Raw genomic sequence first — 144179 nt, 5'->3', positions numbered from 1 at the left:
TGGCTCAGGAAAGCGTGGGCTTTTTCCCGCGTTAGGGAAGGGCGGAGGGGGGGGATGGAGGAGCGCACACCGATTGCTGGGGAGGAGGAGGAGGGGGGATTTCCACACGGGGGGGGGGGGGGGGGTCAACGGGAAGGCGGGGTCATCAGGTGTCAGCTGACTTACGGGAGTGTTATGGGGGGAGCAAAAGAGCCAGATATCGATCTAGCGGGGGGAGGAGGAAGCGGGGGAGGGGGAGAAAATAGGGTTGCTGTTGCACTGGCCGAGGGGGAACTGAAAACAGAAGAGGTGGTCGGGGCGGGGGTTCCTCGTCTGGGGGACTGGAGAGTGCGTGAGGCGCGGGCACGGGACTGGTCTAAAACAGGAGATGGCTAGTCGGCAGTGGGGGGGGGGGGGGGGGGGGGGAAGCCCCCCAATCCGGCTGATAACGTGGAATGTGAGGGGCCTGAATGGGCCGGTTAAGAGGGCCCGAGTGTTCGCGCACTTAAAGGGACTGAAGGCAGACATGGTCATGCTTCAGGAGACACATTTGAAGGTGGCAGACCAGGTCAGGTTAAGAAAGGGATGGGTAGGACAGGTATTCCATTCGGGGCTGGATGCGAAGGATAGAGGGGTGGCAATACTGGTAGGGAAGCGGGTGTCGTTTGAGGCCAAGAACATAGTAGTGGACAAGGGAGGTTGATACGTAATGGTGAGTGGTAGGCTGCAGGGGGAGTGGGTGGTATTGGTAAACGTATACGCCCCGAACTGGGACGATGCTGGATTTATGAAGCGTATGTTGGGGCGCATCCCTGACCTGGAGGTAGGAAGCTTGATAATGGGGGGGGATTTTAACACGGTGTTGGACCCAGCATTAGACCGTTCCAGATCTAGGACCGGGAAGAGGCCGGCTGCGGCCAAGGTGCTTAGGGGGTTTACGGACCAGATGGGGGGAGTGGATCCGTGGAGATTTGCCAGACCCCTGGCCAGGGAATTTTCTTTTTTCTCCCATGTACACAAAGCCTACTCCCGGATAGATTTTTTTGTTCTGAGCAGGGCACTGATCCCGAAAGTGGAGGGAACGGAGTATTCAGCCATAGCCATTTCAGACCACGCCCCACACTGGGTGGAACTGGAGTTGGGAGAGGAGAGGGACCAACGCCCGCTGTGGCGTTTGGATGTGGGATTACTGGCAGATGAGGAGGTGTGCGTGAGGGTACGGGGGTGCATTGAAAGGTATTTGGAGGCCAACGACAACGGGGAGGTGCAGGTGGGGGTAGTATGGGAGGCGCTGAAGGCGGTGGTCAGGGGAGAGTTAATCTCCATCAGGGCTCACAGGGAGAAGAGAGAGGGCAGGGAAAGGGAGAGGTTAGTGGGGGAGATTTTAAGGGTGGACAGGAGATATGCAGAGGCCCCTGAAGAGGGACTATTTAGGGAGAGGCGAAGTCTCCAGATGGAATTCGACCTGTTGACCACAGGGAAGGCAGAGGCACAGTGGAGGAAAGCACAGGGGGCGATGTATGAGTATGGGGAGAAGGCGAGCCGGATGCTGGCACATCAGCTCCGTAAGAGGATGGCAGCGAGGGAGATATGTGGAGTCAAGGATAGAAGAGGAACTATGGTGCGGAGTGCGGTGAAAGTAAATGAGGCATTTAAGGCCTTCTATGAGGAGCTGTACAGATCTCAGCCCCCAGCGGGGAAAGAGGGGATGCGACGATTCTTGGACCAACTGAGGTTCCCGAGGGTGGAGGAGCAGGAGGTGTCTGGTTTGGGGGCGGCGATTGGGTTGGAGGAGCTGATTAAGGGACTGGGGAGTATGCAGGCGGGGAAGGCCCTGGGACCAGATGGGATCCCGGTTGAGTTCTACAGGAGGTACGTAGACCTGTTAGCTCCGTTGCTGGTGAGGACTTTCAATGAGGCAAGGGAGGGGGGGACCCTGCCCCCGACAATGTCTGAGGCGAAGATCTCTTTGATCCTGAAGCGGGATAAGGACCCACTGCAATGTGGGTCGTATAGGCCAATTTCGCTCCTTAATGTGGATGCTACTTTGCTGGCAAAAGTGCTGGCTACGAGGATAGAGGACTGTGTCCCGGGGGTGATTCACGAGGACCAGACGGGATTTGTAAAGGGCAGACAGCTAAACACCAATGTGCGGAGGCTCCTAAACGTGATAATGATGCCATCGGTGGAGGGAGAGGCGGAGATAGTGGCAGCTATGGATGCGGAGAAGGCCTTTTGACCGAGTAGAGTGGGGGTATCTCTGGGAAGTGTTGCGGAGGTTTGGGTTTGGGGAGGGGTTTATCAGCTGGGTTAAGCTCCTATATAGAGCCCTGGTGGTGAGTGTGGTTACGAATCGGCGGAGGTCAGAGTATTTTCGGCTGTATCGAGGGACGAGGCAGGGGTGCCCCCTGTCCCCCCTGTTGTTTGCATTAGCAATTGAACCTTTGGCCATGGCATTAAGGGAGTCCAGGAAATGGAGCGGGGTGGTCCGAGGGGGAGAGGAGCATCGAGTGTCGCTGTATGCAGACGGCCTGTTGCTCTATGTGGCGGATCCAGTGGAGGGGATGGTGGAGGTCATGCTGATCCTAAGGGAGTTTGGGGACTTCTCGGGCTATAAGCTCAATGTGGGGAAAAGTGAGCTCTTCGTGGTGCATCCAGGGGACCAGGGAAGAGGGATAGACGATCTACCGTTGAGGAGGGCGGAAAGGAGCTTTCGGTACTTGGGGATCCAAATAGCTAGGAGTTTGGGGGCCCTGCATATACTTAATTTGACGCGGCTGGTGGAGCAGATGGAGGAGGACTTTAAACGATGGGACAGGTTGCCACTCTCGCTAGCGGGCAGAGTACAGTCGATTAAAATGATGGTCGTCCCGAGGTTTCTTTTTGTGTTCCAGTGCCTTCCAATTGTGATCACCAAGGCCTTTTTTAAGAGGGTAAGCATGAGCATTATGTGTTTTGTGTGGGCAAACAAGACCCCGAGGGAAAGGAGGGGGTTTCTGGAGCGTAGTAGAGATAGAGGAGGGCTGGCGTTGCCGAATCTGGGTGGCTACTACTGGGCAGCCACCGTAGCGATGATCCGTAAGTGGGTGATGGAGGGAGAGGGGGCGGCATGGAAGAGGTTGGAGAGGGCGTCCTGCAAAGGAATGAGCCTGGGGGGCGCTGGTGACGGCACCGCTGTCGCTCTCGCCGACAAGGTACACCACGAGTCCGGTGGTGGCAACGCTAAAGATCTGGGGGCAATGGAGATGACACAGGGGTGCGATGGGAGCCTCGGTATGGGTACCGATCAGAGATAACCATTGGTTTGTCCCAGGAAGGATGGATGGGGTGTTTCAGAGCTGGCATCGGGCAAGGATTAGAAGAATGGGGGACCTGTTCATCGATGGGACGTTTGCGAGCCTAGGGGCGCTGGAGGAGAAGTTTGGGCTACCCCCTGGAAACGCTTTCAGGTACATGCAAGTGAGGGCGTTTGTGAGGCGGCAGGTAAGGGAATTCCTGTTGCTCCCGGCACAGGGGATTCAGGATAGGGTGATTTCGGGTGTATGGGTCGGAGAGGGCAAGGTGTCGGCGATATATCAGGAGATGAAAGAAGAGGAGGAGGCTATGGTAGAGGAGCTGAAGGGCAAATGGGAGGTGGAGTTTGGGGAGGAGATTGAAGAGGGTCTGTGGGCTGATGCCCTAAGTAGGGTTAATTCCTCTTCCTCGTGTGCCAGGCTCAGCCTGATACAGTTTAGGGTTATTCACAGAGCGCATATGACAGGGGCAAGGCTGAGTAAGTTCTTTGGGGTGGAGAACAGATGTGGGAGGTGCTCAGGAAGCCCGGCGAATCACGCCCATATGTTCTGGTCATGCCCGGCACTGGATGGGTTCTGGAGGGGTGTTGCGAGAACTATGTCTAAGGTGGTGAAAGTCCAGGTCAAGCCAAGTTGGGGGCTAGCACTATTTGGAGTGGCGGACGAGCCGGGAGTGTAGGAGGTGAAAGAGGCCGGTATCCTGGCCTTTGCATCCCTGGTAGCCCTGCGGAGGATCTTGCTATTGTGGAAAGACACGAAGCCCCCCAGTGTGGAAGCCTGGACAAACGACATGGCAGGGTTCATCAAACTGGAGAGGATAAAGTTTGCCTTGAGAGGGTCTGCGCAGGGGTTCTTCAGGGTGGCAACCATTCCTAGACTATCTCGCGGAGCGTTAGATGGAGGTCGGTCAGCAGCAGCAGCAACCCAGGGAGGGGGAGGTGGGGGCGTTTCTTTCGGGGGGGTGGTAGAAGGGTGGGCGGGGAAAGAGGTTTTTACTCGGGGCACTTGAGAAAGGAAAAACATGAACATATGGGAAAATCAATATGGGCGGGAGGAACCCATTGTACAAAGTTCTGTATTATGCTGGATTGATATGTTTATGTCTTGCTTTGTTACTTTCCTTTTCTTTCTGTTACGGGGGGGGAGGGGTTTGATTGGTTGAAAATTTTTGTTGAAAAATTCTGAATAAACATATTTTTAACAAAAATAAAATAATGATTACTGGGTATACTTTCTATAATTAATCTCAATCCTTAATAAACTAACTTACGTAGAACTACTCTAGTGGCATCCTAGCTATTCAGTTTCAAGAGGTCACATCACTGGACACCCCCTTCAATCCCCCCTTTTGGCCCTTGGCTAGACCAAGAATAGGCCATTAAATAGATATACTGAACTTGTTGGAGTCAGGCCTAGGTGTGGAATGGTCAACAGGTAAGAGCTGTAACAATTCCTTTTCATCTAGGGGGCGACTGTCTTTCTGCCATTCCCTAAAGCGGCGTCTGAGGCAACAGAGCATAATAAAAAAGATGAGCAATATAAACAGCTGCAGAATTACAACAATGTGCGATATAATACGTATCCATGGATGGATATTGGTTTTCAGTCCCCATTCCATATTTTAGAGAAAAAGTTCTGTGATTCAAACAGTTCCTCAGCCTTCTCAGCATGAGTCTTAGTGAGCTCCCGCTCCTTGTTCTAAGGTGGCCAATCTGCATGGCCTCCTTCTTAAGTCCTTTCCAGTCGGCCTACAAGTGCGGGATGCGTGGAAGTCCTTTCTGGATGTATCGGTGAATCCTTTGGCCATCGTCAGTTCGCTCGAGGTCATCTGCTTCTACGATGGATACATCCCTGTATGGAGTCAGTTCAGGATGGTCAATGGTAATAGACTCAGATAAAATGGTTAGAACAACATTATGCCCAGGCAATTCACACACAATGCCTCGCTTGGTATAGCTGTTATACGACGTAACTCATTAATTGTTGTCTGATATGGCTGCAACTGTTTAAGTTCCGTCCACACGAGCTGGCTAAGGTCTGTAGCAGTTTCGACATCCTAGTATATGACCCTAACTGCAGCTCTCATTTGCCCTTTCATAACCTCAATCTCCTCACTTATCTCAGCAATGTCAAGGGCATTGACAGTCGAAACTCCTGCCCCATAACCTCCAACCGCCAGTTCCACTATGTCTCTCTGTTGTCACTTACATGTTTTCAATCCACTCCCATCCAACTCCCTCTCCAAGACTACAAACAATCCTTGACCATAGCAAAAGGCTGGTCAGTGTAGGCTGGCGAGATTAATCATAACTTTTACATGTTCATATCCTGGTACTATTGTCACTGATTCATCAGTGGAAGTCAGAACTAAACCGTGTCCCATAGTGTGGCTAGTGATATGCACATCACATTCGGACTTGTCCTTGTGCTCGTGGTTGTAACCGAGCCGGAGCTCGCTGGTGTCACAGTGGTGGTGGTAGGCTTCTGCCTGGTCCCCACCCTTATCCGGTGGGGTCCTTGCTTCCTACAATATCCTGGGGGGGAAATTTGCTAATGCTTTTCGGGAGGGTTTAAACTAGTTAAGCAGGGGCTTGGGAACCTGAATTGTAGCTCCAGTATACAGGAGGTTGAGAGTAGTGAGGTCATGAGTAAGGTTTGAAAGTTGCAGGAGTGTACCGGCAGGCAGGAAGGTGGTTTAAAGTGTGTCTTCTTCAATGCCAGGAGCATCCGGAATAAGGTGGGTGAACTTGCGGTATGGGTTGGTACATGGGACTTCGATGTTGTGGCCATTTCGGAGACATGGATAGAGCAGGGACAGGAATGGGTGTTGCAGGTGCTGGGGTTTAGATATTTCAGTGAGCTCAGGGAAGGTGGTAAAAGAGGGGGAGGGGTGGCATTGTTCATCAAGGACAGTATTACGGTGGCAGAAAGGACGTTTGATGAGGACTCGTCTACTGAGGTAGCATGGGCTGAGGTTAGAAACAGGAAACCCCTGTTAGGGGTTTTCTATAGGCCTCTGAAAAGTTCCAGAGATGTAGAGGAAAGGATTGCAAAGATGCTTCTGGATAGGAGCGAAAGCAACAGGGTAGTTGTTCTGGGGGACTTTAACTTTCCAAATATTGACTGGAAACGCTATAGTTCGAGTACTTTAGATGGGTCCGTTTTTGTCCAATGTGTGCAGGAGGGTTTCCTGACACAGTATGTAGATAGGCCAACGAGAGGCGAGGCCATTTTGGATTTGGTACTGGGTAATGAACCAGGACAGGTGTTAGATTTGGAGGTAGGTGAGAACTTTGGTGATAGTGACCACAATTCGATTACGTTTACTTTAGTGATGGAAAGGGATAGGTATATACCGCAGGTCAAGAGTTATATTTGGGGGAAAGACAATTATGATACGATGAGGCAAGACTTAGGGTGCATCGGATGGAGAGGAAAACTGCATGGGATGGGCACAATGGAAATGTGGAGCTTGTTCAAGGAACAGCTACTGCATGTCCTTGATAAGTATGTACCTGTCAGGCAGGGAGGTAGTGGTCGAGCAAGGGAACCGTGGTTTACTAAAGCAGTCGAAACACTTGTCAAGAGGAAGAAGGAGGCTTATGTAAAGATGAGACATGAAGGTTCAGTTAGGGCGCTTAAGAGTTACAAGTTAGCTAGGAAGGACCTAAAGAGAGAGCTAAGAAGAGCCAGGAGGGGACATGAGAAGTCTTTGGCAGGTAGGATCAAGGATAACCCTAAAGCTTTCTATAAATATGTCAGGAATAAAAGAATGACTAGGGTAAGAGTAGGGCCAGTCAAGGACAGTAGCGAGAAGTTGTGCGTGGAGTCCGAGGAGATAGGAGAGGTGCAAAATGAATACTTTTCGTCAGTATTCACACAGGAAAAAGATAGTGTTGTCGAGGAGAATACTGAGATTCGGGCGTTAGCAATTCTGGAAAGTGTGAAAATAGATAAGTCCCCTGGGCCGGATCGGATTTATCCTAGCATTCTCTGGGAAGCAAGGGAGGAGATTGCTGAGCCTTTGACTTTGATCTTTGTCTAGAGGAATAGTGCCAGAAGACTGGAGGATAGCAAATGTTGTCCCCTTGTTCAAGAAGGGGAGTAGAGACAACCCCGGTAACTATAGACCAGTGAGCCTTACATCTGTTGTGGGCAAAATCTTGGAAAGGTTTATAAGAGATAGGAGGTATAATCATCTGGAAAGGAATAATTTGATTAGAGATAGTCAACACGGTTTCGTGAAGGGTAGGTCGTGCCTCACAAACCTGATTGAGTTCTTTGAGAAGGTGACCAAACAGGTGGATGAGGGTAAAGCAGTTGGTGTGGTGTATATGGATTTCAGTAAAGCGTTTGATAAGGTTTCCCACGGTAGGCTACTGCAGAAAATACAGAAGCATGGGATTCAGGGTGATTTAGCAGTTTGGATTAGAAATTGGCTAGCTGGAAGAAGACAAAGGGTGGTGGTTGATGGGAAATGTTCAGACTGGAGTCCAGTTACTAGTGGTGTACCACAAGGATCTGTTTTGGGGTCACTGCTGTTTGTCATTTTTATAAATGACCTGGAGGAGGGCGTAGAAGGATGGGTGAGTAAATTTGCAGATGACACTAAAGTTGGTGGAGTTGTGGACAGTGCGAAAGGATGTTACAAGTTACAGAGGGACATAGATAAGCTGCAGTGCACCTAACCGTACTAAAGTTCATGAGATGATATGTTCATAAAATTTCATAGAATTTACAATGCAGAAGGAGGCCATTTGGCCCATCGAGTCTGCACCGGCTCTTGGAAAGAGCACCCAAGGTCAACACCTCCACTATATCCCCATAACCAAGTAACCCACCCAACCCTTAGGGCAATTTTGGACACTAAGGGCAATTTATCATGGCCAATCCACCTAACCTGCACATCTTTGGACTGTGGGAGGAAATCGGAGCACCCGGAGGAAACCCACGCACACACGGGGAGGATGTGCAGACTCCGCACAGACAGTGACCCAAGCCGGAATCGAACCTGGGACCCTGGAGCTGTGAAGCAATTGTGCTATCCACAATGCTTCCGTGTTGCCCCAAATATATGTGATAGGTTAACAGTTTTGTATTGTTGCTCTTTTCAACCTTGGTCTATTTGCTCTGTTTACGTCACCTTTGCTCACGAGTCGCCAGGTATCTTTATGATACCGCCACGTGGTTCAAGTTCAGGTTATGATTAATAATACAGCACACCGCTTAGTAAGGATTAAAACCACGGTCATTTATTATATACAACAAGCAATATTAATACCCTAATACTACTATTTATATAATAAACCTATCACTACTGGCCAATACTTAACTTAGGAAGAGCCCACCAGGTCAGGGAAACGAATGGCTTGTCCAATCAAATCTGGCCCGTGGGATTCAAAAGGCTGCTACAGGTCGGTGGCTCGGTGTCTCTACCGGGTAGCGATCGCTGGATTCAAACTTACTGCTGCCGGTGGCTGGTCTTGCGAAGGTCTCGAGCAGGCGAAGATGAGAGAGAGAGAGATCTGAACTTGGACCTTCACTTTTATAGGGCCCAGGGGCTTCCCGCCTCCCGGGGCGGCCCTTGACCCTGAGTCCCAAGTGATTGGATTTGTCCCCAATCTCTGGGGTCGATGTGTCCAATGGTGAGGCGATTCCTCGATCGGGGGGTGGTCGCTCACCTGTCTTTGTTTCGGCCACTGCAGGCGCCGACAGGTCTGGCCCGGTATTCAATTGCTAATATGTCGCAATTGTTCCCGGGGATAGCCGATTTAACTGTGGATGTCTGAATAGATTGGCTGCAAACAGTCCTGAATGCAACTGTGAATACCTGGGTTGATGGGCTGTTGATAGCCCTGAGTATCGATCTGGGCTACCTTCCCAGAGCCGAATATGGGAAACTGTCTGCAGCTGCCTGCTTGTGTCTTCTTGGCTGCTTTTCCCAGCAGTCTTTCGGATTAGCCGTTTTAAACTGGGTTTTGGCCAGATTAATCGGAACGCAGCCATTTTACATGGCTACATTATCGGGGAAGTGAGGTAGGCAGCCAGTCAGCACAAGAGCCCGAGAATCGGGTGGGATATAGAACATAGAACATAGAACATTACAGCGCAGTACAGGCCCTTCGGCCCTCGATGTTGCGCCGACCTGTGAAACCACTCTAAAGCCCATCTACACTATTCCCTTATCATCCATATGTCTATCTAATGACCATTTGAATGCCCTTAGTGTTGGCGAGTCCACTACTGTTGCAGACAGGGCATTCCACACCCTTACTACTCTCTGAGTAAAGAACCTACCTTTGACATCTGTCTTATATCTATCTCCCCTCAATTTTTAAAGCTATGTCCCCTCGTGCTCGACATCCGAGGAAAAAGGCTCTCACTGTCCACCCTATCCAATCCTCTGATCATCTTGTATGCCTCAATTAAGTCACCTCTTAACCTTCTTCTCTCTAACGAAAACAGCCTCAAGTCCCTCAGCCTTTCCTCATAAGATCTTCCCTCCATACCAGGCAACATTTTGGTAAATCTCCTCTGCACCCTTTCCAATACTTCCACATCCTTCCTATAATGCGGTGACTAGAATTGCACGTAATACTCCAAATGCGGCCGCACCAGAGTTTTGTACAGCTGCAACATGACCTCGTGGCTCCGAAACTCAATCCCTCTACCAATAAAAGCTAACACACCGTACGCCTTCTTAACAACTCTCTCAACCTGAGTGGCAACTTTCAGGGATCTATGTACATGGACACCGAGAACTCTCTGCTCATCCACACTGCCAAGAATCTTAGCATTAGTCTCAGAAGTACTCAGTCTTCCTGTTATTCCTTCCAAAATGAATCACCTCACACTTTTCTGCATTAAACTCCATTTGGCACCTCTCAGCCCAGCGCTGCAGCTTATCTATGTCCCTCTGTAACTTGTAACATCCTTCCGCACTGTCGACTACTCCACTGACTTCAGTGTCATCTGCAAATTTACTCACCCATCCTTCTACGCCCTCCTCCAGGTCATTTATAAAAATGACAAACAGCAGTGGCCCCAAAACAGATCCTTGTGGTACACCATTAGTAACTGGACTCCAGTCTGAACACTTCCCATCAACCACCACCCTTTGTCTTCTTCCAGCTAGCCAATTTCTGATCCAAACTGCTAAATCTCCCTGAATCCCATGCTTCCGTATTTTCTGCAGTAGCCTACCGTGGGGAACCTTATCTAACGCTTTACTGAAATCCATATACACCACACCAACTGCTTTACCCTCATCCACCTGTTTGGTCACCTTCTCAAAGAACTCAATAAGGTTTGTGAGGCACGACCTACCCTTCACAAGACCGTGTTGTCTATCTCTAATCAAATTATTCCTTTCCAGATGATTATACACCCTATCTCTTATAAGCCTTTCCAAGAATTTGCCCACAACAGAAGTAAGGCTCACTGGTCTATAGTTACCGGGGTTGTCTCTACTCCCCTTCTTGAACAAGGGGACAACATTTGCTATCCTCCAGTCTTCTGGCACTATTCCTCTAGACAAAGATGACTTAAAGATCAAAGCCAAAGGCTCATCAATCTCCTCTCTAGTTTCCCAGAGAATCCTAGGATAAATCCCATCTGGCCCAGGGGACTTAGCTATTTTCACACTTTCCAGAATTGTTAACACCTCTTTATGAACCTCAAGCCCTTCTAGTCTAGTAGCCTTGATCTCAGTATTCTCCTCGACAACATTGTCTTTTTCCTGTGTGAATACTGACGAAAAATATTCATTTAGCACCTCTCCTATCTCCCTGGCCTCCAAGCACAACTTCCCACCACTGTCCTTGACTGGCCCTACTCTTACCCTAGTCATTCTTTTATTCCTGACATATCTATAGAAAACTTTAGGGTTATTCTTGATCCTACCTGCCAAAGACTTCTCAGGTCCCCTCCTGGCTCTTCTTAGCTCTCTCTTTAGGTCCTTCCTAGCTAACTTGTAACTCTCGAGCGCCCTAACTGAACCTTCATGTCTCATCTTTACATAAGCCTCCTTCTTCCTCTTGACAAGTGTTTCGACTGCCTTAGTAAACCACGGTTCCCTTGCTCGACCACTTCCTCCCTGCCTGACAGGTACATACTTATCAAGGACATGCAGTAGCTGTTCCTTGAACAAGCTCCACATTTCCATTGTGCCCATCCCCTGCAGTTTTCCTCTCCATCCGATGCACCCTAAGTCTTGCCTCATCGTATCATAATTGCCTTTCCCCCAAATATAACTCTTGCCCTGCGGTGTATACCTATCCCTTTCCATCACTAAAGTAAACGTAATCGAATTGTGGTCACTATCACCAAAGTGCTCACCTACCTCCAAATCTAACACCTGTCCTGGTTCATTACCCAGTACCAAATCCAATACGGCCTTACCTCTCGTTGGCCTATCTACATACTGTGTCAGGAAACCCTCCTGCACACATTGGACAAAAACGGACCCATCTAAAGTACTCTAACTATAGCGTTTCCAGTGAATATTTGGAAAATTAAAGTCCCCCATTACAACTACCCTGTTGCTTTCGCTCCTATCCAGAATCATCTTTGCAATCCTTTCCTATACATCTCTGGAACTTTTCGTAGGCCTATAGAAAACCCCTAACAGGGTGACCTCTCCTTTCCTGTTTCTAACCTCAGCCCATACTACCTCAGTAGACAAGTCCTCATCAAACGTCCTTTCTGCCACCGTAATACTGTCCTTGACTAACAATGCCACCCCTCCCCCTCTTTTACCACCTTCCCTGAGCTTACTGAAATATCTAGACCCCGGCACCTGCAACAACCATTCCTGTCCCTGCTCTATCCATGTCTCCGAAATAGCCACAACATCGAAGTCTCAGGTACCAACCCATGCCGCAAGTTCACCTTGGCATTGAAGAAGACACACTTTAAACCGCCTTCCTGCCTGCCGGTACACTCCTGCAACTTTGAAACCTTACTCATGACCTCACTACTCTCAACCTCCTGTATATTGGAGCTACAATTCAGGTTCCCAAGCCCCTGCTGAACTAGTTTAAACCCTCCCAAAGAGCATTAGCAAATTTCCCCCCAGGATATTGGTAGCCCTCTGGTCCAGGTGTAGACCATCCCATTTGTAGAGGTCCCACCGACCCCAGAATTAGCCCCAATTATCCAGAAATCCCTGTAGCCACGTGTTCAACTCCTCTCTTTCCTTATTCTTCGTCTCACTATCACGTGGCACGGGTAACAACCCAGAGATAATAACTCTGTTTGTCCTAGATCTAAGTTTCCACCCTAGCTCCCTGAATTCCTGCCTTACATCCCTATCCCTTTTCCTACCTGTGTCGTTGGTATCTATGTGGACCACGACTTGGGGCTGCTCCCCCTCCCCCTTAAGGATCCCAAAAACACGATCCGAGACATCACGGACCCTGGCACCTGGGAGGCAACACACCAACCGCGAGTCTCTCGTTCCCACAGAATCTCCTATATATCCCCCTAACTATGGAGTCTCCAATGACTAATGCTCTGCTCCTCTTCCCCCCTGCCCTTCTGAGCAACAGGGACAGACTCTGTGCCAGAGACCTGTACCTGATGGCTTACCCCTGGTAAGCCCCCCCCCCCCCCAACAGTATCCAAAGCAGTATACTTGTTACTAAGGGGAACAACCACAGGGGATCCCTGTACTGACTGCTTCCTCCCAGCCCTTCTCACCGTCACCCATCTATCTTTATTCTTCGGAGTAGCTACATCCTGAAGCTTCTATCTATGACCACCTCTGCATCCCGAATGATCCGAAATTCATCCAGCTCCAGCTCCAGTTCCCTAACGCGGTTTCTGAGGAGCTGGAGATGGGTGCACTTCCCACAGATGAAATCGGCAGGGACACTGTCGGCGTCCCTCACCTCAAACATTCTGCAGGAGGAACATTGCACGACCTTCCCTGCCATCCCCTCTAGATAAAAAAAAAGAAAGAAAGAGCTTACCTGTTATTCACTCCCCTTCTCAGCAAGCACTCACTCAGCAACCTCTGCGCCCTGCACGATAACACCTGAGTGTACACCTTCAAGTTAGGGTGACCACAATGGAGGTATGCAAATTTCCCTTGCAACAGCCATTCAGCAGCTCCGCTCTACTGCCCTCTGCTGGATCCATTGGCGTGAAAAAGGTCGATTCCCACCTTGGACCACGGAGAGGTCACAATCTCGTGTGGCTGGAGTGTTTCTTTCGCCTGAGCAGGCTGGAAGCGCTGGCAGGTCGTACAATTGAGGATCATGTTGGATATGTCCTGGCTGATTCCAGGCCAATTCACAGCCTTCTGGGCCCTGCGCCTACACTTTTCGACACCGAGGTATGGCTTGTGGATTTGTTTGAGCACTAAGCTCTTCAGGCTGCGAGGAATAACGATATGATCTAGCTTGAGGAGGATCCCCTCGACGACTGTCAGGCCGTCCTTGACATCAAAAAACTGAGGGAATTGCCCTTTTTGCCAACCATTTGCAAGGTGGTGCATTACACGCTGCAGAAGAGGGTCTTTGGCAGTCTCTTCTTGAATGTTGATCACTCTTTCATCTGAGGCCGGGAGGTTGCTGGCACACAGCTGCACCTGCGCCTCAATTTGGCGGATGAAGTCAACCTGTTCACAGGACGAGGTGATGGAGCGTGACAGGACATCCACAATTATCACCTCCTTGCCTGGTGTGTATACAAACTCAAAATCGTACCTGCGGAGTCGAAGGAGAATGCGCTGAAGCCTGGGCATCATGTCATTCAAGTCCTTCTGAATGATATGGACCAAGGGTCTGTGGTCAGTCTCCACTGTGAAGGTTGGTAGACCTAGACATAGTCATGGAACTTTACAATGCCGGTAAGGAGGCCCAGGCACTCTTTTTCTATCTGTGCATACCTCTGTTCAGTAGGAGTCATGGCCCTTGACGCATAAGCCACTGGAGCCCAGGACGAGGAGTCATCCTTCTGGAGGAGCACCGCATCAATGCCGTCCTCGCTTGCGTCTGTGGAGACTTTTGTCTCCCTGTCCGGGTCAAAAAACACTAGTATCGGAGCAGTGGTGAGCTTTGCCTTTAGCTCGAGCCACTCTGCTTGATGTGTGGGTAGCTGGAATGCAGTGGACTTCTTCACCAGATGCCTGAGAGCCGTGGTGTGTGATGTCAGGTTGGGAATGAACTTTCCCAAGAAGTTTACAATACCGAGGAAGCATAGTACCGCCTTTTTGTCTTCCGGGGTCTTCATGGCGTTAATGACCTTGACTTTGTCCGAATCTGGTTGCACACCCTGCTGGGATATCTGGTCGCCCAAGAACTTGATGGATGACATGCCAAAAGAGCACTTGGCCTTGTTCAACTTGAGGCCGTTTGCATGGACACGTTGAAAGACTTGTTTGAGACGAGATATGTGTTCCTCGGGGGTCGTGGACCATATAATTACATCATCTACGTAGACACGCACACCCTCAATGCCCTCCATCATCTGCTCCATGATCCTGTGGAAGATTTCAGAGGCTGAGACAATGCCGAAAGGCATCTGGTTATAACAGTACCTACCGAAAGGTGTATTGAACGTGCAGAGCTTCCTGCTGGACTCGTCCAGTTGTATCTGCCAGAAACCACGTGATGCATCTAGCTTCGTGAAGAATTTGGCATGTGCCATCTCAATGGTCAGTTCCTCCCGCTTCGGGATCAGGTAGTGTTCCCGTATTGTGTTCCGGTTAAGATCTTTGGGATCTATGCATATCCGCAACTCTCCTGAGGGCTTCTTCACACAGACCATCGAGCTGACCCAGTCAGTCGCTTCCGTCACTTTAGAGATCATGCCCTGGTCTTGGAGCTACTGCAGCTGTGCTTTAAACGTTCCTTCAGAGGTGCCGGCACCCGGTGTGATGCATAGATTAAAGGCGTGGCATCAGGCCTGAGTAAGATCTTGTAGCAGTATGGCAGCGTACCCATTCCACTAAACACATCAATGTCATCAATGTCAGCCTGAAGATCTACATTGGAAGAGGACATGGCATGGACTCGCTGTACGAGTTTGAGTAGCTTGCATGCATGGGCACCAAGCAGAGATGCCTTGTCAGGCTTGACGAATTGCAGTGTGGCATTGATGGTCTTGTTGGAGACAAACAGATGACAAGATCCTAATGCAGTTATGGCATTGCCATTATAATCAAGGAGCTGGCAGGCTGACGGAAGTATTTTGGGTTGCTTTTTAATGCGGTCAAAATCAGCTTGAGAGATGAGATTGGCTGAAACACCAGTGTCCAGCTTGAACTGGATGCTGCCTTGATTTATGTGTATGACAGCACGCCATTCGTCCGCAGAATCCACATTGAGGATAGATAGGCGTCTTGTTGAATTTGAGGAGGCATATTCACATGTAGTGATGGTGCCCACACGATATGGGGACTCCAGGCAGTCGTCCTCTGGATCCATAGTGCTACCAGGATCAGAATCCAGTAGATCTTGCTGTACACATCGAACGTGTTTGCGTTGGAAATGGGATCGCTGGCCCTTGACCGGTGGTGCAGACCTGCACAAAGCTGCATAATGTCCAGGCTTCCCACAATTGAAACATCGGCTGCCTCTTGCAGGGCATTGCCGCTTTAAGTGGGCGGTGCCGCAGTTTGAGCACATCATGACGTTGATGTCGTTACGCTCCGTGCGTCGTTGCACATGCACAGTGCGGTCAGCCGACGGTCACACCCGTCCTCAGCCTCTTCGTTCTCCCGCCCGTGGTGCGCATGCATGGGACCCCGGGAAAAGCGCGCGAAATGGCCGCCTTCATCGATACTGAGGCGCCGCATCCGGGCGATGGCCTGTACACTCTCTGCCTCGTGGGAGGCAAGTTGTTCCTGTTCTGCCGATTTGAAACGGGAGTACCTATTTCTCGAATGTTCATGCACTTTACACGTCTCGATTGTGACTGGCAGGGTCATGTTTTTAATTTTGAGGAGCTGCTCCCGCAAAGAGTCGGTGTGGACCCCAAACACGATCTGATCCCTGATGATGGAATCAGCAGTGTCACCATAGTTGCAGGACTGCGCTAATATACGGAGATGAGTTATAAAGGAGTGGAAAGGTTCATCCTTACCATGAAGGCATTGCTGGAAGACATAGTGCTCAAAGCTCTCGTTTGTTTCGACTTCATAGTGACTGTCGAATTTAGCTAAAACGGTCTTGAATTTGGTCTTGTCCTCGCCGTCGGCAAAAGTGAGCGAGTTGAAAATTTGGATGGCTTGGTCCCCCGCAGTTGAGAGGCGCAGCGCGATTTTTCTTGCATCGGACGCATCCTCGAAGCCCGAGGCCTCAATGTAGAGAAGGAATCTCTGCTTGAAGACTCGCCAGTTGGTGCCAAGATTGCCAGAGATCCGTAGCTGTGGAGGGATCTTCTCCATGCCCCTGGAAGGCACTTGCTGGTTGTCACTGAATCACTCGAGGTAAACCACTTAGATAAAGTAGACTACTGGTACCATGTCGTGTTATTCACCCTGTGGCAACACGAACTACAACTGGATGCAGTTGTACTGTAAAGTAGACACCAAACTTAGACATTAGTTCAATACGTTTTATTGAACTTCTGGAGCAGTGCACATAGCTTGCTGTGGGTTGACACTCTACTAATCTAGGTGTGCTAACTATAACTAACTAGACCAGAATAGCTCTGAGCCACGTGTAGAAGGTGCTAACTGATATATACATCCTGACTGTCACTACAGGTGTCACCAGTGGAAAGAGGCAGAGTGCTGATGCCTCGTGTGTTTTATAGTGGGAAACCCCCCTCTAGTGTTCTGCCTGGTGGTTGGTTGTGTTCTGTCCTGTGTGTTGATTGGATGTACTGGATGTCTGTCATTGCCTGTCTGCATCTCATTATGTGCATGAGTGCATATCATGACAGCAGCCGCTGAGGATTGGATTGATTGGATTTGTTTATTGTCACGTGTACCGAGGTGCAGTGAAAAGTATTGTTTTGCATACAGTCCAGACAGATCATAGGGCATACATAAATACGCAATGCAAATACATAGACAAAGGCATTGGTTGAAGCATACAGGAGTGCAGTGCTACTCAGTAGAGAAAATGTGTGAAGAGATCAGTTCAGTCCATAAGAGGGTCATTTGGGAGTCTGGTAACAGTGGGGAAGAAGCTGTTTTTGAATCTGTTTGTGCGTGTTCTCAGTCTTTTGCCCGATAGAAGAGGTTGGAAGAGTGAATAAGCCAGGTGGGAGAGGTCTTTGATTATGCTGCCCGCTTTCCCAAGGCGCGTACAAGGAGGTGTAGACAGAGTCAATGGATGGGAGGCAGGTTCGCATGATGGTCTGGGCTGTGTTCACAACTCTTTGTAGTTTCTTACGGTCTTGGGCTGAGCAGTTGCCACACCAGGCTGTATGCAGCCAGATAGGATGCTTTCTACGTGCATCTGTAAAAATTGGAAGAGTCAATGTGCACATGCTGAGATTCCTTACTTTAGCGTGTATAGTAGGGGGCTAAGTACGCAGCCTTGCAGGGCCCCGGTATTCAGGACTATCGTGGAGGAGCTGTTGTTGTTTATCCTTACTGGTTGCGGTCTATGGGTCAGGAAGTCGAGGATCTAGTTGCAGACTGAGGAGCCAAGTCCTAGCTTTTGGAGCTTTGATATGAGCTTGGCTGGGATAATGGTGTTGAAGGCGGAGCTGTAGTCAATTAATAGGTGTCTGACGTAGGAGTCCTTGTTGTCGAGATGCTCCAGGGATGAGTGTAGGGCCAGGGAGCATCTGCTGTGGACCGGTTGAGGAGGTATGCAAATTGCAGCGGATCAAGGCATTCTGGGAGTATGGAGTTGATGTGCCTCATGACCAACCTCTCGCAGCATTTCATAATGATCGATGTCAAGGCCACCTGACGGTAGTCATTGAGGCACGTTGCCTGGTTCTTCTTTGGCACCGGTATTATGGTGGTCTTCTTGAAGCAGGTGGGAATCTCGGAACGGAGTAGGGAGAGGTTGAAGATGTCCGTGAACACATCCACCAGTTGGTCCATGCAGGATCTGAGTGCACGACCAGGGACCCCATCCGGACCCGTTGCTTTCTGAGGGTTCACTTTCAAGAAGGCGGATCTGATTTTGGAAGCTGTGACGGTGGGTATGGGTGTGTCCGAGGCTGCTGGGGCAGTTGACAACGGTTTGATGGTTTCCTGCTCAACCCGAACATAGAATGCATTGATTTCATTGCGGAGGGGTGTGCTGCTGCTGGAGATACTGCTCGGCTTCGCTTTGTAGCCCGTCATGTTGTTTAAGCCTTGCCACAACCGACAAGAGTCTGTGACGTTAGTCTGTGACTTTAGCTTAGTCTGATATTGTCTCTTGGCATTCCTGATGACTTTACGGAGGTCTTACCTGGATTTCTTGTGTAGATCAGGATCGCCTGTCTTGAACGCCTCAGAACTGGCCTTCAGTAGGGAATCAATCTCCTGTTTAACCCATGGTTTCCGGTTGGGGAACGTACGTACTACATTCTTTGGCATGCAGCCATCCACACATTTGCTGATAAAGTCTGTGACGGTGGTGGCATACTTGTTTAGGTTGGTTGCTGAGTTATTAAATATGGACCAGTCCACTGACTCCAAGCAGTCACATAAGAGCTCTTCTGTTGCCTCGGACAACCATTGCACGACCTTCTTAACTGGATCCTCCTGGTTAAGTTTCTGACGGAATGCCGGGAGAAGGAACACCGACTTATGGTCCGATTTTTCTAAGTGCGGTCTTGGGATGGTTTGGTAGGTGTCCTTGATTTCTGTGTAGCAGTAGTCAAGAATGTTGGTGTCCCTGGTGGGACAGAAGATGTGTTGGTAGAATTTTGGCAGTACAATCTTGAGGTTGGCCTTGTTGAAGGCCCCGGCCACGATGATCAAAGCCTCTGGGTGCTCTGTGATGTTGTTATTTATAGCGGTGTACAATTCGTCAAGCGCCTTCTTCACTTCTGCCTGGGGTGAGATGTAGACTGCTGTGATAATAGCTGAAGTGAACTCCCGTGGAAGGTAGTATGAGCGGCACGTCACAGTCAGGTATTCCAAGTCCAGGTAGCCAGGGTCGCCACATCCGAGCACCAGGGGGAGTTGATGACGAGGCAAACCCCTCCACCCTTCGCTTTGTGAGGATGAACAGCCAGCTGCCCAACTGACTGAGGAGGAGGTGCTAAGCAGGTGCTGCATGAGGCCTCGTGTGTACCAGCAGTGCCTGTTATTCAAGGACCTGCCGGACCGGGCATGCCGTTGAAGACTCAGGCTGCCAGCTCCCGGTGGCCATCAAGGTGACAGTCGCCCTGAACATTTATGCCACGAGATCCTTCCAGGCACCGAATGCGGACCTGTCGGGATCTCAGGTGTATCCGCGCCATCACGGAGGCCCTATATGTCCAGTCAGCACTATGCATCCATTCAATGTGGACTGAGCCCACCTGGATGCCCGGGCAGCGGGGTTCGCCGCCATCGCCAACATGCCCCAAGCCCAAGGTGTGATCGACGGGATGCCTGTTGCCCTATGGGCACCTGCAGATGACAGGCCGCTCTACACAAACTGAAAGGGGTTCCACTCGATGAATGTGCAGCTGGTGTGTGACCATTAGATGCGCATCATGCACATCTGTGCCCGATACCCAGGCACTGTATATGGCGCCTTCATCCTGGCACACTCGAGGATTCCTGGCCTCCTCGAAGCACATCCCTGGCTGGGGGGGGGGGGGGGGGGGGGGGGGTTGGCTCCTGGGTGACAAGGACTATCTACTACAGTTGTGGCTGATGACGCCTATCTGAAGGCCACCTACTGGCATGGAGACCCGCTACAACGACACCCATACAGCGACCAGGGGTGTGATCAAGCTTTGCTTCAGCACCCTGGACTGGCGGTTGCTGGACTGCTTTGGAGGGGCCCTCCAGTATGACGTTGAGAGAGTCGCCCGCATCATGGTGGCCTGCTGTGTCCTCCACAACATCGCGCAGCAGAGCAGCGATGTGCTGGAGGAGGAGGAAGAACATCAGTTCTCGTCCACCGAGGATGATGCGGGGAAGGGAGAGGATGGGCAGGACATGGTGCCAGGGCCAACGCACACGGGACGCTCTGATCACCTCCAGGTTCACCAACTGGGTGGGGGGGGGGGGGCTCTGGCCAGCGGCATGGACACTGCATCCCACTCCCACCCACATCTCACCAGATGCACTAGGGACAGGAGGGGCGGGAGTCCAAGGTGCTGCTGTGTTCGTCACCTCCCCTGTGGGAGTCACCTCATCCCTGTGGGCCCCATCACCTCTGTGGTGTTCTTTGTAATTCTTATTATCAGGATGGATGTTGTAGTGTTCACAAAGACCACAGAAGCTAAGTTCAATAACAAAGCTAACATTTATTACACTACTTATTAAAGCTCCACCACTTACTCCTATAGCGAGCAATGATCCAAAAGTCTACACTCTACTAGCACTAGTCTCTACACTCTATCTGGACCTCTCCTCTGCACTCTTTCCAGCCCTCTCCCAGAAGCCTGACAGTCAGTGCTTTATATAGTTCTGCATCTAGCTCCATCTAGTGGTCAATTATGATGTTACATTAACCCTTTATATTCCATCATTCTACATAATGTCACAATCTCCTCCTCCCTCAGGGTGCCCGATGGCCCCCGGGCTACTCCATGGGATGGGGGTGCGAGTGGAGCTGTCCCTGAGGCTCCTCCGCCACCTTACGCTGCCAGTCCTGGAGGCCCGCTGCCACCTCAACCAGGGTCTGCATGCTCATGGCCATAGAGCAGAGGGAGTGGTCCATTGCCGCCTGGGACTGCGCCACATCACCCATTGACTGTGCCACCACCTTCTGGGTCTGTGCCACATCAGCCAGTGACTGCGCCATCTCCCTGTGGGACTGGGCCACCTCCCTTTGCATTTGTGCCACATCGGCCAGTGCTGATGCTTGGGCAATGCCGCTGACGCTCTCAGCCATGTTCCACTGTGACTCAGCCACACTCAGGAGCATGTCTGCAATGTCCAGGTGGCTCTGGGCATGGCTGCCTGTGAGAGGGAAGCCCTGTCCTGGGCCTCGGCCACCGCCTGCACAGATTGCCGCAGGCCTTGGACATGCTGATCCACAGCCTAAACCCTCGCCCCCAAGGCTTCAATCATGGACCCCACTCGTGTGATGTTGGCCTGGGTGTCTCGCATGGCCGGTACCACCTCCTGCCCCTGCAGGCGGTTGGACACCGCCAACTGCACCTGCAGGTGCTGTCTCGCCGACAGCCCCTCATGTAGTCCCTGGCTCTACGACTGCATCTCCACAATCGATGGGACTGGCAGCCTCCTTCCCGGGCCGGGATACAGGGTGACCTGCCTCCTCCACGGCATCCAGGAGTGTCTCCAGCTGGAAGTCAGTGAATCGTGGGGTTGCTCTCCTTGCTGCCATCTTGTTGGCTGAGATGGTGTGTGCGGGGAGTGAAGTGTGTATATGCGGCTGCAGCTTGTCAGCCTCCTGAGTGTTAATGTCGAACACGATCAATCCCACACCGTTTCTCATTGGAATTGATTGTGTTCCACATGGCGCCGGTGCTCGCCCTTTAACAGTCGCTGAATCAGTCCGGGTGCGGCACTGGCTTTGCTGTTGTGGAACTCCACGAATCCTGCCCCGGCGTCAACGCTTAGTCTCAGGAATGGAGAATCCCCCCTAAGATCTTTCAAACGCACATTTCAAAATTTTCCCAAAACGAGACTCCCCCTGCCATGGAACTATATAATAATATAAATATAGTCTTTATTATTGTCACAAGTAGGCTTACATTAACACTGCAATGAGGGCAGCATGGTGGCGCAGTGGTAGCACTGCAGTCTCACGGCGCCGAGGTCCCAGGTTCGATCCCGGCTCTGGGTCACTGTCTGTGTGGAGTTTGCACATTCTCCCCGTGTTTGCGTGGGTTTCGCCCCCACAACCCAAAGATATGCAAGGTAGGTGGATTGAACACGCTAAATTGCCCCTTAATTGGAAAAAAATTAATTGGGTACTCTAAATTTAAAAAAAAACACTGCAATGAAGTTACTGTGAAAATCCCCTACTTGCGACATTCCGGCGCCTGTTCGGGTACATGAGGGAGAATTCAGAATGTCTAATTCATCTAACAAGCAGGTCTTTTGGGACAAGTTCCTGGGGATAACCATCACCAACATTCTGTCCTGGTCCACTCACGTTGATGCAACAGTCAAGAAAGCCCAACGACGTCTCTACTTCCTACGGAAGCTAAAGAAATTTGACATGACTCTCACAAACCTCTACAGATGTGCCAGAGAGAGCATCCTATCCGGCTGCATCACAGCCTGGTAACTGCTCAGCCCAAGATCGCAAGAAACTGCAGAGTGTGGTGAACTCAGCCCAACACATCACACAAGCTTGCCACCCCCACATTGATTCTGTCTACACCTCCCACTGCCTCAGGAAGGCAGAGACCCCTCCCACCCAGGCTTTGCGCTCTTTCAGATCCTTCCATTAGGCAAATACAGAAGTCTGAAAACCCGCACATCCAGACATAGGAACAGCTTCTTCCCCACAGCTACTAGACTCCTCAACGACTCTCCTTTGGACTGATCTGTTCCCTGTAAGAACACTATTCACGACGACTTCTGGTACTCTTGTTTGGCCTTGTTCCACAATGTAACCAATCACTATTTGTTGATGCACCACAATGTACTCTGTCGATTATTCTTTTTTAAAAAAATCTTTTTATTCTCCTCCTTTTTCACATTTTCTCCCACATTTACATCCATCAACAATAAACAATAATCAGTAAGATATGTCAGTCCCCATAGTAACAACGATCCCATCTACCCACCAACCCCCAAACCTCAACCCGCATGTTTACATAAACAAATGACAAAAAGGAATCAGGGATTACCCCCCGTAGTCACCCTTAATCTTACACAGCTCCATCCCCCCCCCACCCCCAGGTCTCCAGCTCCTCCCGTCCACTGCCTCTTGTAAAACTCCTCCTCCCAACCTCGGTTCCTTCCCCCCAACTTTCCACTCCGGCTAGACCACTCGGACCCTGTTCTGCCAGGCTCCGATGGCCGCAAGTTCTCCCCCCACCTCACTCCCGTTCACTGGCCGGCTTAAACCAGCCAGCGTGGAGGCCCCCGCCCGGGTCCCTTTCCCCCTTGCCCGGCCCTAGGAAAGCCCAAAGATCCCCTTTTAGCACACAAACCCCGCATATCCACCTATACCCCAAAGAGCCCTCACTTCAAGTGAAAGTCCCGTCCCTTTCCTTGTCCAAATATATGCAACATTGGCTCCTTTAGTCTCGACACCCACGCGCAGTGATACAAAAAAGAAGAAAAAAATACAGTCATGAGGTTACATCGGCACATGGCCATTCCTCAATTTGTCAGTTCTGCCACAGTCCTTCTGCTTTCGCAAACTCCTCCGCTGCTTCCGCCGTTCTAAAATAAAAGTCCCTGAGCTTGTAAGTCACCCTCAGCTTCGCTGGATATACAATGCCGCACTGCACCTTGCTAATGTACAGTGCCCTCTTCACCCGGTTGAAGGCAGCCCGCCTCCTTGCCAGCTCCACCATAAAGTCCTGGTATACACGTATACCAGCTCCAGCCCACTGCACCACCCGCTTCTGCTTGGCCCAGCTCAGGACCTTCTCCTTCACACTGTACCTACGGAAGCACAGAGTCACTGCCCTTGGCGGCTCACTCGCCTTTGGTGCAGGCCTCCACGACTGATGAGCCCGATCCAGTTCATATCGGGAGGGATCCTCCCCCTCCCCCAATAGTTTTGCCAGCATCGCGGCAAAATACTCAGTCGGCTTCGGTCCTTCAACTCCTTCGGGCAGCCCCACAATCCTCAAATTTTGTCGCCTGGATCTGTTTTCCAGGTCTTCCATTTTTCCTCGCAGATCCTCGTTAGTGTACATCACCTTCCGCATCTCTTTACCCATCGAGGCAAGTTGATCACCGTGCTGCAATAACGTCTCCTCCACTTCCTTCAGCGCCTCCCCTTGCTCTCGCACCTCCGCCACTGCGCTCGCCACCGCCGTCATCACCGGGGAAACCGCCTCCTCCACCAGCGCACTCAAAACCTCCCTCATCTCCTTCCTCACCGTCTCCATCCATTTCACAATCTGCGCCAACTGCTTTTCAAATTCCGCAGCCATCACCTTAGTTATTTCTTCAGCCGTAAGCAGTGTGGCCTTCCCTGGTGCTCCAGCCTCTATTTTCCTGGTGACCCCGCGGTGACCTTTCCATTCCCCGACGGACCTTCAGCTGTTTTTTTTTCGGCCGTTTTCTTGCTCACCGTCGACATTTTTCTTTGTTTTTTTTCCCCCCTCCTGTGTCTTCACTGTGCCTCCTCCGTGCCTTCTCCCTGCTTCTGCCGCCTCCATGGACCCTGGGACCAGGCTTAAAGCCCCGAAAATGCCGTTCCCGAACGGGAGCCCTCCATTGTGCGGCCGCCTCCCGCCCGCCGTCACCGGAAGCCCCCTCTGTCGATTATTCTTTTGTGTACTATGTATGTACTGTGTACGTTCCCTTGGCCACAGAAAAATACTTTTCACTGTACTTCGGTACATGTGACAATAAATATCAATCAATCAACTTGAGGGAGGAATCCGGAGCACCCGGAGGAAACCCACGCAGAGACGGGGAGAACGTGCAGACTCCGCACAGACAGTGACCCAAGACGGGAATCGAACCTGGGACCCTGGCGCTGTTAAGCAACGGTGCTATCCCCTGTGCTACCATGGCGCCCTTGCTGGTCAGATTGAGCGTGCAGGTCATGGGCTCTCTACTTGCACCCTTACCCAGTACCAACAAATATTGCCAGCGCCACGAATGGGGGCAGGAGCTCCAGAAATGGGTCCCACCCACCATTATTAAAGGCCGCCAGAGTTAACTTGACACTGTGAAATCCAGCCCCAAGACGTGACCAAAGTGTTTTTAGTTGAAGGAACATGGTCCTAAACATAGGAACATAAGAAACATGAGCAGGAATAGGCCTTTTGGCCCTTCGAGCCAGCACTGCCATTCAATGAGCCACGGCTGATCTGATAATGGCCTTAGCTCCACTTCCCTGCCTGTCCCCAAAACCCTGGACTCCCTTGTAGATCAAAAATCTAACTCAGCCTTGAATATATTCAATGATCCAGCTTCCATTGTTCTCTGGTAGAAAATTACAAAGTTAAGAATCCTCTGAGAGAATACGTGGGAAAGCCTCTATTTTGAAACTGTGTTCCCTAGTTCGAGATTCCTCCATGGGGGGATATTTCTTTGTGATGTCTTTCTTCTCTCTGCCCTGCTCCCGAACGTCTTGTGGATGAGAAACCTCCTGCGGGATTCTCCGTCGGCGGGATCCTCTGTTTCACCGGCAGTGCCTACGCCCGGGGGTTTCCAGGCAGCATGGGATGGCCATAATGGGGAACCCCATTAGCCGGCTGCTGGAATGGAGGATCCCGTTCCCGGTGGGGGTGCGCCGCTCCGGAAGGAAAGGTCTGGCGGAACAGAGAATCCTGCCCCTTAATTTTGATGTTCTGAGATATAAGAATTATGGAAGAGGGTGAATAAGTTAAATGATCAAACTTCCCATTTTCCTTTCCAAATGTCAGTCTGCCAGCCTCTTCACTTGCTTGAGGACCATTTTGTGGGACTATAATGCCCCTCACCATAAGACAGCACCATAGGGCAGCACGGTAGCATTGTGGATAGCACAATTGTTTCACAGCTCCAGGGTCCCAGGTTCGATTCAGGCTTGGGTCACTGTCTGTGTGGAGCCTGCACATCCTCCCCGTATGTGCGTGTGTTTCCTCCGGGTGCTCCAGTTTCCTCCCACAGTCCAAAAATGTGCAGGTTCGGTGGATTGGCCATGATAAGTTGCCCCTAGTGTCCAAAATTGCCCTTAGTGTTGGGTTACTGGGTTACTGGGTTATGGGGATAGGGTGGAGGTGTTGACCTTGGGTAGGGTGCTCTTTCCAAGAGCCAGTACAGACTCGATGGGTCGAATGGCCTCCTTCTGCACTGTAAATTCTATGATAATCTATGAAGACTGTGAATGATTTTTCAAATAAGCCTTTGGAGTCCAAAGTAAACGGCATTTATTTTACAACAGCTATATATATGAGTACCGGTAGAACCTCTTCAAGTACTCTCTGCTGTCGGTTGTTTCCAGTATGGCCGACCTCTTTACAAGTATTGGTAAGCTATCCGCCCCTAGCCGGGGAACTCGTACTCATCAAGGTGCACGGGGAAAACAATCATCCACACACTGTATGTCCTGTGCAGGTTATTACATTCCTCCCACCCAAAGTCCAAAGACCCACTTGAAGGATGATGATGAGGAGAAGACGACAAAGTTGCAAAATCTGTTGATGAAGAAGAAGAAGAAGAAATCGGTGCAGCACTCGCAGCAGTCGGATGACAAAGTTGTTTCGCCTCCAGCAGGTCACCGATACTTTGTTGGCGAACGGCGGTTATGGCTAGAATGCCTGGGCTGAGGGTAGCGGAGCCACGACTCAGATGTTTGCGTCTCCATGTTGAGTCTGCGTAGTGGGAACAAAGGTGTCACAGCAGCACGTACCGGCTATGGAACCGGAGGATCCGAGGAAGAGCTCTTTCGCGACACCTGATTGTAGCGCACAAAGACTCCGTGAGACGAATAGAGTGAAGTCGATGAGGCTTTATTAAGCGTGTCTGTTCCCCCGCAGCTCGATAGTAGAATGGCCTGCGGGGGAGGACTCCGGCTTCTTATACTCCGCCTTCAGGGCGGAGCTAGAGGTCAACGGCCAACCAGGACCCGGGATCTGTCAGCCAATGACATTAGGGCTTCCAGTCCCACATGACCCCTAATACATACTACCACACTGATGAAAAAGAGACTTCTGGGAATGGATACAATCCAAGTGTCACCGCATAAGCTGTCCACAAACACGGACCTGGTAAGACAAAGGATACGATTGACAGACGATGATCCCAGAGATGCACCCAGCGTCGTCAGGTGCGAAGGATCAAAGAGGTCGCCGTCGAGCTGGGCCACACCCTAGCGATTCTTGGCGATGGCGCATCTTCATGCCAATGTCCAGCATCCACAAACACAGTTGTGTCCGAAGCCGTTAATCCATTAACAGCGCGGCAAGGGCCACCCCAGTCTCCAGGTGAGGTGAGGAATAGTCCTATACGAAATCAGGAATCGTGCCAACCTGATATCCATTGAGCCCACAGCCTGCTTCTTCAGCCCTCTTTTCACTGTGTGCATGGCTCTCTCAGCTAAATCATTCAATACCGGATGATAAGGGGCGGTGCGGACATGGAGAATCATTGCACTTTGCAAAAGTGGCAATCTCTTCACTCGTAAACGAGACTCCATTATCAGTGATGAGCACCACGGGTATGCCCTGGACCAAAAACGAAGTACGTAGGCGCTCTATGGTCACTTGGGATATGATGGACATCATTCTGTAGACATCTAGTCACTTTGAGTGGGCGTCCACCATGATTAAAAGCACCGAGTCCAAAAAAGGACCAGCAAAATCTGCATGAACGCAAGGCCAAGGGTGACCAGGCCACTCTCAGGGATTAAGGGTGCCGCCGCGGGGAGCTTCTGATGTTCTTGACAAATAGGGCAGTTCTGGGTCAACGCCTCAGTAGCCACATCCAGCCCTGATCACCAAACATAGCTTCTAGCCAACACCTTCTTCTTGGATACTACATGATGCCCTGTGTGAAGATCCTTCAATACCAAAGCCTGCCCTTTTGCAGGGATGATGACCCTTGTGCCCCATAGGAGGATACTGTTCTGGACGGTTAGTTCTGAGAACTTGGAAGAAAACACCTTCAACTCTCCTGGAAGCTGGTTTCACTGCTCCCCTACAACACCAGCTGATGCACCTTAGCCAGCACAGGGTTGGTCCACTTCCACGCCGGACACAAGAAACAGTCACAAAAAAGAATCCATAAAGTTGAGGAGTGTGATGGCTTCGTCCGTCGTGGGTGGGCCAGTGGCTACCACTGGCAGGGGAAGACATCTCAATGTGTCCACATTCGCAATTTGTGTCCCTGGACCGTGGTCAAAAGAGTACTCATATGCGGCTTTCAGCAAAGCCAATCGCTGGATCCGTGCAGACGCTATCAGTGGGACTGCCTTGTCCTCATGCAAGAGACCAAGTAGTGGCTTATGGTCAGTTATGATGGCAAAATGGTGACCTTCGATGTATTGATGAAAACATTTGACGCCAAAAACTACAGCCAGGCCCTCCTTCTCAATATGTGCGTAGTTGTTCTTGGCAGCTGTCAATGTCTGGGAGGCAAACACGACTGGACAGTCAAGGCCGTCACCCATACGATGGGACAGGACAGCTCCTATGCCATATGGCGAGGTGTCACATGCCACAAACAGCAGTTTGGACATGTCGCAATGAGTCAGCAGTTTCAAAGAGGATAGTGGCGCTGTACCTCCTAAACGGCCGCTGTCTGGGTCGCACCCCAAACCCAGGGATGGGACTTCTTCAACAGCAAATGAAGGGGGCCTAGGATTTTAGCTGGATTTGGAAAGAAACACCTGTAATAATTTCTGAGATCTCAAAAAGAATGGTGCTCCATGGCGTCTCGTGGTGCTGGGGCCATCTTAATTGCCTGTACTTTCTCTGCTACCGGTTGTAACCCTTTGCGATCGACCCGGGAGCCCAAATTGCAAACCTCCTTGGCGTGAAAGACGTATTTTTTCCTGCGTTGGAGAACGTCATACTCGGAGAACCTCTGTAGCACTGCCTCAAGGTTCAGCAGACCCTCCTTCTCCATGGCCCCCATGATCAAAGCAGCATCAAGATAGATGGCAACAGTATGGCAAGCCATGCAAAATGCCCGCCATCACACGCTGACACACAGCACATGCTGAGGATATGCCAAACGGAAGCCGGGTGTATTTGTACAGACCCTGCTGTGTGTTAATAGTAACATACTTCCTCAAGGTCTTTTTCCAAATATTTGTAAACGTCGATCCACCAGCCAAAGTAGCGAATAGATCCTCTACCTTGGGCAATGGGTAATGGTCTAACCTAGAAGCCCTGTTCACCGCTAATTTGTAATTGCCACAAAGGTGAGCCATCCGACCCAGCTTTGCACCGAGATCACCAGCACCGCTCAGTCAGTGAAAAGCACCGGCCGGATGATCCCCAAACTTTCCAACCACCAGGCGTGACCTCCTCGAAGATGGCGTAAGGGACTTGGCAGACCTGAAAATATGGGGGTTGGGTCTCAGGGTCCATCTGGATAGTAGTCATGGCACTGATAAATTCAGAAAACGTGTTCAGCACCAAGCCTAAGCCCCCCGTTCCCACTTGATAAACATATTGCCAATCAATCTTCAAGTGGCCCAACAAGCTAGGGCCATCGCCTTGACCATGATGAGGTGAAGGCACAGGGACGGACCTCCGTAAACCACTGGAGGCAACGTTGACCCCACTATCTGTAAATGCTCACCCACATACGTGGCCAACTGAGCTGCCCCGTGCCCATTAGTGACAAGGTACTCACTCCCTGCTTGATCTGGCCAAAGGTGTATTGCGCCACTACCGAAACAGTTGTTCCTGTGTCCAACTCCATCGAGAGCAAATGTCCATTGACCTGCATCAGAATACAGATCAGGGCTTTACAGGGCACCGATACACAATTGAGATCCATTGTGGTCACATCCTCAGTCTCTCCCAGGTCATCCAAACACAATGCCTTACCATGGGATCAATGGCGACCACAACCAGGGCTTCTGGGGCGTCGGCTCCCCTGCCGCTGTCGGCTATGTCTGGCCCGATGTCTGCACTTCACACAGGGGGCGGAATCGCTGTCAGCGGAGTCCTGGGACCACGTGCGGGGCAGCAACTGGTCCTGTGACCAAAGCCTGGAATTTCCGTGGCACTCTTTCTGAGCCATAGTGGAACCACGTGGGGGGTGGAACCGGACAACATTCACTTCCATATCCTGTAACTCTTGAACGCACCTTGCCGCATTTCCTCAGAAAGAGAGATTTGTAGCGCTTGTTGAAAGGTGAGGGAACCTTCGCTCAGAGGTTTCTTCAGAGTTTCATTGTTGTTTACCCCACAGGTCAAACTGTCGTGGAGCATATCTCTTATAACAGTGCCATACTCACAATATTCGGGGATCTTCTGAAAACGCAAAACAAATTCTACAACTGGCTCCCCAATGAACATCTCCACTGTATTGAACCTATGGCGGTGAACAATGATCGATGGGGTTGGGTTGAACATTATCGAGTCGGGCACTGCCGGAAATGTGAGGCCCCGGATCACTCCAAATTTATCCGCTCCACAGGCTGTCAGCCAGTTTGGCATTCCTTTTCTGTGATATTATTGGTTCTGAAGAAATATCACATTCGCTCTGTGTACTGATTCCAGGTTTCCATACCAGGGTCAAAGGCATCCAAATGCCCAAACAGAGGCATCGTCAATCACTCAACTTGGCAGCGAGATCCAGAAGAAAAAAAATCAACACAGGTAGGTGGCTCAGCTGGATGCATTGCACGTCAACAGATCCTGGTTTAACCTCATCGCCAGTTTAATAAGCATCAGGGAGTCCAAAGTAAGCAAAAGTAAATAACATCTATTTTACAATAATTATATACATGAGCACCTGTAGAACCTTACCAGGTACTCTCTCCTGTTGATCATTTCCAGACTGGCCGACCTTTTATACAAGCACGGGCAAACTAGGCCGCTCCATGTGGGGGAGCTTGTATTCCTCAAGGAGCACGGGGAAAACAATCATCCCCACACCGTATGTCCCATGCTGGTGATTACAATTTTATTCCTTCTCACCCCAACAATGGATAGAAAGCTCACAAGCATAGCCTGAGTTGGATGATGTAGGGTGCAGATTAATGATAAAATTGTTGTCAACAACAACATCATGAATTTATAAAAGCAAATTACTGCGGATGCTGGAATCTGAAACCTAAGAGAAAATGCTGGAAAATCTCAGCAGGTCCGACAGCATCTGTAGGAAGAGAAAAGAGCTAATGTTTCGAGTCCAGATGATCCTTTGTCAAAGCTCAAAGATTTGTCAAAGATCATGAATTTATATGTCTATAACATGGAAAGAAATCCCAAAGTGCTTTATCGAGGAGCAATCAAAAAATTGCAGTTGTGCTTTCAAGTTAAACACATAATTTGTTTGCAGGGATTAAAATAATTATGCGTTTTTCAATAAAACTACAATTTTGTGGGACATGATGTTTACTGGTGTGCGGCTATTTTTGGGGACTTGGTGACTGTAAGATTCTGTTTTTAAATAGCAGGGAACAGTGTCACAATCAGCATCCTCCACAAAAGAAACGCATAGACACCATGGCAGGAGTTGCACACAGTTGCTTAGCAACACATCTATCAGTATAAACAGTGATAGAATTAAGGACTGTTCAAACCCTGGGAGGTAAGGAAAACAGTATTATCCTGAGTTGTGTGTTGTGCTTTATTTTCATGTCTTGATAAAAAGTCATTTAATTCATTTCAGTTATGTAATATGCACCTGGAGATATTTCATTCAATGGCATTATTTTCCAGATGAAATGTTTAAAAATTCCATCCTCCATAAATCAATTATTTCATTTTTGAACATTGCACCCTTTTACTTCAGAAGACTCTTTTAACTCAACTTTCATCTACAGACCCATTTCAGGGAGTCACGGGAAACATTTGTCAGAGCAGCCAATTTGCAGTGCTCTCCTGTATAAATCAACATCCACTATTGCCAGAGCAGCTCATATTGTACAATTTAATTGTGCTCCCACTTAGATGAATGACAGGTCCATCAAACTTTTCACAAATGCTGTATTCCCAGGGTTACCAACGTTATGATCACATAAATGTGGCATTGAATTCCACAAATATGGGATCCGCCTTTCTGTTGAGATGAATATGAATCTGCAGCTTATTTTTGTTCATAGGTACAGCTATTTGCAATCCATTTCACAACATACTGAGGGATGTCATTTCTATGTTGTCCGTCTAATGTCTGCTCAAACTGAACAACAGAATCAAAGAGCTGGATGGATAGCTGTGAAGGGATGCCTCCAACTGCTGTGATTCACGCTTCTATAGAACTGCGTGCTGGAGAAGAAATATACAATGATGTATACAACCAGGCAAGAATTAGACCAGATAAGAATTGAGCAGACCATTGGGACGAGGTGTTTGGACAAGTCCAAGTGTACATTGAAGAATGTGCCCATGGGCATCTCACCAACTGTGAGCATTTTGTCTGCTTTACATCTTTGCAAATCAAGAAAGGATCACTGGTTTCCCAGAGGGTGCTGCTGATGCTGTAAACCACACACATTGAATCGGAAGCAGGTGCAATGGCAATGACTGCTAGATACACAAAAGACTCACTCAGCAGACTTACACAGATGAATTGACCACTATAATTTGGAAGTCTTAGTCCATTAAAGATCTACGTTCTCTCACCAAACTCTCAATTGGCTATGTAAAATTTCTGCTCCTCTCTTCGAGCCATCACATCCTAATCCTGAACCATAACATTGGCACATTACCTCTTGTCGATTGTCACACAAAAAAGACTGCAGTCAGTTAAGCACATTGGTTTCCTCTCATATGGGTTGGTTTTGACTTTAGGTCAGTTGACCACAGGAGTCTGTTAACTGAGCACCCATGCTTGCAATGAGAAGATGGCTGCAATTTTGATGTACTGTTCTCATTTACATCTGTTCACGGAGCTGCAAGGTACCAAATGAATGTCCCAATGCACATTGCTGCATTAGGATCTATCAATATGAAATTGATCCAACCCTCAGCAAGGTCAATAAAAGGACTCAATCTTAGTGAGACAACACACAATGAACATTTTATATATTTGCAGCAGTGTGGTGCTCACCAGATTGTGCCCCAGAAGCCACTAACATTTCCCACTGAGGTTGATGTAGTGATATCATGGTTGTGTTGTAATTCACCGACTGACCACTAGGAGTCTCATTAGTATATAAGTGAATGTTAGAGTCAGATGACCTCAGACTGACTGGAGAGCTGGAAGAGAGATGTTGCTTGTGCATGATCATACTGTTATTCATCTGTTGTTTTGTATATAGTTGACCCACAGTTTATGTTAATAAATCATTTATAGCTTTAGCTCCAAGTGTTCTTGAAATATAAATCAGGTCATCCAAGAAGAATATTACATGGTACCAGGGTTCGATGGTATTAAACATTGAAAAAAAAACTATCAGCCTGCCACGAGGTTCACAGAGATTTGAAGATTTTGCAGACTGCAAGAATTAACAACTTAAAGTCGTTGAAGTCACTAAAGAGTCTCAGATTTCATGGTGATGTGGACAGCAACTGCCGTGTGTTTAAACAACAATTTAATCTGTTTATTACTGCAGTAAATTTAGGAGATCAATCAGATTTGCTCCTAACAGCGGCAGGGCCCAAAGCAATTGCTGTGTTTAATATGTGTTTAATTGCAAACAATGAAGGCAGTAAAACTTTAACAAAGTAATTCAAAGATTTGATGCACATTGCAGCCCCAGAAAGAATGAAATTTATAAATGCTATGTGTTTAGATCATGTTTACAGAAGACAGAAGATTCCATTGATCATTTCATCACTGATTTAAAGTTAAAAGCTAAAACCTGTAATTTTTCTGTGGTGGAATGTTCCATGATTCGGGACCAGATTGTGTTTGGTGTGAATGAAAATAAGCTGAGGGAAAGGTTGCTGAGGGAATCGGAGCTGTCTTTGGAACAAACAGTTAAGATTTGTCAGGCTCATGAGCTAGCAGCACAGCATTCTCAAATGTTTCTCAGTAATGGCGGCATCTTCTTGGAGGAAAGAACTCCGGTTGCTGCCCTTTTTCGAAAAAGGTGGGAAACTTCCAAAAACAGGCAGGAAAGTTCCTGCACTTCCTCGCACATCACCAAACAGGTTAAAGATCGGGACAAAGTATTTCTCTGTAAAAGATGTGGTCATAGGCACAAATTATGACATTAAGTATATATACGTCTCCTGAGCCGGATGGGATTTACCCCAGAATACTGAGGGAAGCAAGGAAGGAAATTGCTGGGCCTTAACTGACAATTTTATATCCCCAATGGCGACAGGTGAGATCCAAGAGTACTGGAGAATAGCTAATGTGGTACCGCTGTTTAAGAAAGATAGCTGAGATAATCCAGGAAACTATAAGCTGGTGACCCTCATGCCAGTAGTGGGTAAATTATTGGATAGAATTCTCAGGGACAGGATTTTTGCCCATTTGGAAACAAAAGGACTCATTAGAGATAGACAGCATGGTTTTATGAAGGGGAGGTTGTACCTCAGTAACTTGATCGGGTTTTTTGAGGAGGTGACAAAGATGATTGATGATGAGAGGGCTGTGGATGTTATTTACATAGACTTCAGTAAAGCCTTTGACATGGCAGACTGGTACAAAAGATGAAGTCACATGGGATCAGAGATGAGGTGGTAAAATGGATAAAAAACTGGCTCAGTCGCAGAAGGCAAAGGATAACAGTATAAGGGTGTTTTTCTGAATGGAAGGTTGTGACTAGTGGTATTCCACAGGGATCTGTGCTGGGGCTTCTGTTGTTTGTAGTATACATAAACGATTTGGAGGAAAATGTAGTTGGTCTAAGGCTGGTGGAGTGGCAGATAGTGTTGAGGATTGTCAGAGGGTACAGCAGGACATAGATAGGTTGGAGACTTGGGCAGAGAAATGGCAAATGGAGTTTAATCCAGACAATTGTGAGGTAATGCATTTTGGTAGGTCTAACATGGAGGAATAATATCCCGTAAATGGCAAAACTCTTAGGAATATAGAAAGTCAGAGAGGTCTGGGCATGCAGGTCCACAGATCTTTGAAAGTGGCAACACAACTGGACAAGGTCGTCAAGAAAGCATACGGAATGCTTGCCTTCATTGGACGCGGCATCAAATATATAGAAACTGGCAAGTCATGCCACAGTTGTATAGAACCTTGATAAGGCCGCACTTGGAATACTGTGCACAATTCTGGTCGCTGCACTATCTGAAGGAAGTGGAGGCTTAGGAGAGGGTGAAGAGGAGATTTACCAGGTCTGTTATCTGGTTTGGAGTGACTGAATAGAATCGGACTGTTTTCATTGGAACGATGGAGGTTGAGGGGTGATCTGATAGAGGTCTACAAGATTATGAAGGGCATGGATAGAGTACATGGGCAGGCACTCTTTCCCATGGTGGAGGGAGTCAGTCACCAGGAGGCATAGGTTTAAGGTCCATGGGGCAAAGTTTAGAGGAGACGTGCGAGGCAGGTTTTTACACAGAGGGTGGTGACTGCCTGGAACGCGTTGCCAGGGGAGGTTGTGGAAGCAGATACATTAACAGCATTCAAAAGGCATCTCGACAAATACATGGATAGGATGGGTATAGAGGGATACAGAACAAGGGAGTGCTGAGGGTTTTGGTCAAGGGTGGTATCATGACCAGTAAAGGCTTGGAGGGCCAAAGGGCCTGTTCCTGTGCTTTAATGTTCTTTGTTCTTTAACCAGTGTCTAGCGTTTGGCAAGTTTTGTTGCAGGTGCAAAGAAAAAAAAAATCACTTTGTTCAGAATTGTTATTCTAAGCTCACCCCCAGGTCAGTCAGCACAGTGGAAGACATAGTCTCCAGTGATGAAACATCATTGTGAGTAATAACAGAGAAGAAGAATTTTTTTGAGACATCAAAAAAATTTCCAGCACTTAAAAATGCAAACTGATACTCCATTTAAAATAAATGAGGCTGATGAGGACAAATGGCTGCTACCACTTGAAGTGAATGGTACAGTGGACCAATTGAAGTTAGACACTGGTGCCGAAGCCAATTGAATCAGCATGACTGATTTAAAAGAATCTACAAATTCAGCTGATTAGAAGAAATCACAAAATATCTCTGAGAGATTATAATGGTTCAAGCATTAAATGTTATGGTGCTTGTGACCTGAGTGTGGTGATGAAGGACACAGTTTATTCCGTCCCATTCTATATTGTATCTGAGGGCTTGTATTCATTATTAGATGATCAGTCCTGTGAAGATTGGACACAAAGGATTGGATCAACACTCCAACAATTCTGAGAACATTATCAGCAAATTCAGCGATGTATCCACTGATTTTAGTGCACTACCATTCGCCAACGAGATATAATTTAAAGAAGATGCATTATCTAAAGCACCGATACAAACTATTAGTCATGAAATGGCTGAAGATGTAGTTCTGCATGTCAATCTCATTTATACCCTGTATCAGATACTACCTGTATCAAATACAAAACCAGAAGATATCAAGAAGATAGAAGAACTTACCAATGGGGTAAATTCCATGGTATGTGTGGAACAAAAAAATGTTGATGCCCATATAGGCATGGATCCCAAAGATCCTAACTATGAACGTATACATATTGTAAAACAATCATTACAGAAAGCAATGGGCAGCCAATCTGATCCATATCTCGCGAAATAATGTTACAAAGCATTACCATTGTCACATGGTAGATCACCAGCAGAGTTACTCATGAATAGAAGGTTGCATACCACACTTCCAAATTTGGAAAAGGAGGAGGAGAATGCAGTGGTACTGCTGGAAATGCAAAACATTAAAGCAAAACAAAAGCAGTTCTATGATAGAGTGTCTAGAACTTTACCACCTCTGAGCAGTGATGACATCGTGAGAGGAGAGGATTTCGGCAATTGTTCGAGAAAAGCCATTGTACTTGAAGAAGTAGCGCCTCATACCTACAATATACAGACAGAGGAAGGGTTGATTTTAAGAAGAAATGTCGCACACTTTTGAAAACCAGAGAAAACTTTCACAACAACGTGATGGATGATGAATGTACGTCAGAATCAACGTCAGCTGTAGTGTCAGATAGTTCAGCAGTTCCTGAGCATGAGAATGTCATGGAGAACATTGAATCTACAAGTTCTCAGCAGCAAGGTCAAACTTTGAGAAGATCACCCAGAGTGATTTCTTTTTGTGCTTATGCTTTTTGACATTTGTTTGACTAGTACAGTGGTTAGCACTGTTGCTTCACAGCGCCAGGGTCCCAGGTTTGATTTCCGCTTGGTTCACTGTCTGTGCGGAGTCTGCATGTTCTCCCCGTGTCTATGTGGGTTTCCTCTGGGAGCTCCGGTTTCCTCCCACAAGTCCCGGAAGACGTGTTTGTTAGGTGAATTGGACATTCTGAATTCTCCCTCTGTGTACCCGAACAGGCGCGGGAGTGTGGCGACTAGGGGATTTTAACAATAACTTTATTGCAGTGTTAATGTAAGCCTACTTGTGACAATAATAAAGATTATTATTATGAATACTTTTTTATGTATTGTCTGGTATTTTGTTTCTAAGTTTTTATTCAGTTCTTATTCACGTGTATATCAGTGAGTAATTAACAATAATAAAGTTGTATTTTTGACACCTCCCACCAACCGGACTACCGATTCTTATTAGAAGGTAAAACAAGAGAGTGCACCTCTTAGGCTTACAGGCTCCCTGCATGTCAGGGCCAGCCACCACATTCCTCACAGTCACATAGCCTGAAGGGTGAGGGGCCAGCTTCTACCTCCTCCAAGGTTACATGGAGAACAATGCGAAGGACTGTGAGAGTTTGGAAGGCACCTTCTTGCCATGACCACAAAATGGATCATTTTGGCCGTAGATAGATGTTCATTGTAACTTTAGATAAGACACTGTAAGTACATACACTATCTGCTCTAATGGTTTTCAATAGGATACTATCCAGGCCATGGTGAAAGAGAAGGTAATTCAGACAGGAGACGGGTTTAAAATTGGTAGGGAGGAGGTATTGGACGGGCTGTCTGTACTTAAAATTGATGCAGCACCAGGACTGGATGAAATTATCTGAGGATACCGAGAGATGTAACAATGGAAATTGCAAAGGCTTGGAGGTGGTACCAGAGGACTGGGGAATTGCAAACATTACACCATTGTTCAAAATTGGGTGTAAAGATAAACACGCCCTGCAGTAACTGCAAGACAATCAGTTTAAGCTCAATCGTGGGGAAATTTTGAAAAATAACAATTCGGACAGAAGTAATAGTCACAAGGACAAATGGGGGTTAATTAAAGAAAGGCAGCATTGATTTCTTCAGGGCAAATCACGTTTATCTAATTTGCTGGAGTTTATTGATGACATAACAGAGAGGGTCGATGAGGATAATACGATTGATGTGGTGAACTTGGAACTTCCAAAAGGCGTTTGATACAGTGCCCCACAACAGACTTGTGAGCAAAGTTACAGCTCATGGAATACAAGGAACAGTAGCAACATGGATAGGGAATTGGCTGAGTGACAGGAAACAGGCAACCGTTTTACTGGTGTTCCATTTTAAAGTATACAAGACAGGTTCAAACCAGTATTCTTATTTCCCTGTTTGTTCCTTCGGGGGGGGGGGGTCTGGAGGGAGGTTTGTAATAGAGTTCCCCAGGTCAGTGCTTTTCTTGATATATATCAATGGCCTGGACCTTGGTGTAGGACCCAGGACACAATATCAAAGTTTGTGGATGATACAAAACTTGGAAGCATTGTGAACCATGAGGAGGATAGTGCAAAACTTCAAAAGGACATAGACACGATGATGGGAGTGGGCAGATGGTGGTAGCTGTGAAATGTGAAATTATTATTTTTGGTAGGAAGAACATGGAGAGACAACATAAAATAAAGGACATATTTTGAAAGGGTCGTCATGATCTGAGACACCTGGGCGTATGTGTACATAACTCATTGTTGTTGGCAGAACAGGTTGAGAGAGTAGTTAATAAACCATACAGTATCCTGTGCTGTATTAATAGGTAGCCATGATGTGGAGATGCCGGCGTTGGACTGGGGTGAGCACAGTAAGAAGTCTTACAACACCAGGTTAAAGTCCAACAGGTTTGTTTCAAACACTAGCTTTCGGAGCACTGCTCCTTCCTCAGGTGGAGCAGTGTTCCGAAAGCTAGTGTTTGAAACAAACCTGAGGAAGGAGCAGTGCTCCGAAAACTAGTGTTTGAAACAAACCTGTTGGACTTTAACCTGGTGTTATAAGACTTCTTACTGTATTAATAGGGGCATGAAGTACACGAGTAAGGAGGCTATGTTGAAGTTGCATGAGACACTGGTTCAGACACTATCTTCAGACACTAGTTCAGACACTATGTTGAAGTTGCGTGGGATATTAGTTCAGCTGGCTATTGTGTCCAATTCTGGGTGCCACACTTTTGGAAGGACATGAAGGCATTGGAGAGTGTAAAGAAAAGATTAGAGCGAATGGTCCCAAGAACAAGGAACATCAATTATGACGAGAGATTGGAGAAGTTAGGACTGTTTTCCTTAGAGATAAGAAGGCCTAGTGGAGATTTGAAAGAGGAATTCAAAATCATGAGAGGTCTGCTCAGAGTAGATAGGGAAAAGCTGTTTCCACATGTGAAAGGATAAAGAACAAGAGATTTAAAGTAATTGGTAAAAGAAACAAAAATGACGTGAGGAAAAACCTTTTCACACAGTACATGGTTATAGTGTGGAATGCTTTGTCTGAGAATATAGTGGAGGTAGTTCAATTGTAGCATTCAGAAAGGGATTAGACAGTTATTCAGAAAGGAAGAATGTTCAGGGTTATGGGAAGAAGTCAGGAAAAAGTGAATTGTTCATTTGGACTGGAAGGCCTCCTTCCACATTGTAACATTTCTGTGATTCTTTCTGTGACTCAGTGTTGGTTCACCTAGCAAGGCAGGTTGATGATACATCTTTATTGATTAAGTAAGGTTCTTGCCATTCTGATTGAGACAGTAAACCATTGTCTATTTATCAGTAATGGGAATTTAAGGGATGCTGGCTATGGATGCACTTCACTTGAAAGCTCAGGCATGATTCCTCACCATACACCTGCTGTGAGCTCCTCATGGTGGCCCAGGTGAGGTGCCACTGTGTTCGGAGATCCCTGGTGACAATGGCATTTTGTATGGAACCCATCAACAACCTCTGGGTGAGCCATCTGCTGATCCTTCCCTCACCATCCTTGGATTCTGATGGCTCACCCGCTGACTCCTCTTCCTCCCCCTTCTTCCTTCTTATGCTCTGATGGCATGGGCACTTCCTCAATGCCTGCCTCTTCAAGGTGTATCACCATTAGAGGCTTATTACTGTTTAGGATGCAGCATACACCCACCATCCTGGAGATCGTAACAGGTGAATAATGCAGTGCATCTCCGAAGAGTAAAGATACTTAACGTGCATTTTCAACAGCCCGATCGCCTGTTCAATGATAGTCAGGGACTGAATATAAGAACAAAGAACAAAGAAATGTACAGCACAGGAACAGGCCCTTTGGCCCTCCAAGCCCGTGCTGACCATGCTGCCCGACTAAACTACAATCTTCTACACTTCCTGGGTCCGTATCCCTCTATTCCCATCCTATTCATGTATTTGTCAAGATGCCCCTTAAATGTCACTATCATCCCTGCTTCCACCACCTCCTCCGGTAGCGAGTTCCAGGCACCCACTACCCTCTGTGTAAAAAACTTGCCTCGTACATCTACTCTAAACCTTGCCCCTCTCACCTTAAACCTATGCCCCCTAGTAATTGACCCCTCTACCCTGGGAAAAAGCCTCTGAATATCCAGTTTGTCTATGCCCCTCATAAATTTGTAGACCTCTATCAGGTTGCCCCTCAACCTCCGTCGTTCCAGTGAGAACAAACCGAGTTTATTCAACCGCTCCTCATAGCTAATGCCCTCCATACCAGGAAACATTCTGGTAAATCTCTTCTGCACCCTCTCTAAAGCCTCCACATCCTTCTGGTAGTGTGGCGACCAGAATTGAACACTATACTCCAAGTGTGGCCTAACTAAGGTTCTATACAGCTGCAACATAACTTGCCAATTCTTATACTCAATGCCCCGGCCAATGAAGGCAAGCATGCCGTATGCCTTCTTGACTACCTTCTCCACCTGTGCTGCCCCTTTCAGTGACCTGTGGACCTGTACTCCTAGATCTCTCTGATTTTCTTTTTAAAAAAATATATATTTTATTCAAGTTTTTTGGCCAAACATAACAATACGTAGTGTTTCTTTTACACAACAATAAAGCAATATAAATAACCGTGGCCAGTTTTAAACAAATAAATAAGTAATATATAAACAAAAACAAAAAACAAAACTAAATGGCAACTGCCTTGTCCAAAATAAATACTCTCCAAAAATACAATCCAGCAATCCAATATACAATTACATATACCAAATACCTATACATATACAATAACCTCCCTGAGAGTCCGTCCGATTCCTCCCCCCCCCCCTCCACCCCCCCCCCCTCCACCCCCCCCGCCCCCGCCGCCCCCCCCCCCCCCCGCCGCCCCCCCCCGCCCCCGCCGCCCCCCCGCCCCCCCCCGCCCCCGACTATTTTCGGCTCCAAAGAGGGACGAGACAGGGATGTCCTCTGTCCCCGTTATTGTTTGCATTGGCGATTGAACCCCTGGCCATGGCACTGAGGGGTTCCAGGAAGAGGATGACTTACCCATACCCGGCTCTCAGAATAAGAAAGATTTAGCTGCAGTTAAGGATAAGATAGCCCTCTAAGTGATAGTCTCTCTCGTATACCGAAGGTAGTGAAAGCAAGGAACATTGTTGATACTATAACTAGACATCCCAAACAGCGAGTCTTACTTTACTTTGTCTGGTAGCTTACAACCTCAACTAATCGGGAAGATCTTAGGTAGAATACTCCTCGACTATCACACTATCATCAAGAACATTGAGCCTTGAAAAGGTCCGGCAAAGCCTGCATGCAAGGGCACCCAAGGCCGGCCCAGTCAGTCACATGGGTGGAGTGGTGCGGCTGGTGGGAGCTTCTGATGCTCCTGGTACATGCTGCATTGCTGGGCCAGTCACTCGATCTCACCATCCAGGCCTGGCCATCATTCGTAGCTCCTGGCTAACATTTTCGATGAGTCATCTTTGACATGCCCAGGTGCCCATTGTGTAGATCTTGGGGTACAGACTGTCGACCCTGGCTTGGGATCACAACATGAGCTCCCCATAGGAGGATACCGTCCTTCACACTGAGCTCTTGTTGCTTGGCCTGAAAAGCCCACAGCTCCTTAGGCAGATTCTCTTGTTGGCCCCCCGTGTAAGACTACATGGCGTCACTTTGCATATACTGGGTCTTTCTGTGTCCAATCACGTATTTGTGCGGTGATGACCGGAAAGATATCCATTAAATGTAAGATCGGTATAACCTAGCCAGTGGAGATGGGGGCATGTAAGTAACGGGAGCCGGCTCAAACATGTACTCATACGCTGTTAACAATAGGGCCCATCGTTGTATCCTGGCAGATGCTATTGTCGGAATCGCCTTGTCCTTTAAACAACCCGAGCAATGGCTTGTGGCCAGTTATGGTGATGAACTGATGCCCATACACATACCGGTGAAATTTCTTCACCACAAAGATGATGGCCAGGCCTTCTTTCTCATTCTGGGTATAGTTGTGCTCCACAGCGGCCAAAATCCGCGATGCAAAGGCTATCGGTCTTTCCTGTCCATCATCTATGCGGTGGGATAACACTGCCCCAATTCCGTATGGAGAGGTATCACAAGTGACCAAAAGGGGCTTTGAGGGGTTGTAATGGGTCAACAACCCTGATGACGAAAACCATTTCTTCACGCTGGTGAAGGCTTCTTCATGCAGCGCTCTCCACGTCCATTCTTGATGTTTCTTCAGAAGCACATGCAGTGGTGTGAGGACGGTCACCAGGTGTCCGATAAATTTCCCATGAAACTTCATGTGTCCTAAGAAGGGCAGTGTCCTATCTAAGGTCACTCTGTGGTATTTTGGAGTTGAGTGGTGCTTTAACTTGTAGCCATTAATTTGGATGTTAAGCTCTTTATTGACTTTTGCATAAGCTGGACACTGTTTTTACAGTGCTTGGCTTGAGCTGTTATTGTTTGCTGTATTGTTCAAGTTTTAACAAGTCCTCCTTTAGGGTTTGGTCCAAGGTGTTGAAGTCGGGGGCTTCAGTTGTGAGGCACATGTCGTCGGCATATATGAATTTCTGGGAGGTAGTTTTTGGAAGATAATTTGTGGGCAAGTTGAAAGGGTTGGAGCCAATGCTAAGACTTGGCGAGTCTTTTCCAAGTATTTTTTGTCTACCCATGATTGTTCAAATGTGTTCTGATACTTTCAGTTGCCCGGGGACGGCTTGCGTGGCAGCTTCAGAAGGAGGCCAGTGTGCCAAATGGTGTCTTAGGTAGCTGTGAGGTCAAGGAACGCAGCACCTGACTAGATATGTAGAGGCCCCCGAGGAGGGACTACTCGGGGAGCGGCGGAACCTCCAGACGGAGTTCGACCTGTTGACCACAGGGAAAGCAGAGGCACAGTGGAGGAAAGCGCAGGGGGCGACGTAGGAGTATGGGGAGAAGGCGAGTCGGATGCTGGCACACCAGCTTCGTAAGAGGGAGGCAGCAAGGGAGATAGGTGGAGTTAAGGATAGCGGGGGGAATACGGTGCGGAGTGCGGTGAGAATAAACAAGGTATTTAGGGACTTCTATGGGGATCTGCACAGATCTGAGCCCCCAGCGGGGGAAGAGGGGATGCGACGATTTTTTGGATCAGCTGAGGTTCCCGAGGGTGGAGGAGCAGAGGTGGCTGGTTTAGGGGTGCCAATTGGGCTGGAGGAGCTGGTTCAAGAGAGGGCTCCATGATTTCCATATTTCAGGATGGACCACATATTGGATGCAAGTGCCAATACAGTGTAATGATTAAAGATAGTCAGAATGAGAATGAAAGCACCGTTAGCAGATCTGGCAATTGCAGCAGTGGACAGAACTGGAACAGCAATAATAGATAAATTAATCCAAGGAATGCACAAGGAACAGTCGATAGCTGCTTCAAGTGTGACAAAGTATTGTATGTGATGCGCAAAGTAGCGAGTCAGATCCTCAACATGATGCAGAGAAGTCTGAGGAAGACTTCCGGGTGCGGCTATGCAGAGCTAGGTCGCATATTCGGCAGCTCCTGCTTGGAACGGACTTTTGGGCTCTTTTACAGGGCCCCCACGGCATTTGTTTGACATTTCCCGGTGTGGGAAGAAGGCGGCAATATTCCCCCGACAGTGTCCCCCAGGAAGGGTATGTCTCTTGGTTGCCAGACACACGCAGAAACAGTGAAAGATTTGGCTGCAACTACAGGATAAACAGGGCCTCTTCCAGCATGCAGGCGGGGGAAGGGCAAGCTTAAAGCTGCAAGCTGACCTGAGGGCCTGTATCAAAGGTGAATTCTAGCAGCAGAGGGAACAACTGTGAAAAGACCTCATCAAGGCCACTGAAGGGACTTCCGGTTGCGGTGATGCCTAGCTAGCCGCACGCTTCGGCGGCTCCAGCTCCGACGGACCTTCGGGCTCTTTTAAGAGCCTCAACGGGGAATTTTTCGACGACGCAACCCGGTGTGGGGCGTGTGAGAAGGGAGTCCCCCCCAAACGAAGGAGGAAAAAACCGGCGGCGGCGGCTGCAGCGCGAGGAATCGTCGACCAAAGGGTCAGAAAGAGAGAAGTACAAGATGGCGGCGGAGAAAGCGCAGGCGACATGGGGGCCTGAGCATGAAATTGTGAGACGGTGCGTGGAGCTGCTGAAGAGGGAGGTGCTGACCCCGTTGCTACAGGCAATTGAGGGGCTCAAGGAGACATTAAAGACCCAGGAGACAGAGCTCCGTGTGGTGGAGCAGAAGGTGACAGATATTGAGGACGAGATCCTGGGCCTGGCGGTTAAGACACAGACGCACGAGGCACTTCATAAAAAGTGTACTGAAAGGATCGAAGCCCTAGAAAATGGAGCGCGAAGGAAGAACCTTCGGATACTGGGTCTCCCTGAGGGTGTGGAAGGAGTGGACTGTGGAGCGTACGCAAGTACGATGCTGAGCTCACTGATGGGTGCTGAGGCCCCTACGGGCCCCTTGGAGGTGGAGTGGGCAAATCGGATTCCGGCGAGAAGACCAAAAGCGGGAGAACCACCCAGGGCGATAATCGTGCGATTTTACCGCCTTAAGGATAGAGAAGAGGTCCTGAGATGGGCTAAAAAGGTGCGGAGTAGCAGATGGGAGAATGCAGTGGTACGGGTATACCAGGATTGGAGTGCGGAGGTGGCGAGAAGGAGGGCGAGCTTCAACCGAGTCAAAGAGGTGTTGCATAAAAGGAAGGTGAAGTTCGGGATGCTGCAGCCGGCAAGACTATGGGTCACGTATCAGGAGAGACACCATTATTTCGAGACGGCGGAGGAAGCATGGACCTTCATCAAAGAAGAGAAATTGGATCGGAACTGAGGGGCTGATGCTGCAGGAAATGTTATTGTTAATGTTACGGTGGAAGTTAATTGAGAAGTAAACAGGGAAGGGGGGAGACATTGGGGAAATGTGGGCGCCGGTGAGGGGGGAAAGACGGGACATAGTTGGAGAATGGGGAAGGGGAGGGGGAGGGGAAAGGGAGCTGCGCCATAAGAGGCGGGTCAGGTAAAGGGATGTTCCCGCACCAGAAAGAATAAGGCGGGAAGACAGGCGCAAGGCGGATGGGAGTTCCCCACATGGGGAGGTCGAGGAGTGAGCAGGAGTAGCCGGGGTCAGTTGAAGTCAGCTGACTTACGGAAGTAATATGGGGGGAGCAATCAAGCTAGAAAGAGATCTAGCGGGGAGGGGAGGAGGGAGGGAGAAGGGGGGGGGGGACAACTGGGTTGCTGCTGCGGAAATCCAAAAGGAAATGGCTAAAGAGTGGGTGGGCGGGGATGGTGTGCGACGCTGGGGGAGCGAGCGGGAGCGCGGAGGCGGGATATGGGACTGGCCTAGAGAAGGTAATGGCTAGTCGACACGGGAAGGGGGCAGGTAGCCCCCTAGTGAGGCTGATCACGTGGAACGTGAGAGGCCTGAACGGACCGATAAAAAGGGCCCGAGTGCTCGCTCATTTGAAAGGACTAAGGGCAGACGTGGTTATGCTCCAAGAGACGCACCTAAAGGTGGCGGACCAAGTTAGGCTAAGGAAAGGATGGGTGGGACAGGTGTTCCACTCAGGACTGGACGCAAAGAATAGAGGGGTGGCCATTTTGGTGGGGAAACAGGTTGCATTTGAAGCAAAGAACATCGTAGCAGATAGCGGAGGTAGATATGTAATGGTGAGTGGCAGGCTGGAGGGAATGGAGGTCGTGTTGGTTAACGTGTATGCCCCAAACTGGGACGATGCGGGATTTATGAGACGGATGCTGGGGCGTATACCGGACCTGGAGGTAGGAAACTTGATTTTAGGAGGGGACTTTAATACGGTGCTGGACCCGGGGCTAGATAGATCCAGCTCAAGGACCGGAAGAAGGCCGGCAGCGGCCAAGGTACTTAAGGGGTTTATGGACCAAATGGGGGGAGTGGATCCATGGCGATTTCTTAGACCTAGGGCTAGGGAGTATTCCTTCTTCTCCCATGTCCATAAAGTGTACTCCCGGATAGATTTTTTTGTTTTGGGAAGGTCGTTGATCTCTAGGGTGGAAGAAGCTGAGTACTCAGCCATAGCGGTTTCGGATCATGCCCCACATTGGGTGGACCTGGAATTAGGAGAGGAAAGGGAGCAGAGAACACTCTGGCGATTAGATGTGGGACTGATGGCGGATGAGGGAGTGTGTGCAAGAGTGCGGGGGTGTATTGAGAGATACCTGGAGGTCAATGACGACGGCGAGGTCCCTGTGGGAGTGGTATGGGAAGCACTAAAAGCGGTGGTCAGAGGAGAGCTGATCTCCATTGGGGCCCACAAAAGGAAAACAGAGGCCAAGGAAAGGGAAAGATTACTGGGGGAGATTTTAAGGGTGGATAGGGAATTTGCAGAGACCCCGGAGGAGGAATTGTACAGGGAGAGGAGACGACTCCAGACGGAATTTGACCTTCTGACCACCAGAAAGGCGGAGGTACTGTGGAGGAAGGCACAGGGGAGGAGGTATGAATATGGGGAAAAGGCGAGTCGCCTGTTGGCTCATCAATTGCGAAAGAGGGCAGCAGCGAGGGAAATAGGAGGAATTAGAGACGAAAGGGGAGACACGGTGCGAAGGGCAGGAAAGATAAATGAGGTGTTCAAGACCTTCTATGAGGAACTGTATAGGTCTCAACCCCCAGAGGGAGAGGAGGGGATGCGGCAGTTCCTGGACCAATTGAGGTTCCCGAAAGTGGAGGAGCGGGGGGTGGTAGGCCTGGGGGCACCGATTGGGGTGGACGAGGTTATTAAGGGACTGGGAAGCATGCAAGCAGGGAAGGCCCCAGGACCAGACGGGTTCCCGGTGGAGTATTACAGAAAATATGTGGACTTGTTGGCCCCGTTGATGGTGAGGACGTTCAATGAGGCCAGGAAAGGGGGGACTCTACCCCCGACGATGTCGGAGGCGACGATATCGTTAATTTTGAAGAGGGATAAAGATCCGTTGCAGTGCGGGTCCTATAGACCCATTTCATTGTTGAACGTGGACGCCAAATTGTTGGCAAAGGTACTGGCATCGAGGATAGAGGACTGTGTCCCGGGGGTGGTGCACGAAGACCAGACAGGGTTCGTAAAAGGGAGACAACTGAATGTTAACGTGCGACGACTATTAGGGGTGATAATGATGCCCCCAGTGGAGGGGGAGGCAGAGATAGTGGCGGCAATGGACGCAGAGAAGGCATTTGATAGGGTGGAGTGGGAGTATTTATGGGAAGTGTTAAGGAGGTTTGGGTTTGGGAACGGGTTTATTAGCTGGGTTAGACTTCTTTATGGGGCTCCAACGGCAAGCGTAGTTACAGGTCGACATAGATCGGAGTATTTCCGACTATATAGGGGAACAAGACAGGGATGCCCGCTGTCTCCATTGTTGTTCGCGTTGGCAATTGAACCTCTGGCCATGGCGTTGAGAGACTCCAGGAAATGGAGAGGGGTGATTAGAGGGGGAGAAGAACACCGAGTCTCGTTATATGCGGATGACCTATTGTTATACGTGTCGGACCCAGCGGGGGGAATGATAGAGGTTATGCGAATTTTGAGGGGGTTCGGGGATTTCTCGGGGTATAGGCTAAACATGGGAAAGAGTGAATTATTTGTGATACATCCAGGGGACCAGAGTAGAGAGATAGAAGGCTTGCCTCTAAGGAAAGTGGAAAGAAACTTCCGATACCTGGGGATTCAGATCGCTAGGAGCTGGGGAACCTTGCACAGACTTAATCTGACACGGTTGGTAGAACAAATGGAGGAGGACTTCAAGAGGTGGGACATGCAGCCTCTATCGCTGGCGGGCAGGGTGCAAGCAATTAAGATGATGGTCCTCCCGAGGTTCTTATTTGTATTTCAATGTCTCCCTATACTAATCACTAAGACCTTTTTTAATAAAATAGACAGGAGCATCACGAGCTTCGTGTGGGCAGGGAAAGTTCCGAGAGTAAGGAGGGGGTTCCTTCAGCGTAGTAGGGACAGAGGAGGATTGGCACTACCGAACTTGGGCGATTACTATTGGGCCGCCAATGTGGCAATGATACGTAAATGGATGATGGAGGGTGAGGGAGCGGCGTGGGAAAGACTGGAGAGAAAGTCCTGTAAAGGGACGAGTTTAGAGTCGCTGGTGACGGCGCCGCTACCGATCTCACCTAAAAAGTTTACCACGAACCCGGTGGTGGCGGCAACATTGAATATCTGGGGACAGTGGAGGCGACAGAGAGGGGTGCGGGGAGCCCTGGTGGGGTCCCCAATCAGGAACAACCATAGGTTCGCCCCAGGAAGAATGGATGGAGGATTTCAGAGCTGGTTCCAGTTGGGAATTAGGAGGGTGGGAGATTTATTTATAGATGGGACTTTTGCGAGCTTGGGAGCATTGGAGGAAAAGTATAAGTTGCCCCGGGGAAATTTCTTGAGATATATGCAGGTGAGGGCATTTACTAGACAACAGGTGAGGGAATTTCCATTGCTCCCGACACAGGGGATACAGGACAGGGTGCTTTCAGGGGTGTGGGTCGGAGAGGGCAAGGTGTCAGAGATTTATCGAGAGATGAGGGAAGAGGGGGAGGAGTCGGTGGGCGAACTAAAAGGAAAGTGGGAAGAAGAACTAGGGGAGGAGATAGAGGAGGGTATGTGGGCTGATGCCCTAAGCAGGGTAAATTCCTCTTCCTCATGCGCCAGGCTTAGCCTGATTCAATTTAAGGTGCTACATAGAGCACACATAACGGGAGCAAGATTGAGCAGGTTCTTTGGAGTGGAGGACAAATGTGGGAGGTGTGGCGGGAGCCCGGCAAACCACGCACATATGTTTTGGGCATGCCCGGCACTGGAAGGGTATTGGAAGGGAGTGACGGGAGTGATTTCGCGGGTGGTGAAGGCCCGGGTCAAACCAGGCTGGGGGTTAGCTCTATTTGGAGTTGCGGAAGAGCCGGGAGTGCAGGAGGCGAAAGAGGCCGACGTTGTGGCCTTTGCGTCCCTAGTAGCCCGGCGCAGGATCCTACTCATGTGGAAGGAGGCGAAACCCCCCGGACTGGAGGCCTGGGTAAATGATATGGCGGGGTTCATTAAACTGGAGCAGATAAAGTTTGCCCTGAGAGGATCGGCTCAAGGGTTCACCAGGCGGTGGCAGCCATTTCTCGACTACCTAGGGGAACGTTAGAGGGAAGACAGATGACCAGCAGCAGCAACCCAGGGGGAGGGGGGGGGGGGGGGGGGGGTTTAGTTTAGGTCAAAGATAAAGGGGTTTTGTTACTTGTGTATTGTTTAAAATTTCTGTATTGTTATTGTTGCGTTTGCTTTGTAAGAGGGGAAAAATTGTTGTTTGGGAAAAAATTTTCAATAAAACATTTATTAAAAAAAAAAAAAAGAGAAGTCTGAGGAAAAAGATGAAAGTAATAATGAATGTGGATAAGGAGTTTTAGTATTGTCAGGGATGTGTTAGTCACAGACTTGCTTAACTGCAAAGTGCTTGCATTGCAAAAATATGTGGGCTAAAATGTTACTTTGGTTCACTGAGTAGTCAACGCAAGCTTATGGAATACAGAAGTAATGACAATGCATTGAAGGTATTAAGGAAAGTTGTAATTGCATGCAAGCAATTTGGAGTAGGTTGTTTTATCAATCCTGATGAAACCTCTTAACGAGATACCTATGTTGTTGATTAAAGTTTTGAAAAGGGCACAAATAAAACGTGACATCGAGCTTAATTCTCTTTAGAAAGTCAGTCTGCAATTTACCCAGGAAGGACGTTATTGTATTCCTTTAACAAAACTTGTTAGAGTGTGACATCAGGTGATAACAATAGGAACAAACAGCAAATTTTCTTATGTTGTATCAACAATTTGTTCATTCTCATTGCTGGAGGTTAAAAATCCTGTTCAAGGGGCAGCACGGTGGCGTAGTGGGTTAGCCCTGCAGCCTCACGGCGCCGAGGTCCCAGGTTCGATCCCGGTTCAGGGTCACTGTCCGTGTGGAGTTTGCACATTCTCCACCTGTTTGCGTGGGTTTCTCTCCCACAACCCAAAGATGTGCAGGCTAGGTGGATTGGCCACGCTAAATTGCCCCTTAATTGGGAAAAAATTCCATAGCCATCTCAGACCACGCCCTGCACTGGGTGGAGCTGGAGTTAGGAGAGGAGGGGGACCAGCGCCCACTGTGGCGTCTAGATGTGGGATTATTGGCGGATGAGGAGGTGTGCGGGCGGATGCGGGGGTGCACTGAAAGATATTTGGAGGCCAATGACAACGGGGAGGTGCAGGTGGGGGTAGTCTGGGAGGCGCTGAAGGCAGTGGTCAGGGGAGAGTTAATCTCCATCAGGGCCCACAGGGAGAAGAGAGGGAGTAGGGAGAGGTTGGTGGGGGAGATCTTAAGAGTATCCATTGCTTAAGATGATAGCTGAGATGCCCACTAAATACACTGGTTTGTTTTGGATGCTATTGAGCTACTTCAGTATTATTGGTGCTACACCCATCCAGGTAAGTGAAGGGAATTTAATCACAGTCCTAAATTGGGCCCTTGTAGATGGTGGACAGGTTTGGGGGGGGGGGGGGGGGGTGCTGGTTACAGGATGTGAATTACTTGCCTCAAATTCCCTGTCTATGAGTTGCTCTTGGAGCAATTGCATTTTTATGGCTACTCCAGATCAGTTGCTATTTTATGGTGACTGTGCCCCAAATCAGTTTCTAATTTATGGTGACTGCGCACCCCAATGGTTTAAGGTGCAGATTCACCAATGCTAATGCCATTGAATGTTAAATGGTTAGATTCTCTCTTGTTGGAGCTGGTGATTCCCTGACACGTGTATGGAGGGAATGTTAATTGCCATTTATCAGTCCAAGTCTGAATATTGTCCAGGCCTGTTTCAGTATCTGAGGACCAGTATCCGTGAATGCAACTGAACGTTGTGAAATCATCATACGAACATCCCCTCTTCTGGTGGAGGGGAGGTCATTGATGGAACATCTAAACAGCCTTAAGTACTATGCCATCTCTGCAAGAGTTCCTGAGACATTTGGTCGCCAACAACCACAACCATCTTGTTTTGTGCTAGGTATGACATCACCCAGTGGTGAGTCTTCCCCGATTCCTATTATTAAAACATTAAAAAAAAAAAAAATTTTATTTTTATTTTTTATAAAGAGTACCCAATTAATTTTTTCCAATTAAGGGGCAATTTAGCGTGGCCAATCCACTTACCCTGCACATCTTTGGATAGTGGGGGCGAAACCCATGCAAACACAGGGAGACTGTGCAAACTCCACACGGAGTGACCCAGAGTCGGGATCGAACCTGGCACCTCGGCGCCGTGAGGCAGCTGTGCTAACCACTGCACCACCGTGCTGCCCCCGATTTGTATTATTATGCGAGGGAGATATTAGGAAATTGGATCCAGAAATGAGACCCTAATGTAGCAGGGAATTTAGGGTTAAACTGATGGAGAGAAGACCCTGCTAGCACAGAGTCCGAAGTATACGCCCACACCTGGCCGAGTAATATTGTCCCAGTCAGACTTAAACCCGTTAGTGGGAATACACAAGATGCCCCAGATCCATTGTTCTTCGGGACACCCCTGTCTGACCAGCTAGCCCATTACAGTCTGATGGCCTATTTGTGCATCAATGGGAGGTCAGTGGCATATCGATAGCATGGCTCTGTTCTATTGTATAAACGTGAATGGGGAATCAAACAGCCAAGAAAACGCCGATGGGCTTAAGCCTGCAAATCCCAGGAGAGAACATTTGTTTGAGGGGCTGGGCAGAGAGAGAGAGACAGAGAGAGAGAAGAAAGAACAGGTACAGAGCAGAAGTCTTTGGAAATTGACTAAGAGAGATCATGAAAATTGCTACCAAGGCAGGTTTTGGAAAAGGATCCTGAACTAATGTCCCAAACAGAAGAAAAAATGTTTCATAAATGCAAGTATAGCCGGTATCTGTATATGTAAGTGCCATGAGAGCTGCAAGTTTTGTTACAATGCTATTTAATGGAAATAGTGTATTAAGGTTAAGAAACTGCATGTAATCTGTTAGTGATAGCATTGAAGTTTAAAAGTCTAAATATTGTTTTCTTTTCTATTGTTTTAATAAAGTTTGTTTATAAAATAACCAAGCCCCATTTCCCATATAATCACTCTGGAACATATCAATCTTTCTGCACTGTCTTAAAACTTTAAAAAGTTATGGTCCAGTCTCTTATTCACTTTTAGAACTGACCAGGTGTCCGTAACACCATCAATTTTTCTAGAGCTCCTTCATATCACTTGGACAAATGTTATGTAGACCTCCCCATTGGAATGCAGCACTTTTGTCCATGTTTTGATTAGGACTGTACTGAACTCTGGAGCGGAGTGGTCCTGGCAGAATAAAAATTGAGCATTCATGTACAGGTTATTAGTAAGTGCCATTTGACAGTACTGTTGATGACACCTTCCATCACTTTGCTATTTTGGTGGCAGATTGATGGTCCAATTGGCTAGATTGGCTGCTGCATTTTGTGAATATGACATATATGTGCAATTTTTCACCTTGTCAGGTGGATGCCAGCATTGCAGAGGTACTGAAATATTTGGGGCTGCAATTTGGTTAGTTTTGGAGCACAAATCTTCATTACCATAGCTGGGATGTTAATCAGGTTCATTTTTGTTTGGTTTCTAGCATGCTTGGCTGTTTCTTTATATCATGCGGAGTGAATGGAATTGGCTGACGAATCGCATCTGTGCTGATGTGTATCTCAGCAGGGGCCAAGATGTTTCATCCACTTGGGCCTTCCGGCTGAAGATTTCTCAAAGCTCTTCAGCCTTCTCTTTTTCACTGATGTGCTGGGAATCAACATCATTGAGAATGGAGTTGTCTGTGGAGTGTTCTCCTCCCATGAATTGCTTAAATGCACACACCATTCAAGTCTTGGGTATGGTAGGTCTGCAGAGCTTTGATGTAATCCTTTGGAATATAGGCCTAGGAGCAGGAGTAAGCCACTAAGCCTCTGAGAGATGCATCTGCAACAGTTAGACTGGTGAGGACAATAGGCTTTTCCTTTGTATTGGTTCTCTCACCACTTCTATAGGTAAAGGTAAAGTCACCATAGTCCCAGATGACCATAGGCTGCTTTCTCCTTTGAGAGGGAGAGCTGACTGGTGATGGTTTAACCGGAGGATCACCACACTTCAGGCGAGGGACAAAGTTGAGAAGGTAGGCCTTCATGAATAACCTCTATTGACCCCGTCTGGCAGATATATCCTTCAGAACTTGGGCAGCTTAGTCAGTAGTGGTACTGCCAAGCCACTTTTCAAGATGAACATTGAAGTCCCTACCATGAAAACATGCTTGATATGCTCAGTACTTCTTCCAAGTGGTGTTCAAAATGAAGGAGTACCGATTCATCCGTTGAGTGAGGGAAATAGGTGGTAATCAGCAGGAATTTCCTTGGGAATATTTGATTTGAGGCCATGAGTCCTCATAAGGCCCAGTGTCGATGTTGAGGGCAGGCTACCTCCCAACTATAATACCTGCACTGTTACGTCTGGTGGAGCAGTACAGAACCTGGGCTGGTGATGGAGAAGTCTAGGGTATGAGCTAAAAAGTATGATTTTGAGGGTATAACTAGGTCAGGCTGTTGCTAGATTAGTTTGTGGGACATCTCTCCACTTTTGACACTAGCCCTCAAATGTTAAGCTGGTTTTAACTTTGCTGTATTCAACTTTTTTTGTAGGGCTGATAGACCTGAAGAACTTGCTAGGCCATTTTAGAGGACAGTTAAGGGTCAATCATATTGCCGCAGGTTTGGTGTCACATACAAACTGTGTGAAGACAGCAGATTTCCTTCCCTGAAGGACATTAGTGAGCCAAATGGTGTTTTACAACAACACACCATTACTGAGACAAGCTTTTTATTAAAAACATATTTTTCTATTGACTTGACCAACATAACCCCCAAAATCTTTTAACAACATGAACCACACAACATTTTGAAACTAAATCATTATCTATCGAGATGTAAATGCACTCAATCTAATTCAACACATTTATTACCACGCAAAATAGGCTCAGTTTAGTTGAAAGTTGCAAACACATTGCAGTAACAACACACTTTCTCGACGTCTTGGAAGTACTGTACTGTCACATGTTAATCAATAGATACCCTATGATAGGCACAGCTTTGCGCACGCCTCTCAATTACAAAGCAAATTTAGATTATGAATTGGCCACACTGATACGTGAACTTTGATCTTTCACATTTATTTTCCCAATCTCTGCCTGCATCTAGTCAATGATTCGATCTTTCCTGATGTGATTAATAGGATTATAAACTTTATAGTTATGTTAATTATTGCACCAAAACTTATTTTTAATTGTACTTATTCCTTTGCGTTCCTACTATTGGAATTCTTCTTTTGGATTTGCATTTATGGTCCAAGCTACCTTAATATAATAACAGAGGGCAATATCCTAATGTTAATAAATTGCTGTTATTTGTAAATTTCTGTAGCAATTGGGTCAGTAGTGACTTCTGCTTTTAGGTTCAAAACAAGTAAGGTGAATAATCGCTGGACAGAAGTGAAGTACTGTAGATTTTTTAAACCTTTGGACAGGGACAAATCGTACATGAATTGCTAAATTTAGCTGACACTAGTTCTAGCAAGTAACAATGTCAGTTTCATTGTTCTATTAAAGACACCAATGCTCTGAAGATACTGGATACTGAGAACATTTAGTGCTGAAGTATTTTCATGCCATGCATTTGTGTTACTTTTTATTTTAACCTATTTTATCTTAACATTTTTACCAAGTTACACTCCAAGTCATCTTTAGCTATTGTGAGTAGTTTAACGCAAATCATATATTTTATTTCTTGAAAAAGCAAAAATATATTTTTTTTATTGAAGATTATGTTGCAACCTGCTTTGTGATATTGATGTACATGTTTTACATTTTACAAACTAGGAAGCATCATTAAAAATTCAGATTGTTATAAATTATCTGAGGAGCTACTGCGCCTATAACAAATTATACATTTTTGAATACTTTCCATGTATTTTTTTATCTTAATCAAGTTGCAGTCTCAAGATCAAAGAATTTTTCTTTTATATTATATGCTTTAGATAAAATTTAAGTCTTGCATTTTAAGTTGTTAATTTGTTGGCTGGTATAAGTACAGGAATTTACAATGCAAGTCTGAGGTATATATTATAGAAACATGCAACATTCTTTGTGGAGCTGTATCTACATGCTGCTCTTAATTCCATTTTCATCTACTTGTATATGATCACACCGTTTCCTCCAGTTTGAATTGTTACTTGTTTTCCCTGAAATAAGACAGAGATACACATTAATACCATACACTGTGTCCAAGTTATCATTCAAAAAATCACAAGGCAATATTAACCCATTTCCACTTGCATATCTTTTTAGTAAATCAGTTAAAAAAATATATACAAGGCCAAATGGTACAAACACTAATTTTGTGTTGGAGAAACAGGGTACCCTCCCCTCAGTACCAATGTATGTGGAGGGAGGGGGGGGGGGGGGGTAAAGGATACTCTGATTATTAAAACAGTTCACAACACATATCTACAAAAAACAAATGGTACAAGCACTAAACTTTGCGCTGGAAAGACCAGATACGCCTCTGTCCCAACAGAAGGGAAAGGAAGGGGGGGGGGGGGTAGAGAGGGGAAAGGAGGGTGGTGAAGGAGGGTGTCGGGGTGTTGGTGGAGGGGGGCCCAATAGGACACTCCCTGAACCATCTACGGAGGCAGAAAAATAAAAGAACCTTCGATTATGATGTGCCAGATTCCGGGAGTCCCCCAGAGGGGGTGAGGGGCGACACAGTGTCAGGTACAAGTGAGCCCTGCACCCTACTGCAGAGAGCCTCATGTGCACCCTGCACTCCCGACACTGGGTGGCTGACAGCCTTTGGACAGTCGCCCTCTGGGCCCGAATCCTCCACTACACTGAGTGCAGCGGGCGACACGGGCCCACCAACCAACCCAGGGCCTGCCTTGATCTTGCCACTGGGATCATCGACAGGCGGGATCTCCTAAGGCTCCTCCCGGGGAGGCGGTGGTGCAGATGCCTGTTCTGCCCCCGCCGCTTGCATCTTAAGCCCTTTCTGAACCAAAATAATGAGGTGTTAATTAATGAATTTCAGCTCTAAACTAGCCATTAACTGCTGAATGACAGCAGCCCAAGATGGCCAACTGGTTTTCCCTTGTTATATGGTGAGCTTCACTTTCATCAAACCTCTGTTCTGATGAACAGTCAGTGACCTGAAACATTAACTGGATTTCTCTCTACAGATGCTGCCTAACCCGTTGAGTTTTCCATTTTTTGGTTCAGTGCTCAGTGAATTGGCCAAGCTCACAGTGAAATCTCTGGTGGCAAATATTTTTCAGCTATTCTCCAGAGTAGGCAGACTGTTAAGAGTTTGCCGAATTACTAGGTGAAATTGCCTTCCAACCCTCTCCTGCCCATTAACAAGATCCTCAAAGGAGCTAAATTGGAGGAAAGGGGGTTTTCCCGTTCTCCCCCGCCATATTCTGTAACGAATTGGATCCTGTGACGCCCTCCGGGAACGCAATTTTCAATGCATGCCCGCACACCTGCATGCCCCCTCTTGCAATTGAAAATTCAGCCCAAGTTCGGTTTCACTCTTAGTTATTCAATCATAGCCAAAGCATTAGCAGCAGTGGCTTATTTTCTTGCCCCTTAGTTTTCTTGCTCCATCTCGCCCCCTCAACATGCTGCCCCTTGGCAACATCACCTACAAACGCAAGATTAGCTTTCACATGTACACTAAGAAACTTTGAATCTTTGCTACCCACCCCCACCACCACTGCTCCCTTCTTAAACCCTCCGGGTGGGATTTACTGGCTGTTCACGCTGTCGCCTCCCCCACGCAACGGAGTGATCACTAAATCCCGCCCTCTGCCTCACTATCTTCTCCATCTAGATCCTATTCTTTGAACAAGCATTTGCAAATCTCTCTTAAAATGTACTTCATTGCTCGGTTTGCATTCCTGTCCCAGCATAACACCTTGCAACATTAATGTTGATGGCACTATACATATGTCGTCGAAGTTCTAGTCACAACACAGTAACCAAAGACATAACATGGCAAAACCATTATTTTACAGTCTGAAGGAGGATGATAGTTTAGAAGGTGGAAACAGATTTGCTTTTTTAAAATGTCAATGCTTTGAACCTAAATTATGTTTTTGAAAAACAAAGCTTGAAACATTTCTCAGTTACCAGCATGAGACAGAGTGAGACTTAATTAACATTTTATTGTCTTTACTTAACTTCTAATTTTAGTGCAATGAATAAATAATTTGAGGCATTGCAGGGTTGCTCACACCTATCAAGTACAACATCCTCTATCAAGTGGATTCCCCAGCACTACCCATGTCCCAGACAACTGCATGTTCAGAAAGTGCCACCAAATGCAAAAAGTCACACCCTATTCCTTGGAACCCCACAAGCAGCAAGTGTCACTGAGATGCATTCACAAGGATGAGAGCTATGTGGATAGCACATTTCAGGTGATGGTCACCCCGCAGCTTAAGAGGAGGGCTGGCTGGCCACCAGAAAAACAGGGCAGGTAGTTCAGCAGTCCCCTGAGGACATTCCACATTCTAACAGGTAGGGGGAGGGAGGGGGGTTCGTCTGGAGAGCAGCGACAATCAGGACTATAGAATCACAGAATCCCTAGTGCAGAAGGAGGCCACTCAGTCCATCGAGTCGGCACTGATCCTCTGAAAGAGCATCCTAACCTCAACCCACTCCCCGCAGTATCCCCATAACCTCATCTAACCTACGGGTCAATTCTAACATGGCCAATCCACCTAACTGCACATTTTTGGACTGTGGGAGGTAACCAGAGCACCCAGCGCAAAGTCACCAAAGGAATTGAACTCAGGTCCCTGGCGCTGTGAGGCAGCAATGCTAACCACTGTGCCAACCTGAGCACCATGGGCACAGGAAGGGAGGCGAAAAGACAGGAAAGCAATAGTGGAAGAGGATTCCAAAGTTAGGGGAACCCACAGGAGCTTCTGTGGTCACAGATGTGATTCCAGGATGACCTGTTGCCTCCTGGTGCAAGGGTCAGATAGACAACACTGAGCAGTTACAGAGCACTCTGGAGGATCAAGGTATATAACCAGAGATCGTGGTCCACATTGGTACGAATAATATAGAAAGAAAAAAGGACAACATCCTGTGGGCTGTGTAGGAAATTAGGTCAGAGACTAGTGAGCCGGACCGCAAAGGTAGTAATCTTCGGATTACATCCAAATCGAGTGCTAGCGAATATAGAAATATAAGAGTACACCAGATGAACGTGCAGCTGGAGTGATGGTGCAGGAGGAAGAGCTTTAGATCTTTCAGCATTGGGACCGGTTCTGGGGAAGGTGGGGTTTGTACAAGCCAGACAGTCTACATCTGAACAGCCACACCACTAGGGGTGCAAAATAGACCCCCAAACAGTGACAGGGAGATGGAAGAGCAATTATGTAGCAGATTTCTGAGTGCAAAATTAATGGGGCAGTAATAGTTGGGGACTTCAACTACCTTAATATCAATTGGGATATGAACAGTGTGAAGGGCACAGAAGATCCAAAATTCTTGAACTACATTCAGGAGAAGGTTTTTATTCAGCATGTAACAAGTGCAATGACAGGGAGCGCAATTCTAGATCATGGGCATGATTTGCAGGCCTTGTTAAGCTCTCGCTCGAGCGAAACGAGGCCGGTGAATAGCGGGAGAGGCGGAAAAAGAGAACCTCGCCGGCTGCCAAACCATTTGGGATGCAACTGGCCTGCTCCTGTACATGAAATAGGGATCCTGCCATAGCGTGGCGAGAAGCCAATTATCACCACTTAAGCCCTACTCCCATACAATTAACGGGAGCCACCCCACATCCAATGACTTCATGTCATTCACTGGCCTCCCCAACAGGCGCAGGTAGTATTCCTTTCTGAAAAATGTGAACCTGGCGGAAGGGCTGCTGCAGGGAGCTAAGGAGGTGAGCAGCCATTTTTGCTCACAGGTTGTGAGCCTGGGACACTAGGAATGCTGCCCATGAGCTCTTGTCTTATAAAAGTAATGTCTTACTAACTTCATTTTTTTCAGGAAATAACAAGAATTGATGAGGGTGGTGCAGTGGATGTGGTCTCATGGATTCTTTAAGGCATTTGACAAGGTCACATGGTCTCACATGGCAGCCTAGTCAGAAAAGTAAAAGCACATGGGACACAGGGGAATGTGGCGAGTTGGATCCAAGATTGTTTCAGTGACAGGTAACAAAGGGGGTAATGATCGATGGATGCTTTTATTCCACAGGGCTCAATATTCGGTCTCTTGCCGTTTGTGGCATATATTATTGATTTGGACTTAAATGTCAGAGGCATGATTGAGAAATTTGCAGATGATATAAAACCTGGCCGTATAGTTGATTGTGAAGTCAATACTGTAGACTCCAGAACTATGTCAATGCTTTGGTTGAATGTGCGGCGAAGTGGCAAATGGAATTCAAACCGGAGAAGTGTGAGGTAATGCATTTTGGGAGGGCAAACAAAGCAAGGGAATACTCAATAAATGGGAAGATATTGAGAGGAATTGAAGAAGTGAGACACCTTGGAATGCACTTTTGTCCACAGGTCTCTGATGGTGGCAGCACATAAAAAAGGCATATGGAATGCTTTCCTTTGTTGGACTAGGTATAGAATACAAAAACAGGGATGTAATTCTGGAACTGTATAAAATGCTGGTCAGGCCACAGCTGGAGTTTATGTACAGTTCTAGTCACTACATTACAGAAAGGACTTAAGTGCTCAGGACAGAGTGCAGAGGAGATTTACAAGCTTGAAAGTTGTCAGAGCTTGAAAATTGCAAATGAAATGAAAGACTGGGGTTGCTTTCCTTAGAACAGAGGAGGCGGAGGGGTGACTTGATTTAGGTTTTCAAGATTATGAGGGGGACTCGATTGGGTAGACAGCAAAGACCTCCTAACGGAGAGGTCGATTACCAGCCAGCACAGATTAAAGGGAATATTAGAAAAAGCTTTCTGGCCCAGAGGGTGTTAGCTGTCTGAAATTCGTTGCCCAGATTGGTGATTGAGGCGCCATAACCTGCAAGACTACGAACCAGGTGCTGGAAGGCGGTATTAGAATGGGCAGCTGTTTTTTTCAGCTGCCGCAAACACGATGGGCTGAATGGCCTCTTTCTGCACTGTAACTTCTCTATGGTTCCATAACAGGAAGTATTTGACAAGTAAATATTGAAATGCAATGCAACTTTTTTATACCTTATATCCTGGTTTTGGGTTAAATGCATGTTCTACATCAGACAAGACAGAAGTTGCTAACCCTTTGATGAGACTTGTAGTTTGTTGACTAACCATTGCTCTTGGATTACCATAGATTATATGATTTCCTCTTGCAGCATTGCCAGGCTGAATCAGAACCATCGGTGCTGAAGGATGTTGCTGGTTTACAACATAGGTAGATCCAAGTTGCTGCTGGTTCACAACATAGGTTGTTGCATGATTTTGTGGGTTGACGACACAAATTGAACTGGGATGCTGCTGGTAGACAATGGAAGGCAAAGTTGGCAGAGCTGCAACACCAGTGCTCTGAGGCACATAAATCACTGGTGACTTCTGGTAGCCAGGATATTGTGGAGGAGCATATGACACTTGTGGTACTGCTGGGTACGCTGGATACGGTGAATATGGCATAGCTGCTGGGTAGTTGTTTTGATATCCAGTAGAAGCATGTTTCTCAGCTCTCTGGTGTACAGAGGGGTAAGGGGGGGAAGCCTACAAAATTAAATCACAGAACAATATAAACAACCTTCATCAATAGGAAACGATTTGCTTTATCATATTTAATTAATTTTGTATTTTCCATGCATGAAAATAATTAATACTGTTAACTTCATTACCTAAACAAGGTGAATGGTGCAGCAAGATTAACTAAAATCCTCAAATGATGTTGAATAGAGCTAAAGGAACCAAATGAAGAAGCAGAGCCAAAAAACCCTAATATTGTCACCAAACTCAAATGTCACCAAGTTAAGTTTCCACGATGACCTGGTGTTGCAAAAGATTAATATTTTGCACCAGAAATCATTGATTTACATTTACAACTTTGGCTGACATTCACATCATGTCTACTGGAGATTGCAGACAAAGCATCATCAGCATGCAAATAATGCTAGCACGGGCATGTCCGGTCCTTGCAAAGCCCTAAATTCTTGGGCAAAGTAAAGGGTGTCATCAATGCAGCTAGGTCATATATCTGTGTTCCATCACAGCATCTAACACCCGGTGACTGATGTAACGGTATTACAACTGGAATCAGATGTAACGGTATTACAATTGAATAAAGCTAAGTACAAAGACATGAGGGAGGAGCTGGCCAGAGTTGACTGGAAGGAGAGCCTAGCAGGGAAGACAGTGGAACAGCAATGGCAGGAATTTTGGGGCGTTATTCGGGAGGCACAACAGAAATTCATCCCAAGAAGGAGGAAACATACTAAGGGGAGGACGAGGCATCCATGGCTGATGAGGGAAGTCAAGGACAGCATAAAAGCGAAAGAAAAAGCCATACAAGGTAGCGAGGATTAATGGGAAGCCAGAGGATTGCGAAGCGTTTAAAAGTGAGCAGAGGACAACTAACAAAGCACTAAGGGGGGAGAAGATGAATTATGAGTGTAACCTAGCTAGGAGTTTTTTTAAAATATACAATAGACAAGAGAGAGGCAAGAATAGACATTGGACCACTGGAAAATGAGGCTGAAGAGGTAGTAATAGGAAACAAAGAAATGGCAGAGGTACTTAATAGTTACTTTGCATCAGTCTTCACGACGCAAGACACCAGTGGGATACCAGAACATCAGGAGAATCGGGGGCAGAATGGCCATCACTAAGGAGAAGGTTCTGGGGAAACTGAAAGGTCTGAAGGTGGACAAATGATCTGGACTAGATGGACTACACCCCAGGTTTCTAAAGGAGATATCAGAAGAGATTGTGAAGGCGTTGGTGGTGATCTTTCAGGAATCACTGGAGGCAGGGAGGGAGGGAGGCAGGGAGCACCACCCCACCTCCCCCCTCCCCGGGAGGACTGGCAAATGTCAAACGTAACACCGCTGTTTAAGAAGGGAGGGAGGCAGAAGACAAAGAAAGAACAAGGAACAAAAAAAGTACAGCAGAGGAACAGGCCCTTCGGCCATCCAAGCCTGTGCCAGCCATGCTGCCCGTCTAAACTACAATCTTCTACACTTCCTGGGTCCGTGTCCCTCTATTCCCATCCTATTCATGTATTTGTCAAGATGCCCCTTAAATGTCACTATCGTCCCTGCTTCCACCACCTCCTCCGGCAGGGAGTTCCAGGCACCCACTACCCTCTGTGTAAAAAAACTTGCCTCGTACATCTCCTCCAAACCTTGCCCCTTACACCTTAAACCTATGCCCCCTGGTAATTGACCCCTCTACCCTGGGAAAAAGCCTCTGACTATCCACTCTCTCTATGCCCCTCATAATTTTGTAGACCTCTATCAGGACGTCCCTCAACCTCCGTCGTTCCAGTGAGAACAAACAGAGTTTATTCAACCGCTCCTCATAGCTAATGCCCTCCATGCCAGGCAACATCCTGGTAAATCTCTTCTGCACCCTCTCTAAAGCCTCCACATCCTTCTGGTAGTGTGGCGACCAGAATTGAACACTATACTCCAAGTGTGGCCTAACTAAGGTTCTATACAGCTGCAACATGACTTGCCAATTTTTATACTCAATGCCCCGGCCAATGAAGGCAAGCATGCCGTATGCCTTCTTGACTACCTTCTCCACCTGTGCTGCCCCTTTCCGTGACCTGTGGACCTGTACACCTAGATCTCTCGGTCATTGGTAAGATTTTAGAGTCCATTATTAAAGATGAGATTGCGGGGTACTTGGAAATGCACGATAAAAGGCAGCATGGTGGTGCAGTGGGTTAGCCCTGATGCCTCACGTTGCCGAGGTCCCAGGTTCGATCCCGGCTCTGGGTACTGTCCGGGTGGAGTTTGCAAATTCTCCCCATGTTTGCGTGGGTTTAACCCCCACAACCCAAAGGTGTGCAGGCTAGGTGGATTGGACTCGCTAAATTGCCCCTTAATTGGGCAAAAAAAATTAATTGGGTACTCTAAATTTATAAAGAAAAAGGAAGATTAAGAAGGAGATCAGGGGTTATGGGGAGAAGGCGGGAGAATGGGGATGAAAAATATCAGCCATGATTGAATGGCAGAACAGATTTGATGGGGAAAATGGCCTAATTCTGCCAGATGGTGAGAAGTTTCAACTGCAACAGATAAGCTGCTGATTGTCTTGTAAGAACCAGGCAAAGGCTTTTGGAAACAGTGAGGACTTTTAACCTGTCCATTTTGGACTGAGCCCAGTTCCACTCCTGCCTCGGCAGCAGGCCCGTCTCCAAGCTACTTTGAATCTTGTGGGAGTCCAAGCCGGTCTTGCTGGCAGACTTGAGATGGAGGTGGGATCGCAAAAGCAGGATTAGTCTCATCTCCCTCCTCCAACATGCAAATCCAGCCCAAGGTGGTAGACGGTAAACCTTTGTAGCTGCTGCTGACTTAGATCATTCTTATTGGTTATCAGAAATAATCTGCAATCTGGGGGCGACACGGTGCAGTGGTTAGCAACACCGAGAACCTGGGTTCGATCCCGGCCCTGGGTCACTGTCCGTGTGGAATTTGCACATTCTCCCAGTGTCTGTGTGGGTCTCACCCCCACAACCCAAAGATGTGCAGGGTAGGTGAATTGGCCATATCTTTTTATTAAAACAGTAAAAAATATATACAAGGCCAAACGGTACAAACACTCATTTTGTGTTGGAGAAACAGGGTACCCTCCCCTCAGTACCAATGTATGGGGAGGGGGGGAGGGGGGGGTGTAGGACACTCTGATTATTAAACCAGTTTACAACACATTTCTACAAAAAACAAATGGTACAAGCACTAAACTTTGCGCTGGAGAGACCAGATACCCTCGCCTCTGTACCAACAGAAGGGAAAGGAAGGGGGGTAGTGGGGAGGAGCGGGGGGGGGGGGGGAGAAAGGAAGGTGATGGGGAGGGAGGGAGTCAGGGTGTTGGTGGAGGGGGGCCCAATTGGACACTGCCTGAACTATCTACGGAGGCAGAGAAACAAAAGAACCTTCAAATAAGATGTGCCAGATTCTGGGAGTCCCCCAGAGGGGGTGAGGGGCGACACAGAGTCAGGCACGAGTGAGCCCTGAACCCCACTGCAGGTAGCATCATGTGCACTCTGCGCTCCCGACACAGGGTGGCTGACAGCCTTCCGACAGTTGCCCTCCGGGCCTGAATCCTCCACTGCTCTAGTGCGGTGGGCGACACGGGCCCACCTACCAACCCAGGGCCTGTCTTGATCCCGCCACCGGGATCATCGACAGGCGGGATCTCCTCTGGCTCCTCCTGGGGTCCTGGGCCAATGGGAGGCGGTGGTGCAGATGCCTGCTCCACCCCTGCCGCCTGGTCACTGGAAGGCTCCGAAAACAACTCTGGAAACAGGTCCGGGATGGTGGCAGAGGGGCCCGAAGACAGCGGTTGGGACAGAGGTCTTCCAAACTATAACCCGCTAAGAACCTAAGAAGCAGGGGGTTATCGCTGATCCCCTCCCCTGAGAAATTGATCAAGTCCAGAATGCTAAATTGTCCCCTTAATTGGAGAAAAAGAATTGGGCACTTTAAATTTAAACAAATAATCTGCAATCTAAATTGCTTAGTTCCCCAAACTGGGTACAATTCCAGAGCTACGTGAAAAGGGCCCACGGGCAGAATATAATCAGGCAAACTACATCGAGAATTAATTAATTTTCTTCATGCCAAGGCCCAGAGGCACATTTCTTGGCAGTAGGAATTGAAGGGGAGGGGAAACGTGGTCAAGTCTGTAATGGCCGATAGCTGCTTCTTCCAACTCCACGAAATACAAAAAAGTTCAAAGTTCTTTTGCTTCTTTTTGAATGGCATCCAGTAGAATTTATGGATGACAAGTTACACTACCAGAGACCCGGAAATGCCTGATGGAAATTCTGCATCAAAAAACCAATTCATCAATTTGGATCCAAAATAGTAAAATGGTTAACAAGGATGGATCTAGCCTATTTATCAGTGATCTGTGTTGAATCGCAAGTCTCTACTTCGCTAAATCAGTCATCAGTACGGATTGAGAATGGTTGCAGTTATGTTAAACCTAGCTACCTCTTTACTCTACATGCGTAACTAGGTTTAGAAGGAGGTCTAGGGCAAGTTGGAAATCTCATTCCACTGTCTTTATATGACTCTCCCTCCCTTAAAAAACAAATCTAGGGAATCCAGTGGCGGACATGGAGTGAGTGGGCGGACATTTGGTGGCTCCCGTTCAAGGTGGATTTTTTTCGGTCCTTCCCCACCCGAATGCCATACGAAAGAGAAAACGCTGGAAAATCTCAGCAGGTCTGACAGCATCTGTAGGGAAAGAAAAGAGCTAACGTTTCGAGTCCAATGATTCTTTGTCAAAGCTAACAGACAGAAAGTGGGAAATATTTATACTGTGGAGTAGAATGAAAGATGAGTCATAGCCACAGAAACCCAGGCAAACGGGGTGCTAATAGCCACAGAAACCACGGGGAAAGAGGGCAAATGGCAGTCCCCAGAGAGAACAAAAGGCGTGAAATGCCAACAGCAGAGAAACTAACATCAGAGGGTAAACTATGGACAGATGTAGATGTGGGAGAGGGGAAGGGGGAAGTAAAGGGGAGAAAGGGCAAGGAAAGGTGGATAAGTTGGGGGGGGGGGGGGGTTAAATATATATTAAGAAAGACAAGAAAGAAAGAAATGGTAAAAGACAGTTAAAATGAAATGGGATGAAAACAAATGGGTCGAGGTGGGGTAGAGTTAATCATCTGAAGTTGTTGAATTCGATGTTGAGACCGGAAGGCTGTCGCGTGCCTAACCGGAAGATGAGATGTTGTTCCTCCAGTTTGCGTTGAGCTTTACTGGAACATTGCAGCAGGCCAAGGACAGACATGTGGGCATGGGAGCAGGGTCTTTTGTTAAAATGGTAAGCAATGGGAAGGTCAGCGTCCTGAATGTGTACAGACTGAAGGTGCTCAGCAAAGCGATCACCCAGTCTGTGTTTGTTCTCTCCGATACAGAGACCCCCCCCACATTGGGAGCAGCATCGTGGGATGAAGCAGGGGTGCCCACTCTCCCTGTTGCTTTTCATCTTGGCAACAGAGCGTTTGGCAATGGTGCTTAGGGGGTTGAGGGATTGGAAAGGTATCGAGTGGGGAGGGGGGCGTCGAGCATAGGGTCTCGCTATACGTGGATGATTTGTTGTTATATATCTCAGACACGGTGGACAGCATTGGAAGGATTAAGGAGATTTTGGGGGAACTTGCCCGGTTTTCGGGGTATACATTAAACATGGGGCAGAGATTGAGGTGCTCCAAATCAATTGCCAGACGGCAAGAGAGGAGATTAGGGGAGTTGCTGTTCAGGCTGGTGGGGGAGAGCTTTTGGTATTTAGGAATCCAGGTGCACGGAGCTGGGCCCAGCTACACAGATTGAACTTGGCACAGATTGAACTTGGCACAATTGGTGGAGGGAATGAAGGTGGATTTTAAGAGGTGGGATGTGTTGCCACGATTGCTGGCTAGGTGGGTACAGACAGTGAAAATGACGGGGCTGCCCAGGTTCTCGTTTGTGTTCCAGAGCCTCCCTATCTTTGTCCCCAAGTCCTTTTTTTAAGAAAGGTTAAGGGATAATTTGGGGTTTGTGGGGAAGGGAAACACCCCGCATGTGAGGTGGGTTTCTTGGAGCAAGGGGCGAGGGAGATGGGCTGGCGTTGCCAAATTTGATAAATTATTATTGGCCGGCGAATATTGCAATGTGAAGAAATGGGTTGTGGAGGAGAGATCAGTTTGGGGGCGGGTGGAGGTGGCATCATGTATGGGAACGGGTTTGCGAGCTCGGTTATTGGCACTACTTCAGTTCTCGTTAGCTAGGTACTCCGTGAGTCTAGTGATGGTGTCTGCGTTAAGGGTATGGAGTCAGTGCAGGCAACATTTTGGGCATGTCATTGTGGACACTAATAGACGACGCCCATAGCGGGGTTGGATGTGAGCTTTCGAGGTGGTGGCAGGTGGGGATAGAGTATTTTAGCGGTTTGTTTATAGGGGTAAAATTCACGGGGCTGGAGGAATCGTTTGAGATGCCCAAAGGAAATGGCTCTAGCTACCTGCAGGTGAGGGATTTTGTGAGGGGAGAGGTGCTGTCCTTCCCAAGATAAGCTTCTGTCAGAGGAAGAAATGGGGGAGGGTATTGGATATATAAAAAGAATTGATGGAAAGGAGGGTTCTCCGGTGGAGGAGATCAAGAGTAAGTGGAGGAAGTGGGAGAGGAGGTGCGGGCCAGGATGTGGGCAGAGGCTTTGCAGAGGGTGAACGCGTCCTTGTCATGTGCGAGGTTAAGCCTCATTCAGTTTAAAAGTGGTGCATAGGGTCCACATGACGGTGGCAAGGATGAGCAAGGGTGGAAGACAGATGTGGGAGGGTGCAGGGGAGGAGGGGGGGGGGCCCTGCGAATTACATCCACATGTTCTGGGCGTGTCCAAGACGGAGGGGGTTCTGGGATGTTATGCCAGCGGTTCTGGGTGCGGGGTTGGCCCAAAGTTTGGAGGTGGCAGTATTTGGTGTGCCGGAATACCCGGGGGGGGGGGGGGGGGTTTGAGTGGGGGGTAAGGTGGGATGTTGGTATCAGGGGAGGTCGGGGATCTGTGGTTGTTTGTCTAGGTTGATGTGCTGTTCTTTTGATATTGTGTGCATATGTAACAAGCCTTGAATAAAAATATTTTTAAAAAACATTCTGGACTCTCACATACATGGAAGACAGAGAATACAAAGAATTAATCGCCAATTATGCATTTTTAATATTCGATGGAACTGAGTGAGGGACTCTGAGAGAGCTGCTTCCCAAGTTAATTTACAGAATTAGGTTGTGAAAGCATATATCTTTGTTTTTATGGAATTAAACTTTTTATATATTTTAGTTGCCATCTAGCATTGGCTTGGCAATGAAATTTTCAGGAGTCAGTATACCAATGGTTTTGCAAGAGCCCATGAACTAGCTTTCCTTTCTGTCTGCTTTACTGTATTACAATACAATTGAAACAGTGGAAATAGATGTTTGATGCAGTACCGCAGAGTATGGTGGTGGGTTCAAATCGTATGGGGGTGGCTGAGGAGCACTTCCATTAAGTCCAGCTGCACTTCCAACACCTGACAAGATAAATTAGAAACATGAAGCTAAATATAAGTGCACAACATTCCATTTAAAAATACATAAACTATTGTTTCTAACAATATAGGTTACGTAGGGCCGAACATAAAAAAAAAAAGAGGGGACGTGGTTTCAGAGCTGAATTAGTGAAATTTTAGGCCACATGTTTGCCTTGTTAGAAGTTAATGATTTACCTCCCTTGGCATTTCACATAGATGTGATCAAGTTTAGTAAGGGCCGCACGGTAGCATTGTGGATAGCACAATTGCTTCACAGCTTCAGGATCCCAGGTTCGATTCCGGCTTGGGTCACTGTCTGTGCGGAGTCTGCACATCCTCCCATTGTGTGCCTGGGTTTCCTCCGGGTGCTCCGGTTTCGTCCCACAGTCCAAAGATGTGCAGGTTAGGTGGATTGGCCATGATAAATTGCCCTTAGTGGTAGGTGAAGTTATTGGGTTATGGGGATACGGTGGAGGTGTTGACCTTGGGTAGGGTGCTCTTTCCAAGAGCCGATTCAGACTCGATGGGCCGAATGGCCTCCTTCTGCACTGTAAATTCTATGATAAGGGCATTGAGGTGGACCATAATGGGTGGGATTCTCTGTTCTGCGCATCCATTTTCTAGTGCAGCGCGCCCACAGCGGCAGCGGGATCCTCCGCCCCGGCAGCTGGACAATGGGGTTTCCCATTGTGCGCACTCCTATGCTGTTGGGAAATCCGTGGGCATGAGTGCGCCACCGATGGAGGATCCAGCCCCATGTGTTGCATCCTGGTATAGAAATTATGTCTTCCAAGTAGTCAGTTGAACTTGACTATTGCTTCATCATGTTCCAGGCAAATATGCAGCAAAGATAATTCTTCAAAATATGATATGATGGGTAATGCCTGACAGGAGGTACACAATATTCAATTTTGCTCATGCTCTTTAATTGCAACTGATAGGAACATCTGTTGTGATTACATTAGCCATAGAAGCCGTCTCACTCAATTTTGTACTGCATTATAATCTTGTGCATTTCAAATGTAAACAATTTAAACATTTTGTGCTTCGTTAATGCCAGAAAGGAGCATCCCAAAATCAAGCATCGCAAGGTTAACTGCAGATTAATGCTCTTCAGGAACAATCAATCCATTCTTTACCAACATAATTTGTTATACTTCCTGTACCAGGCATCCTATACCATCAGAGTGAGATTCCTAATTCAGTGCCAATCAGTAGTAAAGGGTGGAATTTTTTAACTAAATAAACAATAATCTTTATTGTCACAAGTAGGCTTACATTAGTACTGCAATGAAGTTACTGTGAAAAGCCCCTAGTCGCCACAATCCAGCGCATGTTCAGGTACTCAGAGGGAGAATTCAGAATGTCCAAATTACCCAACAGCTCGTCTTTAGGGACTTGTGGGAGGAAACCCACGCAGAAAGGGGGAGAACGTGCTGGCTCCGCACAGACAGTGACCCAAGTCGGGAATCGAACCTGGGACCCTGGAGCGGTGAAGCAACTGCGCTAACCACTGTGCTATTGTGCTGCCCTACAAGACCTTCCAATCAACTGTGCTTAGAGTTTGAAGTTTAAAATAAAGTTGCAGGTGAGGGTGATGGTTGTCCTTAGGTGAAGGCTTTACTCGAGTGCAACAACATCATGGATAATTGAGAGTTAATGGAAAGCCACATGGGGACCCTTCTTTTTTAAAAATAAATTTTAGCGTACCCAATTCATTTTTTCCAATTGAGGGGCAATTTAGCGTAGCCAATCCACCTAGCCTGCGCATCTTTTGGGTTGTGGGGGCGAGACCCACGCATGTTAAGTAATGGGTTAAGAGACATTCCAATTAGTTGTTTCATTTATGTTAAGTATCCAATAATTGACACTGATATGTAAAGGGGCTTCAGGTGGCCTGTGTGTCAGGTGATGTGATGATAGAGTTTTGTGCAAAGTATGTTAAAGTAAAATAAAGGTGTTTGTGAAAAGGAGCAGAACCTTTGACTCCTTATACAACAGCAGCTAAACGTCTAACAAATAGTAGCAGAGGATGGTTGCTGTGCAAATGTGAAGTGTTGAAAGAGACAACTTTTCCAGACCAAACCAAGGATTGAGTGAGAAGAAAAAAAAAGATACAAGACTGAACCTAGGATAAAGATGGCCGGATATGACCCCCCCCCCCCTTATTTTCTGAAAGGGGATTGTACGACCAATGGAGAAGTGCAGTAGTTATGTGGACTAAGGTCTTGGGAAAGAGAAAACAAGGTATGGCATTGGCTCTTTCTCTACCTTATGACAGTAAAATCCAGAGCAAGTGTTTTCTGAGCTGGAATTCGAAGAGTTAGACTCAGAAGAAGGTCTGCAGACTGTTTACATTATATGGATAAGATTTGTAAAAAGGATGACTTGTTAAGTGCGTATGAAGCATGGTCGGAATTTGATAGGCTCTGGAAAATAGAGGATTTCGCCTTTGAAGACTATATAATGGAATTTGGCAGACTATATAAAAGGCTGCAGAAACACAACCTGGAATTTCCACAGTCTGTGTTGGCCTTTAAATTACTTGACTGTGCTAGAGTGAGCAACATGGATAGGCTCCTGGTTTTGACAGGAGTTCAGTTTGTGGATAAGGATAGCTTATTCGATCAGATGACAGAAGCTTTAAAATAGTTTCTGGGGAAACATTCGATTCCGATGGCTCAAATAGGTCAGCCTGCAATAAAGCAGAATACGGAAGATACACTACTAACAGGATGGCAAAATCGTACGGCTACAAACAGGTTCCAAGACTATAGAAGGAGATCGGTACCCGGAAATTAAGACGACAGAAACCCAGCTAGAACCTACAATAGGAAGATGAACCCCAGAAATGCACAGGGCATGATAAATCGATGTTTTCGATGTGACTCTCAATACCATTATGCTTTCAACTGTCCAACACATTATAATAGTGTTTTAAGCGACACATGACATGGAAGAGTCAGAAGAGGAAAAGATCGTGTCCAGAAAGAAGGTATTGTCCTATTAACAAGCAGTTTTACGCCGGTAATGAGGGTGTTGGTTGCAGAATCCTTCAATTGTGCTGTATTGGACAGTGGTTGCACATCTACTGTGTGTGGAATTGACTGGTCAAAATGTTATCTGGAGTCCTTGAATGCTGAAAATCGTAACAAGGTTAAGGAATTTGAAAGTTCCACAAGTTTCAGGGTTGGGGATGATAATACTCTGAAGCCGCTGAAAAGAGTGGTGATCCCTTGCAATATTGCCGGAGTGAATCATTTCATTAGCATGGATGTTGTATCAAGTGAGACACCTTTGCTTCTGAGCAGACCATCGATGAAGAAAGCACACATGAAACTGGATATGGAACAGGATAAGGCAACAGTTTTTGAAAAGACGGTGGACTTACAATTTACACAGTTGGGACACTATTGTATTCCATGACTGACAAATAATATTTCAAGTACAGTTGTTAAGGATGTGTTAATGGCAGTTGAAAATGAGACTTTAGCTGATAAAAAGCTTGTATTAAAACTGCCTAGGCAATTTGCACATCTGTCTCCTCGGAGGCTGAAAAATTTATTAAGGGATGAACTAAACTGATAGAACAAGTTAGTGATCGCTGTGAAGTTTGTAGGAAGTACAGAAGGACACCAGCATGACCGATAGTAACCCTACCTTTGGCCAGGGATTTTAACGACATTGTGGCCATGGACTTCAAGATCTGGGATAAAGCCAATAATATATTTATTTTGCATTTTGTAGATTTAGCAACCAGATTTAGTCAATCAATGATTGTATGAAGTAAAGAAGAGAGAGTAATTCTGGATCAAACCGTGGAAAATTGGATAGGGACAGGAATGGGCCCAACAGCAAAATTCCTTGCGGACAATGGGGGAGAATTTGCTAATGATGAGTTTAGGGATGTGTGTGAAAACATGAATATCACAGTTATGAATACGGCTGCGGAAAGCCCATTTAGTAATGGTGTCTGTGAAAGAAACCATGTCGTAATCGATGACATGCTCTGAAAACTTTTGAAAGATAGGCCGAATTGCAAGCTAAATGCAGCTTCAGCATGGGCGGTACATGGAAAGAATTCATTGCATATGGTTGGGGCTATAGTCCCCAAAGGGACTGCAATTAGCTCTGCCTTTGTTGAGCATTTAAATGCATTACATAGCAGCAGTAAAGCTTTTTTGGAAGCGGAAGTCTCTGAAAGAATTCGCAGAGCTTTAAGGCATAATGTACGTCCATCAAATACCGTTTTTCAGCAAGAAGACATAGTATACAATAAGAGAGACAATTTTAATGAATGGAAAGGTCCAGGGAAGATCATAGGCATAGATGGCAAAACAATTATTTTGCAACATGGCAATCAAACTGTTAGGGTACATTCATCAAGGATAATGGGTACAGACTACAAATTTTCAAATTTAGACAGAGCAGACAGACATGACGAGGAACCAGGGTCACCTGATACGCACGTGTTACAGAACTATGAGGACCAGTTAACTGATATAGGCAGGGTTTCTGTAGAGGAACATAACACTTCTGATGAATGAGAACAGGCCATATTACCGAAAGGATAACTGCCAAAAGTTGGTACAAAAGTGACATACTTGCCTGAAGAGTCTAGTTAATGGAAGGATGCAACTGTTATTAGTAGAGCAGGGAAGGCCACTGCAAAGTATAAACATTGGTTTAATGTACAGCATTCAGGGGAAGGAGCCAAGCCAATGGATTGGGAACACTAAGCTCAAAAATGGAAGGCACAGAAACGCATTGCCAGTTCAGATAGTACATCGGATAATGAACAGGTCTGCAGGAAAAGGTCGAGAACTATTGAAAGGACATCCCACAGCAGAAGGGAAAGATCAAGCAGTAGCAGTACAGAACAAGATACCAGGTGGGAGAGGGGACGTAGTTTATCAAGATCTCGGAACGTGAGTAAGACTACGAATACTAATAGGAGTAAAGCCCACATGCACGTGAGATTTTGGTGGCTTCCAATAAATTAGATGAGAAAGTAATCAAAGATGCCAAACAGCAAGAACTGCATAGTTGGAGTGAAATTGGGGTATACACGCAAGTACCCGATAGGGGACAAAGAGCTCTAGCCTACAGATGGATTTACACGGAAAAGATTCTTCCAGATGGAACTTATAAGGCAAAGGCCAGACTTGTGGCAAGGCGATTTGAAGAAACCTTAGATAATCAGGGTTGGATAGACATCGCAAGTTTGAAGCAGATGTTGGACAGAAGGAAATAGCAAAAATTAAATGGGTCGACAGTATCTATCAATTGTCAGATGTTTTACAAAAAGAGGGGCTAGTTCACAGAAACTTTTGGATATTGTTAATGAAGGGCGCCTGTTTCTGTGACTGTTTATTTTCTTCCCAAAATGTAAAAAAAAGGGGGGAAATTGCGTGTCTTTTTGAGTTTCTTGTAATTTTGTTTTCACCTAATTATTTTTTTTCTCCAAAGGAAGGGAAGACTTTTAAGTAATGGGTTGAGAGATTCCAATTAGTTGTCTCATTTATGTTAAGTATCCAATAATTGACACTGATATATAAAGGGGCTTCAGGTGGCCTTTGTGTCAGGTGATGTGATGTGCAGAGTCTATGTAAAATAAAGGTGTTTGTGAAAAGGAGCAGAACCTTTGATTCTTTATACAACAGCACTTAAAAGTCTAACAACGCAAACATGGGGAGAATGTGCAAACTCCACACGGACAGTGACCCAGAGCCGGGATCGAACCTGGGACCTCAACGCCGTGAGGCAGCAGGGCTAATCCATTGCGCCACCGTGCTGCCGTGGGGACACCACTCTAAACAACAAAGTGTTTGCTACATTAAAACTGGAATTTTTCTTACGGTTCTTAAACCCCCGCTAATCTGAAATCCCCGCTAATCTGATCAATATCAGAACATGGAAAGAGATTAAAACTGATCTAGAAAAAGGTTTAGAACCTTGGGAACAAGATTAGGGCTGAAGTGTCATCATATCTGACTTACAAACTTTTACTTGGTTTCCTCTCCATAAATGCTGCCAGACCTGCACTTCTGTATTTATTTAAGTTCTGGGCTGCTCTTGACCTGAATCAAATAGCTTTCAGGGTTCAGAAATCATCCTGGTCCAAAATGGAGTCTATGTGACAGGGAGAATCCTAGAATTAGATCAACTTACTGAACTTGGAGAAAATAAAACTAAGAAACAACCCATAGTAACATGCCAATGCAAGGAAATCTGCTCAATTAAATTAAGTTTGGTACTTTCTGCATAAGTGTATCCAGACCTCTCGCTGTTTATTGTGGTAATATGCCTATAAGCAACATTGTAGATGGATGGTGTATGATCTCCAACCAGCAGGTGGCGATGCAGACACCCCATGCTGTCTCAAGATTGTGGTCATGTGACCAGGGACACCCATATAATGGGAGACACATTCAGCCATCACCAGAAGGTTGTAGGAGATGGTAGTAAGACATACAGGTGAACAATCGTGCTCGGTGTAGTTCCAGAGGAGTACAAAGATATCGTGTCTGTAACAGATTGCTATCTTACCACGTGTGATTCAATAAAGATCCTGGTTTGGACAAGTCAAGGTGTTTGGTGGTTCCTTTGCAAGGTATAGAAGACCAAACCAACATGGTACCATGAATGCTGAAGATTTAAAAATAGCGATGGCAGTGACCAGGCATTTGGCTGACAGACTGATCTGGTGAATTGCAATCTGAGGCGACTTAATGCAGTTGGACGGTACAAGGAGACCCCGCCACCTCCGGTTCATGGGTAACGTACAAAAACATTTGCAGCAATTCCGACTCTATCTTTTAGCCCTAGGTCTGTAGGCACAGCCTGAAGACAGGCTTCCTGCATTGCTGGTAGCGGCGGTAGGTCCTCGGGCATTAGAACTAGATAATACATTTGCCTGTAGTGCCGAAGAGCAGAACAAAAGCTGCGATGCAGCATTAAGATACTTCGAACAGTATTGTTCTATGAAAGATGGCAAAGCATGTGAACGTAATCTAGTTAGTACGTGTACCCAGAAAGAATGCCTTCAGTCAGACCGCCACATTGAAATGTGTCTTGCGAACGAGGTGCCTGCACAGCAAAACAGCGCACTTCGCTCACTTAATTTTGCCACCAACTCAGAGGAAGATGCCACGCCATTAGTGCTGTGACACACGTCATTAAGAAACGTGGTCTCAGTGTGGGCGACCATCTTGAGCGCACAGATATGAGACCGCAAACAAAAGAGGTCTTGATGTGGTGGTCATTTTGGGCGACAAACCCCTTCTGCCATCTTGTGCCACAAGTGTGGCACTCGACATGGTCCACGGAAATGTCTGGCCTTTGAAAGAGTTTTCTTCAGGTGTGGCTGTGTTGGTCATTTGGTGAAACAGTGCTCAGTGCGTTCTCCAGGAGGTCCACAGTAGATTATTCGATCAGTTGTGGTTGATAAATGCGGTTAATAAGATGATCCTTGATGGCTTGTTCTTCGTGGATTCACTCTCGGTCACAGACACAGTGAGTCCTACACTGGGCGTGACGGACATTTTGGTGACTGACTGCAATGACAGTTACAGCCCTGCTGATACCATCAAAACAGATGGACCATTCAAGTACGGTTAAATGAGACGATGGTGAAGTGCAAACTTGACACTGGAGCGAAGGAAAACCTCCTTAGCTTGAGTGATCTGCATGATTTGCGGGTGATGCCGACAGTTGTAACAAGGTCAAGGATGCTACTCGATTAAAGTGGAAATGAGTTTGAGACAATGGGGAAATGTGTCCTAGAAGCGTAGGTGCACAATAAAAGACATATTGTGCCATTCTCCATTGTAAACACAAATCGTGAGTCCATCCTAGGAGCAGAAGCATGTGAATCCCTGAATTTAGTTGAGTGACTATGCATCCCAGAAGATGGCTGGCCAGCTGAATACTACAAATCCCCACAAGATATTACAGCGTGCACGGTTTATGAGGATTCGGCAGAAATCCAGGGGGAGGACGATAAATCAGACGAGGAGATGGAACAGCCAGCGAGCATTCCGCAATTCTGGTTAACAATTTAAGAAAGTGTATGAGCTCAGTGGCATGATATGGGAGCATGACGAGCCTGTATCAAAGCATCTGCAAGATGTGAATGCTAAATGGACGGAGTATTGGAAGCCATGGAGCTTCACTCTGAAGGTTAAGTTCGAACGCAATGAATATTTCACAAATAAGGTGATCACAAAAGGGTATCAGTTGGATTCGCGGCCGCTCTCATCATCCTTTAATGAACCACAAATCATAGCATGCACAGGCTGCAAAATTGACTGGAAAGAGGGCAAAAATGTAACGACGAGAACAATCAAAACCAAACTGAATCACAAAGGTCAAAGCACTCGCAGAACAGTTATGAAAACTATGCCAAATGAATCGTTCTTTAATTTCTTCAGTCCTCCCAAAGTTCTGCAGCGTGGAATGTTAAACCAAAGTTCGGCAGCCAAACTCAAGGCGGACTTGGCAGCCTACTGCGTGAACACACAATTCCGTATGCGATGTTATATTTTACAGGAGAGATCATTGGATCAGAGAGGACTTATCAGAAGATTCCACGAATCGCTTGAGCAAATTAACAAAAATAAAACAAATAATAATGATGAGTGGGAATAATAGGAGAAAATGCCACATTGCAGACATCACACCGAGCTACAAATTAAAAATCATTGAGAATATGTCTGTTTCTCACCTGAAGCTGCTAAACAACCATAAAACTCAACCACCTGAAGCTCTATTTAAAGTTAGACAGAATTTAAAGAAATAACCATTAAATATGCGGTGCCTTACATCATGTTACACATCTGACCTTATGGCACAGCGCATCATGTTCATGTGCATACTTTGCTGGTGGATTCAAAGTAAAACACCAGGAAACATACAAATCAAAGGTAAGGAGGAAGTTGAAATTCCACAGGGGTTTTCCATGGGTCCACTGCAAATTTGGCTGAAGAGCTGCAGAAACTCTGCATTAACTGTGTAAATGTGGTGGGGAGGGGGCTCCCGTAGGTACAACATTTCTAGTTTGGTGGGGAGGGTGAAAGCTGATCTGGCAAGGTGGGATGGTCTCCTTCTGTCACTGTCGGGTAAGGTACAGGCGGTTAAAATGAACGTGTTGCCTCGATTTCTGTTTATTTTCCAATGCCTGTCGATTTCCCTGCCAAAGGCAATGTTTGGAGAGATTGAAGGGATGATTACCTCGTTCATATGGGGACGAAGGTGGCCAGAATTAGAAAGGTGCTACTACAGAGAGGAAGGCAGGCAGGGGGGGTTGTATTATTACTGGGCGGCAAATGTGGAGAAGGTACGGAGCTGGGTCAGAGGGCTTGACTCCCAGTGGGTCAGAATGGAAGAGAGTTTGTGTATGGGGTTGGGATTGTAGGCGCTAGCACCAGCGCCACTCCCGACGGCCCCAGGGAAATACTCGGAGTCCGGTAGTAATAGCTTTGTTGAGAATTTGGAGGCTGTTTCGCCAGCACTTCGGGTTGGGGGCAGAGTCAAGGGAAATGCCGATTCGGGGGAACCATAGATCTGAGCCAGGGAAGTGGGATGGAAATGTTCGGCGATGGAGGAAAGAGGAATTAAGCCACTAAAAGATTTGTTTCTTGGGGGTCGGTTTGCAGGATTGAAGGAGCTGGGAGGGAAGTATGGGCTGGAACAGGAGGAAATATTTAGATACATGCAGGTTCGAGACTTTGTCATTAAGGAGATACAGAGCTTCCCGGTAGAGCCGGCCTCTACATTGCTGGAGGAGGTGCTGACGACAGAGGGACTGAAGAAGGGGGTAGTGTCGGCAGTTTACGGGGCTATTTTGGAAGAGGAGAAGGCACCACTGGAAGGGATCAAAGCAAAGTGGGAGGAAGAGTTGGGAGAAGGTATGGAGGAGGGGTTCTGGTGTGAGGTGCTCCGAAGAGTGAACGTCTCCACCTCGTGCACGAGATTGGGGCTGGTACAGCTGAAGATGGTATATAGAGCACACCTCACAAGGGCGAGGATGAGCCGGCTATTTGAGGGGGTAGAATATGTAAATGATGCCAATGTGTTCAATGTAAGTTACTGTAAACGGGTGGGAGAAACCATACAGAAATCCATCCCTTATGAAAAAGGCCAACCATGAATAGCCACCAGGAAAAGGCAGATGTAACAGTATCAAGAGAATCGAATCTCAAAAGTATTTTGTGATAGAACGTCATCCTTTCTTCCCCCCCTCACATTTCTACCTCATTCCTACTCCACCCCTAGATTAGAGCTCCAAATTGTGACCTTGAAAATTGGTTGAGCTTCTCGTCAGTAATATCTGACAAGTGCAAGGGGAACTCTGCCCACTGTTTGCTGAAAATCTATCCCAAACTCCGTCATCACCTCTTACAACATATCAGAGCCATAGCATTTATTCAACTTTACCACTGGTTGACACGAGGCATAAACACAGAGCCATCTGGATGCAAAAGTAAATGCTGACTGCTTTCCTGTAATTGAAGATTCTTGTTGATCAAACACTAACTGCAGCCAAATCAATAATAGATTTACAAATATCTTAGTTATAGCAATCAAAAAACCCCAGTGGGAGGAGTTTAAACTAATTTGGTAGGAGAAGGGGACGCGGATTGTTAGCAGAAAAAGGGACACAGAAAAGCAATCAAGTCAGAGGGAATACAGCAGTAGTGTCAAGGGTGTAAGACAAGGCTGGATGGTGTCTACTTTAATGCCAGGATTATTGCAGGTAAAACAGATGAGTAGGGCGGGGATGGACACGCGAAATTGTGATATAGTAACCATCTCAGAGATGTGGTTGAAGGAGTTGGCAACTCAACATCCCCGGATATAGAATCTTCAGGCGAGTCAGAGGCAGGAGTAAAAGGGGAGGCGGAATTGCATTATCAGTTCAGGAGCCAGTTACTGCAGTAAGGAGAGATGATGGGCGGAATTCAATGGAAACATTTCTAAGTTAATTTTTTGGCAGGTGTTTCAGGGAGTTTCCCGCTGGCTCTGCTGGCGAGTTCCCCACCACTATCCAATGACACTTAGTCACTTTTTGGGCCCTGGGGCGTTTTTCACTGGTTTAGACCACACTTAGAATTTTTTTCAGCATCGGGCAGCTGAACTCAGAGATCGGGCCGCCATTTTGAAAGGGTGGCCTAATCGCCAAGTGACTTGTGGGTCCCCCACACTCCCCACCCATGGGCAATGTCACCCCCGCACAGCTAGCTGTTTATTATAGACCCACAGATAGTCAGCGGGTAATTGAGGAGCAAATATGTGCGCAATTCACAGAGGTGTGTAAAAGTAATTATATGAGGCGATTTCAACTTTCTCAACATTAATAGTCACCATGTTAAGAGCTTAGATGGTGTGGATTTCTTAAAATGTATACAGGAGAACTTTTTAGCCCAATATGTAGAGGGTCCAACAACGGACGATGTAGTGCTGGACCTCATTCTGGGGAATAAAGCTGAACAGTTGGTTAATGAGTTGGTGGGTAGCATTTTGGTGATAGCGACCACAACATAGTACAATTTAAGTTTGTTATGGACAAAGAAATAGACAAGTTGCAAAAAAAGATTTTGGATTGGGGGAAAAGAGTGGATTTTACTAAATTAAGGCAGGATCTGGCCAAGGTGGACTGGAAAGTGTTACTTGTGGGGAAATCTGCAGGAGAGCAGTGGGTGGGGGCATTCAAAAAGGAAATGTGGAGGATACAAGCCCAACATGTTCCCTCTAGGGTAATAGGAAGGAGTAACAAGCCCAAAGAACCATAGATTCCAGAGACATTCAGGATTCAATGAGAATGAGAAGAAAGAGAGGGGCTTTTAGCAAGTAAGAGGAGCAAATCAACGGAGGCATCAGTGGAGTATAGAAAGTGCAGGGTGGAGCTGAAGACAGCAATTCGGAGAGCAAAGAGGGGATATGAGAAAGCTCTGGCTGGTAAAAGTGGGAAGAGGATAACCAAGGGAAGAGTAGGGCCTATTAGGGACCAAGGGGGAAATCTGTGAGTGGAGCTAGAGAACATTGGTAGGGTTCTGAACAAATACTTCACATCTGTCTTCACCCAAGATAATGAGGTGGATATGGAACTCGGAGGGGGACTGTGAGGTTCTTGAGCAAATTGTCTCAGGGAATGACAAGGTATTGGAGGTGTTGGTAGACTTAAAAGTGGACAAATCACCAGGTCCGGATAAATTGCATTCCAGGATGCTGTGGGAAGTGAGGGAGATTACAGGAGTTCTGACCCAAATTTTAATTCCTCTCTGGCCAAGGGGGTTGTACCAGAGGACTGGAGAACAGCTAATGTGGTCCCAATATTTAAGAAAGGTTGTAGAATTAAGCCAGGTTGGAGAGATAAGCCAGGGAACTACAGACCAGTGGGTCTCACGTCAGTGGTAGGAAATGTTCTGGAGAACATTCTGAAGGAAGGAAGCTACTGGAGAAGATTCTGAAGGAGGGAATCTATCTCCACTTGGAGAGCAAGATTTGAATAGGAATAGTCAGCATGGCTTTGTCAGAGGGAGCTTATGCCTAACAAATTTGATTGTATTTGTTTGAGCACGTGACCAAGTGTGTAGATGAGGTTACTGCAGTTGATGTAGTTTACATGGATTTCAGCAAAGCCTTTGGCAAGGTCCCACATAGGAGACTTCTAAAGAAGGCAAATGCACATAGGAGACAGGGTAACTTGATGAGATGAGTTCAAAATTGGCTGAGCTGTAGGAGTCAGAGGGTGATGACAGACAGTTGTTTTAGTGGCTGGAAGCCAGTATCCCGTGGCATATCATAGGGATCTGTGCTGGGTCCCCTATTGGATTGGATTGGATTTTTTTATTGTCACGTGAAAAGTGAAAAGTATTTTTCTGCGAGCAGCTCAACAGATCATTAAGTACATGAAAAGAAAAGGAAATAAAAGAAAATACATAATAGTGCAACACAAGGTACACAATGTAACTACATAAGCATCGGATGAAGCATACAGGGGTGTAGTGTTAACGAGGTCAGTCCATAAGAGGGTATGTTGTTTGTCACTTATATAAATTACATATTAAATGGGGGGGGGGGCGTAGGATCAGTAAGTTTGCGGATGATACAAAGATCAGCCAGGTGGTTAACAATGAGGTTGAGTGCCTCGAGTTAAAAGGACGATATAAAATGGGATGGTCATATTAAAAAAAATTAAATTAAATTTAGAGTTGTCATGTGGGAGTACCTTTAAAAAATGGGTGTTTACTACTGCAGTGATGTCAGAGAGTGGGTGGAGTTGGGCTGTTAGCTTTTTACTATCGTTTTAGGCTGTTTGCTGCAGGGTGTATTTTAGTTTTGTTTTCAGTGTTGGAGCTGAAGCCAGACCAAGGTGTACTGCTGTTCTCTCTGCCATCAAAAGACTATCTCTTGATCATTTGGTGAATTCAGAAGTATAAATGTTCTCAGTAGTAAATGTAAACCTAATGTGCTTCTGGTAAAAGGTGTTTTAAGTCATATGGATGTTAAAAAGGAAAGCAAAGGTTTACTTAGTGTTGTATTTGTGGGTTGTATTTGAATTAATGGTTGCTAAGATGTTCACTGTATGTTTTAAAAAGTTAACTTGAGTTCATAGAATAAACATTGTTTTGCTTTAAAAAATACTTTTCCATTTCTGCTGTACACCTGTAGAGTGGGCCGTGTGCTCCACACCACAATTTGGTAAAAGTTGTGGGTCAGGTGAACTCCATGATACACTTTGAGGTTCTCTAAACCCTGGCCCATAACAGAGTACCCAATTCTTTTTTTTACAATTAAGTGGCAATTTAGTGTGTCCAATCCACCTACCCTGCATATCTTTTTGGGTTGTGGGGGTGAGACCCATGCAGACACGGGGAGAATGTGCAAACTGCACACGGACAGTGACCCGGCGCCAGGATCGAACCCGGGTCCTCGACGCCATGAGGCAGCAGTGATTGGGATGTTGAAATGGACAGGAAAGCAGATGGAATTTAACCCTAAAAAGTGTGGGTGATACAAGGAAGGAGTAATTTTGACAAGAAAGTATTCAATGAATGGCCGGACACTGGGAAGTTCCGAGGAACAAAAGGACCTTGGGAGTGTTTGTCCATAGATCTCTGAAGGCAGAAGAGCAGGTTAATAGGGTGGAGAAAAATGCATATGGGACACTTGCCTTTATCAATCGAGACATAGATTACAAAAGCAGGGAGGTCACATTGCAGTTGTATAGAACTTTGGTGAGGCCAAAGCTGGAGTACTGTGTGTATTTCTGGTCGCCACATTATAAAAAGGATGTGATTGTACTGGAGAGGATGCAGAGGAGATTCACCAGGATGTTGCCTGGGATGGAACATTTAAAGTTATGAAACGAGATTGGATAGGCCTGGGTTGTTTTCAATGGAGCAGCGAAGATTGAGGAGGGACCTGATCAAGGCGTATAATATTATGAAGGGCATGGACAGGGTGATAGGGAGCAACTGTCCCTCAGGGAGCAACTGTTCCCCTTAGTTGAAGAGTCGGTTACAGGGGGACACAAGCTCAAGGTGAGTGGCAGGAGGTTTAGGGGGGGGGCTTTGAGGGAAAGTCTTTTTTACCCAAAGGGTGGTGACAGTCGGGAATGCACTGTAGTGGCAGGTTGCCTCACATCCTTTAAAAAGTACCTGGATGAGCATTTGGCACGTCAGAACGGTCAAGGCTATGGGCCAAGTGCTGACAAATGGGATTAGGTAAGCAGGTCAGGTGTCTTTCATGCATCAGTGCAGACTCAATGGGCCGAATGGCCTCTTCTGCACTGTATTATTCTGTGATTCGCCCTGAGGATGAATTTGATTCTTTGCCCTGCTGCAAGGTGGCTTGAATTCATTTCTGTAATCATGAGTAATCCTCAACCCCAAAGGCCCACTATGTTGACTCACAGAAAGGGAGGCATGGTGGCTAGCACTGCTGCCTCACGGCGCTGAGGACCCAGGTTTAATCCCGGCCCTGGATCACTGTCCTTGTGGAGTTTGCATATTCTCCCAGTGTTTGCATAGGTCTCGCCCCCACAACACAAAAGATGTGCAGGGTAGGTGGATTGGACACGCTAAATTGTCCCTTAATTGGAAAAAAAATTGGGTACTCTCAATTTAGTTTAAAAAATATTTACTCACAGAAATATAAACTCAACCCCTTTTGAGATTGTTTTGGAAGTTCTCGTGTTGGGTGTTCTGATGCACAAATGATCCAACACGGCTGTAGATGGTACAACTCTGTTTTATTGTCAAAACAACTGTAACAACTAACTACTGGCTTGCGTACGTGCTTCACCAGCTAACCTGTGGACCCAGCTCTATCACTATCTTAGTGAGGCACTCAGCACATGGTCTATGTCTGAGTGGCACGCTGTGAGCTCTGTGCTCTGAGCTATCTCCTGGTAGAATGAGCGGGAACTGTGGTGTTCCCTGTTTTATAGTGCGTGTGCTCTCACTGGTGATTGGCTGCAATGTTGTGTGTGTGTTGGTTGGTCCAACTACCTGTCCATCAGTGTGTGTGTGTGATTGCACCATGGTATGCTAATGTGGATATCATGACAGAAGTGACATTCCCCTTTACTTTACATTATGCGGACCATCAATCTTTGACAATGGCAAGGCTGACATCAAAAGGGAATGGTTAATTGCAGTTTCCTGGTGTAGCAGCAAAATAAGGAGGAAGTATCTTAAACAAAGCTGGAAACATTTCAAAAAAATGTGGACTTGAGCTGTGATGTTTCTAATAGTCGTAAGAGGAGGGAAGGCTAGACTCCCTCCCTCCAACATTCTCCCAAGTTGGGCAAACATACATAGAAATATCGAAAATAGGACCCGGAGTAGGCCAATCGGCCCTTCGAGCCTGCTCCACCATTCAATATCATGGCTGATCATATAAATCAGTAACCTGCTCCCACTTTCACCCCTATATCATAGAATCACTACAGTGCAGAAGGAGGCCATTTGGCCCATTGAGACTGCACTAACCCTTTGAAAGAGCACCCTCTCTAGGCCCATGCACTCACCCTATCCCTGCAACCCCACCTAACCTTTTGGATACTAAGGGGCCAATTTAACATTGCCAATCCACCTAACCTGTACATCTTTGGACTGTGGGAGCAAACCGGAGCAGACACGGGAGAATGTACAAACTCCACAGACAGTGACCCAAGGCTGGAATCGAATCTGGGTCCCTGACGCTGTGATGTAGCAGTGCAAACCACCATGCCGTCATCCTTTGGTCCATTTCACCCTAAGAGCTATGTCTAATTTCTTCTTGAAAACATATAGGGCGCGATTCTCCACTCCCACGCCGGTTGGGAGAATTGCCTGGGCCGCCAAAATTTCAGGGGACGCCGGTCCGACGCCCTCCCGCGATTCTCCCAAGCGGCGGGAACTGCCCGGTCGCGTTTCGTGGGCCGCAGGCCGGAGAATCGCCGGAGACACCCAAAATGGCGATTCTCCGGCACCCCCGCGATTCTGAGGCCCGGATGGGCCGACCGGCCAGGCCAAAACGGCGGGTTCCCCCCGGCGCCGTCCACACCTGGTCGCTGCAGTCGTGGGCGGTGCATGAACGCTGGGGGGGCGGCGAGGGGGGATCCTGCACCGGGCTTCACCTGCAATGTGGGGTGGCCCGCGATCGGTGCCCACCGATCGCGGGCCGTCCTCTCTGAAGGAGGACCTCCTTCCTTCCGTGGCCCCGCAAGATCCGTCCCCCATTTTCTTGCGGGGCGGATTTGGACAGGACGGCAACCACGCATGCGCGGGTTGGCGCCGGCCAACTCGCGCATGCGCGGATGACGTCCGTTATGCGGCGCCGGCCACATCATCTATGCGGCGCCGCTTTTATGCGGGCGACAAGGCCTGGCGCAGGTAGATGACGCGGCCCCGATACTGGCCCATTGTCAGGGCCTGAATCGGTCGGGACCGGGGCCGTTCCGCGCCGTCGTGAACCTCGACGGCGTTCACGACGGCGCGGCCACTTCGGCGTGGGAGTGGAGAATCCCGCCCATAATGTTTTGGCCACAACTACTTTCTCTGGTAGAGAATTCCACAGGTTCACCACTCTTATGGGTGAAGACATTTCTGTTCATATGGTTTACTCCATATCCTGAGGATGTGACCCCTGGTTCTGGACTCCCCTGCCATTGGGAACATCCTTCCTCCATCTACCCTGTCTACTCCTGATGGAACTTTATACATTTCTACAAGTTCCCCCCTCATTATTCTAAACTCCAGCGAATATAACCCTTACTGACTTAATCTCTCCTCATACGTCAGTCCCATCGTCCCAGGAATCAATCTCTCCTCATACGTCAGTCCCACATCCCAGGAATCAGTCTGGTATACTGCACTCCTTCCACAGCAAGAACATTCTTCCTCAGATAAGGAGATCAAAACTGCACACAATATTCCAGGTGAAGTCTCACCAAGGCTCTGTATAACAGCAGCAAGATATCCCGGCTCCTATACGTAAATCCTCTCACAACGAAGGCCATCATACAATTTGCCTTTTTTTTTTTTAAAACCGCCTGCTGACTTTCAATGACTGGTGTACAAGGACACCCACGTCTCATTACACATTTCCCTTTCCCAATCTATAGCCATTCAGATAATAATCTGGCTTCCTACCAAAGTCAATAACTGTACAATTATCCACATTATACTGCATCTGCTCCAAATCACACTGAAGCATCGCTGCATCTGCCTCACAGCTCACCCCCCCCCCCCCCCCGCCCCCCCCGCTCCCTCCAAGCTTTGTGTTATCTTCAAATTTGGAGATATTACACTTAGTTCCCTCATCTAAATCATTAATATACATTATGAATGGATGGGGTTGTAGCACTGATCCCTGTAGTACGGCACTAGTCACTGCCTGCCAGTTGGAAAAAGACCCATTTATTCCTATTCTTCGTTTCCTGTCTGCGAGCCAGTGATCTATTCATCTCAGTACACTACCCTAATTCCATGCACTTCAATCTTGCATGCTAATCTCTTACATAGGACCTGGTCAAAAGCCTTCTAAAAGTCCAAATAAAACACTTTCACTTGCTGCACCTGATCAACTCTACTAGTTACACCCAGAAGAATTCCAGTAAATTTGTCAAACATGATTTCGCTTTTGTAAATCCATGCTGATGTGGACCAATCCTGCCACTGTTTTCCAAGTGCTCTGCTATCAAATCTTTTACAAAGGACTTCAGAATTTTCCCCACTGCCAACATCAGGCTGACTGGTCTATAATTCCTTGTTTTCTCTCTACCTCCCTTTTTAAATAATGGGGTTACATTAGCTACCCTCCAATCTGTAGGAACTGTTCCAAGAATCTTGGAAGATGACGATCCACTATTTCTAGGCCACTTCCGGAAGTAATTTGGGATGTAGATGATCAGGCCGCTGAGATTTATTGGCCTTCAATCCCAATCAATTTCCCCAACACCATTTCTCTACTAATATTGGTTTCAGTTCCCCCCTCCCACTAAACCAGATTTCTCCAACATTTCTGATACAGACACAACCAAAATATATGTATTCAGCTGGTCAGCCATTTTTGTTCCCCATTATAAATTCCCCTGTTTCTGACTTTTAAGGGACCTACAGTTGTCTTCACCAATCCTTTCTCTTCATATGCCTATAGAAGCTTTTAAAGTCAATTTTTATGGTCCCCACAAGCTTACTCTCACACTCTATTTTCCCCTTCTTAATCAATTCCTTTGTCCTTCTTTGCTGAATTCTAAACTGTTCCCAATCCTCAGGTCTGCTGTTTTTTCTGGTCAATTTGTATGCCTCTTCCTTAGATCTAATAATATCTCTAATTTCCCGACTGCCTCTCCACTGGCACGGTTTTCAATCTCCCTGCCGCCCCTCCACTGGCATGGTTTTCAATCTCCCGACTGCCTCTCCACGGTTTTCAATATTCCGTCTGTCTCCCCACTGCCGCTGTTTTCAATCTCCTGACTGCCTCTCCACTAGCACGGTTTTCAATCTCTCCACTGGCGCGGTTTTCAATCTCCCGACTGCCTCTCCACTGGCGCAGTTTTAAATCTCCCGACTGCCTCTCCACTGGCACGGTTTTCAATCTCCCGACTGCCTCTCCACTGGTGCGGTTTTCAATCTCCCGACTGCCTCACCACTGGCACGGTTTTCAATCTCCCGACTGCCTCTCCACTGGCGCGGTTTTCAATCTCCCAACTGCCTCTCCACTGGTGTTGTTTTACAGAGACCACTATCCCATGCATATTAATTGTCCTTGATTTGCAGACCCAGCTCACAGAAAGCCACAATAGTACCTTGTAGACTTTTTGTACTGGTATGGCGATACAAGTTAAACATTCAGCACAGAAAAAATGTACATTATATCACAGCACAGAGGAACTGAATAAATAAAATCCTCGGACGTTTGCTGGATGGTTGGTAATTTTTACTTGTATAGTGCCTTTCACAATATCAGAATGCCCCAATTGATTTATAGCCAAAAAGCACTTTAAACGTAGTCACTTTTGTATTGGAGGGAAACATGGCAGCCAATTTAAACTTGCCAAGTTCCCACAAAAGGCAATGAACTAATGACTAGATTTGCTTTTCCTGAGTGAAGTCTGTTGAGGTAAAATTGCGTGGGACACTGGGAGATATTCAAATACTGTCACGGGATCTTTAAATTCCAACAAAGAAGATAGATTAATATGTCATTCTAGTTGTAGGTTAATCTATTTGAGTTGCATGCAATCAGATAAAACAGGTCACATGACAGATATGAAAGGTTATTCTCATGGCAATTTCAGCTTGCTATGTAATGCTGACATCCATATGAATCATTACATAGCTTTAAGCACAATACTGCTGTTGCAGTAAAAATATGTACCACTGAATGGCATTCAGAAGCAGGGCTGGAACTTATGATTCTCCAAGCAGCTCTCCTTAGTTGTACCCAGAGGGAAGATGTTGCCGAAAGGTAGACAAATCTTCACAGGTAAAATTCAAGGGAAGTCATGTGGGCTGTTCTGCCAAACCACTGGGAAATCAGCTGCATATATATCACTACCGGGTAATTTAGAGATCAAGTACAGCTTTAACAGTTTGTAATAAACCCAACAGGGCGGTCTGGTTCAGGCTTGTATGAGAATCAGATAAAACTGACAGAAACATAGAAAATAAGGAGCAGGGATAGGCCATTTGGCCCTTCTAACCTGTTCCAGCATTCATTATGATCATGTCTGCTCATCCAACTCAATAGTCTGCTCCTGCCTCCCCCCCGCCCCCCCCATAATCTTTGATCCCTTTCGCCCCAAGAGTTATGACTAACTCCTTCGTGAAAACATACAATGTTTTGGCCTCAACTACTTTCTGTGGTAGAGAATTTCACAGGCTTACCACCCTCTGGGTGAAGAACCTTCTCCTCATCTCAGTCCTAAATGGTCTACCACGTATCCTCAGACTGTGACCCCCTGATTCGGGATTCCCTCACCATTGGGAACATCCTTCCTGCATCTACCCTGTGTCACCCTGTTAGAATTTAATAAGTTTCTATGAGATCCCCCTCATTCTTCTGAACCCCAGTGAATACAATCCTAACCAACTCAATCTCTTCTCGTATGTCAGGTCCGCCATTCCTGGAATTAGTCTGGTAAACCTTCGCTGCACTCCCTCTATAGTAATAACATCAATTCTCGGATAAGGAGATGAAAACTGCACACAGTATTCCAGGTCTTACCAAGGCCCTGTGTAATTGCAGCAAGACATTCCTGCAAATGTAATTGAATCTTCTTGCTATGAAGGCCAACTTACCATTTACCTTCTTTACTGCTTGCTGCACGTGCTTGCTTACCTTCAGCAATTGATGTACAAGGACACCCAAGTCTCACTGCACCCAGGTCCCTCTTTTAATTTATATCCATTCAGATAATAATCTGCTACCAAAGTGGATAACCTCACATTTATCCACATTATACTGCATCTGCCATGCATTTGCCCACTCACTCATTCAAATTGTCCAAATCACACTGAAGCATCTCTGCATCCTCCTCACAGCTATCCTTCCACCCAGTTTTGTGACATCTGCAAACCTGGAGATATTATATTTGGTTCCGGTGGTGTTCTTTGTTTTGCGTATTTAGGATGGTTGACGTAGTGTTCCACAAAGACCACATTACAGCTTTTACTGAAACAAATTTAGTATTTTATTTACACTACCAAATTGTGTTTTGACACTTAGACCATTTACAATGCAGAATTGATCAATAACATCTAACTCATCTACTGCCAATCTCACTACTGGTATAAACTATAATCTAACCTTCTCACATAACTGCTCTTATGACCTTCACGAGCTGTCTCCTGCATGCACTCCTCCCTTAAGGTATAGCATCATTGCTTTATATAGTAGTATCTGCAGCTTCCTCTAGTGGCTATTCATCACACTACATTGTAATGCTGATAGTTATAATACCACAGTTCCCTCATCTAAATCAATTTGAAAAGTTTTACCAAATAAAGTATTTGTTTATTCCCCCTCCAGACTAGCATGCAGAAACTGCTTCAGATTCAAGCTAATTTAAAATGACTAGCGCTTTCACTGGCTGGGGAATTTTTCAGATAGACTCATTTCCTGGAACAGGTTGAACCACAATCTGTTCAGTATCAGTCACTGTTGTTCAAGTTCAGCAGATGCTCCACCTATTGCAACACAACCTTTGTGATTTTATTCATTTTTTAAATTCTTAAAATTTAGCTGAACATGTACAACATTTATTGATTGTACCACTGCACTCCAGGCACTTGACAGCAAATTAACTTGATTTGGGCAACGTAATTTTTATTACTGTGAATTGCAAATGTATGGGTGAACTTACACTAGAGTTTCTCCTTCAGCTGAAATGATAATTTTCTTTTTTTATTATATAAACATATTTTATTCCAAACACAATAAAAACCATTCACAACCATCCAGAAAACACAGCCAAAGTACAAACTGTTTGTCATTTTTAAACCTCGACTAACTTGATCCTCCCCCAAAAACACAAAATATATGTTCTTGATTCGCCAGCCCACTTGGGAAACCTATTTCCCACCTCAGGGAAGAACCTATTCACCCGAGCTCATGTCATATGAGCCCTGAGGACCACCTTAAACTGTAGCAGGCTCTAACAGGCGGAAGTCGAATTCACCCGATACAATATTTCACTCCAGGCCACTCCTCCCAGTTCCACTCCCAGCTCCTCCTCCCACTTCCCCCTTATTTCTTCTAATGATGCTTTCCCCATTTCCAGTAACCACCCTTGAATATCTGCGATTTTCCCCTCCCCCACCTCATCATATGATAACAACCTATCTAGTAAGGCATGCCTCAGCAGAGGAGGGAACGAAGAGAGCTCTTTTCACATAAATTCCTGCTACTGCATGTACCAGAATTCATTTCCCCTCAGGAGTTGGTATAGCCACCACAACTCCAACCCCCTTGAACCTCCCTTCCACGAACAAATCCCGAATATGCTCAACTCCCTCCGACACCAACTCATATGAGAAATTATCATTTTCTGATCATAATGTATATTTTAGTTTCGGCACTACTTCATTCAGGCATTTTTATGATTGAGGTGCAAGGGAAAAAACAGGCACTGCTGGTTGCTGCAAGCCAGATGCACTCTTTAAAAGGAAAGGAAAAATACCAAAATGACTGTTATTTTATTGCTCGACAACACCAGTTGTTTAACATTAATGTAGAACGACCACAAGTCATAATCAATTGCTACTTACATGGATGTCTAGTGTAGTGTAAAGTTAGGTACCAGGCCAGGGAACAGCATTTTTTATTATTTACATATCACAGAACCACCATCAATGGAAGTGGTGTTTTGAGACAGGCCTGTTCTCTTACTGCCAGATCTGTTGATTTATAGTGCAGGGCAGCTTGAACAATAATGGATCACAACGCTTGCTTCAAAGCTGCAAATGTGACTTTAAACCAAGTGCACATGTGCAAGATGCAGGTATATATCCACCAAGGAATGAAATGCACAACTTTTTGTTTTAAAATAATATTTTATTAAGGCATTTGAAAATGATCACAGGAACAGAAACATTGACATCAACATGGTAAAATAAACATTCCCCCCCCCCCCCCCCCCACCAGCCCAATCTTCACGCACCTCAACCATACAACAACAATCCGCTCTTTCACCCCCTTTGGAATGCTGCATCTGCTGACATTTTAATTTTCCCCGAGAAAGTCGACGAACGGCTGCCACCTCCAGGAAAACCCTAACATTGACCCTCTTAAGGCGAACTTTATTTTCTCGAGACTGAGAAACCCAGTCATGTCACTAACCCAGGTCTCTACACTCGGGGGCTTCAAGTCCCTTCACATTAACAAGATCCGTTTTCGGGCTACCAGGGAGGCAAAGGCCAAGACGTCGGCCTCTTTCAAATGCACAACTTTTTTATATAAACAGTATTAGTTGAGGGATAAATGTTGGACAGGGCATTACAGAAAACTTAGGTCTCATCCGTAAGACAGCATCTGCAATAATATAGCACTCCCTCAGTATTAGAACATAGAACAGTACAGCACAGAACAGGCCCTTCGGCCCTCAATGTTGTGCCGAGCCTTGACCGAGACCAAGATCAAGCTATCCCACTCCTGGTCATTCTGGTGTGCTCCATGTGCTTATCCAGTAACCGCTTGAAAGTTCCTAAAGTGTCCGACTCCACACCCTAACCACTCTCTGAGTAAAGAACCTACCTCGGACATCCCTCCTATATCTTGCACCCTGGACCTTATAGTTATGTCCCCTTGTAACAGCTACATCCACCCGAGGAAATAGTCTCTGAACGTCTACTCTATCTATCCCCCTCATCATCTTATAAACCTCTATCAAGTCACCTCTCACCCTCCTCCGCTCCAAAGAGAAAAGCCCTAGCTCCCTCAACTTTTCCTCATAAGACCCATCCTCCAAACCAGGCAGCATCCTGGTAAATGATCACAGGAACAGAAACATTGACATCAACATGGTAAAATAAACATTTTTTGAGATGTGGATCAGAAATTGGCTAGCTGAAAGAAGACAGAGGGTGGTGGTTGATGGGAAATGTTCAGAATGGAGTACAGTCACAAGTGGAGTACCACAAGGATCTGTTCTGGGGCCGTTGCTGTTTGTCATTTTTATCAATGACCTAGAGGAAGGCGCAGAAGGGTGGGTGAGTAAATTTGCAGACGACACTAAAGTCGGTGGTGTTGTCGACAGTGTGGAAGGATGTAGCAGGTTAAAGAGGGATATAGATAAGCTGCAAAGCTGGGCTGAGAGGTGGCAAATGGAGTTTAATGTAGAGAAGTGGGAGGTGATTCACTTTGGAAGGAATAACAGGAATGCGGAATATTTGGCTAATGGTAAAGTTCTTGAAAGTGTGGATGAGCAGAGGGATCTAGGTGTCCATGTACATAGATCCCTGAAAGTTGCCACCCAGGTTGATAGGGTTGTGAAGAAGGCCTATGGAGTGTTGGCCTTTATTGGTAGAGGGATTGAGTTCCGGACTCGGGAGGTCATGTTGCAGCTGTACAGAACTCTGGTACGGCCGCATTTGGAGTATTGCGTACAGTTCTGGTCACCGCATTATAGGAAGGACGTGGAGGCTTTGGAGCGGGTGCAGAGGAGATTTACCAGGATGTTGCCTGGTATGGAGGGAAAATCTTATGAGGAAAGGCTGATGGACTTGAGGTTGTTTTCGTTGGAGAGAAGAAGGTTAAGAGGAGACTTAATAGAGGCATACAAAATGATCAGGGGGTTGGATAGGGTGGACAGTGAGAGCCTTCTCCCGCGGATGGAAATGGCTTGCACGAGGGGACATAGCTTTAAACTGAGGGGTAATAGATATAGGACAGAGGTCAGAGGTAGGTTCTTTACGCAAAGAGTAGTGAGGCCGTGGAATGCCCTACCTGCTACAGTAGTGAACTCGCCAACATTGAGGGCATTTAAAAGTTTATTGGATAAACATATGGATGATAATGGCATAGTGTAGGTTAGATGGCTTTTGTTTCGGTGCAACATCGTGGGCCGAAGGGCCTGTACTGCGCTGTATTGTTCTATGTTCTATGTTCTAAATCTCCTTTGCACCCTTTCCGATGCTTCCACAGCCTTCCTATAGTGAGGTGACCAAAACTGCACATAATACTCCAAATGTAGTCTCACCAGGGTCATGTACAGTTGCAGCATAACCCCATGGCTCTGCTCCCTAAGTGCACCCTATGTCTGTGACCAGAAGTCTATGAACAAGACTATCAAGTCACCTCCAAATATTGGAACCAGATGCTGAAATTGAAACCTACATTAGAATAAAATACTGACATCTCTGTCCAATTTCCCCTTGTTCATGTGCTCTGCAATTTCATACCTGATGCTCATGGTACATCATGATCAACATGCTCAGCATGAAACCATTTAAATAAGCTAATCCTGTGTTATATCTCTTAATAAATTCCATCCTGCAAAGGCATATTTATTGTCTGAAGAATGTCAATACTGTTGTTGCAGGCAGTAATTGTGCCACATTGACTTTTTTGTCCAGTCCTCACTGCACAAACACCCGAGTTCTGCCTGTTAACGCAGAAAGCAGAAGTTTGATTATCTGTACAGCTGTTTGTGCCCAACTGTTGAGAATCAGGGCAGGGGATTCATTTTGCATAGGGAAGACTTTCAGGCGCAATGCTGACAATTTTCATGTGGTACCTGGTAAATGTGGCAATTTAAGGGCCTGAACCACTTTTAGTCCCGATTCTCAAACTTAAAAAAAAACAGGCTGCAGACATCAAACAGCGATTGTACTGCAGTTCACAGTTCAGGAGCTACAGTGCACAGAAGCTGGTAGATAAGGTGAGTTTGGGGAGGGCAGGGGGAAAGAGGGGTGAAGAAAAGCCAATTCTGACAACCTCAAGCTCTTGTCGCCATTTTTACCTCTTGGGGCCATGTTGACCAAATCTGGATGTTGACAACCCTCCAGTCAATTTTTGACCTGAGCGCCAACCTTGTTTTTGTACCCCCCTCCTCAAGAGCTGCACATCAAACACTGAAGAAATAGGCTGCCCTTCAGGTGGATTGGCGTATTTATTTTCTGGAAAATTCACATGTTTACATGTAAAATAGTGTGATTTAATATGTTTTTAGGCGATCATGGACTCAAATCGTATGTTCACTATCAGTTAACAGAGGATATGTTGGGGGGGGGGGGGGGGGGGGCTGCTGCTGCTTTTCTTAGTTGGCTAAATACCAAAGCGAGGTTTCGAAGAACACCAACAGCGGAGATTAAATTCTTATTCCGACTGAGGTAGACCTGGAATCTGCTCACCCTGCGCCAGAGAGAGGAAGGCAATGGCAAACTACCACCGACAAAACTGTCAAGAGAAACAGCTCAGGGGGCGGCACAGTGGGTAGCACTGCTGCCTCATAGCGCTGAGGACCTGGGTTCGAATCCCGGCCCTGGGTCACAGTCCGTGTGGAGTTTGCACATTCTCCCAGTGTCTGCGTTAGTTTCGCCCCACAACCCAAAGATGTGCAGTGTAGCTGGATTGGCCAAGCTAAATTGCCCCTTAATTGGAAAAAAATAATTGGGTACTCTAAATTTATATCAAAAAGAGAAACAGCTCAGGATGAAATACCAGCAGACAATGAACCAAGAACCTGCTTTCATCGAATGAATCATTTAACTATAATATAATTACAAACTGCTGCAATACATAAGCAATCAGAAACTGTTTCACACTACAACACCATTTGGTGATTTTTGATGTAAAATCAAGAGGACTATGAACAGGATAAATTTTTCATTACAATCTTTCACCTTTTACTGAACAATTCAACCGCCACAAATCATGTATTTCTGCCAATAGGTTCCTCAAGTTAATTTCAGTAAATTGGTACAGGGTAACAAACAGCACATTTATGAATTAATTATACCTAGTGCACAAAAGAAAATAACATAATTTTTATAAATTAAAAAATGTTTGCAGCTTGAAGAGAAAGAGGACCGCTGGAGAGTCTTAACATTTAGTTTTGAAAATATTTTTATTAGGTTAACATTTTATACAAAATATACAAGTAACAATCAAAACCACAAACTATAACAAACAAAAAGCAAAACCTCCGCAATCATAACCCCACCTCCCCAATAGAATTCCCCTCCCTAATAACAGCGATCAGATCCTTGAAATGCAATATAAATGGACGCCTTCTGTCATAGACCCATCAACTGCTCCTCTCATCGTGAACATAGCCATCTCGAGATGAGAAAGCTCCATCAAGTCACCCAGCCATGCTGTGGCACTGGGCGGTGCTGCCTGTCTCCAGGTCAGCAGGATCTACTGCCGAGCCAGCAATGAGGCAAAAGCCAAAGCACCACCAAACCCCGTCCTCAGTTCTGGCTGGTCTGACACCCCAAATATTGCCACTAACAGGCAGGGCTCCAAATCCACATTTAGAATTGCAGATAGTGTTTAAAATAAGGCCCGCAAAAACCCACCAACTTGGGGCAGGACCAGAACATATGCCAATGGTTCGCAGCCCCCCTTGAACACTACTCACACCTATCCTCAACCCCTTCAAAAAAACAACTCATTCTAGCCTTGGTGAGATGTGCTCAGAAAACCACCTTGAGCTGAATCATACTTAATGGAGGATGATATGGCATTCACCCTACAGAGAGATTCACTCCACACCTCCATCTCCAAAATGGGACCCAGCTCCTCCTCCCTCCTAACCTTCATCTCCTCCACTGATATCTGCCCTTCCCCCATGATCTGTCAGTATATCCTGGACATCCATGGTTGCACAGTGGTTAGCACTGTTGCTTCACAACTCCAGGGTCCCAGGTTCGATTCCCACCTTGGGTCACTGTCTGTGCGGAGTCTGCACGTTCTCCCCGTGTCTGTGTGGGTTTCCTGCGGGTGCTCCGGTTTTTTCCCCCACAGTCCAAAGATGTGCAGTTTAGGTGTGCATTGGCCATGATAAATTGCCCTTCGTGTCCAAAAGATGGGGTGGGATTATTGGGTATGGGGAATAGGGTGGAGGTGTTGGCTTGGGTCGGATGCTCTTTTCAAGGGTCGCAGCAGACTCGAGGGGCCAAATATCCTCCTTCTGCACTGTAAATTCTATGATTCTATGCTGCCCTCCTCTGACCTCGCTCAAGAAATAATTCTCTCCAGCAAAGTGGATGGCGGTGCCACCGAGAATATCAGCAAAAGCTCGCCGGACCCAATCACACATCAGAACATATCCATCCCACTAATGCCTATCTTCCCCCTTAGCACCTCCCAGTCTACAAACCGATTCCCCCAAAAATAAGTCCTTTACCCGCTCCTGCCCCTTCCTTTCCACTCCCCAATCATGGTATCAATTTTCCCAGCCGAAACAAATGGTTACCAAGGGGACCACCTTGACATCCCCCCGCCCGCACCCCCCCCCCCCCCTCCCCCTCCGCACGTACAGCATGAAATGCTGGCAAAGCTGCTGCCATATCTTTAGCGTAGAGATGACCACTAGGTTCAATGAACAAAGAAAAGTACAGCACAGGAACAGGCCCTTCGGCCCTCAAAGCCTGGGACATGATGCCCTAACTAGAAAAAAAACCTGCTGGCAGCTGAAAGCCACACTTTCCTTACTCTCACCCTGCTACTGAAGTTCCCATTTCTATTACTTTCAGCAACAACAAAAAAAAAACTGCACTTCTCCAATGAATATAGAAACTTTCAGACCACGTTGCGTGTCTCTGCCTTCTTGTACTGTCTTCCAATTATATACTTTTCCTTACTCTGCAGTTGTCACTGTTACTTTCCTACTTTATGCATTTTTCTGTTCCTGTGTTTCTCACTGGACACTTGCTGTTTTGCTATATTTGTTCCCATTACCTCAAGGATCTCTCCCAGTTGTATAATTTTCCTCCAACTGCTGTTGCTTTATCTAGTGATCCCTCCCAAATGGTTGACAAGATCACACATGGGGTAAATTTTCTAAGTCTAAGCAATTTGTGAGGAAAGCTTAGAATCTTAGACCATAAGCTTAATAAATTAAAATAAAGAACATTGGTTCAATTAGGAAGACATCTAGGTCTGAGTGTTCAGGTACACTTGCTCAAGTGAGCCCAAATGATGTTGCAGCTTAGCACGAATAAGAAAATAAATTAAAGCTTCAGAAGAATTAGGAATCTCAGTATTAAGGAGTTATCATAAGTATTTTGTTTTTTAGTAAATCCAGATGAAATTTCATTTGGCTCAATTTTGTCACAGTCTGCGGGCTGGGTACTTCCGCCCCGCCCACCACAAGATTGCCACGGGCAAGATGTGGACAATAGTATTTCAGTTATTTTATAATAATCTTTATTAGTGTCACAAGCAGGCTTGCATTAACACTGCAATGAAATTACTGTGAAAATCCCTTAGTCGCTACACTCCAGCGCCTGTTCGGGTATACCGAGGGAGAATTCAGAATGTTCAATTCACCTAAGAAGCACGTTTTTTCGGGATTTGTGGGAGGAAACCGGAGCAGCCGGAGGAAACCCACGTCGACACGGGGAGAACGTGCAGACTCCGCACAGACATTGACCCAAGCCGGAATTGAACCCGGGTCCCCGCTGCCGTGAAGCAATAGTGCTAACCACTGTGCTAACATGCATAGTTGAAGGGTCAGTTGGGCAGGGACAAAGTTCAAGGTGAGGAGCAGGAGGTTTGGGGGGGGGGGGGGGGGATGTGAGGAAAAAGCTCTTTACCCAGAGGGTGGTGACCAACTGGATTGCATTGCCTGGGAGGGTGGTAGAGGCGGGTTGCCTCACATCCTTTAAAATGTACCTGGATGAGCATTTGACACATCATAACATTCAAGGCTTTGGGCCAAGTGCTGTCAAATTTATTAGGTAGCCAGGTGAACTGTTTTTCATGTGTTGGTGCAGACTCGATGGGCCGAAGGGCCTCTTCGGCACTGTATTTTCTGTGATTCTGTGAAGTTGGGGGAGAATCTAGGTTATTCTGTTGCTTTTATTCTATGTACCTGCCAGTCAGTCCCGCAGGGTGTCGGAGGCTGGGGTCCCAGGCCAGGCGGCTGCTTTCCTGCCCTCCGCCACCCTTCAGTTTGTGCAGCTACACTAATGAAGAGAACCTGCAAAGGGTGGTGGCAGGAAGGGCCTCAGCCCACAATCAGCACACGTAAAGGTAACATTATCTCTCAAGAGTCTCTTGTTCAAGCGGCTACAAACTGGCAAATCAACATAGATATTCAAGTATTGCACTCACTGAAACATTTCCGTAACCAGTTGAAAACCACTGCTCTAATAAGACCATAACCATAGTCAATATAAGTAAATGTGACATTTTTGAGCAATCGATTCAGCTGAAAAAAAATTGGTGTGCTGTGGAATTGTTTGTCTCGTTGAAGTGTGCCGCCGTGTTATTGAAAAGGTTGGGAACCACTGATCTACAATATCAACAACATCATCATATTCATCTAGTGCTTTTCACACAATAAAACGCCCCAGGGCACTTCACAAGAGAACATTGAACACCAAAGGCGATATGCGGGCAGATGAACAGAAATTTGGTCAGGGGTAAGCTTGAAGGAGTGTCTTGAAGGAGGAATGAGAGGTGGCGAGGCAGGCAGAATTCTATCAAGACCATGGGATCCTTGGCAACAGGACGCAAATGTTACCATTGGTGGAGCTATTAAAATTGAGGCCGGAACTTGAGATTTGCAGATAACTGTTAAGTCCTGCGGAAGTGAGAGCGGGAGGAAGCCATAGAGGAATTTGCAAATAAGGATGTGAGTTTTAAAATGGAGGCGTTGTTTACCTGAGAGCCAGTGGAGGTGACTCTGAGACAGCGTGTGAGTGGACGAGAGGGACTTGGCCAGTTGGGGCACGGACAGCAGAGAGATTTGGAAAACCTCGAGTTTGGTAATGAAAGTTGGAGCGTCGCAGAAACAGTAAACTATAACTATTAAAGCGTCCAGATTTTCTGAACGACTCAAGCTCACAACGAAACTATCCCTTAAAACACCGAGGGGCAACAATGAGTTTTCAGAACTCTCAGGCCACTTTCTACCACAGCAAATCTAAGAAGCATTTCATACCATCGGCTGAAGAAAGTTCAAATCTATTTTATTCGAAAACAAATTAAATATTCATAGGAAATGGTCGCACAAAGGCTTCCACATTGACTCCCATACCTGCAGTTCTCCCAAATTCTGCCATTGCCGGTGAGTGGGACGCAAATTTCAGCCAAACTGGGAGAAGCAGCTCACCGTGGACTGGCTTCCGATTTACAATGATGCCAAAAAGGAGGAATCGATACGTCGTCATGTAAAAGTGGGAGGGCTAGAGGATCAAAACACACATCTCCGAAGCACCCAATTAAAAATCACTCCACCACGAGTTGCGTTCAAATATTATAACTTAGAGAGATAACACTTCACACTGCTACCCACAAAGGTTGCGAAATTTCTTATTTCCATTGGCAGTAAACATGTTCCATTTCGAGAGGTCACAGATTATTCTTTGGGTTGTCCTCCCGTCCCGTCCCCCCCCCCCCCAAAAAAAAAAATGCGCCCGCGTGTCGGGGCTGAAAACAAGCCGATTTCTAAAACAGGCCAAGCCCGTGATAAATAAATGTGTCAAGAAGGGCCCGCTGCTGTAAATCTTAGACCAGCACTCGTTTCCCTGTGTTAACCAGCTGTGTGCAGTCCATGTCTGGTAGGAGGTCGAGATCCTCCTCCCAGCGTTACTTCCCTCTATGAATGTGCAGGTCAGAGAGTTCATAAAGAGGAATTGTCCCCCAGCAGCCTGAGTTTCAGCAATTAAAACCTCCCTGCACTTATACAAATCTTTTAGTTTATTGACAGTATCAAAATACAAAAGACAATACAATGAGGACACCAATCTCTTGGCACCCAGAACAACCCCCCCCTAACCTACATCAGTGCAAAGCGTGTCTACATCATGCCTGGTTCCCAAACATGGTGCTTGCATGGATCTGCCACTGGCGGTCAATATTATCATCTTTTATAAGAATAATAATCTTCATAATCTTTATTGTCACAAGTAGGCTTACATTGACACTGCAATGAAGTTACTGTGAAAGTCCCCTAGTCGGCACATTCCGGCGCCTGTTCAGGTACACAGAGGGAGAATTCAGAATGTCCAATTCACTGAACAAGCACGTTTTTCGGGACTTGTAGGAGGAAACCGGAGCCCGGAGGAAACCCATGCAGAAACGGGGAGAACATGCAGACTCCGTACAGACAGTGACTCAAGCCGGGAATCGAACCTGGGACCCTGCCGCTGTGAAGCAACAGTGCTAACCACTGTGCTACTGTGCCACCCATTTTAATTATTTTCACCGCTGGTTCCTTCCAGACTGTTACAGGAAACATAACGCATTCCAGAGAGTTGTCTATTCCTGCACCTGTTGGATCTTTCATGCTCTTCTTCACATGTGGAGCTCCAAAACAACTCCATCGCCTCTGCCATATCTGCTCCCTAGCAATATGAAGGGGGTGATTGATTTAACGTAACCAGGTGGACCACTGTCCCACCAGCACCATCTGTAAAACTCAGGAACTTTTCTTTTTGAGGAGGACAATTCCAGTCCATCAGTGTCGAGCTGTGACCAGCAACACTGGATCCTGTGTCACTTGTCTTTCTCTTGCAGGAGCACAGACTGTTAAATTTTCCCCCTGGAAACATGCACGCGTCCTGGTCACTACATGTCCTGGCTCGGTTTAGGACGGGAAAAGACTCAAGTGTCTAAATTCACATTGAACGGTAAAGCAAAACAGATAACAGCAAATTATTATTTATTTTAAGCTGAGGGTGGAGTGTACAACCAGCTGTCATTTTGCTCTGGTGGTTAAAACCACTGAAATTTCAATATTGAATAGGAGGAAGCTGGCTCAAAATTGGCAACTTCTGCATTTTACATGAGTGTGTTGGGCTGCTTGCACACAACTCTCTCAGGAGAAGCAGTTTGCCGGTTAATATACGCTACTATCTCAATTGGAACAACATTTAGACTCCCTTTTAAATTTAACACCACATTCACAGGGTTCCTGTCCTTCCTAAGACTTGGCAGTGAAATGGTGAGGGCACAACAGTAGTTGAGGGGACTGAATATAACCATGATAATGATGCTGCAGGATATATTCAGCACTCATGGTTGTGAGTCTCTGGAACTCTCTTCCTCAAAACGCAGTGAAAGCAGAAACTTTAAATATTTTAAAGGCAGAGCTAGACAACTTCTTGATCAACAAGGGGTGAAAGTTTATCTGGAGTAGGCAAGAATGTGGGGCCGAAGTTACAATCAGATCAGTCATTCAGAGCAGGCCCGAGGGGCAGGGTTGCCTATTCCTGCTCCTAGTATGTATGGATCTATTTTCATCTGTATTATTTGCTAGCTTTCTCTGATACTCTGCTTTCTGCCTCTTTATTATCTTTTTAGTAATTCTTTGCTGGTTCTTAAAATGTGTCCAATACTCTGACCGACTACTAATCTTTGCAAATTTGTACAGTGTTTCTTTCAATTTAATACTATCATGATCTTCCTTATTTAGTCACAGATGTTGCATCTTTCTCAAGAAGCGTTTCTTTCTCATTGGGATAGATCTTTGTTGGGAGTTATTAAATATTTCCTTAAAGGTTTGCCACTGCAACTCTACTGTGCTATATTTTAATCTAATTTCCCAGTTCACCATAGCCAACTCTCATAGTTACCTTTTATTTAGGTTTAAAACACCAGTCATTGATACATAGCTCTCAATTTCTTTATTTTAAATATTTTCATTAAGAATAGCTCTCCATTTCAGACTGAACTTGAAATCCTATCGCATGATGATTGCTGTCACCTAGCGACTCCTTTACCATGAGGTTATTGATTAATCCTGATTCATTGCATATTACCAGGTTTAGGACAGCCTGTTCCCTGCTTGGCTTTAGAGCATACTGCTGCAAGAAATTGCCCCAAAACACTCAATGCACTCATTTTCCAGGCTACCTTTGACAATCTGATTTGCCCAAGAGGGAAGCTTTTCATTATGAAACTCGGCATCAGCTGACAATGCAGCTGGTGTGGACTGGCTATAAAAGGCCTCCTGGACAAACGTGTGTTGCTGACTTAATCTTGAAGGTAGGATTTAGTTAAAAGAAGTGTTTGTAGATTGAGTTTTTGTGGCATACAAGTTATAAGTAGGAAACCTCCACAGGATGGTGCTTGTAGTGATCTCTGTATGTGCATGTACATAAGGGGTTAATGTGTAATCAATAGAACCAGATGATCACTAGAGGGCAGTACCAACAGGGGTATAAAAGCAACCTCATTCTGCTCCTCTCTCTCTTTTGGGTGTACTGCGATGAGAGCAGGAGTGTAGATTCGCTCAGAGTGTTAGTGTAGTTAAACATAGTTACTGTATTTAGTTCTTGTTACCTTTTTTTTTAAAGAAAATATTTTATTGGAGCATTTGTAATTTTCACAGTTTAGCAAATTTAACAAATTAACATTCTAAATAACCTAGCGGCCCGATGCATGCAACCACATCACAATAACATACCCAACTACCCTCACGCCCGAGCTCCTAACTACCCGTATATTAGATTCCCTAACCTTATTTTACACTGCTGTGCCTCCCATTTTCTCCCCCACTTTTCCCCTCCCCCCCACTTTCTGCTGACGTTCAGTTTTCCTTAAAGAAGTCGATGAATGGCTGCCACCTCTGAGCAAACCCCTGAGTTGAACCTCTCAAGGCGAACTTAATCTTTTCCAGCCTGAGAAACCCTGCCATGTCACTTACCCACACTCCTGACTTTGGAGGCATCGAGTCCCTCCATCCCAGCAAAATCCGTCTCTGGGCCACCAGGGAGGAGTAGGCCAGAACATCGGCCTCCCTCCCACCCCGGGCCCCCAGATCCTCCGATACCCTAAATATTGCCATTTCTGGACTCGGAGTCACCCTCCCTTCCAGGACCTCTGACATGACATCTGCAAATCCCTGCCAGAGTCCCCTCAACTTCGGACACGCCCTAAACATATGTACATGATTCGCCGGGCTTCCCCCGCAGCGTCCGCACCTGTCCTCCGCTTCCTCGAAAAACCTACTCATCCGGGCTATCGTCATGTGGGCCCTATGAACCACCTTGAACTGGATCAGGCTAAGCCTGGCAGACAACGAGGATGAATTGACTCTCTTCAAGGACTTTTCCAGCTACCCTCCCAACTCTTCCTCCCACTTCCTCTTCACCTCCCTAATTGGGACCCCTTCCCACTCCATCAATTCCTTGTATATCTCCGAGACCCTCCCCTCCCCAACCCCCGTTTTTGACATTACCTTATCCTGTAGTTCCCTTAGGGGGAGGCGAGGAAAGCTTGGAACCTGCCTCTGGACAAAGTCCCGTTTCTGTAGGTACCGAAACCGGTTCCCACCCGGCAACTCAAACTCCTCCTCTCATGCCTCCAGGTTTGGAAAGCCCTCTTCAATGAAGAGATCCCCAAATCACTCAATCCCTGCCCGCTGCCACCTCCTAAAGCCCCCGTCCCACCCCCCGGAACAAACCGGTGAGTATCACAGATCGGTGACCACACTGACGCCCCCTCCAATCTCATGTGCTGTCTCCATTGCCCCCACACCCTCAGGGATGCCACTGTTGACCAGAATTGCCACCCCCCTTATTTTAAACCCAGTCCTGAGTGAAACACCTGCCTGATTCAGCCCTTCCTCAATCTAACCTGGTCTCCCAGCTTTAGGTGTGCCTCCTGCAGCACTGCCATGTCTGCCTTCAGTTGCCTCAAGTTTGCAGACACACGGGCTCTTTTGACCGGCCCATTCAGTCCACGAACATTCCACGTGACCAATCTGGTCGGGGGGCACCCTACCCCACTCCCTTGTTGATTAGCCATAGCCTCTCCTAGCCCAGCCCTTGGCCCATGCCCCGCACCTCACCTGGCCCGCCCTCTGGCAGCTACCGTCATCAGGTCTTCTCCTCCACCACCCTAAAAGTTCCCTCTCCTTCAGCAGTCTAGGCCCCCCACCCAACCCCCCCCTCCTCCCCCTCCCAACTCCTCCCCCTACGTTGGTCTTCAGCTCACCACCCACTATGTTTCTGTGAACTAGCCTTCCCAGCTAGCCTGGCAGCCCCCGCCCCTGGAGCCTAGCACCCTACCCCCCCCACTGATTCTTCTCCCCCCTTCTCTTATTGCAAACTCCCAAAACAATGGCAAGAAGCAAAAACAAACGAACAATCCCTCCCAAAGTCCGAGCACAAAGGCCCACCACCCCTCCTCTCTTAACAAAGTATTATCTAGTCAACTAACCTCAAACAGATCCGAATGAAAAACAGAAAAAGATAATATATATACAGAGCCTCAAATGTTGTTCCAAACATCGCAAATTAAATGTTGAAAGTTTAAAGTTTTTACAAAGCATAGCTCATAGTTCAGTTTCCCACAGTCAGAGTTCAAGGTCTTCATTCTCCCATCAGTTTATTGTCTTTCATAAAGTCCACCACGTCCTCCAGCGAGCCAAACCCTCATAGGTCACCCATTGACGGGCCAGGTAAAGCTGACCAAACTTTATTCCTTTCGCATATAGGGCCGACTTGACCTTGTTGAAATTCGCCCTCCTCTTTGCGAATTCTGCTCCCAAGTCCTGGTACACCCGGATCTCAGCATCTTCCCACACACACCGCTTCGTCTGCCCGGCCCATCTCATAATACATTCCTTGTCTAGGAACCGATGTGGTCGTACCACCATCTTCCCTTGGGGGCTCACGCCCCTAGGGCTTACGTATAAGTGCCCTGTGGGCCCGGTCCACCTCCAACGGCTTGTCGAACGCATCTTCCCCCATCAGCTTCTCCAGCATCGTCCCCACATAAGCACCAGCATCCGATCCTTCTTTCCCCTCCGGCAGACCCACGATCCGGATGTTCTGCCTTTGTGAACGGTTCTCCAGATCCTCCACTTTCTCCAACAGTCACTTCTGCTGGTCCTGCAGCACCCCGATCGCCGCTGCCATTGAGGTGGACTGCTTCTCATGCTCCCAAGCCTGCTCCTCCAACCTCTGGATCGCCTGTCCCTGGGTCATCAGTCTCGCCTCCACGCGGTCAACCACCGCCTTGATCGAGTTCACCGCCCGGGCCAGGTCCTCCGCACACTCCTTACATTGTTGGGAGACCTTATCATTCAAGAAGCTCACCAATTGGTCTGTCGACCACTGAGCTGGCGGAGCCAAACCCTGAGGATCCACCATTTCCACACTCAAAATCTGATCCTCACTCACCACCGACTTCTGATTCCTCCTTTTCTGATTTTTCCTGGGGCGCAGCTCCATAAACTAGGAGTCCCCTCCTTCTGTTCCTGCTTCTACAGCTTTACTTCACCAAATTCCTGCAACAATCCGGCGTAAAAGCCACAAAAAGACCACCATGAGCTGGAACTGCCAAATGTGCGACCTTTCATTCCATGGCCGCCACCGGAAGTCAATCTTGTTCACCTTATTGCTAGTATTAATATTAAAGTAAAGAACTCACAAAATTATTGTTTTAGTTACTCAATAAATCTTTTGTTACTACTGGACGACTTCAAGACTTTTTCATCAAGATTCAGAAAACCTCATCAACAACTGTATCGAGTAACATATATTACATTCAGTAGTATAACATAACTTACTACAAGAAGTGTAATAAAACAGTGCTGACTTAATCTCTGCATCTCAATTCACTATCGGGAAACAGAAACTTTGTCACCTAATTAAGTCACCTTGCCACCCACCAAAATACAAAACTTCCATTAAAATGGTTTTCAGTTGGCAAATAAATTGCATTAATAATCTTCTCACTGCTTCAAGCATGCTGCCCTCCCACCATGATGACCACCCCTTGGAAAATCTGGTTCTGAAGTGAAGAGGTCGGACTTTCATTCCAATGTTGTCCGGCGCGAAATTCTCCCACCCCTGCCTCTGGGCCTGTCCTCAAATAGTCCTGAAAATTCTGGTTTAGGATTAGGCTCTGTTTCAGTTAGCACAGTCACAGTGCTAAATGCTCCCCATCTGTGTTGCAAATCTTTGTGGTCGTAGGATTCAAATATGTGAACAAATATTATAGTCACCCTTAAGGTCAGGGACTGAACAAGAAAGTTTGTGAAATGTTGCCGTCTGATTTATCAGCCTTAGCAGTAGAACAATGGTTGCCTGAATTCAGTGCTCCTAAATGTATAACTGAAGTTTGGCAGTGTAAGTTGTCATATGGCAGGGAACCCAACTAACCATGAGACTATTATTGAAAATACAAACAGAAAAAGAGAAAAATCTAGGCAAAGGATTAAATAGAACTCTAATGAAGGGCTTGAAGAAAAATTGCCCATTTTTAATGTCTCGCCCATGGGTTCTTAACAGAACAAATCAATGCACATAAATCATACCTCAACCAAGTTTTCAGTATACCGATGGATCTGCATCACGGCTTGGATATGTGAAACCGAATTAGATTTGCAACAGAAGCAAGATTGAAAAGTAAATATTGTATGGAATAAGTAAGATTGGAACAAAATCAAAATTGTTTGATACAAAAGAAAACATCAGCAGAAAATGCCACAAATAAAATATTTGTTTCGAGGTTATTGCCATGGATTATATTACATTGGCTATTTATCAAAGATTAAAAATAAAATCATAATTATTGGAGGAATTGTTCTAGTAGTGCACACACAAAAGTACAGAATCACGGAATTGGCACAGAAGGAGGCCATTCGATGCATTGTGTCCGCAACAGCTCTCTAAATGAACAAGTCACCTAGTTCCATTCTCCTGCCTTCTCCCCTTAACCCTGCACATACTTCCTTTTCAGATTAGGTGGTCACTGATGATGAATAGCCAAAGCAGGGTGGCACCAGGTCAAGGTGTTAGACTTTGTGAATGACTTCATAGAATCAAGGAAGCAAGCATCTGGGAAGACCTTGAATGACAATGACATAAACCATGTGCTATGAGATTGCGAAAATCGTGGGCTATGTGCCAGGCTCAAGCTGCTGTCATGGAAGGGCAAGTTAAGTAATTACTGACCAGACTTCCGGGTGCGGCGATGACCAGCTGAGACGCATGTTTCGGCAGCTCCCGGTGAAACGGACTTTTGGGCTTTTGATAGGAGCCCCAACGGCAATTTTGACGGCTAAAAACACTGTGCGGTAAACCAGAAGGGAATCCCCCCTGGATACGGATGAAAAAAGGAGGAGAAAGTGGCCGGATTGCAGTGGATCCTTTAGAACAGCGGCAAGGAAGGCAAGCAAAAACCAAGATGGCGTCGGAAGGTGGCAGTTTAACATGGGGCCCTGAACAACAAGAGTTCTTGAAATGCTGTGTGGAAGAGCTCAAAAAGGAAATGAAGAAAGAGCTGTTGGCCCCGATACTACAGGCGATCGAAGGGCTAAAGGAGGAACAAAAGACCCAGGAGCGGGAGCTTCAGGTCGTGAAGGCAAAGGCAGCCGAGAATGAGGACGACATACAGGGCCCGTGGTGAAGACGGAGACGCATGAGGCACATCAGAAACGATGTGTGGAAAGGTTGGAGGCACTGGAGAACAACGCAAGGAGGAACAACCTGAGGATTCTTGGTCTTCCTGAAGGTGTGGAGGGAGCGGACGTTGGGGCATATGTGAGCACGATGCTGCACTCGTTAATGGGAGCGGAGGCCCCGGCGGGTCCGTTGGAGGTGGAGGGAGCATACCGAGTGATGGCGCGAGGGCCGAGAGCAGGAGAAATTCCCAGAGCCATAGTGGTGAGATTCCTCCATTTTAAGGATAGAGAAATGGTCCTTAGATGGGCAAAGAAAACTCGGAGCAGTAAATGGGAGAACGCGGTGATCCGCGTTTATCAAGACTGGAGTGCGGAGGTGGCGAGAAGGAGGGCGAGCTTTAATCGGGCCAAGGCGGTGCTTCATAAAAAGAAGATAAAATTTGGAATGCTGCAACCGGCAAGACTGTGGGTCACATATCGAGGGAGGCACCACTACTTTGAGATGGCGGATGAAGTGTGGACTTTTATTGTGGAAGAAAAACTGGAATGAGCGGGTTATTAAAAAGAACGTTTGAACAAAGTGGTGGGGCGAATGTGGGGGGCAAAGAGGGGGGTTAAAAAGGGGGGAAAGAGGAGTTTTATGTACTAATCCTGCGATGTGGTAACTTTTCCCTCTTCCACAGGTGGTGATGGGGGGAGGAGGCGAGGTGGAGGAGATGGGACGTTGGCCATTGGGGGCGGGGCCAAGGGAGAAGCATGGGCTTGGTTCCCACGCTATGATAATCATGGCGGGAATAGAGAAGCAGGAAGGAGGGGGCGTCGCACGGTGCGAGCCGAGGTCACGGGGGGAAGCCGAGGTCGGCCAGAGTTTGCTGACTTCTGGGAGCAACATGGGGGGAGTAATTACGCTAGCGGGGGATCTAGCGGGGTGGGGGGGTGGGAGGGGGGAATTACTGGGTTGCTGCTGCTGGGGAGAGGGGGGAGCTGGTATGGGAGGGGATAGGCGGGGGGGGGGCACCGCCTGGGGGAGATACAGCTGCGTGGGAACCGGGTGAGGAGCTGGAAAAAGGTGATGGTTAATCGACAAGGGGGGGTGGGTAGGAAGCCCCCCAACCCGGCTGATCACGTGGAACGTGAGAGGGCTGAACGGGCCGATAAAGAGGGCACGGGTACTCGCACACCTTAAGAAACTTAAGGCAGATGTGGTTATGTTACAGGAAACGCACCTGAAACTGATAGACCAGGTTAGGCTATGCAAAGGATGGGTGGGGCAGGTGTTCCATTCGGGGCTAGATGCGAAAAACAGGGGGGTGGCTATATTAGTGGGGAAGCGGGTAATGTTCGAGGCAAAGACTATAGTGGCGGATAACGGGGGCAGATACGTGATGGTGAGTGGCAAACTACAGGGGGAGACGGTGGTTTTGGTAAACGTATATGCCCCGAACTGGGATGATGCCAATTTTATGAGGCGGATGCTAGGACGCATTCCGGACCTAGAGATGGGAAAGCTGATAATGGGGGGAGATTTTAATACGGTGTTGGAACCAGGGCTGGATAGGTCGAAGTCCAGGACTGGAAGGAGGCCGGCAGCAGCCAAGGTACTTAAAGATTTTATGGAGCAGATGGGAGGTGTAGACCCGTGGAGATTTAGCAGACCTAGGAGTAAGGAGTTCTCGTTTTTCTCCTATGTCCATAAAGTCTACTCGCGAATAGACTTTTTTGTGCTGGGAAGGGCGTTGATCCCGAAGGTGAGGGGAACGGAGTATACGGCTATAGCCATTTCGGATCACGCTCCACACTGGGTAGACTTGGAGATAGGGGAGGAAACAGGAGGACGCCCACCCTGGAGAATGGACATGGGACTAATGGCAGATGAGGGTGTGTGTCTAAGGGTGAGGGGGTGCATTGAAAAGTACTTGGAACTCAATGATAATGGGGAGGTCCAGGTGGAAGTGGTCTGGGAGGCGTTGAAGGTGGTGGTTAGAGGGGAGCTGATATCAATAAGGGCACATAAAGGGAAGCAGGAGAGTAAGGAATGGGAGCGGTTGCTACAAGAACTTTTGAGGGTGGACAGACAATATGCGGAAGCACCGGAGGAGGGACTGTACAGGGAAAGGCAAAGGCTACATGTAGAATTTGACTTGCTGACTACGGGCACTGCAGAGGCACAATGGAGGAAGGCACAGGGTGTACAGTACGAATATGGGGAGAAGGCGAGCAGGTTGCTGGCACACCAATTGAGGAAAAGGGGAGCAGCGAGGGAAATAGGGGGAGTGAGGGATGAGGAAGGAGAGATGGAGCGGGGAACGGAGAGAGTGAATGGAGTGTTCAAGACATTTTATAAAAAATTATATGAAGCTCAACCCCCGGATGGGAGGGAGAGAATGATGGGCTTCTTGGATCGGCTGGAATTTCCCAAGGTGGAAGAGCAGGAAAGGGTGGGACTGGGAGCACAGATCGAGGTAGAAGAAGTGGTGAAAGGAATTATGAGCATGCAGGCGGGAAAGGCCCCGGGACCGGATGGATTCCCAGTCGGATTCTATAGAAAATATTTGGACTTGCTCGCCCCGGTATTGACGAGGACCTTTAATGAGGCAAAGGAAAGGGGACAACTGCCCCCGACTATGTCTGAAGCAACGATATCACTTCTCTTAAAGAAGGAAAAGGACCCGCTACAATGCGGGTCCTACAGACCAATTTCCCTCCTAAATGTGGATGCCAAGGTCCTGGCCAAGGTAATGGCAATGAGAATAGAGGAATGTGTCCCGGGGGTGGTTCACGAGGACCAAACTGGGTTTGTGAAGGGGAGACAGCTGAACACGAATATACGGAGGTTGTTAGGGGTAATGATGATGGCCCCACCAGAGGGTGAAACAGAGATAGTAGTGGCGATGGATGCCGAGAAAGCATTTGATAGAGTGGAATGGGATTATTTGTGGGAGGTGTTGAGGAGATTTGGTTTTGGAGAGGGGTATGTTAGATGGGTGCAGCTATTGTATAGGGCCCCAGTGGCGAGTGTGGTCACGAATGGACGGGGATCGGCATATTTTCGGCTCCATAGAGGGACAAGGCAGGGATGCCCTCTGTCCCCATTACTGTTTGCACTGGCGATTGAGCCCCTGGCGATAGCGTTGAGGCGTTCCAAGAAGTGGAGGGGAGTACTTAGGGGAGGAGAAGAGCACCGGGTATCTTTGTATGCGGACGATTTGCTACTATACGTGGCGGACCCGGCGGAGGAGATGCCAGAAATAATGCGGATACTTGGGGAGTTTGGGGATTTTTCAGGGTATAAATTGAACATGGGGAAAAGTGAGTTGTTTGTGGTGCATCCAGGGGAGCAGAGTAGAGAAATAGAGGACCTACCGTTGAGGAAGGTAACAAGAGACTTTTGTTACCTGGGGATCCAGATAGCTAAGAATTGGGGCACATTGCACAGGTTAAATTTAACGCGGTTGGTGGAACAGATGGAGGAAGATTTCAAGAGGTGGGATATGGTAGCCCTGTCAATGGCAGGGAGGGTGCAGGCGGTTAAGATGGTGGTCCTCCCGAGATTCCTCTTTGTGTTTCAGTGCCTCCCGGTGGTGATCACGAAGGCTTTTTTTAAAAGGATTGAAAAGAGCATCATGGGTTTTGTTTGGGCCGGGAAGACCCCGAGAGTGAGGAAGGGATTCTTACAGCGTAGTAGGGATAGGGGGGGGCTGGCACTACCGAGCCTAAGTGAGTACTATTGGGCCGCTAATATTTCAATGGTGAGTAAGTGGATGGGAGAGGAGGAGGGAGCACGTGGAAGAGATTAGAGAGGGCGTCCTGTAGGGGGACTAGCCTGCAGGCTATGGTGACAGCCCCATTGCCGTTCTCGCCGAGGAACTACACCACAAGCCCGGTGGTGGTAGCTACACTGAAGATTTGGGGACAGTGGAGACGGCACAGGGGAAAGACTGGAGCCTTGGGGGGGTCCCCGATAAGAAACAACCACAGGTTTGCCCCGGGGGGAATGGATGGGGGATATGGAATGTGGCAAAGAGCAGGAATAACGCAACTGAAAGATCTATTTGTGGATGGGAAGTTCGCGAGTCTGGGAGCGCTGACCGAGAAATATGGGTTGCCCCAAGGGAATGCATTCAGGTATATGCAACTGAGGGCTTTCGCGAGGCAACAGGTGAGGGAATTTCCGCAGCTCCCGACACAAGAGGTGCAGGACAGAGTGATCTCAAAGACATGGGTGGGGGATGGTAAGGTGTCAGATATATATAGGGAAATGAGGGACGAAGGGGAGACTATGGTAGATGAACTAAAAGGGAAATGGGAAGAAGAGCTGGGGGAGGAGATTGAGGAGGGGCTGTGGGCGGATGCCCTAAGTAGGGTAAACTCGTCGTCCTCGTGTGCCAGGCTAAGCCTGATTCAGTTTAAGGTATTACACAGGGCGCATATGACTGGAGCGCGGCTCAGTAGATTTTTTGGGGTGGAGGATAGGTGTGCGAGGTGCTCGAGAAGCCCAGCGAATCATACCCATATGTTTTGGGCATGCCCGGCACTACGGGGGTTTTGGATGGGGGTGACAAAGGTGCTTTCAAAAGTAGTGGGGGTCCGGGTCGAACCAAGCTGGGGGTTGGCTATATTTGGGGTTGCACAAGAGCCGGGAGTGCAGGAGGCGAGAGAGGCCGATGTTTTGGCCTTTGCGTCCCTAGTAGCCCGGCGCAGGATATTGCTAATGTGGAAAGAAGCCAAGCCCCCGGGGGTGGAGACCTGGATAAATGACATGGCGGGGTTTATAAAGCTAGAGCGGATTAAGTTCGTCCTAAGGGGGTCGGCCCAAGGGTTCACCAGGCGGTGGCAACCGTTCGTCGAATACCTTGCGGATAGATAGATGGAAGGGGAAAAAGAAGGCAGCAGCAGCAGCCCAGGATTTGGGGGGGGGGGGGGGGAGGGGTGGGCGGGGGTGGTGTAACTTGTGACAAGACAGTTGCCAATTACGGCTAGTTTTCATTTTTGTTATTTAATATTTATTCATTTTTTGTTTTTTGTTTATATAAAATAGGTCATTGTTATTTGTGCTGTTATAATATTGTGTAAAGGATGCACAATGTACTGTGTTGGTTGACCAAAAATTTTTCAATAAAATATTTATTAAAAAAAAAGAAATCAGCCATGATTAAATGGTGGAGTGGACTCGATGGGCCGAATGGCATTACTTCCGCTCCTATGTCTTATGGTCCTATGGTCTTATAGTCTCCCCTTCTGGGTCCCTCCTCAGCCTGATGAGGAGCCGGTCTTCAGGATGTGCTGCAGCCCCCTGAGCATGGGGTGCCACCTCCAGCCTGTGTTGTCTCTGCTGCCTTCTACTGTATATGGCTGCCTCCACAGGATTAGCTCCAGCAAACATGGTTCTATCTGGAAGGAATTGGAGAAGGAGAAGAACCAACAATCAGAGAGGACTTCCATCCCAGGACCCTCAAATCCACCAGCCTCCCCCACACTTCCCTGTCTCACTTTCCCACAGAGTGCCATCCAGCGATCTAGTTGTGCTGCCAAACCTTGCTCTGCACACTCACCCCTGGCCACATCAGGAGACCACAGACCCTAGACCTCTGCTGGAAACATTAGGGAGACTGTGCTCAGTTGTCCTCTGCTCATTCATACACTTAGGTTTTGGCCGCAAAATGATCCACAGTGAAGCTCTTTAATGTTGGATAGTGGCAGCTGCCTCTATGTTGTTGAAATTCCTAGAGTCCAGACACACTGTTCAGGCTTCAAAGGCTGCTGGACATGCAATGCACAAATCATCGTCTGAAGCATAGCACGTGTGCCCTCGAGGGAGCACTTGAGAGTTGAGGAATGTAAAGTGCTCTCACAACTCACAAAGCTAATTCTCTTTGAAATAGTCTTCAGATGTGAAGCTAGAGGCTGCTTATAGTCAAAGGGAGTGAAATTGAATTTCAGGATAGAAGCGGCAGGAGGGCTCTGTCCTGGAAAAGTTTGATAGGACAGACAGGCTGCAGCTCTGTTTTCCCCAGCTGATTTTATTTGAGCCCTGATCTTCCATCTCACCCTGAATCGAGGCTGCAGTTTGGCCAATCGACCACACGCCCATCATAAAGGCAGATGGGCAGTGTAAAATCCCGTTCAACTGCTGTATAATTAATTTAAATTGGTTTCTTGGTTGTCAGCAGGCATGCTTCTGACTTCCGCGCTCCATCCAACTGAAATATCGTGCAAGGGCACAATGACGTCGCGATGCATGTCCAATGTCGTTCTTGTGCGATTTTATACACTTTTGGGTAAACGCATGCCTAAACTTTATATGTAAAATTCTGGCCACAGTGACTTAGTGACAAACTCTCCACAACGTGTGAGGCACAGGAAACCTTTCTTTTTGGCATCCACCAAATTGAAGCTGCAGTTTCAAATGGTAGTTTATGGATAGCGTAAAGATAGGTAAACCTGTAAGAATAGCCAACATTCGTCACCGACCAAGGTATGGCAACAGCAAAGGTTAAGTGAAATTCAGATGAGTCTCCAGGCATAGAGAGGCACAGAATAATATACTAACAACAGTTAGGTGTAGGATGATGTGGGAATGAATACTAACTCATAGACTGGTGCCAGGGTGTCTAGAACCAGGAGAGGAGTGTAAAAGAAGATTAGGACTCACTGTAATAAATATCTAAGAGAGAAAAGCGAAACTATCAAATGTGGATAGTCGCTCCATGGGTAGAAAATATCTACAAAGCAACGTATATAACACTTTAACAGAATAAAACTGTCCAAAATGCGTCACAGCAGATTTATGAGGCAAAATTTGACACAGAGCCACATATTAATTTGGTCAAGGAGATAGGTTTTAAGGAGTATTTTAAAGTATGAAGGGTTCAGAAGGGTCCACCAGCAAATAAACAGCTCCACTGAAAACAAAGTTTGAAAAGCTCATCGCTGACTTCAATAAACAGTGGACAGATGGGTGGAACACTACCTTGAGTTGTACTCTAGGGAGAAACTGTCACCAAGGAAGACATTATAGAAAGCCTGCCTGTCATGGCAGTGCTGAATATTGACCCCACAGTGGAGGAGCTTAGCAAAGCCATTGACTCATTTGCCATGGGCAAAGCTCCAGGTGCTGATACCATGCTGCCTAAACTCATCAAGCACTGGAAAGCAGCACTGCTGCAGTATCTGCAAGAACCTCCCTGTGTCTTTGTAATGCAAAGATTGTAACCATGTATCAAAAAAAGGGCAACTACAGCAATTGCAAGAACTATCAAGGCATTTTGCTGCTGAGCATCATTTAAAAAATATATAAATTTAGAGTACCCAATTCATTTTTTTCCAATTAAGGGGCAATTTACCGTGGCCAATCCACCTAGCCTGCATATCTTTGGGTTATGGGGGCTAAACCCACACAAACACTGGGAAAATGTGCAAACTCCACATGGACAGTGACCCAGAGCCAGGATCGAACCTGGGACATCGGCGCCGTGAGGCACCAGGGCTAACCCACTGCGCCACTGTGGCGATCCACTGTAATAAGAGATGTTAGGTAGGACCTGCACTACAGATTCACCAGTAGCTTGTGCCGGCTGGCTCTGCCCACGGAGAACTGTATAAATATGCATGACCTCCAGTGCCCTGCCATTTCGCCAGCTGCAGCAGGAGGCCACGCATCTGACTGTAATAAAGCCACAGTTGTACCCAACTTTAGTCTTTGTGCAATTGATCGTGCATCAATTTATTACAGTCAGATTTTCCACAGAATGGATATCAGAATTAAGCCCGATCGCCTGCAGCTGGATCCGCACTCGCCCGATGCCAGGAAAGACTTTGCTCACTGGCTAGCATGTTTTGAGGCTTACATCAACGCGGCGGACCCTGTGCCAACGGAGGCTCAGAAGATAAACGTCCTGTACTCCAGACTGAACTCCAGCGTGTTCCCGTTGATCCAAGACGCCACGAATTACACAAAAGCAATGGAACTCCTTAAGGAACACTACGCGCAGAAGGCGAACACGCTCTTCGCCAGGCATGTACTCGCCACCCGCTCGCAACTACCTGGTGAGTCCATCGAAAACTTCTGGCGGGCCCTAATTCCACTCGTCCGGGACTGTGACTGTCAGGCCGTTACGACCGCCGAACACATGAATCTCCTCATGCGCGATGCCTTGAAATGGGGATTGTGTCGGACCGCATCAGAGAACAATTACTGGAAGGGGCCAGGCTCGAACTGGCAGAGATGGAAACCTTGGCGTTCTCCATGACGGTTGCATCCCGTAACGTACAATCATACCCCTCCCGCCGCGATGCCCACCCTTCTACTCCTTCCTACCCCTCCTGGACCCCGCCGACGACCTCCTCAGCCGGGGCCCTGCCTTCCAAATACGCCTGCGCTGCACGCCGATCCGCGCGCAGCGGGGGTCCCCGCTGCTACTTCTGCGGTCAGTAGAAGCACCCCTGCCAACTCTGCCCGGCCCGCACTGCAGTATGCAAAGCACGCAGTAAAAAGGGCCACTTTGCGGCTGTGTGCCAGGCCCGCGCAGTCGCTGCAATCGCGCCCGCTATCGCCCTCTCCCCCACGCCAGACACACAGTGAGAGCCGCCATCTTGTCCCCCTTCGGCCACGTGAGCCCCATGGGCGCCGCCATCTTGTCCCGACCCCGCAATGTGCGCACCATGGGCACCGCCATCTTGTCCCGACCCCGCAATGTGCACACCATGGGCGCCGCCATCTTGTCCCCCACAGCGTCTCCGGACATCCTGACATCGGAACCGCACACGCTCGCCACCCGAAGCATCCGATGGCTACCTGCAGCTCGCTTCGATGACGCTGGACCAATCTCGCCACACAACCTGGCCACCGCGTCGACGATGGTTAAAATCAACGGCCACGCGACCTCGTGCCTGCTGGACTCCGGGAGCATCAAAAGCTTTGTTCACCCAGATACGGTAAGGTGCTGCCCCCTCGCGGTCCACCCTGCCAATCAAAGGATCTCCCTAGCCTCCGGATCCCACTCCGTCCCGATCCGAGGTTTTTGTACAGTCACCCTCACGGTCCAGGGCGTAGAATTTAGTAACTTCCGCCTCTACGTCCTTCCTAATCTCTGCGCTGCGCTCCTGTTGGGCCTGGACTTCCAGTGCAACCTCCAGAGCCTCACCCTCAAATTCGGCGGTCCCTTACACCCCCTTACCGTTTGCGGCCTCGTGACCCTCAAGGTTGATCCCCCCTCCCTTTTTGCCAATCTAACTGTGGATTGCAAGGCCGTTGAACATAGAACATAGAACATAGAAAATACAGCACAGAACAGGCCCTTCGGCCCACGATGTTGTGCCGAACCTTTGTCCTAGATTAATCATAGATTATCATTGAATTTACAGTGCAGAAGGAGCCGGCCATTCGGCCCTTTGAGTCTGCACCGGCTCTTGGAAAGAGCACCATACCCAAACTCAACACCTCCACCCAACACCAAGGGCAATTTGGACATTAAGGGCAATTTATCATTGGCCAATTCACCTAACCCGCACATCTTTGGACTGTGGGAGGAAACCGGAGCACCCGGAGGAAACCCACGCAGACACGGGGAGGACGTGCAGACTCCGCACAGACAATGACCCAAGCCGGAATCGAACCTGGGACCATGGAGCTGTGAAGCAATTGCGCTATCCACAATGCTACCGTGCTGCCCTTAAGAACAAATAAATCTACACTATATCATTTTACCGTCATCCATGTACCTATCCAATAGCTGCTTGAAGGTCCCTAATGTTTCCGACTCAACTACTTCCACAGGCAGTGCATTCCATGCCCCCACTACTCTCTGGGTAAAGAACCTACCTCTGGTATCCCTCCTATATCTTCCACCTTTCACCTTAAATTTATGTCCCCTTGTAATGGTGTGTTCCACCCGGGGAAAAAGTCTCTGACTGTCTATCTATTCCCCTGATCATCTTATAAACCTCTATCAAGTCGCCCCTCATCCTTGTCCGCTCTAATGAGAAAAGGCCTAGCACCCTCAACCTTTCCTCGTAAGACCTACTCTCCATTCCAGGCAACATCCTGGTAAATCTTCTTTGCACCTTTTCCAGAGCTTTCACATCCTTCCTAAAATGAGGTGACCAGAACTGTACACAGTACTCCAAATGTGGCCTTACCAAAGTTTTGTACAGCTGCATCATCACCTCACGTCTCTTAAATTCAATCCCTCTGTTAATGAACGCGAGCACACCATAGGCCTTCTTCACAGCTCTATCCACTTGAGTGGCAACTTTCAAAGATGTATGAACATAGACCCCAAGATCTCTCTGCTCCTCCACATTGCCAAGAGCTCTACCGTTAACCCTATATTCCGCATTCATATTTGTCCTTCCAAAATGGACAACCTCACACTTTTCAGGGTTAAACTCCATCTGCCACTTCTCAGCCCAGCCCTGCATCCTATCTATGTCTCTTTGCAGCCGACAACAGCCCTCCTTACTATCCACAACTCCACCAATCTTCGTATCGTCTGCAAATTTACTGACCCACCCTTCAACTCCCTCATCCAAGTCATTAATGAAAATCACAACAGCAGAGGACCCAGAACTGATCACTGCGGTACGCCACTGGTAACTGGGATCCAGGCTGAATACTTGCCATCCACCACCACTCTCTGACTTCTATCGGTTAGCCAGTTCGTTATCCAACTGGCCAAATTTCCCACTATCCCATGCCTCCTTACTTTCTGCATAAGTCTACCATGGGGAACTTTATCAAATGCCTTACTAAAATCCATGTACACTACATCCACTGCTTTACCTTCATCCACATGCTTGGTCACCTCCTCAAAGAATTCAATAAGATTTGTAAGGCAAGACCTACCCCTCACAAATCCGTGCTGACTATCCCTAATCAAGCAGTGTCTTTCCAGATGCTCAGAAATCCTATCCTTCAGTACCCTTTCCATTACTTTGCCTACCACCGAAGTAAGACTAACTGGCCTGTAATTCCCAGGGTTAACCCTAGTTCCTTTTTTGAACAGGGGCACGACATTCGCCACTCTCCAATCCCCTGGTACCACCCCTGTTGACAGTGAGGACGAAAAGATCATTGCCAACGGCTCTGCAATTTCATCTCTTGCTTCCCATAGAATCCTTGGATATATCCCGTCAGGCCCGGGGGACTTGTCTATCCTCAAGTTTTTCAAAATGCCCAACACATCTTCCTTCCTGACAAGTATTTCCTCGAGCTTACCAATCTGTTTCACACTGTCCTCTCCAACAATATCGCCCCTCTCATTTGTAAATACAGAAGAAAAATACTCATTCAAGACCTCTCCTATCTCTTCAGACTCAATACACAATCTCCCGCTACTGTCCTTGATCGGACCTACCCTCGCTCTAGTCATTGACACTAGGAGCAGATGGTACAGCACCCAGGACAAGACCTTCATCAGGTCCGAAGCCCAGCGGCTGCTTAAGGAGGGTATTATCGAGGCCAACAACAGCCCCTGGAGAGCCCAAGTGGCAGTGGTTAAAACTGGGGAGAAACACAGGATGGTTGTGGACTACAGCCAGACCATCAATCGGTACACGCAGCTCGACGCATACCCTCTCCCACGCATATCTGATTTGGGCAATCAGATATGGTCAATCTTCTCAACAATTGACCTGAAATCCGCCTACCACCAGCTCCCCATCCGGAAGTCGGACCGGCCATACACTGCCTTCGAGGCGGACGGTCGCCTCTACCACTTCCTTCTGGTCCCTTTCGGTGTCACAAATGGGGTCTCAGTCTTCCAAAGAGAGATGGACCGAATGGTCGACCAATATGGTTTGCGGGCCACCTTTCCGTACTTAGATAATGTCACCATCTGCGGCCATGACCAGAAGGACCACGATGCCAACCTTGATAAATTCCTCCGCACTGCCACTCTTCTCAACCTGACCTACAACAAAGAGAAGTGTGTGTTCAGCACCACCCGGTTAGCCATTCTCGGCTATATAGTCCAAAACGGACTTCTCGGGCCCGACCCCGACCGCATGCACCCCCTCATGGAACTTCCCCTCCCCCACTGCCCCAAGGCCCTCAAACGCTGCCTGGGGTTCTTTTCCTACTATGCTCAGTGGGTCCCAAACTATGCGGACAAGGCCCGCCCACTCATTCAGTCCACCCAATTCCCCCTCGCGGCCGAGGCACAACACGCTTTCGCCCGCACCAGAGCAGACATCGCCAAGGCCGGGATGTGCGCAGTGGACGAGTCACTGCCTTTCCAAGTAGAAAGCGACGCTCCAGACGTCGCCCTTGCCGCCACTCTAAACCAAGCAGGCAGACCCGTGGCATTCTTCTCCCGCACCCTTCATGCCCCTGAAATTCGACACTCATCCGTCGAAAAGGAGGCCCAAGCTATCGTTGAAGCTGTGCGGCATTGGAGGCATTACCTGGCCGGTAAGAGATTCACTCTCCTTACGGACCAACGGTCGGTAGCCTTCATGTTCAATAACACACAGCGGGGCAAGATCAAAACTGATAAAAGCTTGCAGTGGAGAATCGAGCTCTCCACCTATAATTACGAGATCTTGTATCGCCCCGGTAAACTCAACGAGCCCCCAGATGCCCTCTCCCGAGGTACACGTGCCAGCGCACAAGTGGACCAACTCTGGGCCCTACACGACAGCCTTTGTCACCCGGGGTCACTCGATTGTACCATCTGGTCAAAGCTCGCAATCTGCCCTATTCCGTCGAGGAAGTAAGGACAATCACCAGGGACTGCCAGGTCTGTGCGGAGTGCAAGCCGCACTTCTACTGGCCGGACCGTGCGCGCCTGGTGAAGGCTTCCCGCCCCTTTGAACGCCTCAGCGTGGATTTCAAAGGGCCCCTCCCCTTCACCGACCGAAACACATACATTCTCAGTGTGGTCGATGAGTACTCCAGATTCCCCTTCGCCATCCCATGGCCCGATATGACGTCTGCTGCCGTCATCAAGGCCCTCAGCACCATCTTCGCTCTGTTCGGTTTCCCCGCCTACATCCACAGTGACAGGGGATCCTCATTCATGAGCGATGAGCTGCGTCAGTTCCTGCTCAGCAGGGGTATAGCCTCCAGCAGGACGACCAGCTACAACCCCCGGGGAAATGGGCAAGTAGAACGGGAGAATGGGACGGTTTGGAGGGCCGTCCAGCTGGCTCTACGGTCCCGGAACCTCCCAGCCTCTCGCTGGCAGGACGTCCTCCCTGACGCTCTACAATCCATCCGGTCACTATTGTGCACCGCCACTAATAATACACCCCATGAACGTGTTTTTACCTTCCCCAGGGAGTCCACATCCGGGGTGTCGCTCCCTACTTGGCTCGCTGCTCCAGGACCGGTTCTTCTCCGTAGGCACATCCAACTCCAGAAGGCGGACCTCTTGGTGGACAGGGTTCACCTGCTCCACGCCAACCCTCAATATGCCTATGGTGAGTTCCCCGACGGCCGCCAAGATACTGTCTCACTCAGGGACCTGGCACTGTCAGGTTCCACCCAACACACCCACCCACCGATGCGCACCCCCCCCGCCCCACCCCACCTCCCACCGCACCTCCAATATTGACCCCACCAGACCACCCACCCCCTCCCCTTTTCCGCACAAGAGGACGAAGAGGACTTCGGCATGCTCCTAGAGTTCCCCGATGACTGGCCAGCATCAGCACCGCCACCACCGCCATCGGTGCCACCTCCACCACCGCCAGCACCGACTTCGCTGCCACCGTTACGCCGTTCCCAACGAAGCACCTAAGCATCGGATCGGCTGAACCTTTGACGGACTCCGGACCGTCAACATGGACTTTTCTTTCCCTACCACTGTACATAATTGCACTAATTGTATATAGTTTCACGTCACCCCCGCCGGACTCATTTTTAACAGAGGGTGAATGTGGTGAACCACTGTAATAGGAGATGTAAGGTAGGACCTGCACTACAGGTTCGCCGCTAGCTCCTGCCGGCTGGCTCCGCCCATGGAGAATTGTATAAATATGCATGACCTGCAGGGCACTGCCATTTCGCCAGCTGCAGCAGGAGGCCACACATCTGACTGTAATAAAGCCACAGCTGTACCCAACTTTAGTCTTTGTGCAATTGACCGTGCATCAGCCACCGTGCTGACCTGCGGCTGAGCATTTTCCTATACATTTCTGAGCTACTCACCGGAGTAGATTCTGAGCTACATTTTGTGAGGTAAGAGTTTTGTTTTGAGTTTTTTCTTCTTCTCACACTTAATAGAGGGTAGCAAGCCAGATTCAGTCTCCTTGACCAGCACGTAAGTGATTGGCTGATGACTGGTCAGTAGTTTTTCCTTTCATTTTTCTCTTGGCATTGTTGTTGTTGTAAGTTAACTTAAGGGTTTAGAGGCACTTCCGGTGGTGCTCGCGAGCGGAGTGGCAGCGTCGAGAAGAGGCTCTCGCACACGGTCTGCGATATTTCGGACTTTTTCGGGGGTTTCCGTGGTTCTTTCTTCCCGGGTTTCTTCGGCCTTTGGGGCTTGAGGGACGGGCGTCAGGTCGGTCCAGTTTGGAGCCGGTGAGGAGCCCCGCGGGAGTGTCCGGCGGCCGGAGCAGGAGGCATCGGTCCAGAGGTCGGATGCGTGGGCGGAGCTTGACACGAGGCGAGGCAATCGAGGTGGATGGCCCGAGTCCAGGACGTGATGTAGAAAGGGAGTAGAGCACATTGGGAGGCTCCCACTGAAAATGGATCTTTGAGGAGTTTGAAGTCCGGTCCCCGGGGGAAGAGACTTTTTGATTTTGGAAATTTTTTTTTGAATATAATTATTTTCGGATTGAAGAAAGAAAGAAAAAATAATAAGTCATTAAAGGATGCGAAAAGCAGCTAGGAAGAAGGAAGAAAACCCGGGTTCGCTGTTGAATGAGAAAGCCAACAAAAGCGCTGACAAGGTGGCGCATGCCGGACCGCATGGTGGGGCCGCACTACTTACGGTGGAAAAGATGACCGAGGTGATGGCGGTGGAGCTGGAAAAGCAGTTTGCAAGGCACCTGGAGGCTTTGAGGAAGGAGACAGCGGTTGCATTGAAATCATTGGTGGAGGAGGCAATCGCCCCGGTGAGGGTACCTGTGGCAAAGACATTGGCCGAGGTGAGAGAGCAGGGCGAGAAGATGAAGGAAGTGGAGGAGGCCGTGTCGCAGCACAGCGACCAGTTCACCTCAATGGGGGATGAGCTGCGGAGAGTGATGGAGGTCAACAGAGGACTCCGAGCAAAGCTCGACGACTTGGAGAACCGCTCGAGACGGCACAATCTGAGAATTCTGGGCTTGCCCGAAGGGACAGAGGGCCCAAGGCCAACAGAGTACTTCGCTAAGAAGTTGGCGGAGCTGATGGGGGAGTGTGAGAACTCCTCCCGGTACGAGCTGGACCGAGCTCATCGGTCATTAAGGCCGAAGCCCAAGGTGAATGAGCCGCCAAGAGCAGTAATTATCTGCTTCTATAAGTACTGCATGAAGGAGAAGGTGTTAAGCTGGGCAAAGCAGAAGCGCGAGGTGCAGTGGGACGGTGCTGGAGTTCGGATTTACCAGGACTTGACGGTGGAGTTGGCAAAAAGACGAGCGGCGTTCGGGCGAGTGAAGGCGGCACTGTACAAAAAGGGGATGCGATTTGGTATGGTATACCCGGCGAAGCTGAGGGTGACGTATGATGCCAAAGACTTTTATTTCGAGACAGTGGAGGCGGCTGAGGCGTTAGTGAGGGCGGAAGGCTTGGGACAGACGTGAGGAGCGGAGCTGGAAGAGAGACTCTGGACTGTGATTGGGAAGCTGGAAAATGTATGAATGTCATAACTTTCTTTTTACTGACGTGTATTGTAATTTACTTCTCTTCACATTGTTACAGAGTTCAAGTTATTTGTTGGGTTGATTGGCATTCTGTGTTGCGACGGTTATATCTTATTTTAGTGAATTGTATTTTTTTGTTTTTGTTTTTTATTTCTCTGGAACTGGGTGGAGGGGACGGTATACCTTGGCGGGGGGAGCCACCCGCGCTAGTTAACTAAAGTTGGCTAGTGAACGGAAGTAAGGTGAGAGGAAGGCTGCGGACATTGGAGCCTGGTTAGCAGGTTTTGATGGGCCTACGAGGCGAGCGAGGGGGGGGGGAAGGGATTGATGCTGGGAGATGTTTTTTCGAGAGGAAATTTGGGGGGCAGTTTTGGGAGGGGGGGAAGGGGTTCGATGTTAATAATGGATAGGGGCGGGTCAGGCTCATGGGGCAGGGCCCGGTGGCAGATGATGGGGGGGGGGGGGGGGGGGGGGGGTGAGAGACCCCCAGTTAGGATAGTCACGTGGAACTTGAGGTGGTTAGGAGGTCCGGTCAAGGGTGCTTGCACATCTTAAAATTTTGAAAGCCGATGTAGCAATGCTGCAGGAGACTCACTTGAGGGTGAAAGACCAGGTGAGACTTAAAAAGGGCTGGGTTAGTCAGGTGTTTCACTCTGGACTTGACGGAAGGGCTCGAGGGGTAGCAGTAATGGTCAGCAAAAGAGTATGCTTCCAGGTGGAGAAGGTGGTGGCAGATCAGGGGGATAGATATGCGATTGTGACAGGGGCGCTGGAGGGGAGGTTAGTGGCGCTGTTAAGTGTATACTGCCCCAATTGGGATGATGTGGGATTCGCAAAGAAGGTGTTTGGGGCCATCCCCGAATTGGACACATACGAACTGATAGTGGGGGGGGGGACTGGAACTTGGTGCAGGAGCCAAGGTTGGACAGGTCACGGCCGCGCCCGCTGGTCCCATCAGGGGGGAAGAATGCGTTAGCTGGGCTGATGGTGGAAATGGGAGGGGTGGACCCTTGGAGGTTTCTGCACCCGAGGGAGCGGGAGTACTCGTTTTTCTCAGCAGTCCATAAGGTATATTCGCGGATCGACTTTTCGTGGTGGGGAAGGCATTGCTGGCTGGGGTAAAGGGGTCGGAATACTCAGCAATTGCAGTGTCAGATCATGCTCCGCATTGGGTGGATATGGTGCTGGAGAAGGCGGTAGCGCAGAGGCCGGGGTGGAAATTAAATGTGGGACTTTTGGGGGACCAAGTATTCTGTGACAAAATTGAAAAGGTAATTAAGGGATATGTAGGTTTCAATTGCATGGGTGAGGTGTTGAAGGCGGTCGTCTGGGAGGCTCTAAAGGCGGTGGTGAGGGGGGAGGTGATTTTGTTTAAGGCCAGGGTGGACAAAGAGGAGAGGTTGGAGTGGCAGAGGGTAATCGATGAGAAGTTGGAGGTAGATAGGAGTTATGCAGAGGATGGGGACCCAGCAAAGCTGGAAAAGAGGAAGGAACTACAGGCGAGCTTCGACCGACTGTCCACCAGGAAGGCGGTGCGCCAACTGAGACGAGCAAGGGGTGCAGTTTATGAACATGGAGATAAGGCGGGGTATGTTAGCAGGTCAGCTCCGGAGGGAGGCAGCGGCAAGGGAAATTCTTCAGGTGAAGGATAGGGCAGGGAAGTTGGTGGTGGCTCCAGATCTGATTAACAAGGTTTTTGAGGAACTTTATGAGAGGTTGTACAGGTCAGAGCCACCCGGGGGAGACCGTGAGATGCAGGAATTTCTCGACGGGTTGGAGTACCCGAGGCTAGGGGAGGGGGACAGGGCTACATTAGAAGGAGCAATAGTGGAGCAGGAGATAAAGGATACGATTGGGAGGATGCAGTCGGGGAAGGTGGCAGGGCCGGATGGGTTTCCGGTGGAATATTATAACAAATTCAAGGATGAGCTGGCACCCCTGATGGTGGGGATGTTTGAAGAGGCGATAGGGAAGGGGATGTTGCCACAAACTTTGGGGCAGGCATCGATTTCCCTGTTGCTAAAAAAAGATAAGGATCCCACGGAGTGTGGGTCGTATAGGCCCATATCACTTCTGAATGTGGACACAAAAGTAGGCTTGAGAAGTACCTCCCGAAGGTGATAGGTGAAGATCAGATGGGGTTCGTGAAAGGGAGGCAGCTCTTTTCAAACATTAGAAGGGTATTGAACGTCTTTATGGCACCGGCAGAGGGGAAGGAAACAGGTGGCATTGGACGCTGAGAAGGCGTTCGACCGGGTAGAATGGGGGTACTTGATGGCAGTTCTAGAGCGGTTTGGGATTGGACCAAGATTTGTGAACTGGGTAAAGCTACTATATAAGGAGCCAAGGGCGAGTGACCGCACAAACAACATCAGCTCGAGATGCTTTTCTTTCCACCGTGGGACGAGGCAGGGATGTCCTATGTCCCCCCTGCTGTTTGCACTCGCGATTGAGCTGTTGGCCATTGCATTAAGAAGTTCAGGGGTATGGAAAGGAATAGTGCAGGAGGGAATAGAGCATAGGGTGTCCTTGTACGCCGATGACTTGCTGTTATACGTGTCGGAACCGAGTGTGTCGATAGGGGGAATATTGGAGCTGCTTCGAGTATTTGGGTCTTTCTCGGGATACAAACTAAATCTCGACAAGAGTGAGTATTTTGTGGTGTCTCGGCCAGGGGTGGGGGCAGGGGTGGGGGTGGGGGGGCTGCCATTCCGTACAGCAGGGACTCATTTTAGGTACCTGGGGGTGCAGGTTGCCCGGGAATGGGGGGGGGGGGGGGTCTCCGCAGGTACAACATTTCTAGTTTGGTGGGGAGCGTAAAAACTGATCTGGCAAGGTGGGACAGTCTCCCTCTGTCACTGGCGGGTGGGGTACAGGCGGTTAAAATGAACGTGTTGCCGCGATTTCTGTTTATTTTTCAATGCCTGCTGATTTTCCTGGCAAAGGCTTTTTTCAGAGAGATTGAGGGAAGGATTACGTTGTTCATATGGGGAGGGAAGGTGGCCAGAGTTAGAAAGGTGCTACTACAGAGGGGATGGCAGGCAGTGGGTTTGGGTCTTCCGAACCTGATGTATTACTACTGGGTGGCGAATGTGGAGAAGGTGCGGAGCTGGATCAGAGGGGTTGATTCCCAGTGGGCCAGAATGGAGGAGAGTTTGTGCAGGGGGTCGGGATTGAAGGCACTGCAACAGCGCCGCTCCCGATAGCCCCGGGGAAGTACTCAGGGAGTCCGGTAATAATAGCTTCATTGAGAATTTGGAGGCAGTTTCGTCAACACTTTGGGATGGGGGCAGGGTCAAGGGAAATGCCGATTCGGGGGAACCACAGATTTGAGCCAGGGAGGTGGGATGGAAATTTTCGGAAATGGCAGGAGAAGGGGATTAAGACACTGAAAGATTTGTTTCTTAGGGGTCGGTTTGCAGGATTGAAGGAGCTGGAAGCGAAGTACGGGCTGGAGCAGGGGGAAATGTTTTGATTCATGCAGGTTCGAGATTTTGCCAGAAAGGAGATGAAGAACTTCCTAGAGGAGCCGGCCTCCACATTGCTGGAGCAGGTGCTGACGACAGAGGGGACTGGAGAAGGGGGTAGTGTCAGCGGTTTACAGAGCTATTTTGGAAGAAGAGAAGGCACCACTGGAAGGGATCAAATCAAAGTGGGAGGAAGAGTTGGGAGAGGGTATGGAGGAGGAGTTCTGGTGTGAGGTGCTCCAGAGAGTGAACGTCTCCACCTCGTGCTGAAGGTTGAGGCTGATACAGCTGAAGGTGGTATACAGAGCACGCCTCATGAGGGCGAGGATGAGCCGATTCTTTGAAGGAGTAGAAGATGTGTGTGAACGTTGCGGGTGGCGGGGGAAGGGGGGGGGGGGGGAGCCCGCTAATCACGTTCATATGTTTTGATCCTGTCCAAAGCTAGAGGATTACTGGAAGGAGGTTTTTAGGGAAATTTCTAAAGTGGTGCACGTGAAACTGGACCCGGGCCCCCAGGTGGCCAGATTCGGGATGTCGGACCAGCCAGGGTTGGAAACGGGTGCGGAGGCAGATGTTGTAGCCTTCGCCTCGTTGAGCGCCCGAAAGCGGATCCTGATGGGATGGAGAGCAGCCTCTCCACCCTGTGCCCTGGTGGGCGGGGGGACTTGTTGGAATTCTTGACACTAGAGAAGGTTATGTTTGAACTGAGGGGAAGGTGGAGGGGTTCTACAGTTCATGCGCATTATTCATCATGCACTTTCAAGAACTGGATCACATCGAACATTATTTGGTGGTGTGGGTGGGAGGGTTGGGGGGAGCGGGGCGGTGTGTGTTGATTGTGACTATGGGTGATTCCTGATTCCTTTTTGTTATTTGTTTATGTGAACATGCGGGCTGCTGTTTGGGGTTTGGTGGGAGGATGGGATCGTTGTTATTGATATGGGGATTCACATACTTGTTACTGATTATTGTTTATTGTTGGTGGGTGTAAATTTGGGAGAAAATGTGAAAAAGGAGGAGAATAAAGAAATATTTTTTTAAAAACGTAAGGGTTTAGACATGGCAGGAGATCCCAGACCCGTGGCATGCTCCTAGTGTGTGATGTGGGAGTTTAGGGACATGTCCACTGTCCCTGGCTCCTTCACGTGCAAGAGGTGTGTCCAGCTGCAGCTCCTGTTAGATCGCTTGACGGCTCTGGAGCTGCGGATGGACTCACTTTGGAGCATCCACGATGCTGAGAAACCCGTGGATAGCACGTTTAGCGGGTTGGTCACAACGCAGATAAAGAGCATGGAGGGAGATAGGAAATGGGTGACCACCAGACAGAGGAAGAGTAGGAAGGCACTGCAGGGGTCCCCAGCGGGCATCTCCCTCCAAAGCAGATATACCGTTTTGGATACTGTTGAGGGAGATGGCTCACCAGTGGAAGCCAGCAGTAGCCAGGTTCATGGCACCATGGCTGGCTCTGCTGTGCAAGAGGGCAGGAAAAAGAGTGGTAGAGCTATAGTGATAGGGGATTCGATTGTAAGGGGAGTAAAAAGGCATTTCCGCAGACGCAAACGAGACTCCAGGAAGCTTTGTTGCCTCCCAGGTGCAAGGGTCCTGGATGTCTCCGAGTGGCTGCAGGACATTCTAAAGGGGGAGTGTGAACAGTCAGCTGTCGTGGTGCATACAGGCAATAATATAGATATAAAATGGGATGAGGCCCTACATGCTGAATTTAGGTAGCTAGGAGATAAACTAAAAAGTAGGACCTCAAAGGTAGTAATCTCAGGATTCTACCAGTGCCACGTGCTAGTCAGAATAGGAATGACAGGATAGACAGGATGAATGCGTGGCTTGAGAGATGGTGCAGGAGGGAGGGATTCAGATTTTTGGGACATTGGAACCGGTTCTGGGAGACGTGAATCCATTACAAATCGGATGGTCTATACCTGGACAGGACTGGAACCAATGTCCTAGGGAGGGTGTTTGCTAGTGCTGTTGGGGAGGTTTAAATTAATGTGGCAGGGGGATGGGAACCAATGCAAGAAATCAGAGGATAGTGTCATGTGAGAATACCTTTAAGAAATGGGTGTTTATGAATGGGTATGTATATAAATATCTGTAGTGAGACTACCTTTAAGAAATGGGTGTTTACTACTGCAGTGATATCAGAGAGTGGGTGGAGCTGGGCTGTCTGTCAGCTTTTTACTTTTGTTTTAGACTGTTTACTGCAGGGTGTGTTTTAGTTTTGTTTTCAATGTTGGAGCTGAAACCAGGCCAAGCAGGTGTATTGCTGTTCTCTCTGCCATCAAAAGACTATCTCTTGATCATTTGGTGAATACAGAATTATAAATGTTTTCAGTAGTGACTTTAACCTAACGTGCTTCTGATAAAGGTTTTATTTTTAAGTCGTATGGATGTTAAAAAGGAAAGCTCAAAAGTTTAATTAGTGTTGTAGTCTTTGGGGGTTGTATTTGAATTGATGGTTTCTAAGATCTTCACTGTATGTTTCAAAAAGGTTAACTTGAGTTCATAGAATAAACATTGCTTTGCTGTAAAAAATACTTTTCCATTTCTGCTGTACCACACCTGAAGAGTGGACCATGTGCTCCCCATATCACAATCTGTTAAAAATTGTGGGTCAGGTGAACTCCATGATACATGATACACTTTGGGGTTCTCTAAACCCTGGCCCATAACAAATTGGGGGCTCGAGGGGGATAAAAGTCTATCTATTGGATTGGCATAGTGAACTTAAAGTTTTGTGTTTTAGTTTAAGTAGGGAGTATGTTGTGGACAATGGCTCTTTCAGAGGCTCAGAAGTTTTTGGGGGTGGAGGCGGTCACACGCAGTACCTTACAGGCAGAGACTAAAAGCAGACTGTTAGATTTGGCAAAAACATTGCCGTTAACATTACCTGACAAAATGCGAAAAGATGAGGTCATTATGGTGGTGGCTAAGCATTTAAAGTTGCCTGAGATACAGTTTGACTCATTGGAAATAGCATAAATTCAGTTGCAAATTAAACAAATGGAACATGAGAAAGAATTAAAGCAGCTTGAATATGAAAGAGAGAGAGGAAAAAGAAAGAGAAAGAGAAACAGAGAGAGAAGAAAAAGAAAGAGAAAGAGAAAGAGAGAGAGAGGAGAAAGAGAGAGAAGAAAGGAAAACAGAAAGAATAGCCCTAGCAGAACAAAAAGAAAGAGAAAGGGGGATCCAGATCAGGGAAAAAGATAAAGAGAGAGAGTTTGAACTACAGAAAATGGCCATGAAGCATGACAGTCAGTCAAAATTGGCAGATGTAAGGGAAACGTACAGTTGGTGGATAGTGATGAGGATAGTAAGAAAGAGCATCAAAGTCGAAGGCTTGGTGGGAATATATTTAAATATGTCCAAGCATTGCCAAGGTTTGATGAGAAGGAAGTAGAAACCTTTTTCATTTCATTTGAGAAGGTAGCTAAACAAATGAAATGGCCACAGGACATGTGGCTATTACTGATTCAAACAAAGCTGGTTGGTAGGGCTAGTGAGAGGAGGCATCTGGGACGTATGAGGAAGTGAAAAAATCCATCTCAGGTGCATATGAACTGGTGCCTGTAGCTTACAGACAAAGGTTTAGAAATTTAAGGAAATAATTTGGCCAAACGTACATGGAGTTTGAAAGGATCAAACAGAGTAATTTTGATAGGTGGATAAGGGCTTTGAAAATAGACCAAATGTATGAAGCTCTCAGAGAAATTATACTTTTGGAGGAGTTTAAAAATTCAATTCCTGATGTAGTGAGAACTCATGTGGAAGAGCAGAGGGTTAAAACTGTGAAATTAGCAGCAGAAATGGCAGATGATTATGAATTAGTTCATAAATCAAAGCTTGGTTTCCGACATCAGTTTCAGCCTGTGAGCCCACTCCACTGATGGACTTACTGAAGAAACATCAAAAATTTCAGTGGACAATGGACTTTCAACAGGCATTTGACGACCTGAAAGCTGTGATAACCAATGCTCCTATGTTGGAGAATTACAAGGGACTCTGTGATCAGATTGAACTAAAGTATCTGACTTTAAAGAGAAATGGACGGATCATGCAGAGACCTTCTTGTTCAAAGAGACTGTCAATCAGGAAGGATTTCAGTTGGAGGAAGAAGAACAAAAATGGACTATATTATTGTACCTGATGGTGTGTGTTGTTTTTTTGAAACAAAAAGTATATTTACTGTGTGCATTTCTTGAAGGATGGTGAAAAGGTGAAAAATGAAACCATCTTGAAGTTAATGGTTTATTTTCTTTCTTGGGGGGAGGAGTCATGTGAGAGTACCTTTAAGAAATGGGTGTTTATAAATGGGTGTGTATATAAATATCTGTAGTGAGACTACCTTTAAGAAATGGGTGTTTACTACTGCAGTGATGTCAGAGAGTGGGTGGAGCTTGTCTGTCTGTCAGCTTTTTACTTTTGATTTGGACTGTTTGCTGCAGGGTGTTTTTTAGTTTCATTTTCAGTGTTGGAGCTGAAGCCAGACCAAGCAGGTGTACTGCTGTTCTCTCTGATATGAAAAGACTATCTCTTGATCATTTGGTGGATTCAGAATTATAAATGCTTCCAGTAGTGACTTTAACCTGATGTGCTTCTGATAAAGGTTGTGTTTTTAAGTCGTATGGATGTTAAAAAGGAAAGCTCAAAAGTTTAATTAGTGTTGCAGTCTTTGGGGGTTGTATTTGAATTGATGGTTGCTAAGATGTTCACTGTATGTCTTAAAAAGGTTAACTTGAGTTCATAGAATAAACATTGTTTTGCTTTAAAAAATACTTTTCCATTTCTGCTGTACCACACCTGTAGAGTGGGTCGTGTGCTCCCCATACCACAATCTGTTAAAAGTTGTGGGTCAGGTGAACTCCATGATACACTTTGGGATTCTCTAAACCCTGACCCATAACAATAGTAAAGATGGGACAGAAACAAAAGCGTAAGAAGAAAAGTGGAAGGCAGAGAAACAGATTGAACTGCCTCGTATGGCAGGGGGGTGGGAACCAGAGCAGCACGTTAACGGGAGAAATAACTGAGGGAGAGCTACAGAATAAGGCCAGTAAGATTAAGAGAAAGAGCAGGCAGGGAGTGGTTGTTCAGCGCAATGGGGCTTGTGGGCTGAAGTGCATTAGTTTCAATGCGAGGAGTATTTCAAGTAAAACAGATGAATTTAGAGCTTGGATTAGTACGTGGAATCATGATGTTATTACTATTACAGAAACTTGGTTGAAAGAGGGACAGGATTGGCAACTAAACATTCCAGGATTTAGATGCTTCAGGCAGGATCGAGGGGTATGCAAAAGGGGTGGGAGAGTTGTATTATTGGTTAAGGAGAATGTCACAGCTGTGCTGAGGGAGGACACTTGGAGGGTTCAGGCAGCGAGACAATATGCGAGGAATAGGAAGGGTGCTGTCACAAAGTTGGGGATTTACTACTGACCTCCTAACAGTCAGCGGGAGATAGAGGAGCAGATATGCAGACAGATCTTGGAAAGATGCATAAACAATAGGGTTGTCATGGCGGATAATTTTAACTTTCCCTATATTGACTGGGACACACTTACTGCTAGAGGCATGGATGGAGCAGAATTTGTAAGGAGCGTCCAAGAGGGTTTCTTGAAAGAATATGTAAATAGCCCAACTCAGGAAGGGGCCATATTAGACCTGGTGCTGGGAAATGAGCCTGGCCAAGTGATCGAAGTTTCTGTAGGAGTTCATGTTGGGAACAGTGATCATAATTCTGTAACTTTTAAGCTGCTTATGGAAAAGGGCAAGAGTGGTCCTCAGGTGAAGGTGTTAGACTGGGGCAAGGTTAATTACAAAAGCACTGGGCTGGATCTGGAGAGTGTTGACTGGGCGAGACTGTTTGAGGGGATATCAACATCCGACATGTGGGAGGCTTTCAAATGTCAGTTGATTAAAATTCGGTACTGGCATGTACCTGTGAGCATGAAAGATAAGGGTGGCAAGTATAGGGAACCCTGGATAATGAGGGATATTATGAGTCTTGTCAAAAAGAAAAAGGAAGCATTCGTAAGGTCTAAAAGGCTTAGGACAGATGAAGCTCTTGAAGAATATAAAATGAGTAGGAAGGAACTTAAGGTAGGAGTTAGGAAGGTTAAAAGGGGTCATGAAATGTCATTGGCAAACAGGATGAAGGAAAATCCTAAGGCGTTTTATACATATGTAAAGAGCAAGATGGTAACCAGAGAAAGGGTTGGTCCAGTCAAGAATATTGGAGGGAATCTATGTAAGAAACCAGAGGAAATGGGAGAGATACTAAATGAATACTTTGCCTCAGTATTCACCAAAGAGAAGGACTTGGTGGATGAGGAGTATAGGGTAGAGTGTGTAGATATTCTGAGTCATGTTGACATTAATAAAGAGGAGGTGTTGGGCATCTTAAAAAGTATTAAAGTAGCTAAGTCCCCAAGGCCTGATGGGATCTACCCCAGAATAGTACGGGAGGCAAGGGAGGAAATTCTGGGGCCTTGACAGTAATCTCTGTATCCTCATTGGCTACAAGTGAAGTTCCAGAGGACTGGAGAGTAGCCAATGTTGTTCCATTATTTAAGAAGGACAGCAGGGATAATCCAGGAAATTAAAGGCCGGTGAGCCTTGCGCCAGTGGGAGGGAAACTATTGGAAAAGATTCTTAGAGATAGGGGGGGCAATTCTCCGCGGTGCGGACCAAGTGCCCGCACTGTCGTGAACGCCGTTGCGTTCCACGACGGCGCAAACGGGCCTGCGCTACGGCCAATTCACTGCCTGAGAGGGGGCCAGCAGCGGCGCCGCGTGGAACGTGGTGTGCGGAGCGCTGGAGCGGCGCCGTCATTGCGTGATGCCATGATGACACATAAGGAAGTGTGCGGGCCGCACAGAAACACCGGGGGACGACATGGAGGAGCCCCGTCGTGCCGCACCCCGTTTCAGGGATAGTGACCTGGAGTCACTGTTGGATGCAGTGGAGGAGCGCAGGGTCATCCTCCACGAGGACAACGGCAGCCAAGCAGCACCGTGAGGTGTGGATGGCGAGAGGTGGGGGCCGTAGTCAGCGCTGTGGGGCACATTCCCGCATGGGGGAACAGTGCAGGAAGAAGCTGCACGACCTCACGAGGGCAGCGAGGCTAAGTTCCCTGAGACCTGCCCAGTGCAATGCCCCCCCCTCCATTGCCCACGCTAGGGGGGAAGAGGGGTGCTGGGGGTGGGGGTGGGGGGCTGGGGGTCATTGCACCCGGGACACATGTGGACCCCCCCCCCCCCGTGAGCAGGTGCCATGGCGTGGGTCGGAGTGTCCCCTACGTGTGATAACGTTGCGTTCATACGTGCGTCCTGCCAATGTGCGTCTAACCCTGTGCTCCATCCCCCCCCCCCCAAGGGCAAAACAGCGCACAAATTCCGGGATCGTGCAAGAACCGGAGGTGGATCTCCCCAGCTACACCCCCTGACCCCATATGAGCAGAGGGCACTGGACCTTGCCGGGGAGCCGCCAGCCGTGAGGTTGCGCCGTGCCAGGTCGGAGGCGAAGCTCCAAGTGAGAATCCACTGTATGCATGCAGTCCCTCACCCCATCTCTGTCCCCACCCCCCTCACACCCCACCGCCTGACACTACACCACCCCACAGTCCACGCCCTCACCACCCCACCGCCTGACACTGCAGCATCCCTCACTACGCAACCCCTCAACCCCTAACAAACAACGACGCAAGACTAACGAGGCCTGCCTTAATGTGTTATCAAGGGCCACACGAGCACCGCCGTGGGACTGCCCGATCACCACGCAGACATGCAGCACCAACCTCTTCCGGCCGCAGTGTCGATCCGGACAGACGGAAAGGACAACGGGCAGGAGGGCCATTCTCTGAGGCCGGCACACCGAGGCCTGACGCACAGAAGACAGACAGAGACGTCAGGATGAACGATTATGACTCATATAAAAGTGTGACGGACTGGGAGGGGACAGCTAGTCCGGACAGTGAAGCATTGAGGACGTCGCGGCATTCGAGGCACGGCGGCACGGAACATCACACCTGCCGTGGTCGAAATCCAGCGGGCCACGGCTCCACACAGGAGACAGAGCTGGGGACAGACGAAGACCGAGCGGCCGCGGCACTGCTGTCACCCACACCCCCCAACATCGCAGATACACTCACCTTGGTTGGGCAAGTTAGTGGCGAGGCATCTGGTACACATTCTGGTGCGCACCACACAATTGAACCGGTAAAGCAGGTGGAGGTAGGAGAAGCTGAGGGCCTGGACGGTCGGAGGGCAGGCCAGGCCCAGTACCCAGCTGCTGCCCAGACGGCTCCCGCTTTTCTGGCCATCCCAGGCCCACCCACAGACCCGATGCAATTGGCACCCCAGGGACCAGACGACAGGATTGCGGCTGTCTCCCGGCAACTGCAGACGCACTGTTTGTGCGGAGTCTGCATGTTCTCCCCTTGTCTGCGTGGGATTCCTCCGGGTGCTCCGGTTTCCTCCCACAAGTCCCAAAAGATGTGCTTGTTAGGTGAATTGGACATTCTGAATTCTCCCTCTGTGTACCCGAACAGGCGCCGGAGTGTGGCGACTAGGGGATTTTCACAGTAACTTCATTGCAGTGTCAATGTAAGCCTACTTGTGACACTGGAAACAGGGTGGGACTTCATTGTCTCTCAGAGTATCACCAACCGACAATTCAGTCAGTGACTGACTTTACATCCTTAGCCAGCTTTGGCTTGTATGTCCATTTTTAAAAAATTCGTAGGTCTTATTTAAAGTTCAATATTTCCTTTATTATTTTGACAAGCGAATAAGAGGGATACGGACCCAGGGAGTGTAGAAGATTTTAGTTTAGACGGGCAGCATGATTGGCGCAGGCTTGGAGGGCCGAATGGCCTGTTCCTGTGCTGTACTTTTCTTTGTTCTTTGAACTGTCAGATAGACACTGATGCATCCTGCAACCTAATGGCCTTCATAGACCTGTGTGAATTAGCTCAACATGGTAGGGGGCAGCATGGTAGATTGTGGATAGCACAATTGCTTCACAGCTCCAGGGTCCCAGGTTCGATTCCGGCTTGGGTCACTGTCTGTGCGGAGTCTGCACATCCTCCCCGTGTGTGCGTGGGTTTCCTCCGGGTGCTCCGGTTTCCTCCCACAGTCCAAAGATGTGCAGGTTAGGCGGATTGGCTATGATAAATTGCTCTTAGTGTCCAAAATTGCCCTTAGTGTTGGGTGGGGTTGCTGGGTTATGGGGATAGGGTGGAGGTGTTGACCTTTGGTAGGGTGCTCTTTCCAAGAGCCAGTCAGACTCGATGGGCTGAATGGCCTCCTTCTGCACTGTAAATTCTATGATAATCAAATTCTATGATGGTGATCTGAAAATGAGGCCCTCAAAAGTAAGATTGATTCTATATGATGTCTCAAGACATAAACCAAGAGGACAAATTAGTTTGCCATCTCAATGCAATGGCAAGAAGGATGATCTTGAGTTCCAGATCATAGATGGGACACAATGGGCACTCATCTAAGCTGGAGAAAGTCTAAAGCTTGGGCTGAAAGTCCTGAACGTGCCAGCAGAAAAAGGGAAACAAAAGACCCCAGAGAGAGACTTTGGGCGGGATTCTTCGATTGCCGACGGCGAAATCTCATTCAGTGATTGGCTGGAGAATCCCTTTTTACGCTAAAATCAGGAGCTGTGCTGGCTTTCGGATGCTCCACCCCCTCTGGGTGTCACCTGAGGCCCTCCCCCGATGGGCTGACTTCCTGACGACGTCGGTCGCGTGTCCTCTCAACTTTTATGAACCTGGCCGGGTGACTGCGACTGTGTCCAGCGGCGCCACAGTCAGGGGAGGGGGGGGGGGGATCTGTTCCGCTGGCAAGGGGGGCTTCAGCCGGAGCTGGGGGGACTGTTGGGGGGTGGTGAGGAGGGTTACAGGGGGCAGTACTTGGCAGGCCGAGTCCGCATGTGGCTGACGCCATGTTGTACTGTGCAGCTGCTGCAGGCCGCCACCGTGCGCATGCACGGCCACGGACCCGGCCGTATCGGCAGATGAAGCCGGGGGCTTTACATGGCGCCGCTCCTAGCCCCCCACTGGACGGAGCATCGGTGCGGTGGCAACGCCGACTTGTTTGGTCGTAAGACCAAATTCATCCTCCAGACATAGCTGCAGAATCGGAGGATCAGCCCAATACTCAAGTAAACTTCAAGATGGTTGCTGACCACATCAGTGCAATGAAATGTACGAGCCGAAGATAAATGTAGCCATTCTACAAGAGAGTAATCCTGTCCAGAGACTAATGTCATGCCGCACATAAACTACTCCAGTCGCAAAAAGCTACTGCAACCAGAATTAGCAACAAGCACAAGCTTTGGGCAGTTCAGTGGTTAGCACAGTTGCTTCACAGCTCCAGGGTCCCAGGTTCGATTCCCAGCTTGGGTCACTGTCTGTGCGGAGTCTGCACGTTTTCCCCGTGTCTGCGTGGGGTTCCTCAGGGTGCTCCGGTTTCCTCCCACAGTCCAAATATGTGCATGTTAGGTGGTTTGGCCATGCTAAATTGCCCTTAGTGGGGTTACTGGGTTACGGGGATGGGGTGGAGGCGTGGGCTTAAGCGGGGTGCTCTTTCCAAGAGCCGGTGCAGACTCAATGGGCTGAATGGCCTCCTTCTGCACTGCAAATTCTATATAATTCAAGTGAAAAGACCAGGGTGAAATGGCAGAAAGCCACATTTCAGTTTGACAAGAGTACCAAACCATTGCCAGAGCAGAGCACTGGAAAATGCAAACCTTCAAAGCTCTTAACAGGAGTCAGTCCACCTGAAAACCTGTCGTATGATAGAGAAATGTCCCTTTGATTGTACGCAGTGAAAGTGAAAGAGCAAATATACAGGCACAACACAAGGCAGTGCAAAGCTGTTCCTTCAGAGAAGGTGGCTGATGAGGGAGTACAGATCCCCCCAGCTGTACTGAGTAGAGTACTACCATTAATTCCAGAGGTACCATGAGTCTCCAACATCTGCAATGGAATGATAACAGTCATCAAGGCAATAAGGGCCATGGGAACGGCACTTTCCAGACAAGGAACACCATCTGGACCAGCAGCCAATGTCAATGTGGACGTGTTCCATTATGAGATCTCCATGGTTTAAAGACTATGGGTGGAATTTTCAGAATCCTCCTGTCCTGGAACCGGAAAATCCCGACCGAGGTAAATGGACCTTTTAATGATCCATGAAATACTTCATCCCGCCTGCAAGGATAACCCGGCGGGCAGGACTGTAAAATTTACCTGTATCTGTGTAATTCATGTGCAGAGAGTGACTAGTAGAACAAAGAGTTGGTAATGCACGAAAACAGTGGGTGTATAGTGGGTAACTCACAGACACACAGGATTGTATACGCAATTATGCCTTTTTCACTTGGAAAAGGGGATGTTTGCATTTTCTGAATATGAAAATGAGGATGTTTGTGTTTTGGAAATAATCTTACCAGTGTACAACTGATTTGCCATCGTCATGTGACTGCCATGAGGCTGTAGACTGACATTTGTTTTCTTTTCCTTTAGTTTTCTTTTTTTTTTTACAAATTTAGAGTACCCAATTATTTTTTTCCAATTAAGGGGGCAATTTAGCTTGGCCAATCGACCTACCCTGCACATCTTTTGGGTTGTGGGAGTGAAACCCACACAGACAAGGGGAAAATGTGCAAACTCCACACGGACAGTGACCCAGGGCTGGGAATCGAACCCGGGTCCTCAGCGCTGTAGGCAGCAGTGCTAACTACTGTGCCACCATGCTGCCCAGACTGACATTTCTAACCAGTTCAATAAAGACTCTCCACTGAGTACATACTGAAGAAGTATAGTTGCCTTATACATGAAACAAGGCCCTCTTTAATTTGCATAAATAATCAGCAGGTCTGGTAACATCCGTGGAGAGAGAATGAATGGGCGGGGTTTTCCACTCCGCCCACTGCTGGGATCATCTGGTCCCACCGAAAGTCAATGGACATTTGGCTGGGCCATCAAATCTCCTCCGATGGGTCCTGTCTCCCCGGCCAATCTTTCAGGTGTAAGACCTTTCATCAGAACTGGGAAAAGTTATAAATATAATAGATTTTGAGCAAGTGAAAGGGGGGAGGGTAGGAAAAAGAACAAAGGGAAAGTCTGTAAAGCACTGAGGTCAGGGATGGGGTAGTCGGCTGGTTGGGAGGATAGTTGGTTGGTCGGACGTTTTTGGTGGTGAGGGGAGTGGTACTTCGGGTTTGGGGTCAGTTGCGTTACACAGCTATTGGCTGTCTAGCATTTTCTGGATAAGAGTCCAGGTAAGTCCCATGGATCTGGCCCAAGTCTCTGAGCTTACAGTTAAAACAGGGCAGCATGGAATCAATGCATCGGAAGTTGAAACTTCCTGGGAAATCCCCACGTACTTATGTGTGTCAGGTCTTCTGCCAGGTCATGATGTGCATTTCCTCATGTACATTCCATCCCCGACTGTCTGAAGATTGGAAGATCTGAGCTAACAACTTCAGTTAGGAAAAGGATGGGTGGTGGTTGGTGTCTATTCAGGGGAGAAGCTGGGAGCATTCAAACCATCCTGGTGGGTGGTAGAGATGTAAGGAGATTGGACATCCATGATGAAAAGTAAATGGGTTGGGCCAGGAAAATCGAAAACTCTTAAAGTGACGGGGGTCATTGGGAGACTGATGGATGTAGGTCAGAAGAGACTGGACAAGGGGAGATAAAATAGAGTTGGGATGAGAAGAAATCAGTTCAGTGGGGCATGAACAAGCTGAAATAATGGATCCATTTTTTTGTGGGCGATGCCAAGGTGACCAGGTTAAAAGCTCCATCTCCATTCAGAGATATTGGCTCAGTTACGTGTAAAGGCCTCTTTATGGCAGGTTCCAAACTTCCCTCGCCTCCCTCTAAGGGGACGACAGGATAAGGTGATGTAAAAAATTGAGGTTGGGGAGGGGAGGGCCTCGGAAATATATAAGGAATTGATGGAGTGGGAAGGGGTCCCAATCGGGGAGGTGAAGAGGAAGTGGGAAGACAAGTTGGGGGGAGGGGGGGTGCGGAGTTGGAAGTTGGGCTATGGGAGAAGGCCCTGAAAATAATCAATGCATCCTTGTCGTGTGCAGGCTTGGTCTGATCCAGTTCAAAGTGGTCCACAGGGCTCATATGACTATGGCCCGGATGAGTAGATTTTTTGAGGAGGTGCAGGACAGGTGTGGGAGGTGTGCGGGAAGTCCGGCGAATCATGTACATATGTTTTGGGCTTGTCAGAAGCTGAGGGGATTTTGGCAGGGATTCGCAGATGTCATGCCAGAGGTCCTTGAAGGGAGAGTGACTCTGAGTCCAGAGGTTGCAATATTTGGAGTGTCGTAAGATCTGGGAGCCTAGGGCGGGGAAAAAGGTTGATGTCTTGGCTGTTGCCTCCCTGGTGGCTCGGAGATGGATTTTGCTGGGATGGAGCGACTCGGAGCCTCCATAGTTGGGGATGTGGGTCAGTGACATTCCAGAGTTTCTCAGGCTAGAGAAGATTAAGTTCGCTTTAAGGGGGTCAATACAGGGGTTCGCTCGGAGGTGGCAGCCGTTCATCGACTTCTTTAAGGAAAACTGACCGTCAGCAGAAAGGAAGGAGGGGAAATGTGGGGGGGGGGAAAAGGGAGGCATGGAAGTGGAGAATAAGGGCATGGAATCTAATATATGGGTAGTTAGGAGTTAGGGCGGGGGGAAGTTGGGTATATTAATGTGGGGTTTTGCGTGTGTTGAACCCTCCTGTTATTTAGAATGTTAATATATTAAATGTTAAAATTATAAATGCCTCAATAAAATGTTTCCTGAAAAAAAAGGGCTCCTTACCCTCACCTTTATAACCCCTTACTTCTTCACCCCATTACCCTCATCATCTACCCTCACCCACATAATTCCGCAAAGCTCATCCACCCTCAGTGCCCATAATTGGGAAGAAAAATGGAATGTTGACCTTTATTTCAAATGGAATGGAATATAAAAATAGGAAAGTCCTGATAAAACTATACAAGACACTAGTTAGACCAGTATTTTTCAAGCTTTTTTTCCCGGGCCTCACTTTTACCAACCAACCAACCTTTGGACCCACACCAGCCGACCTACGTGACCCACGGCGGCCGACCTTCATGACTGATTCTAGCTGACTTTCATGACACACCATTATTATTTACCTTTAATGTGATAGGCGAGCCAGCTTGGTCCTCACAATCTCACTTGCTTTGTTAAATGAACATAAGAATTAGGAGCAGGAGTAGGCCATCTGGCCCCTCGAGCCTACTCCACCATTCAATGAGATCATGGCTGATCTTTTGTGGACTCAGCTCCACTTTCCTGCCCGAACACCACAACCTTTAATTCCTTTATTCTTCAAAAAACTATCCATCTTTATCTTAAAAACATTTAATGAAGGAACCTCAACTGCTTCACTGGGCAAGGAATTCCATAGATTCACAACCCTTTGGGTGAAGAGGTTCCTCCTAAACTCAGTCCTAAATCTACTTCCCCTTATTTTGAGGCTATTTCCCTTAGTTCTGCTTTCACCCGCTAGTGGAAACAACCTGCCCGCATCTATCCTATCTATTCCCTTCATAATTTTATATGTTTCATAAGATCCCCCTTCATCCTTCTAAATTCCAATGAGTACAGTCCCAGTCTACTCAAACTCTCCTCGTAATCCAACCCCTTCAGCTCTGGGATTAATCTAGTGAATCTCCTCTGCACACCCTCCAGCGCCAGTACATCCTTTCACAGGTAAGGAGACCAAAACTGAACACAATACTCCAAGTGTGGCCTCACTAACACCTTATACAATTGCAGCAGAACCTCCCTAGTCTTAAACTCCATCCCTCTAGCAATGAAGGACAAAATTCCATTTGCCTTCTTAATCACCTGTTGCACCTGTAAACCAACTTTTTGCGACTCATGCACTAGGACACCCAGGTCGCTCTGCGCAGCAGCATGTTTTAATATTTTATCATTTAAATAATAATCCCTTTTGCTGTTATTCCTACCAAAATGGATAACCTCACATTTGTCAACATTATATTCCATCTGCCAGACTGTAACCCATTCACTTAACCTATCCAAATCCCTCTGCAAACTTCCGGTATCCTCTGCACTTTTTGCTTTACCACTCATCTTAGTGTCGTCTGCAAACTTGGACACATTGCCCTTGGTCCCCAACTCCAAATCATCTATGTAAATTGTGAACAATTGTGGGCCCAACACTGATCCCTGAGGACCACTAGCTACTGATTGCCAACCAGAGAAACACCCATTAATCCTCACTCTTTGCTTTCTATTAATTAACCAATCCTCTATCCATGCTACTACTTTACCCTTAATGGAGCACGGTAGCATTGTGGATAAAACAATTGCTTCACAGCTCCAGGGTCCCAGGTTCGATTCCGGCTTGGGTCACTGTCTGTGCGGAGTCTGCACATCCTCCCCGTGTGTGCGTGGGTTTCCTCCGGGTGCTCCGGTTTCCTCCCACAGTCCAAAGATGTGCAGGTTAGGTGGATTGGCCATGATAAATTGCCCTTAATGTCCAAAATTGCCCTTAGTGTTGGGTGGGGTTACTGGGTTATGGGGATAGGGTGGAGGTGTTGACCTTGGGTAGGGTGCTCTTTTCAAGAGCCGGTGCACACCCGATGGGCCGAATGGCCTCCTTCTGCACTGTAAATTCTATGATAATTTTTATCTTATGCAGCAACCTTTTGTGTGTCACCTTGTCAAAGGCTTTCTGGAAATCCAGATATACCACATCCATTGGCTCCCCGTTATCTACCGCTCTGGTAATGTCCTCAAAAAATCCACTAAATTAGATAGGCACGACCTGCCCTTTATGAACCCATGCTGCGTCTGCCCAATGGGACAATTTCCATCCAGATGCCTCGCTATTTCATCCTTGATGATAGATTCCAGCATCTTCCCTACTACCGAAGTTAAGCTCACTGGCATATAATTACCTGCGTTCTGCCTACCTCATTTTTTAAACAGTGGTGTCACGTTTGCTAATTTCCAATCCGCCAGGACCACCCCAGAGTCTAGTGAATTTTGGTAAATTATCACTAGTGCATTTGCAATTTCCCTAGCCGTCTCTTTTAGCACTCTGGGATGCATTCCATCAGGGCCAGGAGACTTGTCTACCTTTAACCCCATTAGCTTGCCCATCACTACCTCCTTAATGATAACAATCATCTCAAGGTCCTCACCTGTCATAGCCTCATTTCTATCAGTCACTGGCATGTTATTTGTGTCTTCCACTGTGAAGACCGACCCAAAAAACCTGTTCAGTTCCTCAGCCATTTCCTCAT

At 47.6% G+C, this 144179-nt stretch overlaps 1 protein-coding gene across 2 annotated transcripts; it reads right to left on the bottom strand.

The window, feature by feature from the left end:
• Positions 1-54618: 54618 nt before the first annotated feature.
• On the bottom strand, positions 54619-100533 carry LOC140425032 (uncharacterized). Of its 2 annotated transcripts, none has more exons than XM_072508820.1 (4): positions 100273-100533; positions 68989-69068; positions 61142-61561; positions 54619-56051 (listed from the first exon to the last, which is right to left on the bottom strand). In XM_072508820.1, exons 1-4 carry the CDS (start codon positions 100403-100405, stop codon positions 55998-56000), a joined length of 687 nt encoding a protein of 228 aa, XP_072364921.1. In that variant the 5' UTR covers positions 100406-100533; the 3' UTR covers positions 54619-55997. The 2 variants fall into 2 exon arrangements, with proteins under 2 accessions (XP_072364921.1, XP_072364920.1); XM_072508819.1 differs by having other exon boundaries at positions 61049-61561; positions 100273-100525.
• Between the last annotated feature and the right edge of the window lie 43646 nt (positions 100534-144179).

The sequence above is a fragment of the Scyliorhinus torazame genome, chromosome 6, assembly GCF_047496885.1.
Source record: "Scyliorhinus torazame isolate Kashiwa2021f chromosome 6, sScyTor2.1, whole genome shotgun sequence".
Lineage (NCBI taxonomy): Eukaryota > Metazoa > Chordata > Chondrichthyes > Carcharhiniformes > Scyliorhinidae > Scyliorhinus > Scyliorhinus torazame.
Note: the sequence above shows the minus strand (reverse complement) of the source record. Positions and strands in the feature narration are given on the sequence as shown.

Bases quoted from the DNA above. Each gene is read 5' to 3' on its own strand.
- LOC140425032 (XM_072508819.1), bottom strand. From the start codon at position 100,405: ATGACGACGTATCGATTCCTCCTTTTTGGCATCATTGTAAATCGGAAG. The intron at 61,562-68,988 runs GTACTGCATCAA...TTAATTTTGTAG, and splicing joins ACCCACCACCATACTCTGCG to GCTTCCCCCCCTTACCCCTC. The intron at 56,052-61,048 runs GTATAAAAAAGT...GTCTTATTTCAG, and splicing joins ACCCAAAACCAGGATATAAG to GGAAAACAAGTAACAATTCA.